The 144,179-nt window shown below is 37.7% G+C and overlaps 7 protein-coding genes across 11 annotated transcripts in view; 4 read left to right on the top strand and 3 right to left on the bottom strand.

The window, feature by feature from the left end:
• Positions 1–2,933: 2,933 nt before the first annotated feature.
• On the bottom strand, positions 2,934–14,144 carry cx47.1 (connexin 47.1). Of its 2 annotated transcripts, none has more exons than XM_031294025.2 (2): positions 13,771–14,144; positions 2,934–4,614 (listed from the first exon to the last, which is right to left on the bottom strand). In XM_031294025.2, exon 2 carries the CDS (start codon positions 4,583–4,585, stop codon positions 3,332–3,334), a length of 1,254 nt encoding a protein of 417 aa, XP_031149885.1. In that variant the 5' UTR covers positions 4,586–4,614; positions 13,771–14,144; the 3' UTR covers positions 2,934–3,331. The 2 variants fall into 2 exon arrangements, with proteins under 2 accessions (XP_031149885.1, XP_031149887.1); XM_031294027.2 differs by lacking the exon at positions 13,771–14,144 and adding an exon at positions 6,910–7,273.
• An 8,432-nt stretch (positions 14,145–22,576) lies between these two features.
• On the bottom strand, positions 22,577–24,917 carry LOC116045967 (5-beta-cholestane-3-alpha,7-alpha-diol 12-alpha-hydroxylase). The gene has a single exon (XM_031294024.1). It carries the CDS (start codon positions 24,891–24,893, stop codon positions 23,370–23,372), a length of 1,524 nt encoding a protein of 507 aa, XP_031149884.1. The 5' UTR covers positions 24,894–24,917; the 3' UTR covers positions 22,577–23,369.
• A 24,076-nt stretch (positions 24,918–48,993) lies between these two features.
• On the top strand, positions 48,994–51,573 carry higd1a (HIG1 hypoxia inducible domain family, member 1A). The gene is made up of 4 exons (XM_031294028.2): positions 48,994–49,208; positions 49,728–49,802; positions 50,017–50,151; positions 50,419–51,573. Exons 2-4 carry the CDS (start codon positions 49,733–49,735, stop codon positions 50,490–50,492), a joined length of 279 nt encoding a protein of 92 aa, XP_031149888.1. The 5' UTR covers positions 48,994–49,208; positions 49,728–49,732; the 3' UTR covers positions 50,493–51,573.
• A 1,642-nt stretch (positions 51,574–53,215) lies between these two features.
• Positions 53,216–57,465, top strand: ccdc13 (coiled-coil domain containing 13). 3 transcript variants are annotated; one of them, XM_031294023.2, is made up of 12 exons: positions 53,218–53,613; positions 54,069–54,253; positions 54,463–54,617; positions 54,698–54,840; positions 55,044–55,127; positions 55,232–55,345; positions 55,478–55,582; positions 55,732–55,902; positions 55,983–56,159; positions 56,572–56,781; positions 56,980–57,080; positions 57,301–57,465. In XM_031294023.2, the coding sequence occupies exons 1-12, from the start codon at positions 53,437–53,439 to the stop codon at positions 57,356–57,358; spliced, it is 1,680 nt and encodes a 559-aa protein (XP_031149883.1). In that variant the 5' UTR covers positions 53,218–53,436; the 3' UTR covers positions 57,359–57,465. The 3 variants fall into 3 exon arrangements, with proteins under 3 accessions (XP_031149881.1, XP_031149883.1, XP_031149882.1); XM_031294022.2 differs by having other exon boundaries at positions 53,222–53,613; positions 55,229–55,345; XM_031294021.2 differs by lacking the exon at positions 57,301–57,465 and having other exon boundaries at positions 53,216–53,613; positions 55,229–55,345; positions 56,980–57,293.
• Positions 57,466–66,748: 9,283 nt separating this feature from the next.
• On the top strand, positions 66,749–81,568 carry tmie (transmembrane inner ear). Its single transcript, XM_031294020.2, has 4 exons — positions 66,749–67,291; positions 73,709–73,826; positions 74,568–74,717; positions 80,643–81,568. The coding sequence occupies exons 1-4, from the start codon at positions 67,181–67,183 to the stop codon at positions 80,936–80,938; spliced, it is 675 nt and encodes a 224-aa protein (XP_031149880.1). The 5' UTR covers positions 66,749–67,180; the 3' UTR covers positions 80,939–81,568.
• On the bottom strand, positions 81,168–132,199 carry pth1r (parathyroid hormone 1 receptor). The gene is made up of 13 exons (XM_031294019.2): positions 131,023–132,199; positions 105,966–106,068; positions 98,989–99,099; positions 98,615–98,736; positions 94,380–94,474; positions 92,278–92,464; positions 88,702–88,855; positions 88,228–88,288; positions 87,058–87,124; positions 86,827–86,921; positions 85,796–85,937; positions 85,405–85,446; positions 81,168–85,314 (listed from the first exon to the last, which is right to left on the bottom strand). Exons 1-13 carry the CDS (start codon positions 131,089–131,091, stop codon positions 84,952–84,954), a joined length of 1,611 nt encoding a protein of 536 aa, XP_031149879.1. The 5' UTR covers positions 131,092–132,199; the 3' UTR covers positions 81,168–84,951.
• A 10,827-nt stretch (positions 132,200–143,026) lies between these two features.
• Positions 143,027–144,179, top strand: part of myl13 (myosin, light chain 13) — a 3,139-nt gene continuing 1,986 nt past the window's right edge. For both annotated transcript variants that reach the window (XM_031294018.2, XM_036005495.1), the window contains exon 1: positions 143,027–143,301. In XM_031294018.2, coding sequence (XP_031149878.1) covers positions 143,191–143,301 — 111 coding nt within the window. In that variant the 5' untranslated portion in view covers positions 143,027–143,190. The remainder of the gene's footprint in view (positions 143,302–144,179) is intronic.

Genomic DNA, 144,179 nt, shown 5'->3' with positions numbered 1-144,179 from the left:
TAAACATTCACTGCTCAGTAAAACGCCTTAACAGATGGGAAAATGCAAAAACAATGAACACACACACACACACACACACACAAATGGATCTGTAATTACAGAACAAAATGTGTAACTCATTATTACCAGGTAAAAGATTTAAAACATATAAGCTATTTCTAACAAAACTGATGGAAAATAGATCATAAACCTCTGATGAGAAAGTGCACCAAATGGTTTCTTCAAGGACACAGATGCTTGGAAAAAAAATATCATATAGGCTAAGCATAAGAAGCAGCTCTCCAATATTTTATTTTTTGAAAACAAGCTCATTGTAATTTGACATGAGATCTTTTGCTAAAGTTTGGACAAACACCGATTGTTCTCTCTGTTAAACGATTTGAAACCTACATTGGCACGGAGATTGAGGAAACTGTGTCAACTTTAGATATATTCAGTATATTCATAGGTCGCCTGTACCTCTTGAAATACAGTAATAATTTGAGAGTATGGAGATAATTTAGTCATTTTTTAAGATTGTGTTTTGTAGATTGGTGGTGGGGTTTGCTGATACAATGAGCTACTCCAATGTAGGTTCTGTTTGTTTGTTCTAAGTGGCAGTCCACATCTGGTGCTACTTATCCAAAAATTAATGGCTACATAATGGATATGTAAATGGGTTTGTCTCCAAAGGTAAATCTTTTAAGTCTTGTTTTAACCCTTGTGTGGTGTTCATATTTTTGTTACACAACCAATGTTCCCGGGTCTGGTGGACCCACCACATTATTAGGCTTTTAAATCAATACAGCCATAACAATTTATGTAAAATACTTAACAGATGTTTACTTTAGCTCAATTACCAATGATATATATATATATATATATATATATATATATATATATCATTTATGGTTCATATTTACCCCTGTGAGATCACATTTATGATCATATGATCATTTTCGTTTTTTGTGAGAAAACAAGGAAATTCAATTATAAAAAAAAAAAAATAGAAATAAGATTTTTAATCATTATTGGTGCTTATTTCTTAGAACTTAATCAGAACAGGTGAAAGTGCTTGAAATGTAACTTTGTGTGGGAATAGAAGGTGCAAAAAGACAACATAGTTTCATAGTACCTACATTTAAATACACTCGAGTCCAGTAGACCCGAACACCTCATATGCAATAGTTATGTGTAGGGGTGTACTGTGTGCAGTCATTGAAAAGAATTGTTTATGTTCTTCACAGAAAATGAGCCAAGGCCAATGAGTTTGAGTAAGAAATAATAAATAGCATAATTTTTCTTTCAGCAAACATTGAAAACGTGTCCCACAGACCCGAACACCATACAAGGGTTAATAATAAATGTAATGTTTTTTTTAAATATGTTTTTTATTTTCTTATTGCTGCAGCTGAATCTGGAAAAGAACCCTTTTTATGATATTGTCCCATATTTAAGAGAATAAAAATGCTGTGTGATTATGTAGGTTATAAAATGATATGCACCAATTATTTTCCATATAACTAAATGTGATTCTTCTCATTACAGTTTCCTGCCCCATACATTTAAAAATTCTTCTTGGAGTACATACACTCTCCGGCCACTTCATTAGGTACACCTGTTTAGCGGCTTGTTAATGGAAATATGTAATCAGCCAATCACGTGGCAGAAACTCAATGCATTTATGCATGTAGACATGCAGGCGATCTGCTGAAGTTCAAACCAAGCATCAGAATGGGGAAGTAAATGTTGGGCCCATTAGTAATGATTGAGCACAGCCTACCTGAGTATTGTTGCTGACCATGTCTATCTCTTTATGATTACAGTGTCTACCCCTCTTCTAATGGCTACTTCCACCAGGATAACGCAACATGTTACAAAGCTTAAATCATCTCAAACTAGTTCCTTGAACATGACAATGAGTTCACTGTACTGTGAAGGCAAAAGGGGGTCCAACCTGTACCTAATAAATGGCCCGTGAGTGTATTTTTAAGACACATTTGCTGTGATTAGTAACAGAAAAATCTCAACATCTCATCCCAGCATCAGTTTGTATAAATGAGTCATTTACAATTTGACTAATTGTTTATGTATTTTGTTTAGGCTTTGATCAGATCGGTTTCTTGTTACAACATATGAGACACATTTGTTGTAACAATAAAACTTTATTGCAAGCTTCCAACCTTGAAATACAAAAACACACCATTGCTATTAGTGTGACAAGGCAGAGAGGGAGATGCATTATAAAGCAAGAAATCAGACCTTTCAAATAATTTTATTTCTTCATGAATAAAATATGAGAACAGTCTTTAAAAGTTTGAGGCACTTTGAAGTATGACAACAGTGAAGGCAGGATTAAATATTACTCAGAAACCAATTTTAGAAACTTATGCTTCAATGACAGAAAAACTGAAACGGTCATTTTCAAGACCTAACATGCTTAAACATAAGATAAATGTAGCGCTAATTGAATAGCTAAGGATGGGATTTCTACTGTAGTCTATGTGTATACAGTATGTTCCCATTTGTAAAGCATGCATCATCTGCTTCAGATTGCAGCAAATCAGTATTTAGTTTAGAAAATAGATCAGATTTTCTATTCACCTACCTCTTTCTCTTCTAATGTGACACTGAAAGGCTTTGGAAAATATAAAATAGATAAAGGCTTTGCACGCAATGACTGAAGATCATCACACTGATCAGATGTTGACTGGGAGAGCCTGCAGTGACACAGCCCTGTTTCATTATCTTTATCAAAATATTTCACATTGAATCTGCTTTCAGCATCCGTTCTACATCCAAAAATACTTTCCCAAATATTAAACATGCATCTTTCCGACAATAATCATCATTCCTCAGAAATGAGTCATTGTGCATTTGTACAGTGTTTTTCACTGCGTTTTCTAATTTGGAATTGAGGGTACAATCACACACTTACAGAGTTAGATTTCGTCAGATTAATCCAGTTCAGCGGCAGTCAAGGGTAGATCAGATAAATAGCTCGAAACAGTATGTTTATACTTTGACATTTTAGCTGGAATTAGAGATGTTTAACTAAATAAGCACATGTTAATCATGTCCAGAAGCTATGGCAAGCACAAAATAATGCACTACAGTAACAAAGAAGATTCTTGATATACTGGATTTGATCATTTCCTCATGTGTCTTTTTTTTAAATTTCCGAAAACTTTGTACCGTACTTCTTCAGCTAGATTGATTGAAATTGTCAATTGTTATTGTCCAAAGTCGCATCTCTCACTCACACGCACACACACACTTCCTCCAGCTGTGTCACAATGGAGTCCTGGAGACCTCAGTTTTTTACTGTTAATTTACTAAATTAGATGTATCTCTAGATCCAGACAGAGGTCTTTCCATTTTTAACAATGGTTGCCGCCTTCTCTGTGGCTGATTTCGGCCTTGCTCCTTGTTTCTCCTGGACTGTATTGACGCGATTTTGCTCCGCCATTGTACCCCCAGATACAGGACTGCTGGTTCTGGAGGTTTGTTGGTTGTTTTTGGTTTGATATGTTTGAAAGGCCATATCGAGCTGTTCTTGGGCAACCCGTAGGTGCCGGTGTAGGCTTACCAAATCAGAAGGGATGTTCTCATCTGGGCTGGTGCACTGCTGCTCCTGGGCTACATTGGCCATGTTCTGCTCGTGGGTGATGAGGCTGTTGGGGATCCTGCTAGGTTTGTCTGTCTTCATCACCAGGTTGTACCCCGGAGGAGAGGCTGGGATGTTTCGAGAAAACGGGTAGCCGTAGGACGTCCGTCGGCCGTTCCTCTTCATGCGAAGGGTGTCCCGAAAAGTGCCAATTCCCAAGTGAAGCATCTCACACACATTTAGCACTAGACAAAGACAGCTTACCACATACATGATGAGGAGGAAGATTGTTTTCTCTGTGGGCCTGGAGATGAAACAGTCCACTCGGTGTGGACAGGGGACCCTGTTACATACATATGAAGGACTGACTTGAAAACCATAGAGGAGATACTGTCCTGCAAGGAAAGCGATTTCAAAAATAGCTCGCGACATGAGCTGAAGAACATAGATTCTCATCAGGCCTTCTTGCATAATTCTTCGGCGGCCATCATGTTTTGGTGGGTCTTTGCTAGTGCTGCTCACTGGTACGGGCTTGGCCTCCTGCACCTTCAGTATATCCTCATAGATCATGGGCTCAGCATCGTCATCTTCATCCTCCTCTAAGACATCCTCCAGATGGTGGCTTTCTTTCCATCTGGAGAGAGGAGAAGGCTTTTTGCGGAGCCTGAGTTGCTTCCTGCGATCCAACTCTGTACTTCGGGCTATCTTGTGGATGGCGTAACCCATGTACATAATAGAAGGAGTGGAGATCATGATGATCTGGAAGACCCAGAAGCGGACGTGCGAGAGCGGGGCAAAGGCATCATAGCATACGTTGTCACAACCTGGCTGCTTGGTATTGCAGGTGAACTTGGTCTGCTCGTCGGAGTAGATGGACTCGCCTCCAACCGCTGTGAGCACAATGCGGAAGATGATGAGCACAGTCAGCCACACTTTCCCCACAAAGGTGGAGTGGTTGTGGATCTCTTCCAGGAGACGAGTGAGAAAGCTCCAGCTCATGTTGTTCTAACAAGCTTTTCAACTAGAATCTGTGAAGAGAGAATAAAGCATTGATTATTAATCCAAATACTTATGGAAGAATTTGGTTGGAGCTTGAAAAAGCTATGAGTTGCAGATTAATTCATGTTCAATGTTAGTGAATTGTAAGTTTGTAATCACAGATAATATTACTTTGTAGTATAATGTTGTAGCTGTATATACGTCTTTATATATATGTTCCTTATACCAAATGCCTGAGCTGTTTGTGTGCAGTTGTCAACACAAAGCAAATCCAGACTAGGGCTGCAACTAACAATTACTTTCATTATCAGTTAGTTTCTTGGCTATAAAATGTCCCAGGTGACATCTTTAAATGTCTCATTTTATCTAACCACCACTCGAAAACCCCAAAAATATTCTATGTACTACCACAGAAGACTAATAAAAACAACAAAATCACATTTGAGAAGATGGAACTAGATAATTCATGGCAATTTTGCTCAAAAAAATTATTAAATAATTAATCGATTAACAAAATAGCTGCCAATTTATTTTCTGTCAATCAATTAATCATTGATCAAACTACAGCCATTTCAGTTATAATCCAGTGTGGACCTACAGTATAACTAGAAAATGTGGACTTTGCAAATGTCACAAACATCAACTCATCTGCACAGATGTAGAGATCATTTTCAATTGATTGCACGTCCAAACACAAGACAATGGCTTGTGTTGATTCATGTCAGTGATAGGGTGATGTCATCCAGTCACCCTATCTAAACACACATCACACAGTATTTCTAATATCCCCTTCTAACAGATTGAAATAGGTTATAAAAGGGTTGAAATGGCAACAAATAGCAAAAGAAAGATTAAAACAAAAGAGAAAAACACTTTATCAGCCACACACATAAACCCACCAGCAACAACTACCATTTTGATTATAGCTTTGACCAAAGAAAATGCTGAACACTACAAGAGGGTTGACAGGCTAAAAACACAAAATGAAACTGACAGAGCTGTGAATATAAGAAAAGACCATTCTGGTACAAGAGTGTACACCACTCAGAGCCACCTCAGAAACATACTGAACTCTGCATTTCAACACATCATGCCATGGGACACGCACAGAATAACAGATGACATGAAACCTCACAGTGTCATACTCTGACTCTGTGAGGTGAATCAAGCTGCGATAAGGAGATAGCGTAACGCTTCTGTCCCTTCATTCATGGGACAGAGCTGCAGAGTTCATGTTCATCTCATGACTGCGGCACTGTGTTCTCTGGCGTGGGATGTGCCATCTCCCCTGCCATCTGAGTGAACAGGAGAGGCTTGTTGCTCTGCCAAGAGGCCTCCCCTCCAGATCCAGCACTGCTGACGCTGGGGAGGGGTACAGCCACAAGGAGACAGATGGCACCTATGGTTGGCGACTCATGTGCCCCAGGATGGCATGACAGGAGGGCAGCTGCACCGAGGATGTACTGTATAAGATTGAACGAATCTGTTGTATATCATAGCATCAACATCATATTGTAACCTAACACTGAAGTGATCTTGAGATATCCACCTGGTGTTAATGTGTTTTGCAAAGTGTTCTACAGCGTGTTGATGTTGATTGTTTGCTGCCTTGTCTGTCTTTAGTTTTCAGTGCTGTTGCCATTTTAATGAAGTCTACCCTGAAAAGAGATTTCTAATCTAAGTGGGACTTGCCTGTTTAATAACAGATTTTTACTAAAAGGTCAAGCAGCAATGTAATGCAACAGAGATCATCATACAAAGTAACTTACTCCAAGTCAATGACATTTTTCATTTATAATATTTTTAAACAGGGGAAAAGCATACTTTTCAGGATTTAAATGTTTAAAAAAAAACAAGCTTATCTCATCTTACAATTCAATATCAAAATTGAATAAATACATTCACTTTTGATATTACAATTCCACAAAATAGAGCCACTTTTTAAATAAAGGTGTAATATGATTTAAGAAATTAGATAGTCAAAAACATACTGTATGTTTATGTTTGTAACTATTTAATTTATTTTTTAATAATGTATTTATTGCAGGAGCAGTGGTTCATCATACATGCAGATGCAGGCCCATTATATTTTACATTATTAAACATGAATCATATTGTATTATGTTGGGTGAATAGCTTTTTGTAACATTGGTTCAATTGTCTTCATAGCAGATATATTCATATTTGAAAGACTACTGCAAAGGCATGAAATAATGAGGGTGGATTCAGCAGGATCTTACAAAAAGTCCACAATTTCACTGATAATTGAACAGAAACTATCATTCAGTTTCTTAAGGGGAAAGTCAATAACTAAAACAACCCACCTGGAAAAGTTGTACATGCATTTCCCATCCTGAAGGTCTCCTGTGCCCTCTCTAGATATCCCCTGCACAGTCTGATCCATTGAATTCCACTTCCATCCTAATGTCCTGGCCTTTTCCGTCTTATTAATAACTTCCAGAATGGCAAAAATGAAAAAACAATAACGGAACTTATCAGACTAGACTTTCTATTTATTCCGTTTTCCCACTCTATGAAGCAGTGAGGTCTCGCCGCTGTGAATGCCTCACATTCTGGCTTGTGTCTGGTTTCTATTACACCAGCCTTCTGCCCAAGAAGGAAGTATAAAAAACAGAGAGGCAGAAAAAAATCCTCCTCTGGCAAGTGACCCTTATCCAAGGGTTCAGACTTGAGGATATCGTACTGCAGATTGAAATGAACACCCAGATGAGGGAGCGTGTTAATCGCAACACAGTCAACCTCCCCCCAATGCTCATGTGCAACATTTGTAACACAGATGATGAAGGTCTCTCCCTCTCTCTTTCTGTTTCTCTTACTTTGTCTCTCTTTCTCTCTCCCTCTCTTTACATCTATCTATGTATCTTGGCTTCTTGCAGGTTCCTGTCTACTGTACATGCCCTCCAGCCATTTATACAGCAACAGCAGTAGCTTACTCTGAGAAAAAAGGTGATGTATAGCGTTGTGGCACACTTCACACACGTGTAGAAATGCAAATAGTCATTTAAAACACACACACACACACACCTCCCTTTTTCTCTTTCTCTCCCTCTCTTGTCGCGCACACACACACACACACACTCACATCAACCACATTAACTGCAATCAGCAACCTCTATATTATCCGTCAATTACATACCAGTTTACAGTGGGTGACAGTTATGAAAAAACAACTTTGGGGAGACAAAGACAGGGAGTTTGAGGACAGACACGTCACTGAGACATAAGCCACCTTGCCTCAGTGCAGATCCGCTAGAATGTAACCAGCAGGTACGCTCAGTCATATCAAGTGTCATAACATTTAGATCCTCCGTCCAGGCAGATGGCCAGATAACAGAGCAGTGGACAGGTTGCACTCTGCACTCCTGCTACACGTCTTTTCCAAGTTAATGTTTATACTTTCAAGCTTTCACCTCGGCTTGTGGAGTGCAGTAGCACACGTTGTTACTTCAGGCATGAGATGGATTTTTTTTCACATGATGGCAAGAGCGGCTATATGTGGACAGCAGTCTCTCCCTGTCTCTCTCACTCACTCACACACACTTCCTTCCTTTTTTTATTTTTTAAGTCTGAAATAACAAAACAAAGTACAGATGAGGAGGTGATTCATGCAAGATTAAAATCGGAAAGGAATTTCTCCATCTCTTTATTGTATGTGCCAGACCTTGCTGTCAAGTTTGGGAAAGGATCTAAAGTCAACTTCTTTTAATAGAGGACAGATAAACGGGTTAGTGTCTGGCTTGCATTAATGAAATGTGTCTGGTCATTGTCACAGTGACCTTATTATTATAATGTTACTTTCACAAGGGCCTCAATAAGCCTTAATTATGACCTGTATACAGCTATAAAGCCAAGAATAACGTTCAACAACACCAGCAAGGCCACCATCAATCAAATCACACATCCATCTCAGTTCTTTATAATTTTAATAATAAAAAAAAGAAATCTTGATGTCCTGTGTCTTAATATATTTTAAGAATATCAGACTGTCTTTAGTAAGAAAGCAAAGACAACTGTGCGAGACATGTCAAGAATGGGATAGTACAAGCACGTTATAGACGTCTTTGCATTTAAATCTCATTCTGTTTGAATAGTTTGTGGTCGAAAGAAAGCTCTAAGAGCCAGCCATCTGGGCCTGCAGGACTCATCGTCCTGAGGCCTCACCTTCAGGGATCCCCTCTCCGTCTGACTGAGGAGATGTGGCGTAGCGGCACCCCTGGTGCAGTACTGAAGAAAAGAAGACGAGCGATGCTGCTGGAATGACTAGAGCATTTGGGATTTTGGACATGTGCTATCCCTAAGGGACGGATAAGCACGTGTTTTTAAGTTGCAGTGCATTCCTCTCTATGCAAAATCTTTCATCCAAAAGACACAGATGGTCCAGTGAAGACAGTTGTTAAGTGAACATTCAACTAAAAGTCAATTAGAGTTTATGTTCCTCAACAAATTGCTGGGATTAACACTCTTACTGAGGTGCCACTATGCTCTACTCTAATTGATATTAGGTCATATATGTATGAATCTTATGTTTGTATTCCCAGATCTGTATTTAATACAGTTATGTACTTTACTTTTTTAATTGTGGTTATCCCTCTTTATACCTTTTGTTCTAAAAAAATAACCCCTATTTTTTATTTATTTTTGGTTCTTCTCAGAACCTCACGGTACAAGGTTTTACTTTTTACTGTATGTACAAAAGAAACTGATTTAGGCCTATTACTACTTACTTTATTACTGTAACGGCCGGCAGGATGCCGTTGTGTTGACTGTTCTGCACGGCAGTGCAAAGGATCATGGGACTAGGTTATTAACAGTCCCTGTCCTAGTTTAAGTGTGTAAATAATGTTCTGTTAGTGTTTTTGTTATAAATTGACGTTACCTGGGTTTTAGTCTCGATAATGTGTTCATGTTTATTTACATTTGTTGGGTTACCATGACTGAAACACTGGGGTAGGTTGATGACGTCTGTGTATCGATGTATGCATAGGTTGAATAAACTTCTGTTGAGTGATATCTTGGGCTCTCTGACTTCTTTCATGTAGCTCGCAACATTACAATTATTAAACTAGTTTTTTTTTTCTCTAACAATTAATAAAGAAAAAGTCTTTGAAACTGCATCAATATATTGGAATTGCTCACAGTTAAGCAAAAACAAAAGTGCACAAATGCATACAGTCAAACCAATGACTGTCTAGTTTTGAATGTGCTGTCCCTGTGTCCTTGGACAATTCAGGCTAGTCTAGCTTTGGGTAACTTCAGTTCATGTTGATAAATATTGATTGGACTGCCCAGAGCCAGGAGAATACTCCCCTGTAAGATATGGTTTGACATTGCTCTTGTCACAAGGACTGGTATCATGTGGCAGCCAAATGAGAATGCTTAATATTCATTAGGTTACGGTTATATTTAGTATTACATGTAAAATAGAGCAGATGTGGTAGCATTTGTGAGATGCGAACTTTCAAAAATATCTAATATGACAGATGACAATTAAACAGAAAATCTAAATTACTTTAAAGACAAAATTGATGAAAAATAATCAGCATAATTGCTGTGGTGCAATGGCTGTATGAATCATATAATACATTTATTGCAATTGTTTTTAAATGTATACTCACACAGACATATTTTAACAGAATGATTTGGTTATTCCCTGACAGTTTCACCTTTAAGAGGTCACTGGGAGCTGTGAGGGTTTGCAGCGTAGCCGAGTGTTGAAGTGATGCAACATGGAGGAGTGAACATCTCGACAACTCTCCTTGGCCGCCACCAATGTCATTACAAGAGTTTTATCCAAATGTATTTACTGAACAAAGTTGATGCAAGCAGACTGGGGGCTGTAAGGGTCTGTGTTTATGTAACAGATCAAGCGCCACCATGTGACTTGGATGCCCCAGAGAAAAGAGTGACACAAGACACCAGAGTAAAATCATGCAACTTGGTGCTTGGACTCCTCCTCTCTCCCATCTCTCCTACTACTATCATTAAACTGCTCTTACCAGGCTGTGGGGGGCTATCCCATAGGCAGCTTGAGAGTGGTGGCAGTCCCATCTCATTTGTTCATTTTTCTCCCAGTTTCTCAGCCAAGCCTATCTAACCCCCGGGGTGAGTGCGTCCCATGCCAGTTTTACTAAGGCTGGACTCCACTGAAGCGACTGAGATGAAAAGCCTTGAGGTGGATGCCAACAACTATCCTCAGCCAGGGCTCTGCGTCTCCCACATGAGCAAAGCAACTTGTTTTGAAAAATTAGCTGCACCACTACTGTACAATTAAACAAACACAACTTATTTAGTTAATATTTTTGATGTGTAAATGAAATTAAAAAAAGAGTGTATTCCACCTAAAATGATTTAACATAACAGACGAAGCCCTCATCTTCATTCCATACTATACATCTGGACTCACTTAAAAATGCATGTCAAACTATTTAAAGCACTGGAGAAAATGAGGATATATAGCAACATTTTAATAGTCTTAAAATAGTTTATCTTCCATTGGAAAAAGGCCTGTTTCCTGTCTCAGAAGGATGTTCTGTTTATTTTACTGCCCTGGAATACTCCAATCATTCTGGTAGTAAAGATTTGCCAATAAATACTCTTACACACATTACTGTTCATGCTTTAAGTGAGGTATGAGGCTGGCATATAGACTTATTATCAAGAGCTCAAAAATCATGTCTCATTTATGTTTATGATTAGGAAGTAATAAAGTGTTGCCTCCCCAATTAGACATTTCCATCATAAATAACATTCTGATATGAGCTGCCAGTTTTCATCAGTGTGCCAGTTATATGTTTCACGGTAGTCTCGCATTGCCACACCTTCCTCCACAGCACTGCGGAGGAGGGTCTGATTAGTCCACACAGCATTCCGGGATGGAAGAAAAACGTGCTCTGGTTTATTGGAATTTGTTTAAACCAATCACAATTGTCTTGGCCATTGCTAGGCGCTGAGTGGAGACACGGTGCCACTGCAAAATAGCCTCGGGAAGGAATTTGTTTGGGTGGAACGTGTATGTCCCGGAAGTGGAACGTCGAGGATATAGACTAGTTTCACAGAAAACAACACTGGAAGTGTCCAAACCAGTAGCCACAGTACATGATTGACTGGGCTACATAACACAGTGGGCCCATATCATGTTTGGTTATCTTGCTGACAAGTTATGAGCAAATTGTAGCTCAGTTGAAAAAAGTGATTAAATGGAGCCAATGTCTAAATGAAAATACTCTAGTGATAATATTGTTTGAGAATAAAAAACAGTATGTTTACATGCCCTCTTAATAGATCATGAGCAGAGCACACTAATTTAGATTTGCTTGACAGCTCTCAGACTACAGGAGTCCCTAACATTAGAAAATGGAGGAAAAAAAGAGTGATGATAATGTGTTTTGTTAAAAATGTATATTTAAAATCAAGGTTGTATACTTAACTAGACACAATACATTATAATGAAATACTCAAGCGAACAAGTGAATCAATAAAATAGTATTCAGATCACAACATATATCTTAATTGTTTAATTCCTTGTAATCATTTCTACACTCACTTGCTGATGAAGTTTTCCATCAGGGCAGTAAAATCCAACACACAACTACCCATCCAAATGAACAAAATAACAGCGCTTCGCTCGCAGAGCTGGAGGGCCTTAATCTTTGACATTATCTTGTCTTAACTGGCCATGGCATGAGCTGATCTGGGGCAAGCCCAAAGGTGCAGCAGACCTAGTCAGGGTCATTTGGACTACCAGATATGTTTACTGCAACTCCTTCCTTCCAGATGCCTTATTGCCGTTGCCCTTCTCTAATTTAGTGAACTCCGTAGCAACGCTGCAGGATTACACTGATAACAGCAATATACCCTCTCTCTTTGGCGTAAACTTAACTAAGGAAAGCTCAGATCAAAACTGTATATGTGCACATACTGCATAGTGTACTGGTGAACACATTTAAAGCTCAGCTATTAAGCCAGTGAGAAGAAAAGGCAATCTGCTGACTTAAAGGCAATGGCTAACAGAAGTAACAAAGTAAAATCATGTGCTAATGTGTGCTGGGGATATTGTCTGCATTCACTAAATAGAAAAAGAACACTTCCTTATCTAATTTTTCTCTACTTTCATCAGTGGACATTTTTATCCACTAGATGGCAATCATTTATTCAATTTATACAGACTCTTGGACAATCACTATCTTGTGTTAACAAACATCTTGGAATTTGTTTGACTTTCTGTATCATGGTCTAAAGTCCTGTAGACTGTTTTTGCCCCCCAGACATGTGGTCAACAATACCCATAATGGGGGCTATGACCCAGTTGACACTGAGTAACATTAGGTGATAAACCAACCTGTCAGATCCTTTTGACTACACAAACATCACAGTTGAATCCTTTAAAGCCTTTAAGGTTAAGTTACAGTATTTTAAGGCATTTAAAGCATCTCATTAAGATAGCTGAGGAGCGTAAAATGCCAACAAATACAACAGTTCACATGGAGGCTACACTGAAATAGGAAGGGTTGTTCTATGTGCTGTTGTCCCATTGTTTCAGGCTTTGGCCACGGCTTTCCTGTAAAACTGATTGCACCTCTGTATCACTAATATAGGTTATCTTTCTTTTTTTTCATTTGCAAAACTCCTACCTAATATGTTTTAGCTTTATAGAAACAGTGCCAAAATAAAAAAAAAAAAATACATTTACAGTACATAAAGCAATAACTTATTTTAGTATTTAATGGTTTGCTAGAACTATATCAATTTGAGCCTCATTAGCTCATATCATTTCCTAATGTTTCCAATGTACAATTAGAGATTAGATAGATTTTCAAGGTTAAAGTACAAAACAAATGCCATGTGACACAACAACACAATGTGAGACAGTGGCATTAAAACTAAACCTCAGCATGGTGTTAAGCCCCACTTGGGGTCACTTTAACTACCCTCTATTAAAACTGAATAGAAAATGCCTAAAATATGTTTAGACAAAAATGTAACAAGCAAACCTTTGTTTTGCCACTTCAAGTTGCATGAACTAATTCTCCAGTTGAATTCAAATGCTGGTAAAAAAAGAAATTTAAGCTTTTGTTTATGCAAATAAAGCCAACAACTGCATACTATGAAACAGCATAATCCACAGAAAAAGCCACAAAAAGAAGAAGAATGAATGCTCTACCTACCTGTCCATGCGGATAAAGCAGGAGCTTATTCTATGCTTTATGGTAGGTCATCCTGGGCGGGCATCCAGAGGCATCGTTTCACTGCTCAGGCTCAGAAACAGGATGAGAGAGACAATGGGTCATTTTTCTTCAAAACCCCTCACCACCAAGTACAGGCAGGACACTTAGGAGACCAGCATCCTGCCAAAGGCCCCATTGTTTCCCAGCTCGTCCGCCTCCATTGCCATGACCACTGCTTGTATTTATTTAATTCAGGATGACTCCTACTACAACCCCATTCATTCACCCAGAAATTAACAGTGGCATAGCTCTGGACCTCCAAAACCTTGCTTTTCCTGATTTAGCTGTGTGTGAGTGTGCAGACGTGTGTGTACTACATGACATGCACATTCACATTATTTCCAACATATTTTATTAGGGGTTTATTCAACCTCCAGTGCATATATTATCCACTTAAACCTTTTTTTTCTGCTGCATGAGTTGAAGAACATTGTAATGGGTTTTCTTTGCCATTTTTCAAAGTTTTTTTTTTCAAGACCAAGAAAGCTTGTGGAAGGTTTTTCCTCAGCTGGTTGCAGAGGGCTGTTTGTTGTTTTTTGTCAAGTGATGGAAATACGGCATGACAACTCCTTTTCCTGATGTACCATGGCATGCCAAAACCATGAAGATTACAAAAGATTTGATGTTATTTTTTTGGCATTATGTTTGACCTCTTGTCCTCTTTTGCATCAGAAATGTAGTTGAACTTACATGTAGTTAAAGTAGAAGATTGCACTATGTGATAATTAACTTTAATTCAAGGAACAACAAAGACTAAAACAATAACAAGTGAGGAATAGCAAATGTTTGAATTTCACCAAGAAGAAGCGGTGGGCCCCAGATCACATATTTGTGCAGAGAGTGGTTCGATGGACTGAACATACATTAGGCGGTGCACGGATATTTACACCAGGCATGTCAAGAAAAAGGCTAGAATTGTTACAGGTTCAAACCACCCGGGTAACAGCTTTTTCTCCATGTTGACATTCATCAGGTTCATCAGGTTCATCAGGTTCATCAGAGGCTCAGGAATAGCTTCCACCCTAAGACAACTAGGATCCTAAATGAAGACACTGAATGAAGACACTCATTACTGATCAGAGTTTTCCTTCTTCTGAAAAATCTTAAATTGATCAGTGCAGTCTTTCTTCATAGTCATATATGATGTAGGTATAAGGACACTGTGGAGGACAATGATGTTAAACATTAATCTAGTAATGGAAGGTTGGCGAAATCGGAGGCACTCTAGAGGGTAATGACTTACCGTGTTGCAGGGTTCATTTTCCGACGAATTTGCGCAATATGCTTGTTGGCAATAAACATTTAAACTGTTATCCATTGTATTTGATGTTGTTGGGTATCACAAAACGGAATATAATATGAAAAAGTAGGTACTATTTTACAGCGGTTTGCAATGATTCTCCTTACCCCCACAATGCATTGAATTACGTCACCTTGCGGAGATGACAAGGGGACTGGCAAGTTAGCCCATAGGTAGCATGATTTCTTCTATTTCTAGATCTAGATAAGTTCGTTGCTGCGTTGTTAAATTATAGCAACTCACCAGGACACTTCACAACTCTCCACTCATTCTCCTTGGACCATGCATGTAGTTGGTTTTGCCAGCCATCAGTTCTCGGCAATTCCTTATTCGCTCTCTTACGTCTGACAAGTTCGAAAATATACGGCTGCGGTGTTATTATTAGTGGTTCTTGCCACCTCTTCCTCATCCCAGTCAGTCGCTATAGTTCTAGTACTAGGCTGAGGATAGTTTCCTCCACGTCTCCCCAAAGTTACGTCATCACCGAATTGCGTTAAAAAAAAACCCCGCTAATACCAAAAACAACAAACTGGCCTTTAACACCATTTGGAGACATTTTTAAAATGATATACATATCTTGAGTGCTTTATGTACCCATTATTCAACAGTGGTGGTTAACCTGCAACATGGCCTTTAAAGGGGCGCTATGCAGTTTTGGCAATTTCTTTGCTGTTTTCTCACTTTTTGCTCACAGGTTTCTCTATAGAGGTCCCCCTACAGCTTTGGAATAAATATTTGGCAACACTGTCGTAAAAACTCGTTGGCGACTCTCCCCCCTCCCATCTTCTCCCTCTGGTCATGTGCATTTGTTTTCAAAGAAGCCGGCGAACGCACGGAGCCATGTCCACTGAGGTATGATACACAGAAGGCTAGCATATAAATGTTGAGATAGTGTATATTTGTATTGTGTTATCAAACGTAATCCGTAACATTATGGTGAAAAACAAGAGACTAAGAAATGTTTCCGCTTATTTGTGTTTATTTTTTTTAGCTTAGCCTATCTCAACTATAGACTTTTATAGAGATTAGGCAGTATCAAAATTAAACTTTACGTTGCATTCTTTTATAATGTTGACGGGATTAGAGTGATTGTTTGTGTCACCCCCGTAGTTTGTTTGTTCATTTTTTTTCTTTGGCACGAATACGTGTAGTAGGGTAGGCCTATAAGTTATTCGTTCATAAGGGACTGTTCGATATTTATTTCAAGGGCCACCGGAGGAGTTTTGGGATCTTTAGTCAAAATAGACCTGACCCTCTGTTCACCAGCAATACATTTTGGATGACCCTCCAAAATGATTAAGAGAAAAGGGATGACCCTCCCCAACAATTTATTGAATCCTTCTGTACTGGTTTGCGCTTGGCAAAGAGGTACAGATGCCTATTGTTTTTTTTACAGCCATGACATGTGTGACTAAACCTCTGCATTCTCATCTTATGCATCACACTCCTCTGTTATGGTGTGGTGGCCATTTCAGTAGATTTACTCACTAACATTGTTGTGGAAACACAATCATAGACTGTATATATAATGGACCAACAGATCCCGTTGCTCTGGACGGAGACCAGTGAAGGATATTAGAAGCACTTTTCCGGTGAGCGCTGAGCATTACTGCGCAGCCTCCAACTGAGAGAGACGACGTAAATGTGACGTGAGCAACCTGTCTGAAAGTTGTAAGTCTTCTGGTAGCTGTGCCAAGAGAAATCTCAATCATTCCCAATCTTGCAGAGACGGAGAGCGTAGGTATATGTAAGGAGATAACATAGGCACAGGCTAATTATTGCTAACTAAAATGCTAGTTAACATTAGTAATTAAACTTAAACAGCTAATCTGCCCTACAAAGCAAAAAGGCAGTAACTACGCAGAGTGCAGAACTGAGAAAAATGACTTTAAAGTTATCCTGTCATCCAGCTAAGTAGTTGTAGGTAGATTATTGGACATGTGGCTGTTTTTGTTACTTTATATTAGCTTATTCCTTGTACATATCAATCCTCATATTTAATTTGATATTTTACCCCTATTTTGCAGTTACTGTATTCTTGCTTTGTATTACTTACCAAAAACGTGGCACCATACCAAGGAAAAAGACAGTAACTACAGATTCTTCAAAAACTATTTTGCCACAACTAAGGCTCTGGGTGTGTTAGATACACTGTATTTGAAATAATTGGAACCATTTGTTTTCCTGAACATGGATATACCAAAACCAACACTAATTTGACCATTTTAGGTCAATATTTTCCACCCGGAAGCTGTTCTGCTGCTGAAATGGCTGCTTAAAGTCTCACATTGCTAAGCTGTTATCAAGTTATCCTGTCATCCAGCTAAGTAGTTGTAGGTAGATTATTGTACATGTGGCTGTTTTTGTTTCTTTATATTAGCTTATTCTTTGTACATATCAATCCTCATATTTAATTTGATATTTTACCCCTATTTTGCAGTTACTGTATTCTTGCTTTGTTTCACTGGGGCTTTTTGCAGTTACTGTACAAACGACTACCATTTTTCTCCACAACGACACACATTTGAGATAAGATGTTTTGTCACAAAGGATGCCTTGAATGTCATGAAAATGATAATAACTAATTTTTGACCAAAAATGCAGTTACTGGCTTTTTGTTTTGTAGGGCAGTAATGTAAGTCGAAACTGCCTGCGAGCTTCTCCTGTACTATACGGTAATTCCTATACTATACGAAAGTAAGTCGCGCGGTTATGACACAATTGTTTTTTTACAAAAACGTCTGCTGCGGAGCCATAACATGAGATACAAGGTAATGGAGCCTTTTATACATTGTCATGTTTCTTTAGAAATAAACAATGGACAAGTCTTTAAAAGCTTCAGATGTAAAGTTATTCGCTGTCAAAGTGGTGCCAAAATGAATGGCAGTCAGTGGGATGCTAACGGGGGGTGAGTGCTTGTTAGCATCAAAATGGCGCCATAGGAGCTACGCGTTGTGAGGAGAAGCTTACCCCCTTGAACACAATAAGCATGGAAACTAAATGCACACTTCCTGCATTACTGCATTACTTCAAATACTAAGTTACTCCTCTAGTAAACTAGTATTCACATGAAATAAAACAATAAAACATTGAGACCATTCAGCAAAGCACACTGGGAAATAACAAATTCAACACTGGTTGCTATGGACTCGTCACTAGGCTTCCTCAGTCATTGCATATTTTAGCATAGGTAAAGCTGCCGAAGCTGAACATTATCCAAAACTCCATTTCTCAGACGAGTGTCAATTTGGGAGCTTGCATGCTACCGCTCCTTCCTTCTCAAATGCCTTGAAAAGGCTTTCGTTTGCACAATTTCAGAAATAATAGGCAGCCTGGAGACCTCCCATCTCATGGCCTCCCTGCGCGAGCTTCGACTTTTCAAAATAAAAGCTTGCGTCTGGTCTGCTATGTTTTCGTACGGTGTTTTGGATGTTTTTGAACTAAACAGTACGGCAATCATGCTAATGAATAACACACATTATTTTTTTCAGCAGATGTCTTAGTTACAACACGATGGAGCTAGCAAAACAGTTTTGTGTTTATATGTGCGAGCGGGATTTATTCAGTTTGGGAAATCCCACGGTCTCTAAAGCTACAGCTCAAATTGTATGGCTGACTAAACAAGAAGGGACCCATCTGCTAGCGATAGGGGCCGAGACATATAAATAAAATAAATATGCACCAAACAAGCCACTTTGAAATTTTGCTGTTCTCATGAATACAAAAGTTGGGTGACCCTCCCCCCTACACTAAAAAAAATTGGATGACCCTCCCATCAACAAAGAATAAAAAGACATGACCCTCCCCTATTTTCCTCCAGTGGTCCATTGCATAAAAACCGAACGGTCCCTAACGATAGCCTTGAAACGTCATATTGACAATGGTTCATTGTATGATATTGCAGGGGACCACATGTGCTCATACAAGTTCGGATGTGGGCGGTGGTTGTACAGGAGCAAGAAGACTCAGCCATCTTGGGTCATCAGACCCAAGTGAAATCTTGCAGGGAAGGCCGGTCCCACTTCTCAGCCTCCTGGACTGAATGGCCTTCTGAATGTCTGGGATGTAGGAGTATAGATTCTTTTCTTTCACTATGTACACACCCCAAGTCTTTGATTTTTTTGTTGTATGACCGTCGGTACCTGGAGATAAAGGAACAGCCATTAGTATTAGTCATTTTCAAAAAGCTTGTCAACAAAAGCAAGGTGTTCAATATACAAAAATATAACAGTAACAACTTACATCTTGTGTCCCTCCCAGTTGCGTGCTGACAATCGGTTGTGTTTGTCGATAGCTCCAAGCAAAGTCTGGGTCTTGTAGACAAAGGGAGTATATGGCATGCACTTTGCCGCAGACATTAATAAGTGGTTCTGGAAGCTTTCCAGGTCTGAGGTAGTCCTGTGTGGTTGGGATAGACAAATAGAACTCCTCACCACATGAATCTACTTCCATTCTACTCTCGTAAAATAAGACAAGACAGAAATGCTTGAGTGCTAAAATATGGCAAATGCGATTTGGACTGTAGATGCTTACCTGAAGTTTATGAACTTCTTCACCTGGGTCAACCACCTTTTGTCCAGCACGATGGCAGTCAGTGCCTGGTGAGCTGCTGAACCTGTAATCACACTACATCATTGTGAGTAAAATGAGTGCATCCTTACAGGGCACTCAATCATGCATTTGCATTGTTTGTTTGAAATTACCTTGGATGATCCAGGTCTTATCCTCACTGCCCTCTTCAAGGGGCTCATGCTCACAAAAGCCAGTTGACCACGAATGCTCGTTTCGTACATGGTATAGCACACCAACCCACATCATCTGTACAAAAGGAATACAAAACATGCATTAATATCTCATGGCTGTTTAATCATAAATAAAACATGCTATATGAATAATATAGTCCAAACTGAGAAGTTATCTGAATCCCAGTGTTTCCAAATCATTTGTAAAACATTTCAATCATGAGATACGTAGGTAAAAAAAAAAGGTCCTAAGGGTATGTCCACCTGACCCTGGCCTGAACTTGCTGTGATATATTGAACTGGTCTAAAACATGTTTTATTACCACATACACAGATGTAAAGTACACAAAAAATAATGTATATGAAAGGAATATGTGTATGTATACTTAAAGGTGCTTCCAAAAATGTTGTCCCACTATTAATGCGTAGCATATTGAGGTGAAAAGATATAAGGCATACATTTTAAAATAACGTAATCCAATACAAGTCCACAACAGTCCTCAAAAAAAAGACAATAGGGTTGAAAAAAGAAGTTGGGCAAGGGTAGTAAGTATAGGATATGAAAGGTACTGTAGGCTTATCACAAGGTTTTTGGTTTTCCTGGCCATTTATTGTGTTTTTAAAAACACCTCAGAATCTCAATGGTTGAGTCTAATATTGGACAGTGGATAAAGTGGATAGGGCTAAATAAAGCAACCCATTAGATTGTTTTTCTAAAGTTCCCTCCATGTTTTATCAGATGCTGGAGATGACATGGAAGTACAGCATATGGCATGCATTAGTACTAGATGTGTGCATGGGTTTGTTTCTGTGTGTGGCGTGCCAGCAATACGCAGCATGGAATGTTTCAACCCCCTCAAAGCAGTAATCTGGCACTAAGTATCTGGTAAGTATCTTCATTCTAAAAAATATCAGATTTTTAGGCATTTTTGAGTTAAGTGGGTTGTGAAAGCAATTTTAAAGAATGCATTTATTTTGACCAATAGAGGAACATGTAGTGCAATCTGTTCCTGATATAACAACAGCAATATGTTAGTAAGGTGAGTGCAATTGTGAGAATCAGCACATCTTTCTATCTTCTGTCTGTACAGAGAGGTCAAAAAGATACAGGAGGAAATCTTATATTGCACTTATTCATTATAATTGTGTGAAAATCAGCATGTACAGTCTATGAGTGTATGACCTCTGACACATATTGTCATACTATCATACCTCTTACAGTATTAAAAAAACACCTCTCTGACCCAGTCTCACATTACACATTCTAAGTTTGGATAAAGGTAGTAATTATTGCAGGATTATCAAAAGCACTATTCGCATGTGATTTAGAAATGAACTACCCCACTTCTGTGTTCCGTGTGGCACTTTCACACGTTATAAGCAAAGTCTGTATTTTACTCAAATTTACTGACATTTCCCCCTGCATGATGTCAAAACTTTCATTAATAATTGCCAACGCAGCCAATACAACCCCAAATCACAGAAACCTGACGAGACTTTGGACTTTATTGGGCCAAATGGGCATTCTGATATCAAGCACTGTTTTTACAAAATCACAGTTTATGTTTTGTCCAATTCTTAGACTGTTTCAGATTTTATAATTAGCGTGAAAGTGGGGAGCAGCTTTAAGATCTTCAGTAAATTTTCTCAAGGACTTGCTCTGTCCCCTACGATTTTCACTCTTCAAACATAATTTACCCAACTTTATGTCAGGTACTTCATGTCTCTTTGTTGACTACCTAAATACCCTCAAAGAACCGTGTAAGTTTGTGTTTTAAATATGTAATCTTCCATTTTGTGAAAACTCTGAACAATGGCTCTCTCATCCGTTTCAATTGGGAGGCTATCATAAATTGTTCATAGATTGTTTTTCTGCCTGGGGTTGAGATGTGACATTCTGAGTTTTTTTTTTATTTTTAATATGTTTAAAATCTGCATAATGCCCTTTTCTTATCTACTCTCATGTCATGGAAGTGAGTGGAGCGATTGTTAGAAAATGTTACTCTTGTGTGTGTCCTATTAAACCTTTAGAACATTGTAAACTGAACCCTTCATGTCACTTTGTTCTCCAAGCTAGTAACTGCTTTTAGAATCATAGAGGTCAAGCCATGACCTTTAGCATTCCAATAAACTATGGTACAGAGCTACTGACCTGTGAAGTAAATCTGTCCCAAAATCGAAGCAAACTCTTCACAGTCAGCCTAATAGAAGTCAATGTGGACTAAACTGTGGATCACTTTTCATTGATCTGACACAAGATGCATTCAATTACAACATCTCTTAAAATGTATGAACTGTTTTCTTACTCAAACTAAATCGCCAATGTGTTGTTTATTTACAGTTATTTCTGTATATGTTCACATACTATTGTAAAACTGTTAAATGTACGTTCAAAACATATCACAAAATTACTGTAAGTTAGGACAGCAATTGGCTAAATGCTGCTATATGTATGGTACATCTAAAAAAAGAACAACACTTATGCAAAACTGTATAGTCAGCAGTGGAATGATAGTGAGCTCAGCAACGACTAGTTATGTTGTTTAAATGTGGTGATAGCTAAAACGTATGCCAGTCATGTGTTATTGAGTAATTATATTTTAAAACAATAAAGTTCAGAGACCACAGTAAAATATAATCTTTTGTTATTTTGGTCAAATGAAGGCTTTATTACAGGTTGAAAAAAATCTAAAAACTCACAAGCATTTTAGCATAATCATGTTAATTATCAAGCCATAAGTATGGTTACAGGTGCGCACACCTCCCATACCTAATGCTGGCCCTCTAAAGGTTACACAAACAGAGAAGTATTTTTGTTGAACAAATTATTAACTAACATCATGATGACAAAGCAATGGCATCTCAGCTTTTTCTACTTCTTTTTAGTTTCTCACCCATATATAGACGTTTACATTATGTAACAAGTAATGTTAACTAGTCCCAACACACAAAATCTTAGCATCTGAAGCTCTTCATCTTTGACTGTCATCTCATTTTTTTTGTCTTGGAAGTAATTATTAGACAACACTTTATAGTACAACACCTGCTAGAAATTATATCATACTGGAAAAAAGCTGTGCAAAGAAGCAGCCATAATATTCACAATATTCTATTAAACCAACATAATTTGTTTATACAACGATTAATTAATTATTGTTGACTAGATTGAACTGCTCTCTGATTTGTGATTCACAAGAGAGAGAGAGTTATATTCATAATAAACTGTTCAAAATATAAAAAATAGTAGTGTATTTGTGCATAGTACAACTGGAGGGAATTGATTGTAGTTCTTATTTATAATATGGTTGACAATTTAGTTATAAACAAAAATATTAAAACACAAGTTTTAAAGCCACATTCACAATGTGCTGCTCACATCACTGGTATGGAAATAAAAACAATACTTCGTTGTGGAATCTCATGTTTCCGACATAATTGTCAAATGTGCAGAGATGATCAAAACCAGAAAACACTTTGTCAGAAAACGATTGATTAGTTTAATATTTGAGTCTGTATCGGAACTGAATGTCGCTGTCAGGTTGCATCGTTCCAAAGCCCCATCGACTGAAGTCCATCTCAGGTATCTTCTCATCAGGATTCTTCAGCTCAAACTCAAAATAAACCAACATGAGGAAAACAAACTGCTTCAGCTCATTGGTGGCAAAGAAACGCCCAGGGCACATGGAGACCCCAGCCCCCCAGGGCATGTTGTAATACTTCACCTTCTTCCCTGCTTTGTAAAAATGTGTTTTCTTGCTCCTGTCTGGATTGAGAAAGCGGTCATATTTGAATGAATGTGGGTCAGAGTGGATCTCTGGGTCAACTTGAATGGCAATGTAAGGAAAGACTGCCATTCTGTCACCCTTGCGGATTAAGTATTCCCGCCCATCAGCCATCTTGAAGGTCATATCCTGATTTACTGCTCTGGTGAGGAGGGGTGCAGCAGTGAGTCGGAGGGTCTCTTCCACAGCACTGTCCAGGATTGGTGTTTTCATCAGCATTTCACGGGTCAGGTTGATTAAAGGGCCACCACGGTGGACTTCTTGCCCAAATTCCTTCAAAACCGTATTTACCTCTTCCTTTACTGCTGCCATGGCTTCTGAGTTTTTCATGAGGAAGAGGAGCAGCCAGAATGAAGAAGGCCCTGTGTTGCCCTGAGAGGCCCAAAGAAGCACAAACATGTACCTGTCTATCATTGACTCCTTTATACCCATCTCCCCTTTGCCTTGCTGGATGTCCCACACCCAGCGACTAATGTTGTCCTTGGTCTTCATCTTCTGAATTGACAGAGTGTTCCAGAAGAGTCCCAGGAGCCTCTGTGCTTCCAACCTTTCCCTTGGTGGCAGGACCCCATAAGCAAACCTGGGGAAGAGTTGGTCATATTTACGAAACTCATGAAATAAGGCTTCTGATTCAGCTCTGTCTTTCTCCTCACTTCCTTCTGACTTGTGTGGCTCATTGCCATATAGAGATAAGTAGCCAGCCCTGAAAACAATATTGTAGCAGTACATAAACAGTCCATCCTCCGTCCAGGTTCTTTGGTCTGCAGGTGAGCCAATGTTGTGCAACATCAGGTTCTGCAAATTACTCATCATGGATTGTGTCATTGCCTCCAGGCCATCCCCCTGAAGATGCTTGTTGCTGTACATCTGGAGAATTCTGTGTTCGTTCTCTACAGGAGTGTAACCAAACACTCTACGCACCAGCTGCACAGAAAACTTCCTGAAGTCGAGTTTTTCTCGACTCTCCTTAACAAATGATCCAAACGATAGAGGGTCCTGAAGGAATGTAAAGTAATACCCTCCCAGCTGTATTGTGAACACATCACCGTGTTTTTGCTTCATCCTCTCTAGGAACTTAAATGTGTTCCTGCGAAACTCTAAGACATGACCCAGCCAAGGGATGAGCCCCTTATCCAAAGGGGGTTCTCCTGGTCGCCGCTGTCGAAACACCCCGAGAAGGTACAGCCCTCCAATCAGAGCGGCAAGAAAGCCAAGAAGAATCGGCAGCAGCAGTCCCATGACTGGTTTCTCTGTCAGCCACGCAGGGTTTTAGAGTTCAGATTCACATCATGCTTAATATACAGACTGTTGCTCCTCCCTTTGCCTTGGGGATCGGTTTCAACTTTCCACAAGCTGCTAAGTCAATATCATCCCTTTAAGCATGAAACTGTGAAATGGTTCCAGAGAGGAGAACAAACATGAGGCAATACTTTCACTCTGTAACATCAACCGACCAAGCATGCAGGTTTTCTAAATGAAACGTGATCAAATCATAGGTATTTTATAAAAAAGATATCCGCAAACAGGCCACATTATAACATAACTTTTACCTAATTTAGCTGTAGCAGAAGCTGTTGACACAGTAAAGATACAGTACACCAGACATTCTGAATAAGCAATACATTTTGTTTATGATTCACAAATCTTAAAATACAGTTCAGCTCAGTCAACAATAGAGAAAACATTGCTGAGTGGAATGGAATTTGAGTATAGAGGTAAACATAATGTGAAACTTTCTGACACACTCAATGTGACATGCCACATGTATTGAAATAACAAAAGGTCATTCCTTCTGCACTTTTTTGTGCTTAAAGCTGGGAAGTGCTGTTCTAAATTGTGTTCACTTTGAAAACAGCATATGGCATGCATTAGTACCAGATGTGTGCATGAGTTTGTTTCTGTGTGTGGCGTGCCAGCAATACACAGCATGGAATGTTTCAACCCCCTCAAAGCAGCTTTTTTACGAAACAGTGTGACTGTGAGGTAAGTATCTTCTTTCTCAAAAATATCAGATTTTTAGGCATTTTTGAGTTAAGTGGGTTATGAAAGCAATTACAAAGCATGCATTTATTTTGACCAATAGAGGAACATGTAGTGCAATCTGTTCCTGATATAACAACAGCAATATGTTAGTAAAGTGAGTGCAATTGTGAGAATCAGCACATCTTTCTATCTGTGATGTCTGTACAGAGAGTTAAAAAAGATACAGGAGGTAATCCTATATTGCACTTATTCATTATATTTGTGTGAAAATCAGCATGTACAGTCTGTGAGTGTATGACCTCTGACACATATTGTCATACTATCATACCTCTTACAGTATTAAAAAACACCTCTCTGACCCAGTCTCACATTACACATTCAAAGTTTGGATAAAGGTAGTAATTATTGCAGGATTATCAAAAGCACTATTCGCATGTGATTTAGAAATGAACTTACCTACTTCTGTGTTCCGTGCGGCACATTCACACGTCATAAGCAAAGTCTGTATTTTACTCGAATTTACTGACATTTCCCCCTGCATATGATGTCAAAACTTTCATTAATAATTGCCAACGCAGCCAATACAACCCCAAATCACAGAAACCTGACGAGACTTTGGACTTTATTGGGCCAAATGGGCATTCTGATATCAAGCACTGTTTTTACAAAATCACAGTTTATGTTTTGTCCAACTCTTAGACTGTTTCAGATTTTATAATTAGCGTGAAAGTCGGGAGCAGCTTTAAAATCCTCAGTAAATTTTCTCAAGGACTTGCTCTGTCCCCTACGATTTTCACTCTTCAAACATAATTTACCCAACTTTATGTCAGGTACTTCATGTCTCTTTGTTGACTACCTAAATACCCTCAAAGAACCGTGTAAGTTTGTGTTGTAAATATGTTATCTTCCATTGTGTGAAAACTCTGAACAATGGCTCTCTCATCCGTTTCAATTGGTAGGCTATCATAAGTTGTAGATTGTTTTTCTGCCTAGGGTTGAGATGTGACATTCTGAGTTGTTTTTTTTTTTTTTTTAATATGATTTAAAATTTTAAATCTGCAGAATTCTGCTTCTGCAGATTTCGTGTGGCCCTGCTAATGATTTATCTGTGTGAACTTACCTTGAACCGATCCTCCTTTATTCTGGTGCCCTTTTCTTATCTACTCTCATGTCATGGGAGTGAGTGGAGCGATTGTTAGAAAATGTTACTTTTGAGTTACTCTTGTGTGTGTCAGGCTTCTGATGTGTTCATTTATTTATACTTTGAAAACCCAATATTCTAATATTGCCAGTAAGAAATCAAACGAACACCTAGGTGTACAAATTTCTGTCTGTTCAAAAAAAATTTGTAAAATGTTTTTTTACAGACGTCAGAGAAATGTTGTAGGTACAATACTACAATACAATACTACAATCTGTGAGGGGACCAGTGGCAGCAGGAAGAAAACCTAATAAAGCATTTCAAATACTATATGGAAATATAAGATCTTCTGTTCTCATGTATTATTTTCTCACATTTGTTTAACATGGTGAAATAATGTCACAAATTATTGGAAAGTCATACAGCCACATTTAGGTTAATATATAAAGTTTAATTTCTCTAACACATATTTGAATTTAGTGATTTAAAATGGATCACATCACACCCAGATAATTTTGAGTATAACCCTGACCGACACTCGATTGATTATGAGTATAACCTTGACAATGACAACTGTCCATTGTGTTGCTTAGATGTGGTAATCTCTTATTTATTATAGCTCATGGATAAACCTTACATAAGAAAGTTCAAGACCTTGAACCTGTTATATTTGACATCACTCTTTGGCTGGACAGTTAGAACACATACCACCCACTCACAGGATTGGTTGTTGCTGCAGGGTCCTATGCAGGTTCCTTTATTTTTTCACATTATTGTAACTAAAACGGTTGATATTGTGCATTTTAAATTATTGCTTTAAGTTTTTATGTACTTGGTCTCTTGAAAATGAGATCTCAATCTCAATGGGGGTTACCAGATTAAATAAAGAATTGATGAAGACACTGTATGTCTGGTTACAGTCAAAGACAATATACTTGCTTTTAATCCTGTCTCATGGCTTCATAAAATGTGATAATTTGGTCACAAGTGAAGGCTTTATTAAGCGGAATCGTGTATTACAGACACATTTACACATTAACAAGCTACAGGGTATTATGGTTAAAATATATAGTAAATCTATGATATCCCTGATAAAACCTTTGACCTTTAAGTAAAACTTGATTGACAGATTACAAATGTATAAAGCTACCTATAAGATAACCCCTGTCCTGTCTGACACAAAGATTTGCATTTTCCACCATCATGAGGACCATGTTATAGAAATACATGTAAATCGTTAATAAGATTGCTGCATCTTTGCTATATTCTGCTTTCATCCACATTATTAACCTTTTTTGTGCTGTTTAGAATTAAATGTTATAGAAATACACGTAAATCATTAATGAGATTGCTGCATCTTTGCTATATTCTGCTTTCATCCACACTGTTAACCTTTCATGTGCTGTTTAGAATTCAATCAAACAAGGGATAAGAAATAAGGTGATTTTAGAGCAATATTTACAGTACTGAATTCACCCCTTTATTTTTTTTATATTGATTTTTTGAGAAGTAAAAAAAGAAGCAAAATATTATCTTCACAAAATGTATTAGAGCATAAATGTCAAGAATCAACTGATTTCCAAAATCTGCTCTATGTTGCTCTTCGAATACGCAAGTGGACATGTAGCACCACCTGCTGGAATGAATAGCCTATTGGTCTTCCTCATTGGAAAAAAAAACAACTAAAAAGCAGCAGCTGAAGGGGGTTCATGTGTGAAACCTACAACAGAGCGTTATTTATCAAGATAATACATTACTGTCTGTATTGAGTTAAACAGCTTTCTAATGTTAGGCTAAAGGTGTAGATTTAGATTGTGATTGATAAGCAGAAGAGACAATAAGTTATATTGAAAGTAAAAGTATCCATTTTTGAAGGCTGCACTGTATGAATGAAATTATTCTAAATCTGAAAAACATTTCTTGGACTATCAAATTTATAGAGGAACATATTACCTCCAAGACAAGAGAAGGCCCTGACAGCAAAGGGCAGAAGAAGTCAAAAACAGGACATTTGGTACCATCAGGTCCAACCAGGCTGAGATGGAACTTCCTGAGTGTGTGTTCAGAATTAACTTCAGTCCAGTTTTAACTTCTCAGGAAATAAGTAATGATAATTTTTTATTAAGTTGTTTCATTAAGGAAATTTTGAGTGTCAAACACGTCATTTCCTGCATTCTGATACCTTTTTATGCACCAATTTATGGTGAAAACATATTTATTTATGTGAAGGAAAACATTAATTCAGGAGGCAGTTAGCAATTCAAAATATAAAAATATAGTGGAATATAATGCAGTGACGGGGCTTTCACATCAGGGACCTGGGTCATGATGTGGGCTCAAAGTCCAGTTTATTTGAGGGGGGGGGGGGGCAAGGTGGAGGGTGGGGGTGTGGCCTTGACCAACTGCCATGCTTCGCTTGTTTTCAAGCCATGATGTCTCTCTCTTTCTCTGGGCGGGCAAAGCAGAGAAAGGGGAGGTAACCTTCCTCCTTATGATGTCATAAGGAGGAGATTCCAGATTGGCCCATCTGAGCTTTCGTTTTCTCAAAGGCAGAGCAGGATACCCAGAGCTTGATTTACATCTATCGCCATTTCTAGCCACTGGGGGACCATAGGCAGGCTAGGGGAACTCATATTAATGTTAAAAAAAACTCATAAAGTGACATTTTCATGCCATGGGACCTTTAAAATATATTCTATAGACTTTAAGCTTTATAACTTTTATTGGTGGTAGTTGTAGGTTGCTTATGATGACAGAAGACCTTTTTGTTCATCATAGCGTTGCTGCTTATTGGCCTCTAGCAGGGATAAACAGATGAATATGCTGTAGCATTAAGGCTGCCACCAAGGTCAAGGTCAACTTTATTATCCACATGTAGGAAATTCATGTGGTCACCATAACACGCTCCATTGTTATACAGCCTACTGCATAACATTAAAAACATAAATACAAAACTTTAAAAGAAAGAAAAACAAGGCATAAGAACATTGAAGATATATGTATGAATAAATAAAGTAGTTGAGTGTTGATATATACAGTATGCTCATAGTTTAAAATGCCTAAGTGTTTTTAAGTCTAGTGTTGTGCAGTCTAATTGCTGTAGGCACAAAAGACTTGCTGTACCTTGTAGTCCTAATTTTCCTTTGCAGGAGTCTGCCACTTCTTAAGAAATTCGGATCATCAAATCATTTAGAATTTGTTCTGTCTTATTTAAACTAAGGTCATTGTACAATTGAGCTACAGATACCTGATCAACACTAATGACCTTACTGACTGTTTTGACTATTCTTTGCAGTTTCTTCTAGTCCTTAATATACATGTTACCAAAGGCACAAATCAGGCCAAATGATAAGACACTCTGCAAGAGAGCTTTGTAAAACATCTGAAGAATACAGCTGTCTATTCCAAAATGATTTAGTTTCCTTAGAAAAACATCCTCTTCTGCAACTTTTTGGACTTATTTTGTGCACATTCATTAAATGTCAATTTATTGTCTATTTTAACACTCAAATGTGTATGTTGTGACCCGCTCTACCGCTACACCATTTATATTTGAGGGTGGAACTATAATTCCCTTTTTATTAAAATCTATGGTCATCTCCTTTGTTTTCTTCGCATTAACCACAAGGAAATTATCTGTACACCATTTAATAAAACCCTGCACCTCCCTCTCAAAACCCTCTAGACTTACAAAACCCACTAATGCTGTATCATCAGCGTATTTAACATACGTGTGGTCTGAGGAGGTTGCTTGGCAGTTAATGGTGTATAAGGTGTATAGAATAGGGGACAGAACGCACCCTTGTGGTGCCCCTGTGTTTATGGCTTTTAACGATGAGACACATGAGTTGAATTTGACTTGTTGACTACGGTTCGTCAAAAAGTCAAAAATCCACAAAACTAATCTTGGGTTAACCTCGAGGTGTAAAAATGTTTTAACCATCAGGTGGGGTTGGATTGTGTTGAAGGCACTGCTGAAGTCTATGAACACAATCTTGACAAGACTCTCATATATGTTGTTTGTCAGGGTCAGCAGTGCATCTTCAACCCCTCTCTCTGCACGATATGCAAATTGGTTTGGGTCTAAGGATGGTGTGACCTCACATAAAAGCTGTTTGAGGATTATTTTTTCAAAACATTTCATTGCTGTAGATGTTCGGACAACAGGACGCAGGCCATTAAGTTCCCTAGGTTTATTGTTTTTGGGTACGGGCACGATCAGAGATTTTTTCCATAGACAAGGAACTACACCAGTGTCTACTGACAGATGGAACAGCCATTGAAAGGGCTTTGCCAAACTGATCTGCACATACCCTTAATGTCCTGCTGCTAATACCATCAGGCCCACTAGCTTTAAGGGGATTCACATGTAACACAAGTAAAACATCTTCTATAGAAACGTCAATCAACCAAATACACCAGCTTCTAATAAAGTTCAGGCTTAAGGCCTTTACACACCAGGGACGTTTTTTTTGTGCAATTAATTTGCACATCAATATATTTTTATGAACTGTTGTTTTTGTCACAAGTCCTTTCACACAGAACGTGAATATTACGCAGCGATAAACCAACGTATTTTTTTTCCGAAACAAGGTAGATTTTTCTGAGCTTTCGCAAAGCGAATAAAGACATCACCAAATTATGTTGTGCAGAACTTGCGGGAATTAAAAGAAGAACTTTGGTGTGAATAGTTTTGATGCGAAATATTCGCATGCGATTATTTAGCATTATTCGCTTATTCGACGCACCCCTGGTGTGTAACAGCACACACACATACACACACACACACACACACACACACACACACACACACACACACACACATTCATATGCAGATATGAATCTCAACTTACTACTGATTAGCAAATTCATCAATGGGTATGTTTCTTTAATTAACAACATTCCTGCTTGCTGGGCTATTTCACTGAGGCAGTTTCCTTTAAAATAGTTTTTTGAATTTCAGTGCCAAGTATGCGCCAAGGAAACTCATAAAGAAGGAAGAGTCGTTAGTCAGTCATCATGCATCATTGGTGCCAAGCCTGTAAGATTCTACATGTATTTAACTGAATAAAGCATATTTGTTATCAATAACTAACCAACGAAACTGGTAATGATATTTAATAATATTCAGGAGGGCTATAACTTCAGCCAGCTCTATTGATAATGTTTCCTATTATTGTCAGGAGGTGGCGCTAATCACCAAATTGTATATGCCTCTGGACCTTTATCACTTACCGTTCAGGTACTTGTTACTTTGTTAGTCAATGAACTAAGATGGCATTTGCACTTGTTTAGCTAACGTTAGCCAGCAGTATCTCTGTTGAAACGTCCTACATAAACTTAGAGATAAGACCCTATTAGTAAGAAATAATCATGAAGGTGAAGGTGTAAAAGACACAGGGAGCAGTGGTGTTGGTAAATGATAGCAAATGTTATGTTAAAACCTCTTAATCATTTTCATGATTTATGTGTCGGGCCTGCCCTGTTGGGTGTATTATGATTTAGCGGCTATGTTGGACCAAACAGGGTATAACGTGTATATATTCAATTATGTTCTTAGAAGGTTGGGAGATAAATGATGGTTGTTTGCAGCACTCCTTCCTTATGTCTACTTTAATCTACAGTGCACATCAGGGCCTGGGGCATGATCAGTGGGACCAGATAGTCTATAATTGCATAAAGAAAATTCCACAGGCTCATTAGGGCTTCAAAGCTGTTTCTGATTTCCATTGTCAAGAAGGAACACACACTCTCACAAATATGTGGCAATTTGCTATTATTAAGATACCAAAGGTTTATTCTGCTAATTTAGCTTTACAAAATATTTAAACTAGTTTTAAGTTGGCCACATTGGTTTCAGTTGCCCCTGTCCTGCTTAGGTACAATTTATTGCAAGAATAAGTAGCTACAACTAATAACTTTGCATGTATTATTCCATTAATTAGCCTACAAATGTCTCTATGTCAACACAACCTTTTTAGTATATCACTTGGGTGGTTTATTAAACTATTTCAATGCAGAATTAGTTCTAGAACTTGTCAGATTTAAGAAAGACAAGTTTTTTTCATTAAAATTACATGCATGAGCAAGATGCTCCAAATGCTCAGGTTTTTGTCATATAGTGTTATTTAGTTTGTGAGCAATAATGTCCACTCAGAATACTACCACATTTTACTGTTAAGGGCTATGCCCTTGATTGTATAGGCTAATAATAATAATAATAATAATAATAATAATAAGAAGAAGAAGAAGAAGAATAATGAGTATATTACTATTATTATTATTATTATTATTATTATTGCAATACATTATTATTACAATAATGATAAAACCAGCAGTTACTAATATGATTAGAAAACAAATGTATTATTTAAAGTAATTTAAAAGTGGACCATAAACCTAAAAATGTGGACCATCAACTCGGACTATTATTAGAAGTATTGTACTAGTTTATTGTTACAATGTTCTGAAGTGGGGATGCAGCATGTCGGTACACGATCCGTTCTGCCTGCACGATCCGTTCTGCACATGCGCAAAATGTTCGCGCATGCGCGGTTGTACGAGGATTTACGACACTGCACGATCTGTTCCACGCTTCCGGTCGACAGCCAAGCTAACGTTAGTTTAGCTAACAGCTAATTCGGCTAACTGCTAGCTGAGACAGCATGTAATAACTTTAAAAGACCCTCAAAATAAAACTTGAAAATAAACGTTGACATATATAACAGCTGTTACGTCAGTTCTACTTTACTTGTGCTCATTTAAAATACAATCACTCAATACTTGTCTTTATTGTTATTACTGTGAAGTCTTAATTTAGCTGTAGCCTGCTTTTCCCATTACGTTTGAGTTAACGTTATTTTAGACTGAATCTAGCTGTCAGCTAGCGGTTAGCCGAATTAGCTGTTAGCTAAACTAACGTTAGCTTCCCGGTGGAGGCTAGCCATAGGCTAGCGTGGAACAGATCGTGCAGGTCGTATGGATACGTAAAACAGTATTATCTTGCGCATGTGCAGAACGGATCGTGCAGGCAGAACGGATCGTGTACCGGTACCGACGAGAGGGGTTTCAAGATGGCGGAGTGAGTGGCAGCACTTTTTGCAGGCTCCGGTAAAAATTTTCTTTTAGTCATGGAAATGTGATAAACTAGTGTAACAACCCCTCTACTAACCAGCTATTCAATGTAGGGTCAAAATCAAGTGACAAAAGTAAGCTACTACATCATTTTGTTTTTGTTTTTTTTCTTCTTTGTTTGGAATCATGTCTGACCACAACTACAACTTGGCTGCTCTCCACAAGGCATGTGATGATCTTGACATTGAGGAAGAAATGGAAGCGGAGCAACACTCATCCAAGGAAGACAAAATTAACAAAGAACACACGCCAATTAAACAGCCGAATCCAAAGAAACTGCGACACCAAAAGGAAAGTGAAGACGCGAATACTGGCGCCGCAATTCTACAAGCTGTACAAGTTTTGACCAAAAAAATGGACGAGCAGATGGAACTTTTGAAAAGTTTCGACAGACGTATTGAAGCTAACACAACCGCAGCAAAAGAAAACCGGGAAGAAATCTGCGTGCTTCAGAAAAAAATAGGAGGCCTTCAGAAAGAAAACAGTTTGTTGAAAGAAGCATGTGCAGAGCAAACCCGGTACAAAAGAAGGTGGAATCTGAGGATGATTGGCCTCACTGAAAAGGATGGCGAGGACACGAGAGAAGTTGTCATAGGAATACTGACAAGAATTGTTCCAGTGTCAGTGGAGCGGCTGCGTGACACCGTAGACACCGTTCACCGGCTGGGAAGGAAAGGCGACGCCGCTACCTCAAATAACACACCGAGAGCAATCATCATTCAGTTCGGGATGAGAACGGTGCGGGATGATGTTTGGAAGAAGTCGAAGGATGCGAGAGTGTGTAAAGACATGCACATACGCTTCAAAGAAGACTTCTCAAAAGAAGACCGGGAGGCGCGTGCGAAGCTGTGGCCACTGGTCCAAGAAGCCAGAAAGACAGGTAAACGGGCATTCTTGAAAGAAGGATACGCTGTGATCGATAACCGGAGAGTGGACCCAAACTGAACACTTGTTTTGTTACCATTTGAATGGCTGTCAGAAATTTAGCTTACAATCACTTTTTTCAGTGAAACTTTAATCTTTTCGTTTGTTTGACATAATCGCTCTGATATGTAAGTATTAACACTACCCGCACTCTGTTTGTTAATGCATCACTGAACATTCGAGGTTAACTAACCTGATGTTATGATTGGAGCATGGTTAATGTTACGTTGTTGACTCCAATTTTTTTTGCGCGCCAGTATATGGCAGATACTGAATGTTTACCTTGTTTACCTGTTCATATATGGCATTGCAACTGGTCACCTCTTAATATCTCTTGTTATGCCAAAATTAAGAACAGCATAACAAAGTAGGTGAAATTGATTTTATATTTAAGTAGAACTATGTTACAATAGCTGTTCGGTTTATAGGTTTCCCTTTCCCCCTTTATAGTTTTTAGAGGGCTAGCTACACATAACATATAGATTTAGGACTAATTACTCATTCCTGCGCATCGTTACACTCTTTTGTGCATTGTTTATAGATTATATACCTATTACCTAAATGTTGTCCTTTATTTCTTTAAATACTAGGGGGTTGAAAGATAATGTAAAACGTAAGGCTATCTTTCTTTTCTGTAAGGAGCAAAAGGCTAATTGTGTTTTTCTACAAGAAACTCACTCAGCTGAGACTGACACAAAATTTTGGAAATTGCAATGGGGAGACTCCATCTTTTTCAGTCATGGAACGTCACACTCCGCAGGAGTTATGATTTTATTAAATAGATTTCCTGGGAAAATTATTGACCATAAAAGTGACTCTACCGGTTATTGGTTAATGGTTGCGACAGAAATGAACGGTATAAACTACATCTTATTATGTGTGTATGGTTATAACAAGCGAGCACAGAACAAAAATCTCTTCTCATCCTTAAGTAAGTACTTAGAGGAATGGAAAATGCTTTTTTCAACAGATAGAGTAATAATTGGAGGAGATTTCAACCTACACTGTAAAAAAAAAAATCGTAAAAAAACGGTAAAAAGTCTGGCAGCAAAGTTGCCAAACACTTACCGTCAAATTACAGTAAAAAACCTTACATTATTTTACAGAAAAATTCTTTTTTTAAATACAGAAATTTCCTGTAAATATTTTCTGTATTTTTACAGTATAACTATTGTAGAATTAAAACAAATTCTTGTTATAAAACATTTCTAGAATGTTAAACAACTGTATAAATCTTTATCAAAACTAAGAAATATTGCAGAAATACCTTAAAATTACATAATTTAAACGAAAACTGCTGTTTTCATACGGTTTTCTTTGGTAAATTCACAAGATTATTCAATCCATCCACAAGAACTCCCTGTTAAAGTACAGATTCCTGGATGTAAAACACATAAAAATTATGTAAAATGACTTTCAAATACCCTCCTTTAGGCATTTATTTTATGATTATCCAATCTATTTACGGTAAATTCCTGTTTAATACTGTTTTTTTACTGTACAAAAAAGAGAAGATAATGGGATAATACCTTCCAGAAACATTGTAATAATAGTCATTACTTTATATAAACAATATTTGAGAGTATTTACAAGCAACTCTCCAATATATCTACATACTTTTACCATTAATGTATGTTGTTTACTTTAAATAAACATTCATTTATAGTTATAAAAGGCAACTCTCCAATATATTTACATACCTTTACCATTAATATACGAGGTTTACTTTATATATACAAGCAAATATCCAATATATACACATAGTTTTACCATTATTGTATGGGTGTTCACTTTATATAAACATTATTTGCCCGTAATAACAAGCAACTATCCAGTATATCTACAGACTGTACCTCATTATTGTATGGGGGCTTACTTTATATAAACTGTTCTTTATAGTAATTACAAACAACTATCCAATATATATATATACTTTTACCATTATTGTACGGGGTTTACTTTATATAAACATAGTTTTATAGTAATTTAGAAGCAACACTCCAATATATCTACATACCTTTACTATTAATATATGAGGTTACTTTATATAAACATTGTTTTATAGTAACTTAAAAGCAACTATCTGGTATATCTACAGACTTTTCCTCATTGAAGTAGGGGGTTTACTTTATATAAACATTATTTGACAGTAATAACAAGCAACTCTCCATTATATGTACATACATGTTTATTTTATATAAACTTCATTTGACAGTAATAACAAGCAACACCAATATATCTACAGACTTTTCTTAAAGTGCATGGGATTTACTTCATAAACATTATTTGACAGTAATTACTATTACTAACCAATATATGTTCACAACTTCCTCATTAGTAAATGGGGTTTTGAATGTACAAAAACCAAAAGGGCTATGTAAAAGTGCAATTGCATCAACTACTTTTACACGCAATAAATATATAATTTTTTCTGCTGACATTTTACAGCATTGTCCAATCCATTCACTGAAGATCCCTATTTGAGATGTATGAGATTTTAAGATGTATCATAACCAGAAAGTATTATAGAATGACCATTTACTGCATGCTTTACAAAGAAATGCACAATTAAAAATGCACAATTTAAACAGCGCTATCTTTAAAGTTCACATATGAATAAACTTATGGGAGCAAAAACTGTCTGGTACATTGAATTATAGCAAAAGGGGAACTATGGGCAATTTGGGAATTCATACATGTGTGTTAAAAATATCAGTGAACATGAACAACTCTCTCCAAAATCTAAAAACTCAAATTTGTGATGTCATCTGATATGTCTGGAGCTTTTCCAAAAACAATGAATTGAGAAATATTTGAAAGATGACACTGAGATCACCCAGGGGGACGTTCAGAGGTAACGGGTAGAGTTTCTGTTTCAGAAATGAAACGCTAACATTGAATAAACTTCATTTGGGTTTTTTTTATTCTACAAAATTAGTTTCACATTCATTGTCTATGAAGCAGCTTAGTAACCTGATGACATCATAGTTTGAGTCTTACATTTCTGGTTTGTGGCTTCGCCAGAGAGTAGCTCTTAATCAAAAATATCAGAGGTGAGATTAAAGACCATTGCACACCAGGGACGATTATTTCGCATGTCAATATATTTTTTCAAACTGTTGTTTTTGTGACAAGTAGTGTTTACTTATGAGGATCACCAAACAACAACACGGAGGCTGCTGTCCCAACTACAGACTGTACGTCAGCAAACTTTATTACTCCTTTCAACCTTTACAATGGCAGCGTATGCCAGAAACATTCTTTCCGTTTTTACCTTTCACAATAAGCCCGAGACATATGCTACGCTGTTTTGCAGAGGGAATTCAATTGAGTATTAACTGTATACTCAATTAGAGTTAGAGGAAACTCAATAAATAGCTTACAGTAGCTTAGTGTTACAGCTTTTCCTGGGACGTATCCGAAGCTAGCCCCCGTCCCTCCACTCAGCAGCCTGGAAACCAGACAGGACACCTTTTGGTGCTTTTGAGGAGCTGCTGCATTTATTTGTTGTCAAACTGCAGAAAAAAAAGTTTTGATGTGAAATATTCACAGGCGATTATTTTGCATATTGGCGTCGCTTATTCGTCACGCCCCCAGTGTGTAACGGTCTTAAGTCACACATGTGCAAGTCACAAATCTTAACCTTCACCGTCTTGAACAAGTCCCAAGTCACTGTGTTTAGACTCAAGTAAGGCTGTACCAACAAAAAAAGGTGTAACAATGTTACAAATCCACGTCCGGTTCGTTTTTATTTACAAGCACAGACCAGGTAAAGCAACCGTTAACAATGCAGGGGCCCATTTCAGGAAGGAGGTTTAACAAACTCTGAGTTTTCAGTTTCAGGCAGCATGAATGGAGCCATGATACTACGATTCACCATGGTAACAACCACAAACAAACTGGTGGGCAGAAATACTGCACATACAGCGAGTTTGAACATGTATTCAGTTAAAAAAAGCAACACAGCGGCTGCTTTAAAAGAGAGAATTTGCGTGGGAGAAAATTGCTGCTAGAGTAAATGCGTTAGTTCCAATATAGTGTATATCATATTTAATCATAAGTATAATATTACTGGTGAAATGGTATTGAACCTATAATCTATAAAAGTCCTAAGCCTACTAATCCCATTCTGAGGCTGCAGCACCATCATCAACAGAATTATAATTCATAATCTTATATTTCAAAGGGTTTACATCATTCACCTGCAATCCTGTGGAACTCCTTTTTAATGGCTCTTACTGGTTTGTGTCCAGGGAACACTACACAAACGTTTAAAAAACCTTTCAGAGTGAGTCGCACTCTTCTGACGGCGCTTTGCTACAGTAGCTTTACTAATACGCTCCGCATCACCAATGTTGTAAAGAAAACTGTTGTTTGCAAAAAAATGTAATGTGACACAAATAATGTGCTGGGATGTAGAGCATGTCCACGATGGGTGACGTTAGTGATATGAGGATGATAAGGTTTATGTAGGCTACATAACTGATAGACTGGGAAGAAAAAAACGGTACCGCTCAAATAGGTATTTATCTGGAAATTAAAATGCGTCGGGGCCTCAATATCATCTCCTGACGTATGTTTAACTCCCTGCAAAGTAATACAGCTTCTACATCACCGGGATCGTCGACAAAAGGACATTGCATGTTTTGAGGAAAAAAAAACGTTTTATAATCTGCCTAACATGGTTAATAAACCAACCCTGTTTTTTTATTCATGCCGATAACAAACTGCGCTAAAATGCGCCTGATACAGACTGCAATTATGAATGATGAAATGAAAGAGAGCTGTGTCAGAGGGAGGAGACTGAAAGAAGAAAACCTGTTCCCGACTAGGTTAGGTTCACAGAGTCCGAGGTTAGGTTACCTCTCTTTCTGAAACGGAAAACCCAGAATTACCCTCATCTCAGGGTTAACAAACTCAGAGTTTTCACTAAACCTGCTTTCTGAAATGGACCTGTCATTCGGTACCTCCATTAGCTGTATGTGTGTTTGTGAACTCCTTTGCTGCCTCCTTCTTAGCCTCTGCTGGGCTCCCTCTTGCTCTGGGCTATCCTTTTCTCAGCCATCTGATGCACGAGTCTTCAACTTCACCCAGGCTATTCAGACCGTAAAGCAGGTTCTCAGGCTGGCTGTGGGAGAGCTGTCTGGTCTGTTGATCCTTGTCAAACTGAACACAGAATGAAAGCCATAACATGGGTGAGAAAGATGTGGTAAGGTACAGATGATAACGTGTGATACTGTAGGGTGAACATCTATTTACTTTAGCTTTCTTTATCTTCTTATCCTGGTATTCTTTCTTCCATCTTGCCTAAACAAGGATTAAAGAATTAGGGTGAGATTTGAACATTACTGTAACAGTAGTATACATAGATTTATTTGTGGAGGCTTGCCAGCATTGACCACCAGGTATTTATTTATTTTGATTTACAGCAAAAATTAAACTTAAAATACATATTTAATTACAGACTGAGTGCAATTGTCTGGAGGAAGAAACACATATAAATAGAGCAGGTAGCCTATATCTTATTTCTGAGTTTGTTCAATTCCCTGTCCATTTATTTTTATGTGGAAAGCGGGAATGGAAATATTCTCTCTGGAAAGACAGAATGGTAATGTTAAGTTGGACACACTGAATCATGAGTGAAAATAACGATCACGTTCAAATTAAGATGTTGTGGTCCACAAAGCAGACGCTCCGTTTAATGTCATGTTGTAACTTGTTGTTACAACGTGTGGTTCACTGTTCATAAAGTAGAACCAACGTAAAGTTAGTCAGCTGAGATAGCTTATGTAAACTTGAGGCATAACCTAGCTAGGTGGTAACGTTAAACGGCGGGTTACCGGTTAGTTAACAGTAATGTTAACTACTAGCGTTAGGAGCAACGGAGCGTTATAACGTTTCTTTAATTACTAGTATTAGCTAGTACCCAGCAAATCAAGCTGACCTGCTAAACTGTCTAACTGTCTAGTTAACTGTTATATATTTAGCTAGCTAGCTAAAATTACGATTGGTGCATGGTTCACATTCAGGGCTAACATTACATAAGGACAGTCTTAATGTAACGTTAGCTAACGCCAGACACACTTTGATAAGGCACATAAACGGCAAATGCTAACGTTATCCCTGCTGACATTTTAAAATTGTGAAACGTATGCAAGTGTTATCTTAACTCGTGTCCAGTTGATATCTCGTGAGGAAACTGCATGTACATAAAAAGAAAAGTATTACTTTACCTTAAGTGAAAGCTGAATGTGAATCATCGTGGAGAAGTCCTGACTCCTGCGTTACATTATTATCCACACTGTCTCTGCGTCGAGATGAGTTTGACGTTAGCACAGCCCCCCATGAAGTCAAACAATATCATTGGTCAAGATCGTCTCTGCCCGGCATGATTCATCCAATGATTGTGCAACATTCAATTATTTGAATCTGCGCGCACTTTCCTGAAGCACATAGCCTAGACTAAAGAGACCATTTCTGTTTACATTTCTGTTTTTTCAACCATTTTAAGGTCTTACATCGCTTCACGCCCTGATTATCAATGTTCACGTTGATGCTAGAAGCCTTGGTTGAACTGTTGAGCCCTAGCATCCCTTCCCAGTCTTTCACACATTGCATGTATTGCTAAATTGAAAAAAAATATATTGCACACCAATGTAAAGCTTTATTCATACTGTGTCCTCCCTGTCTTTATTCACCGTATATTACCTCAGCCCATGAAAAACTCTTTGTTCCCTTTGACCTGTAGAAAGTGGGGAGAGGCAAAATGATTTGAGGGAGCAGTAGACTGCACAATGACCTTGCATTTTGTTGAACACTGTGACTCACTTTGGGTCTTAATATTAAGAAAAATTGTTTTAACAACAATTTTAACTTCATAAGGAAAAGAACGTGTATGCTACATATTCTATTTGAAGTACACCAAATACATTAAAAAGAGGTCCATCCCGCATGCAAATTAGTTTCTGACTGTGGGGAATTGGGAAAAACAGTAAAAACGTCCCCAAATTTCTGAATTGCTTATTTTCATAACATTCACTGAGCCTTGCCTAAAACAGTTTGGAGTTTGTATTGGAAGACTCCAACGTTTTTAAAGTGGATTAACAGCCTTTTATGAAAAGCCTACTCCTTCAGTTTTGAAATGAAATCACAGATAATTTCTCAAATAAGCATAATGTTGCAGATGTCCATACTGTTTGTCGGTAGGCATGACTTTCATAGGAGGGGACACACTTTCCTATCAACGCAGGGTTGAATTAAACTGTATGAGGGTTGGAACTAGCGGAACAAGTTAGGTTAGGCAAGCAGGTACATACTGTATTTGAGGTACTGGTGTGCATTAATATTGATTTTCCACCCCTTATAAAAGTGTAGCATAGCTGTGGCACAGGCAATCCATTTAACTTATTAATGTTACACCTTAATGAAACACACATTGCCCAATATGTGCATCAATGCCTGTGTAACCATTGCAAGTCAGTGGAAATTGTAGTGTAATTTCAGAGGCAGGGGTGGTCAGATCACCGAGGTCTTGGTGAGGCATTTAAGGTACCGGACATGCATGAATATTCATTCTACCCCACATAAGAGGGAAGCTCATGCTCTGAGCTGTTTGCATGACATAGACAGGAACAAACATCAAAAGCCAGAGTGGACACAGTATGAGACATCACCGCAGACATCAGCAAAGTAAGCAGTCAATGGAAAAAGATGTTGGGCCATGAATCTGAAATAGGCCCATGGCCTCCACAGAAGTGAAATGAGGCAAGAACATCAGATGCCCCCTAAAATATTAGGATGGTGAAGATGTAGGCTTACCCAGGCTGTAGGCTGCCTGGCTCTCTGTGTACTGTATCGTCATCCTGTAGGCCTATAGGGTTGTGGGCCTATGTGATGTGAACTGTGGCTGCACGATTCTTTTGTCAACTAATTTGCCAGACCAAAACATGATTATATAGTGATGAGCATATCACAGACTTGGACTAAAATAGACATCATGTACATCCAAGGCCTGTAGTTTAGGTTGACTCTTGTCTCTTATGCATTCCCATAACTGAAGCTATGGCTTTGTTTCCACAGATATTTAGGTGAAAGAATGTTTATTTTTACAAAGACAGATCTAAATACAGCATCTTTGTCACCAGTGGTGATTTGGTGCAGTAGTCCTATAGCTTTAAGCTTGTGTGCTGCCAAGTTGTTTTACTGTTTGTATTACCATAAATATGCTTGCAAAATACTACAGTAGTGTAGTTTCTAATATAATTACATTGATCCAACTATAATTGAGAACAATTGCTTGTGGATTTTTGCTGTGGAGTTGTTGAGGCCATGCAGTGAGGGTTCATGTCAGCCTCATTCAATGCATTAAACGGGTATGGCTGGTCCTACCTGTCTCAGTACCTCTGTTAACCCCTCTTCAAATAACTGCAAAGCTAAATACAGTCCTACTCTATTGCTAGAATTTAGTAGACTTGCATTAAGAGACACTGGCCAGGATGAAGTTTGACAGCGATTAAAACACTAACACACAGTATGAGACCACATTGAATAAGCTAAAATGGACCCCTATACATTATACCAATATTTACCCTCTGAAGAGTCTCTGATGCATATATTGGATAGTTAATTGTAAATATTGTCAAATATTTTTACAAAGTAAACACACAGTACATTAATGGGATAAGTCTGTAGATATATTGAATAGTTGCTTTTAATCACTATAAAGTATTGTTTGTATGAAGTAAACCTGATATATTAATGATTAAAGTACAGTATATTAGATAGTTTCTTTTTAACACTATACAATATTGTTTATATAAAGTAAACCCTTATACATTTATGATGAAAAGCCTGTAGACATAATGAAGAGTTGATTGTAACGTTTATATAAAGTAATGACTATAAAATAATGGTTCTGCAAGTTATTATCACATATTGTTTTTTTGTACAGTAGAAAACCAGTATTAAACAGGAATTTACTGTAAATTGATTGGATAATCATGTAAAATAAATGCCTAAAGCTTTTAAGATACTATTAATGGGCTGTCAAATAGGGTAATTTTACATTAATTTGACATGTAAATAACTATAAATGAATGTTTATTTAAAGTAAACAACATACATTAATGGTAAAAGTATGTAGATATATTGGAGAGTTGCTTGTAAATACTCTCAAATATTGTTTATATAAAGTAATGACTATTATTACAATGTTTCTGGAAGGTATTATCCCATTATCGTCTCTTTTTTGTACAGTAAAAACACAGTATTAAACAGGAATTTACCGTAAATAGATTGGATAATCATAAAATAAACGCCTAAAGGAGGGTATTTGAAAGTCATTTTACATGTGTTTTACATCCAGGAATCTGTACTTTAACAGGGAGTTCTTGTGGATGGATTGAATAATCTTGTGAATTTACCAAAGAAAACCGTATGAAAACAGCAGTTTTCATTTAACTTATGTAATTTTAAGGTATTTTGCAATATTTTTCAGTGTTTGTACAGATTTATACATTTGTTTAACATTCTAAATATGTTTTTTGATTACAATTCTTTTTAAATCTACAGTAGTTGGACTGTGAAAATACAGAAAATGTACAGTAGATATCTGTATTTTAAAAATAAATTCTTTGTAGAATAACATAAGGTTTTTTACTGTCATTTCACGGTAAGTGTTTGGCAACTTTTGCTGCCAGACTTTTTACCGTTTTTTCACGATTGTTTTTTAACGTTTCTTTACATTAAATTTAAGGTTTAACAGTAAAAAACCAGAAAGAGGCCTCAATTTTACACACCGTAAAATTATGTGTTTTTTTTGTCTTTTTACATAAAATTCAATGTAATTTAACTTTCAAGACCGTTAAGCAATGGAATTATCCTGTTAAACAACTATATTATCTCATTATATCAATTTACAGACTAAAACCTTAATTTAATGGGTTTTTTTTTAAATAAAAGTATTTTTCTGTATTTTTCTGGCATTAACACTTAATGTAGAAAAAACGGAAAAAATCCGTAAAATTATACAGTGAATTCCAGTGAAATAACTTTTTTTTTTACAGTGTAGCCCCTGATCTTTGGTTAGACCGCTTACCATCAAAGAGACATTGCCACACACTTGATGAAACAATACTTGAATTGATCACAAAGGCCAATCTAATAGATTATTGGAGAATGAAAAACCCAACCAGAAAACAATTTACCTGGTTCAACTCATCTAATAATGGCCAGTGCTCAAGATTGGATTATTGGTTGATATCAGACAATCTCATTAATGAGGTTATTATATGTGATATTTCAGCATCACCCCTGACTGATCATTGTGTAATATCCTTGACACTTTCTCCGGGTGGAAGAGAGAATAACACAGATTCCATATGGAAATTTAACAATAACCTTTTGGAGTTTTGTAATGTAGTTAAACAACTGGTTAAAGAAGTAGGTGAATTGGAAATGTCTTTTCTGAGTAAATGGGAATGGTTTAAATTCAAAGTTAAACAAATGGCTATTAGAACAAGTAAGCAATCATCAACCCTTAAAAAGATAAGACAAGGGGACATCATTAGTCGCATCAATACATTATGCAGTAAAAATGATTTGACTCGGCAAGAACAGACTGAATTAAACAATTTACAATCCCATCTTGATAATATATATTTGGAAAAGGCCAAGGGAGCATTTATTCGTTCAAGGGCTCGTTGGATTGAAGAAGGGGAGAAAAACTCCTCTTACTTTTTTAGTCTGGAAAAACAAAGACAGACGAAGAAAAAAATTCGGAAGTTAAAGGTCAATGGCATTATTGTTGAAAATCAAGAAGAAGTAAACGAAAACATCAAATCTTTTTATAGTAACTTGTATAAATCCCTTTTTTCTAAAGAAGATTGTTGTTTTTTCTTAGATAAGATCCAGGGGTTTAAAAAGACAATAAATGATAACTTTAAACAACTTATGGAAGATGAGTTAAGAATTGAGGAGCTAGACTTAGCAGTTCAACAGATGTCTAAGGGGAAGTCACCTGGAATAGATGGGTTAACCGTGGAGTTTTTGTCTTTCTTTTGGAGTGATGTCAGGGAAATGCTCTATAATGCCTATCTAGATTGTATCTCAAAAGGTAATCTTTCTCCCACTATGAAACATGGTCTCATCACCCTAATTCCCAAACCTAACAAAGATAATCTTTTATTGGATAATTGGAGACCAATTACCTTGTTATGTAACGATTATAAATTGCTGGCACTTGTCTATGCTAATCGTCTGAATAAGGGATTATCACATATTATTGACGAGTGTCAATCAGCTTTCATAAAGGGTAGAAATATACATAACCATACCAGGCTGCTACTAGACATGCTTGATTATCGAGACTTCATTAACACTGATGCTTTTATTTTATTTCTTGATTTTTATAAGGCATTTGACACTGTTGAACATACCTTTTTATTTGAAATCTTAGATTTTTTAGGTTTTGGGAGTAACTTTTGTAAAATAATTAAGATGTTTTATACTGACATATATAGTTCTGTGTCCCTGAATCCTAATATAACTCCTAGGTTTGAAGTGCTCCGCGGTATTAGGCAGGGATGCCCAATTTCTCCAAAACTGTTTATTCTAGCCACACAATCACTTATAATGCTCATTAATCACAACCCTGACTTGCATGGGATCACAATATTTGACAAGGAATTTAAAATTAGTCAATTTGCAGACGACACAGCAATCCTTTTAAGGAATAAATTCATGGTTGATGTTGCCCTTGATTCAGTCTCGATTTTCTCTAAAGCTTCAGGATTAACCCTCAATATTAAAAAATGTGAGCTACTTCCCATTCACTCATCAACGGATTCCATCATCTCTTCAATTGAGGTTAAAGCTGAAGTGAAATATCTAGGAATAGTTTTATCTAAAAATGCTATTAGAAGGGAAGACGTTAATTTTTCTAACCGTTTAATAGATATGAAGAAATCCTTAAGTCGCTGGCTTATCAGAGATCTCACCATCTTTGGTAGAGTCACTCTATCTAAATCAGAAGGTATTTCCAAAGTAATCTATCCATGTCACTCCCTGTATGTTTCTTCCGATAATGTTAAGAAAGCCAATTCAATTGTTTTCCAATTCCTGTGGAAAAACAAAACCCATTATATTAAGAAATCACAGCTGGTTAAAGACTATGATATGGGTGGTATCAAAGCATTGGACTTCGAATCAATGTTTGGGACCTTTAAGATCAACTGGTTGAAAACGTATCTATCACAACCAGATTCTATGTGGTTTCACATACCTAGACATTTATTTAAAAAAATAGGAGGGCTTGATTTTCTTCTGCAATGTGATTTTGAGGTGACCAAAATTCCTGTTAAGTTGTCAAACTTCCACAAACAAGTTCTCCAATATTGGAAAATGATATTTACCCATAACTTTTCTCCACATGGATCCACCTTATGGAACAATAGGGTCATTATAATCAATAGGAAATCATTGTTCAGGTATGATTGGTATGAAAAGGGCATTGTTTTTGTGAATGATATTATAGATGACAATGGTCACCTTTTGGAATATAAAGCCTTTTCAGAAAAATATAATTTAAACTGTACTTATAGAGAATACAATACGATCTGTAAAGCAATACCTGTACCATTATTACAGTTAATTCATAACACATTGTTATATGCAAGAACAAGACCCTTACCAACTTTACCAAATCTTGTTATCAATGATTGTACTTTAATTGACAATAAATGTAATAATAAATATATTAGTGATGCTTTGAAATCTAAATTATATCTTGGTTATGAAAGAGGATTGTGTGTACAGGTTCCGAACATGGATGCATTGTCCATAGGAAAAACACATTTTAAATTCATTAAATGGCCCATTTCCCCAAAAGTCAAAGAGACTCACTTTAAAATAATTTATAAGATATATCCAGTCGCTGACTTTCTTAGAAGAAGATTCAAATTTGATGTAGACCCTTTTTTGTGAGATAGCTGACAAGACACTGGGACACATGTTCTTTTTTTGCCCTGTGTCCAACAGCTTCTGGTCTGAGATACAAAATTGGCTGTCACTTAAGATGGATAATATCCCTACTCTCACCTTGCCACACATCCTCTTTTATATGGATAATATAGATTCATCAATATCAGATCTAGTCAATATGATTATTCTAATGGGTAAATATCATATTCATTGCAGTAAGTGGAGATGTTCTAAACCTTCCTTTGTTTGGTTTATAAATGACTTTAAATTATTTTTTTCCTCACTGAAAAAGATCAAATCTACTAAGATTGCAAGGAAAATGTGTAGTGACATATCTAGGAAACTACTGTTTTGATTAGTCTCTCCTTGTGTACCGCTCCAAATGTTAATTTTACTTTTTCTAGCCTTTTTGCTTTTGACTTGTATATTTTAAGCAGCTACCCCTTTTTGTTCTATTCTTTGTTTCTTTTGACCAGGTAATTCTTTCTTGTACATTGACAACATTTATATTGTATATACGCATGTATATCCTTTTCCCCAACAAGAGTTTTGTATGTTGGTACTTTTTGTCAATAAAATTTATAAAAAAAAATAAATAAATAAATAAAAAAAAAGTCTATGGTACCGACACAGCACGTTGCAGAAACGTGCAGCAACGAGGAAACCGTCATAGCCCACTCATCCCAGAGAGCAACACGTGAAGCAAGAGTGTTCACTTCCACCTATCTCCACCTTCGTTTAATAACTGGTAAGGCAGGGAATCGCGTAGGGAGAGGTCAAAAGCGTAAACCAACGTTGTAAGCTATTTGGTTCACTTAAGGACGAAGAAAGAGCGGTTTGTTTCTTATTGGCCATTAAAGATGAATGGCTTTTTTGTTTCATCGCGATTTGACATACCTATCGGGCCGAGTAGTATCTCACATTCGTTGAGCCTTTGCGAGTGGATAGTGCGACTATGTTGCGTCCAGAACACATCGGATTTACTATAACTTTCAATATGTTGCACTGTAACCTAAGGCCCTAATGATAACAGCTGCCAGAGGGAACACTATGATATGTGTTGTCATGTTCAGCCATCTTGAATAATGCATAGCCCATACACGGTATAATATTTAATCCAAATTTAAACTGCGATGGAAGTTTACAATTTAAAAGCATTTCCAAGGCGCAAGCCATTTTTACCATTTTCTCCTACGACCTGAACATAACACACTCGTGATAACCTGCTGACGTCAGACCTGCGTGCGGGATAGTAGTTTACATCACGTAGCCGACCGGCTAACTACTTCCTCCTTCATTTTTAGCTACGTGCGACCTGAGGCTCTAAAGGCTCCTAAACCTGTCCGAATAATTTCTTGATAGGCGATTCAAATAGCGACACACTCCCTAAACAAGTAAGACTTAGTTCAGCCAACTATGGCGTAATAGAGGGTTTATCTGATGTCAGAATTGTAACGTTAGTACTCGCTCTCGATTGTTGTATTTTATTATCTGGAATCTTTCTGTTATGTGACATTTGATCTTAATACCACGTCACAATGTTATAACTTAGCATTGCACTAGGGTGTAACGTTATGTGTCTTACAAAATGCGTAATTGGTAACGCTATTTAGGTTTATATAAGGATGTGTCTTGTCTGCCCTTCATGTGTAACCTCTGAGCAGTCCATGTGGTAATATCGTTAGATCTGAACAGAGTTAAAAAAAAAAAAACAGCTTGGATTACGAATTTAAACAGTATTATATTACGTAGGCTAAAACTTCAAGCTTATCCATAACTGTAATTTAGGTTGACAGCGAGAATTTAACATTGATCTAACAATGGATATACTGAATGAGCTAGCATGCTATGTTTTGGGAATAACCTTAAACTTACTTCAACTTAATACCTAATACCTTTTCTTTTCTATTTAGTCAAGATGTCTTCTTATGATGAGAATGAGTCAAAGTTCCTTCGTAAGGCAAAGGAGAATCCATTTGTCCCAGTGGGTGAGTATCTTGTTCTGCGTTACATAATTTAAAAAAGTTAAATTAAGTTAACTTGTATCAAATTAAAAAAAAAATTAAGTTGGCAGAAACAGAATTGTTTTGTCTAAAAGTATGCAGTTAGGTGTATGTATCCCAGTGTTAATACATTTTTGTTACACTCTGACTTTTTTTTAGTGAGTCATCTAATTTATGCTCCTATATATGCTCCTTGCAGGAATGGCTGGATTCTTTGCCATTGTGGGGTACAGACTGCTGAAAATGAAAAATCGGGGAGACACAAAAATGTCAGTTCACCTGATTCACATGCGTGTAGCTGCCCAAGGCTTTGTGGTTGGAGCCATGACTGTTGGTATGTAGTTTGGATCGTCATGTTTCTGATTAGATCTTAGTAACATTGTTTCAGTTTGTGCAAAACTGCTTTGTTTTTTTTTTTTTACTTAGTGACATGTTTTTAATTCTGGTTATCAGAAGTGGTTTGGGCTAAAACTATTATTAAAAAATATAGGCCTATAGATTTTGGCTGGTTACATCATGGCCATTTTTATTTACCAATAATAAACGTTTTTAAGGAGATGTAAAGATTGTTGTAACATAACCCCCTGTTTCTTTGTTTTAGGGGTCCTGTATTCAATGTACAAAGAGTACATTGTAAAACCCAGAGAAGAACAGAAAGCAGTGCAACACAAGTGAACATGGACTGACATATTATGTCCCTTAATATTACCTCATATTAAGGTGTGTAGAAGTTTATTTTTAGATGTGTCATAATTATTGTATGCACACATCCCTTCAGCAGCTCACATCTACTGTTAACTTATTGATTACACTTGCTATCCTCTAAGTAGCGTACCAGAGGGTCAAGTTATCTCTTCTGTACTGAGGAAGTGTATTGCTCCAGCTGTTTTAACACTGGTTGCACTCTGTGTTTGCGTCTGTGAACCCATCTGATTTGATATCTATGCCAACAGGTGACTTGACTGACAGAGTTTTGTTGCCTCTTATTTAAAAGGTGTGTGAGTGAAATATCAAAAACTAAAACATCTAGCAAATCACTTAAAAACAGTTAGACTAGGCTAAGCCTAGATTTAAAAAAAAATAACCACCAACCGCAGGTAGACTGATAATTTATTTCTTCTTTTCATTGTGTTTATTTTATTGTCTCACACCAGCTATATTTTTTGATGTACTAATGTAGGTATTTTTGCCAAATGGAAAATGTTTGCACCTTAGCCCACTTTTTTCTTCTTCATGGGCATCCCAGTGCATTAGGCATGTGTTTTGGAAGGCTTTGACAACATGTGGTTTAAAGACAAGGCCTGTACTCTCACATTATTTAAACAACAATGACACAAATGGTTTGTGACCCACCACAGTATCAGGTAATGACACAAAACAAATATATAAAATAATCGCATGGAAAAAACATGAAACATGAATCAAAAACATAGAGGTATGTTGTAGAAATACAGTGTGTGATTTCTTTCAATAGGCGTTATACAAATGTATTGTAAAGGCCAAGTCTCTTTTTCATTTGAGTCATTGTTACATAGTGTACACAGGGCTCCAATGTTTCATTACAGAAGCTTTACAAGTCTTCATGAGACTAAACTGATGTGCACCTACAGACTGTACAGTAACCCATAGCTTGTGATGTGCTTAAATAGATGCCTTTTTAAGTTTTTCACAAAGTTAAGTTTCAAACGGTGTGTACAAATACAGTTCCTTTTTCTAAAGTTTCTTTTTCTGGAAATAAAAATGACCAGTCTTGTAATTCTGAAATTCTGTTGTGTATGTTTTGAAACCTCTCCAAGTTGTACTGAAAATGTGTTTTGACTGTTGAAGCTTATTCATAACAAATTCCAACATATGTTCAGTTACCTGTTCATTATTTAGAAACACCTCTTGGTATATCACAATACAATTAATCAGCAGCACAAACGACAGCCTCAAAAATAACATTTACAGTCTCTAAAACAGTTGCAACAAAAGATGAACATTAAAACATTCATGAAGGTAGGATTTATTGAAGACTGCATTAGTTTTAGTTAGGTGTACCTATACTGTCCTAATAGTGTACCATTTATTACAAATTGTTTTCTTGTATGGTCACATATTTTTACTTAAAACTCCTGGTAATTGGAAAATGTTAAGTGCTCACTTCATTGTGCACCAGTTGGTGTCCAAAATCCCAACCAATAAAACCATTACACATTTTTTAACATTGCCCTGCCTTTCCCATCAAATAAAACTGCTCTGCTTTGTTGTTTTATGTTTTAGGCTCTGTATATTATCCCACCCTAAGATCAAATTTCAACAGGAAATGCATTACAAGTTGGCAAGATGCTCTAAAATGCTGTGTCATTGTGACTTTGGACCTCCTGATTTCCTGATTAGTAGCCTATTACTCACAATAAAGAACAATGATTCAACCTGAGATCCAATAAATACGTGCCAACTGCCATTTATCAGGTAACCACATAAAAATGCAAGTGGGGAGCACAGATGTCACGTACCTGTTTAGTTCGTCACAATAACATTTGAGGAGAGTGTGTGTACTGTGTAAGCATGACTAGGCTAATTCTGTAGCTCCCATAACTCCTCGTAGATTGTTCACACAATCATACCAAAACAGCATTCTTAAAGTTGTTACCTTACCTCCAAACCTGGGTCGAGGGATGACGTACTGAAGCATCTATGGGATTCACTATCAAATGAGAAATAGTTTTCACACAAACAATTTCACTTTTCTGTTTCTAGAGTGTATTATAATAATAACACACTTTATTTATATAGCATTTTTCATAACATAAAATGCAGCTCAAAGTGCTTTACAAAAGGAACAAATCAATAACACAGGTATAAAAAACAGGAGACGTGAAAACAATACAATAATAAAATCTCTAAAGAAAAAATATATACAGTATATAAACATATAAAAAGCCATAAAAGAAGTATGAGAAAAAGAGAAAAAATAAAAATAGCAATAACAGTAATGTTAAAAATTGGTGGGATTATTTTTAATTATAACTAGAATGTATATGAATGGGTGTTTTAAAACATGGATTGGATGTACATACCATGGTACATATAGCTAGTATCTTCCAACCTGACAAACAAAATGAATGTGCTATTGTGTATTTGGGATGACGTGATAAGGAGACTGAGAACCCTAGCGGCCTAGTCTATTTACCTTTGGCAGTTTGACAAAAGCTGTTTTGTAGAGTAACTCAACCCTCTGGTGGTCAATGTAGGACATTGCCACTATTCCCATAAGATAAATACTATTACTCACACTTTACTAATGGATATTAGCAAGTTTTCGAACACTTTTTTGCCTTGAGGTGACCTGCTTTGAACAAACATCTCCTTCACTGGACATAAAGCTTTTAATCAGTCAAGAGGTTTTGCATTTGTTAACGTCACTACTGTTAACTGTTTCTAACTTTCCACCTTATTTGATTCTCTCAATATTCACCAAATTAGAAAACAATTGACAGACAACAGACTACACATTTGCAGGTTTTATTCCTCAATGTAAGTGATTAACTCGTAAACAGAAAATTGTAAACATATTTAGCTAGTTAAGTCACAGACCTGTCAACTGTTTAGCAGCTATCAGCGCCCTCTTGTTCCCATGACTATTGCTCCCGCGAGATCTTGTCCTAAGTCTCTGGAGTGCTGTTGCTATGGATACAGACGCGTCGCAATCAGTGAGCAGTTTTTTGTTTTTTCGACTTTGGTACAAAATGAGGTAGCTAGTGCAAAAGAGCCTTTAATTTGTTTACTAACGCAGTACTTGGATAAATCACAGGTGAGCTATTTTCTCTTAATTCAACCTTAAGAAGACTAGAGTTCTAAACTAACTCTACTAAAGTAGTCCGACTCAGTCTGGCTTTAGTAATTACCCCATGCCAGTCACGGACTCGACTGCAAACCAAGAAGCCGTTAAAAGGTCTCTTGTTCTGCTGCTAACGTTACTTTCACAAGGATGAACGCAAATTCTGATCATTTATTTAAACAAGTTTTTAAACTTGGTCTGCTAAAAAGCATATTAGCTAGTGACAAAGGAGCTAAGATTGCCAATCTGGTAAAGGTAGTGGTTATTTTCATTTAGCTAAAACAAACAACAGCTTACTTCAGCCTTCAAAGCGAAATATAGCTAATCAAGTATCCATGATACTAACTACTATCACCAAATTCCCACGCAATTTTTTGTCACGAAATATTGTTGTTATGATTATTTTCTCCTTATGCTATAAATCATAGATCATGGAGCATGACGATGAATTGAATGACTTGCGGCTTCAGTTCCAAGCGCTACAAAAACAGCAGGAGAAAAGAAAACTGGACAGGAAAAAGCATAAAGAACCAGATAAGCTTAATGTCAGTGTTATCCAGGAGGATTTGGATCTATGTAAGCAAGGTATTCAGGCAGACGATCTCGATCACAGGTGAGTCTTTACAAAGGCTAAAATAAATGTTTTTCTCAGTGCCAGCTCAAATTGTGTTGATGCTTTATTAATTAAACACAACATATAAATAAGCACCCATTGCAATTCTTATTTGGAAATATTAATGAATCGATGTGAGGAATCATGTTTTTAACTTGCAATGAATCACTCTCACCTATTTAGTGTTCATTTTAATGACCTCCCAATAGACTGCTACAGAATGAGAGTCAAAATCAAAATTTACTGGACCAGCTGAGGGAGCTTGAGGATGAAAATGGTCGGCTCTTCAAACTTCTAAGTGAAAAGGATTTTGAAATTAAACACTTGAAGAAGAAAAGAGATGAAGAACGACTGGTGTTAGCAGGTATAATACCATTACATTGCAACACAGTCACTTAAAGATATATCACAGCTTCCTCGTGACTCATCCACTCATCCATTCAGGCACATCAGGCTTGGCAGGGGATATCGCAGCCACCAAGATTGTTGAGCTGTCCAAGAGAAATAGAGAGCTAACTGCTGAAATTGAGCGAGAAAAGATTAAATCCAAGCAAAACAGCAACAGAATCAAAGAGCTTGAGAAAGAGGTAACAAAGTTGTGTGTTAGCTGTTTCATTTAATTTGGATGGATGTTCATCATTTCATCGCACAACATTTGTATTAAACTAAATATTTGCTTAAATCAAGATATGTTTTTCATAATTCTATTTGTAGAATGATTTGAATATGTTAGAGAAGGAATACAGTAAATGAATAAATAAGTGTATGAATGTTGTGCTGCTTTCTATAGCTGCAGGCGGCTTTGGTGCACTCTCCACCTGGGCAAAAAATGTATACAAAGTCACAGGACAAGAGGTCATCTGAAGACTGTGAGGTAATTATTAATGTGAAAACTCACCAAAAGGATATTTTTATGTCTTCCTAACTTTAATGATAACAACCTAATTTGAATCATGTATCATCTGTTCACAAAAGCAGGACAATCCAGTGGTGAAATCTCTTCAGGACAAATTAGCTGCTGCCCAGCTGAAAGTGACTGAGTATCGTAACCAGGTTCAATCCGTCAAACAGGAGTTGAAAGTAGCTCAGAAGGTAGTATCTTTTTGTCCTGCATTGAGTCAAAAATGCTCATCAATAATATCACATTCATATGATTAATTATCAGTGACTTTTGTATTCCCTATTTAAGAATATCTTTTAGGATATTTGCTACTGTTGTTGTAGGTTTTGATCAGTGAGGTTGGAGAAGAGGTCAACTTCCAGCAATTACTAAACTGCCCTGGGAGCTTCAGAGGTCGCTCTCAGCAGATCCTGGCTCTTCAGACAAGGGTAAGCTAAAAGTCATAAGGTGCTTCTCAAATTTATCAAACTCTTTACAGAGTTAAGAAAATGCTTTGCAAAGTCACTAATATAAGATCGCAGACACATAAAACAAATACCTGAATTCAGTATTCACAAAACTGGGTATTGTGCAACAGGTGCGGGACCTTGAGCAGCAGCTGAACCAGTCAACTCAGCGAAGACAGCAAAGTGTCCTGAGCTTAGAGGAAGAGTTTTTGGGCATGGGGGTCCTACAGAAAACTCCTCCTCAAGACAGGAACCTCAGCTTCATCCGCACCATCGAGAAGGAGAAGAGGGAGGCATTTGAGGTGTGTGTGTACAATACTTGTAAATTAATTGAAACATGAATTTGTTAAAGAAGCCCTGCTCTCCTTCCACCACTATACAGAGGATCTCAGTGGACTATGAGGCCCTCCTGAAAGACCACGAGGATGTGAAGAAAAAGCTTGAAGCCTCTAAAGCTAGAAACAAATCTCTGTCTGCTGAAATGAAAACTCTGAAGGTTCAGATCTCCACCCTCCTGGAGAAGGGTAAACATGATGATGAGCTTGTGGATGCTCTGCTGGTAAGGCAAAAGATAAGAGAAAAAAGTCTATTTATATTTAAATAAGTGTTGTATCTTATATTACAGTATGTGTACACACACGTATTGTGTTTATCTCTTAGTATGTGTTGTGAGAGGTAAAGACATGTTTTTAGGTTGACCACAGTGCAATATGAGGTTGTTCCGAGTGAGTTGAATCCGCAACGTGATTAAAGCCCATCTGACAATTTGTGGCTTAGCAGCAAATGCTCCATTAAAGGCATGATATGTTCACAATTCATATTTTGTTACACAGACCAGGGATGACCAGGGATTTCACATCACATTTACAAGTTAAAGTGAGCCACAGGCTGCAGAAAGAAGGATCTTCTGCGATAAGCCCATGCTTTACTTCATTGTCCTCAACAATAATAACCTCTTCTACCTCTGGCAGAAGCAGCAGACTCAGATGCAGGAGGTGCTGAGACGGCTCGGCCAACAACAGACCGTACAGAGCAAGGAGACCCAGCATAGCCTGAGACAACAGCTGAGCACTGAGCCTTCAGAGCACAACACTCTCATCCAGAATCTTAAGCAGAAGGTTGCTGCCAGAGAGGCCAGGATCAAAGAACTGGAGGAGGAAATCCAACAGCTCTCTGTCAAGGTAAAAAAATTAAAAAAATAAGGCAAAATCATGGGAATGACATATAAACTCACCTCAGCAAAAACTAATGTTGCATTTGACTTTTTAGCAAAAGGCACTACATTTTAAATGAAAACTTATTTGTCCATTCAAACTTGCTTTCGTCATTCACATTCAATGCTTGGCCAAGCCATTAAACTGTGTGTACTGCTGTTGCAGGAAGAGGGCACGGAAAGACAGCCCAGCCTCAAGACAACAATTTGCAGTTCAGGATTTCCCCCTGAAGAGGGAGACATTACCAAGAGAATACCACCTTCAGGGTATGTGTATGCTAATTTACATGTCAAACTAATCTCCTCTGCTGACTGTTACAGTAAGACTGGTTTCTAAGAACTGTTGTCTGGCAAAAAAGGGTTAATAATTCACTATGGCTAATGTGGGACTTTCTGTAATCAGGTTATTGATTTTGTTTGATGCCTCACAGCTTTGCCACAGTGATTTATGTTAATATGACATATATGTCTGTCATCTTCTTTCCAGTTCAGTTTCTAAATTTGGTCATAAGCTGGTGCTGCCTGCTGTGGGAAGTACTATATAATTTAAGTAAGTGGACTTAAAGCTACTCTATTGTGACATGGTGTTTGTTGAAATGCACAATATCACTTCATAATTATCTTTAAAACAATAAATGGTCTTCAAAAGCAAGCACGGTTTCATTCTGGTACATTTCTTACTGAGTCTGAGATTTCTTAGCAAAACAGCTCTACAGCTAAATAAGCAAGAGCAATACCATGTTGTTGCTGACTATTGTCCTCATCAAAGATATTGATGTGTGAAAATTATCCAATGCAATCTTAAATACTAATGTTGTGCTTATATAATAACATGTCTGTAATGTTAGCTGCTCGTGGAAGTCTGGCATAACAAAAGCTTAACAGCATACAAATTGGCTCCACAGGTGGCAGTTTCCATGAATACATAAATGATTCACATGAGGAACCTTTGAGATGCAATTTTTCAATTTGCCAATTGTGATGGTTTTGACCACCACAGACAACAAAATGACCTTTTCTGATAAACTGTGAGGGAATGCTGCAACGCTGCACCACTAAAATATTCTATTCATTTGTAGTCCATTGTACGTGCCCATTTGAAGGCCGTGGACACTTGTTATTGCTTTCTAAATATCGCAGGGTTGTTTTAACTAGGTCTTGGATATCTTTTTTATTGATGTAATCAGTAAAAATGACTGATGGGTGCACTGAAACCAAGAGTTGTGCAGTTTCTTTGACAGGCTTAGTATTACAAAATATTTACTTTTTTGCTAAAATTTTATGTCTTATCTATATTCATGTAGCAAAGTAACTTAATTTCCTACCCTTTCCTTCACTAGAATCACATTACATTAAATCTGAAAATGCATTATGTCATGAATAAATAATTATAAAAGTTATTTAGTGTAGGCAATTACTTTTATTATTAACTAAATAAGTAAATCTATATCATTCATTTATCTACGTATGTATAGCCATTTGAAATTTCATTAGTCAGTCATCATCAAGAGGAATATAATGTTTAACTAGGAGAGACCTTGCTTGGATCTTCCAGAGAGAAAGCGATGAAACCAATGTTTTTGGAGGTAGAACAGAAGTACCAGGAGAAGTGCCGCAGCATAGTGATCCTGGAGCAGCAGCTAGAGAGCACAAAATTAGATCCGAAGTAGCAAGGGTAGAACAGGTATATGCCAAGGTCAGTGACATTGTGATGTGACAGTGTTAACCAGATTTCCATATTTTGTGACTCAATTTCTTCCATATCTGTCTTGCTTCTGGCTATCGTGACTCCTGAGTCCCTCAGCACCTGAGTGGCAGGAGCAACAGGATCTGAACAGACTGTCCAACAAATTGGTTGGCATTTCTAAACATTTTATTTCTAATTCTGACGACACTGTAGATGTCTTGGACTGGTTCTAAAAAAACATGCAAGGTTTTTGCTTTTCCAACTACAAGATTTACACCAGGCGACAGAAATAATGATGCGTGGCAATGGACACACTGCCTATGGACAGTGCTCATTCTAACCCTCATGTTTGGGCTCCAGAGAGATGTTCATGTTGCTCTTGTATGTTGTCTCCTGGGTGGTCATTTAGCTGGAGGAACTAGAGGCGCTGAGGGCACCGCTAAAGAGCACTCTCCACCATGACCTGCAGCTCTGCAGTGACGTGATGAGACAAGCCAAGCATGTTTTCCTGCAGGCTCTGTGACAGCCCAGACTAGACACTAACCAGGGGAACTGGCAGCTCCCTGCTCAACCTCACGTCCAGCTGAGCCCTACCTTCTCCTGTCACATGTGACAAACAGCAGCCTGCAGGAAACAGGCTCTCCTCTTCTGCCACACAAACATCATAAGGATCTTTTTCGCCATTTTAATCCTCATAGATGTTTTTTGTTGGTTCCTTTGTGCGTTCGGCGACCTCAGTTTAACCGCTTGAGTCCCTTGAGTAGCCGAGCTTTCAGCGTAACCCTGATGGCATCAGACAAGTGTTCCTTGTTATTACAGAAATGTTTGATGCTGATTTTGTCTGCTTGCTGTTTTATAAATGTCACTGTCACATTTTTCTGTGTCCTTTCATCCACTGGTAACCTTAAGTGCATTACAGGCACCTGTATAGAGAGCAACATGTCTGCTTTTAAAGTATTATTGTAAGCTAATGGAATATCCAATTTTATCAATGAAAGGAACCAAATCTTCACCAAATGTTTTATTGTTTACATTCATGGCCATGACCTTCGTCGAGTTTTGAGTTTTTTTTGGCTCCAGATGGTTGTACATAAATGTGTGACTGGCCAAGCCAAATAGTAAACACCTCAGTTAGGTTCCTAAAAACTTCAATATTCCTTATTAATATTACTGCTAATCATTTCTGACTTGAAACCAGCTGTGTGGGAATAGTGGTTGAAAATGAATGCAGGCTCAAGCTACACAAACTCCCACTGTAGTCCTCCACTCCCCAGAGCATGTAAAACATAGGTAGCTTACAGTGTGAGATCTTAGCTGCTTAATCCAAAGCTTGTCTGGATATGCGTAGCCTGGTGGGAGTGCCCTCTACATTCATACTAACATCCGAGTTATTTTCTTCACGTAGCCAAAATTATTTTTTAGCAGAAACCCTCCTGCTTCTCCTCTCCGTCCACATCACGCTTAATTTAAAACCATGGCTGAGTTAGTGTGTTGCTTCAAATACCGCACTATTTCTTCCAGGGCCTTGTGGGAGATTGGCAGGTCCCCATTGGACTGAGCGAGAAAGTGCCACAAGACAAAAATATCAGAGTTTGGATGTGATGAAGAAAGCCTTTATGCTCAGAGTAACAAAAAACAGCTTGTGTTGAATACCTACTGGATAGAAGGTGAGGTACCCTTTAGTATAGTAGAGTGAGATGTGTCATTGGAGGAAAAGATGAGATACCTTAAGCTTCATGACTACATACCCTGCAGGATTGCCCAAAAATATGTATCAAATGTAGCAATGTGCGTCAGAAAGGGTGTTGATGGAGAAAATACTTGTCATGGTCCCTAACTGCATCTGATTCCAGGCAAAATGTTGAACTTAATACATTTTTGTTTGGTTGTTTTTTAAATCTGCCATAACACAACCCCATATAAAAATGAAGTCAGTGTTCATGAGCATGTTGAATGTTTTCACAAACATGTAATCTAAAGCTTTTATTTTGTGGCAGTTGATAGGGAGAAGGCCAATTTTACAAAGTATTGGACTTTAAATTGAGCTGATTGCTGTTCAGTACTCATTTTACTGTGTAATTTCAGTTAAAAACCAATGTTGTCATAGATTAATATGACTACTCTTGTTGACTTCAGTCATTAAAGAGTGTCATCACTTTCAAATAAATTACACTTCACCAAACAATTTTAATATTGTTTTATGTAGCTGTATTACGCAGAAAGGTGTAGATTTATTCCAAAATGCCCAATAACCCACTAAACCAAACACAAACTTATGTAAACACAGCATACGTAAACAGCCTCACCTATTTGTCATTCCAGGTTTGAATGACTCCTTTCTCCATCCTTCTCCTCCGAGGTATTCCCTCGTTCTGGACCAATGCTTCCTGCAGACCATTGACTGCATCCAGAAACTAAAGTAAATAGTGGAGCTGTGAACGCAGAGGTTAAAGTTAGCCATCAGTATATGAGGGATCTGTGAACTTTTCTCAGGCCAGAAAACAGTTTGTGCCTCTATGAGTCCATTCATCTCCTGTTGCCTCTCATTTACATGTAATGGAAAGAAAATAAACAGTGGTGTCCTAATGTGCTCATTTACAGTAATTAGAACTAAAGTAATGAGCTGTTATCTCTGCTGACAGTGGTGAAGCAGTGATAAGCACTTTTTTCTTTCTTTTTTTACAAGTCAATCAAAGTCTACGGCATGAGTAAAATTGTTGCTGACATTGATGTCCAAAATAAAGTATGGAGGCATTCAATACAGTCCTCCACAATTCATAGTGATGTGTTGACGAGACAAGTTCTGTCAGCAGATCCTGATTTTGATCTGTGCCTCTTGCTCTCTTATGTCAAACTTTATGTTTGCTTTATTTTCAAACTTTGGCTTTGCTTGCAGATCGCTAATAGACATAGTCAGTGAGTGATCATGTCAAAACTATATGCTCCTTTGTAGTCATTTTGTTTATTTCAGCAAGATGGCATCACAAGATGGCAGTGTGGTTAGTCATGTACTGCATATCAACCACTTCTGATATGTCAGTGACCTGGTATTGTCCTGCAATAATGTGGTTTGAAGCCAAAATTCCAATTAAACATGCAGTATGCTTAATCTGTTGTACACAGCGATGCTGTGCTGTATCTATTCAATACAGTACATTTTAATTGCCATTATGATGACCTAGTTGTGATTAAATCAATAAACTGTTAAGAAAATTGTCCTGCTTCTGGGAGCGATGTTGTGAATGAATAAATAAATATGATAAATGCAATAATGATAGAGTAGCAATGTTCTTGTAGAGACAGTATTGTGTATTTGAATTAGACATAGAAAACAATACAGGAATATATTGTGGTAGTGACATTACTGTAGAATTGTCCAGCTGTATTTCACTCTTGACTGTAAAATTGAATTGCTTTCCGTGTTTTGTCAAACTTGGAAATATTAAATTTCTCCAGGAAACACTCACACACCTCACCTCACATGTGATGACAGTCATATCAAAAAAAGAAACAGCTGCATTGCTTTAATGCAATATGCTCAGCAACTGGCATTGTTGCGTTTTTATATAACTCAAAAACTACCTCTGTCAAAGAAGAAAAAAGCATGTTCATTTAGACATACTGTATTTATATAAAGTCAAACTGTACCATATGTCTGAGTCACTGGCTATATGTCATGTGTGTCCATCACATAGACAGTTAAATAAATGGACCAACAGATCCCATTGCTCTGGACGGAGACCAGTGAAGGATATTAGAAGCACTTTTCCGATGAGGGCTGAGCGTTATTGCGCAACTGCAAACTGAGCTTGAAGACGTAGATGTGACGTGAGCAACCTGTCTGAAAGTTGTAAGTCTTCTGGTAGCTGTGCCAAGAGAAATCTCAATCATTCCCAATCTTGCAGAGACAAAGAGTGTAGGTATATGTAAGGAGATAACATAGGCATGGGTTAATTATTGCTAACTAAAATGCTAGTTAACATTAGTAATTAAACTTAAACAGCTAATGTAAGTCGATACTGCCTGCGAGCTTCTCCTGTACTATACGGTAATTCCTCTACTATACGACAGTAAGTCGCGTGGTTATGACACAATCGTTAGCCTATTTTTACAAAAACGTCTGCTACGAAGCCATAACGTGAGATACAAGGTAATGGAGCCTTTTATACATTTTCGTGTTTCTTTAGAAATAAACAATGGACAAATAGAGTCTTTAAACGCTTCAGATGTAAGGTTATTCGCTGTCAAAGTGAGGTCAAAATGAATGGCAGTCAGTGTTGGGCAAGTTACTTCCAAAATGTAATACATTATAGATTACTAGTTACTGTCATTTGAGAGTAATTAGTTATATTACAATATTACTGTCTCTGAATTGTAATGCGTTACACTACTTTTGCATTACTTTTGAGTTACTTTTACCAAAATAACAGGGGAAGTTTGATTTGGCAGTTAGCTTGTGAATCCACTTTAATACATCATAGATTATTCATATTTTGTATAATTAATATAAATATGCAAAGTAACTAAAGCTATAAAAAAATAGATAAGTAAAACGTATAATAGGCAATTAGGAGAAAATGAAAATACTCAATTAAAAGTACGGCATTGTTGTAAAATGTTTGTTTATAGCACTTGAATAAGAAATTCATGTTGTTTAGTTTAAAACACTCTAAAGGAAATGTTCAATTATAGTGTGATTAAAACTCACTATTTACATTATTTACAGTACTTGATTTACAGCTGATTTGTGAAAAGGTAGCCTACACAACCTTATTTAACAGTAATTTAGTATTATTGCGAACCGTCACAGGAAGTGCTTTTTATTTTGAAGTAAGCTACACGAGTTGTCTGTTGTGTAGCCTACTCTTGCTAGCTTACTGAGAAGCGATATGTCCGTCAGGCTCAAGTTGTTCACTTTCTTGTTTGTAAAACTGCAACATATTGAACAGTAAATGGTCACAGTAAAAGACAAGCGCTTTTGGTCGTCATTCGAAGCCATTCCACTACAGACATAGTTACTCTCCACGGCTGATAAAATGCAATGATATTTACGTGTAGCAAGCCTCAACATTAATTCCCGACATGTTTATATCTGTCAGCCGCTGACGTACCGTCACCTGTTGGGACATACATGCTGTCCGTACCGTCTCTGGTTCTAGCTCTGACCACGGGAACAGAAACAGGACAGCTCACTTCAACGCAGCGTAATAACTCCTGAAAATAATATCCATCTCGCAAATGTATCTGTCTCTGCAGTCATCTCAACCATCGAATACAGCGACAGGAAAATAATACGGCTTTTTTTTTTCCTGTGAAGAAATGTGTTGGTGAATTCTTAAAAAAAACGCACCACTAAATGTTGCGTTAAAATGCGTTGTAACTCGCGTTACTGAGACTGTAACGAGTATAATATTACCGAAATTTAATTAGTAATGCGTTATATTACTGCGTTACAGCAAAAAGGAATACATTACTGTAATTGCGTTACTTTTGTAACGCGTTACTCCCAACACTGATGGCAGTCAATGGGATGCTAACGACAGGTGAGTGCTTGTTAGCATCAAAATGGCGCCATAGGAGGTACGCGTTGTGGAGAGAGGCTTACCCCCTTGGTCCATCACCACTAGTGTGGATATCCTGAATGTTAAACCCACCGTGATGGCAAGTGCCTTGACAAACACAGTTTCACAATCAATGCCAGTGGGAACTGCTGTCTTCCGGAGATGTGTGCATGAGCTGATCATAGAATGCTGATTTTTGTTGTTTTACCTTTCTCTGATAGTTCACAGTAAAGAGAGAACAAAATAATTGGGAGAGACAAATGAGGATGACATGCCAGCTGAACCATCTCGCCGCCCCAGGAGGTTGACAAAGAAATACTCTCTGTGTATGCTTTATGAATGGAATATAAATGTGTGAAGCTTTGTTTTGACACAACAATCACATCAGATGTTTAAAACTTAATAATACTTAATCATCATTATGTCTTCATGTATTGCGCTATGTAAAGGTGGTATGCAATATTATATTATCAGAACCAATAAAAAAAAAAACATGATGCTCAGATATTTTTAATGCTTTGAAGGTTTCCAGACAATCCTAAATGAGTTACATCATTAAAACAGAGTTCCACTCAGTTTAAAAATGTGCATGTGCTGTGCGGTTTATTTCTGTCAGCTGCTCCATCCTGAACAAGCTGTTAGATGTTTCTGCCTCCATTTCTTATGTAACTGATTCCTGATACTAAATATAGTCTGTAATTCTATAAAAAAGACAATTTGTTAAATACACCACACATTTCCAGGCCCTAAGCCCTACCACCTTAATTGTCCTCTACAGACTGATACCAGGCATTAATGGCTTCAAGCGTGTTTCTTCTATCACACTGAGTCTATCTCATCAGTCGGCCATATAGGACAAACATGGCAACCACTCACAGTTTGTCTAAATGGAGAATCTATTTTCCCTCCCTGTATTATAAACAAGTGATGATGATGATGCTTGAAGATGCAACATGTCTTTCTCAAACCCATTCTTGACCAACAACACATCAAAATACCAAGAGTAGTCATTCAGTAAGAGTTTATTCTTTTGCATCTGTGCATCTATCAAATAGAATTTTTAATGTATTAAATAGCATTGTGTTGGTGTGTCTGTTTTATATATATATATTTGCATTTTTTTTAATATTCAATTTTTATTAATAATCTGAAAACGTCTTAATCATTTCTTGTGTTTTATCTTGTGTTTTCTTAATTTGCAGTATGTTGTTGCTGTCCACCGTACATTTTCCTGCACACTAGGAATCATGAGTGCAGTGTTGGTGACGATGATAATATTGAATGAATTGGATGCTTACTGTCTTTAAACATCCTCTGATGATGTCATGTGAGAATTTTAAGACAAAACATTGTTATCGCCAGTTGTTGTTTCCTGACTCTCCTCTTTATTGCATTGTGAACTATAACAAAAAAAATAGAAAGTTAAGCTATAGATAGGAGCAGAAGAGATTTAATGACAAAAAGTTAAAACCCAAAGCTTTGTGCAAGCATATGAGTAAACGGCCTATTTTATTTTCCACCAGTCTGACTTAATCTAGCTGATGTAGCACTGGTATGGTTGGTGATTGCATCCAACACCTCTGACAAAAGCCAATCACTGGGAGCTATTTTCGACCGAGTATGACTGACAAGGGTTCCTTATCACCAAAACCCCTTAGGATGGGGTTCTTTATTAAACATTGTCAGGAAATTCAGATTCAAGTGTGCTACATACTGTACGGAAGTGTATCTGCCTTGATCAAATAATGCTTAGTGCCCCAGTTCCTATGGTGAAAAATAGGTAAGTCATAGTCTTCTGGAGAGAAAATATTTGAAGACAAGACAATTTGTCACTGAAAGATTTACCCAGGACCAAGACAAGACTGAGCAAATGGAACTATAATGACAACGAATCCACCCTGACTATAGCATTTTTTATTAATGTGCCTTTAAGACCGGCCCTGACACATGAGGATGGTGCTTGAATCAATGTGAAAAGCATCTCTCTGCAGGATGCTTTAGTCAGTTTGTTTTACTGTCCCTTAACTGAAACCCTTTATGTAATCTCAACCGAAGTCATTATAATGTCTGGCTGTTATAGGTGTGATAATTGGATGTTACATTCACAATAGCAAGAGATGAGATGAGTTTGGACCCTAAAGGACATATTTTTATCAGAACAGATATTGCCAATATCTGTTAAAATGAAAATATAATACAGTAAAAACAGATACTGGAAACATCTAGGGGTGAAAAGTAACAACGTATACCCAAGTATAATACTTAAAACTGCTCTAATCAATACCTTTTTTAATTAAAATAATAGTTTGATATTTTAAGAAATAGGCTTATTCGCTTTCTTGCTGAACTGAACTGCTCCTCAGATCTCTGCAGGGTAAATCGAGACAGCTATAGCTAGACTATCTGTCCAATCTGAGTTTTCTGTTGCACGACTAAAACATCTTTTGAACGTTCCACCAAAACAAGTTCCTTTCTGAGGCTATTTTGCAGAGGCACCGTGGCTCTGTCCGGCGCTTAGCGCTACCCATGTAGAATGGAATGGACTAACCAGACCCTCATCCGCAGCGCTGTGGAGGAAGGTCTGGCAATGTCAGACTACATTCTGCCACACTGAAGGGACGAGCCTGTGAACATTTTTGCACTCCAGATTCTGAAGCAATAAACATGATGACGCTGACAGCCATTTGCTTTACTGTCCTGCGCAGGCCAACCTCATAGTTAACTGTACTGCCCATCCCCCCACACTGTGTTAACTCCCTGTCCCCAGCAGGATGAGCTGGCTGTAAACCACACCAGGTCTATTAATTAATTAATGTACACTGACTGCAGTGTTCGCTCCCGGGCAGTGTGGTGGAGCAGTTTTGAGCTGCCTGCAGTGTGTTTTTTGGTGTTTTTGCAGCATTGTGGGAGAAAGGCAAGAGATAGAGGAGCAGAGCAGCAGACAACTGTGGATGGAAGGAAGCCGTCAGCACCATAGTCACCATTAATCACCCAGGGCCATTGTGGTCCTGTCCTCTATACGGCGCCAGTGCAGGCAGGCAGGCAGACAGAGAGAAAGAAGAAGAGAGGAAGAGGGAGAGAGGGGGCAGGGTGGCTGCAGGGAGAAAGAGGGGGAGAGAATGGTTGGGGATCAGCCTGTATGTCCACCTCAGCACCTACTGTGGGGCTGGGGAGCAGTGTTGCTGTCTCAGTGCTTGTCCTCCGTGTTCTCCCAGGTCCCGGATCCTGAGGTAAGAGCTTGATACACCACCATGTCCTCCACAGGTTCCTCTCAGGAATATCCTGAGGGTTTCTCTGTGACGGGTGCAGGTGTTCTGCCATTTAAAAGATAGCTTTATGTGATTCACACTCGATTGGGCATCATAGTTGTTGCTTGTGCTACATGATGAGGAATGAGGGAACATATGTAGAAACCTGATACATTATATGGTCTTACATAAATAGCTAAGCCACACATGTTTGTATTGGTGCAAACAGCAGGATGAATATGACAAGTCCTTGTATGACAAGTTGTTTTGTGCCTTTGCAGAGAATATGCAGCATGTGATGAGCCAATGATCTGACTACAAAAAACAGCTGAAATCCATTTTGTTTTGTAATAAAACTATTCTGCTTCTGAAAAAATGGCAATTTACCTACTTTCTAAACAGTACACTGTGTAGAAACATGACTGAAAGGACAAAATACCATATATTCATTTGGTAGCTGAAGATGCTTAATGAATAAATGTAATGTTTATCCTGTTTATACTGAAGGCTAGCTCAATAGCATCAACCTCTGCAGTTGTCAGACAGTGAAGGCTTGAGTGATATCAGTTTTACTTTCATGTGCATGTGGTGCAATTTTAAAACTTTGTTCAGGATATATAATCTAAATAGTATAGGCATGAGACACAATTGCGTATGTCCCCTGTACAGGATATCCTTTTTTTAAGTCAATCAATTGTAATTAGTCCTTTAATACATGAGGCATAATTAAACTTGTATCCCAGTGCTGATTTTCCTTTTATTAGATGTTTAAATCAGAATTCAGAATCAGAATATTTTATTACCAAGCAAGTTTACACTTGCAAGGAATTTGCCTTGGTGTATATGGTGCATACACTAAACCATAAACATATTAAAAAGTAAATACACATTAAAGCAAATAACTGCTACAGTCAAGAACATAAATACAGAATAGATATACATTATTACAATAAAAAGTACAAAATAAAAAAAAATAATATAATAATATATATTAAAAAAAATGCACTATAACAAATAGGTGCAATATAACTACTACAAAGGGAAAGAAAGAGTATGATTTGTGCATGGTGTGGAAAAATATTGATCAGGGGATGTGCAAAAATGTATAGTATTTATAATATGTGCAGTGGTTAGGGATAATAGTCAAGAATGTGTGTTAATCATGTAATTTGTAATGCTGGGGGTGGGGGTTTAGAGTCTGTCAGAGTCTGTCACCGGGGGTCCCAGGTCTAGATGGTGAGGCCCACTGCAGTTGGGAAGAAGCTTTTCTTGTGGCGTGAGTTTTTGGTCCTGATGGACCGCAGCCTCCTGCCAGAGGGGATTGATTAAAAAAGTTTGTTTCCGGGGTGGGAGGGTTGGCCACAATCTTTCCTACCCGCCTCAGGGTCCTGGAGGCATACAGGTCCCCCAGGTCCTGGAGGTGTACAGCTGATGTTTATCGCCCACTTGAGGTCCTGGGAGATGATTTAGCCCAGGAAATGGAACGACTCCATAGTGTTGATTGGGGAGTCACCCAGGGTGATGTAGGCACCTGGGTCTGTGTTCTTCAGAAAGACCACAACCATCTCCACTGTCAAATTTCTTTGACTGCACCAAGTCACCAGGTGGTCAATCTCCCACCTGTTGACCAACTCATCCCCACCAGCAATGAGTCCAATGAGGGTGGTGTCGTCCGCAAACTTCAGGAGTATGAGGGACTGATAAGAGGTTCAGTTGTTGGTGTACAGAAGAAGTACACCAACAACTTTACCTCCCTGAACCGCCGTTGATTGAGTGGGGTGCTTTAGGTTTGTAACTGGTTGATCTGTCTGAGGCCACATCAGACAGAGGCAGAGTCATTAGCCGAGAACTGTTATTGGAGTTTCTCAGAGTATAGTCTTTAAGCATATTTCACTGCCTTGCTAAACCTGTACTTTGCCTCTTTAAACCTGTCCCTGTCCCCACTCCTAAACGCCTCTGTTAATGTTAATCCTCCATTCCATTAAGCTAATCTTTCTTGAATAGTCCCTAAAGGATCTTCTTAGAAAAACAAAACAAGAAACTTACTCGAGGAAGAATATCCAAATATGCCATTGAATATCTGATGATCAAACTAACCAACCAACCATCCAATAAACAAAAATATGTCATATATTTGGGTATATAATGATTAACATGAGGTAACTTGAGGTCAGTAATCTTCTGAGTTTGTGTTGTTTGTTCCACCAGAAGAAAATGCCCCCAGAGGAAAGGACTAAAGCATTATATAAACACTCTTGAAGCAAAACTTGTTATTATTTAAGAGCCATGCTAAATATCCCCATCAAGGCTAATCCTTCTGTGGGAGTTGCACAAACACGAGTGTAAACTTATTGAGACTATTTCTTTCTTTTCAGCTTCGTTCAGGTTCACAGTACCTCTCATGTCCTCAAACAGTAGACCGTGATCCCTTGGGGGTCCTTGAAAAGTTTTTTTTTTTTTTGGCTTTATAGTTCAACTAATAATAATTACATTTTTAAATCTAAATTAGTTCACAGATTACATTCTAATCTAACAAACCTATATATATATATATATATATATATATATATATATATATTAGGGCTGTCAATCAATTAAAAAATGTAATCTAATTACATACTGTGTGATTAATTAATTGAAATTAATCGCATACATAATTAATGGTGCCTGAACCGATACTTTTTAAGAAAGTAAAAAAAGAAAAGAAAAAAAAGGGTACTAAACAACAGTTGGTGACATTAAAGAAGGCTTGTTTATTGCTAAGGCCATATGGTCAAAATGAAATGATTTAATAATAATGTATAACAATAACAATAACTTATTTCACTAGTAAATTGCTGTTGAACGACAAAAACAACCAGCAGAAAAGGACATTTACAATAACTTCAAATGCACCAGATTGTTACATCCCGGTGTTGAATCCTCTACAGTAAAACACAGTCAAACTTTACACCGTTTAGCGTTAGCTGTCAGCATTTTAACCGTGTTTAATCCAGCTACTAGCTAGCGGTAGGCTAACGTTAGCTGCTATTGAGTATAATGTTAACTAGCGTCACGTGCAGTGGCGTTTGTGTTGTCTGTATCGTCTGTTTCAGAGCATCAGAGAGAAGCGCAGACATATCAGTGGCCAGTGTTGGGAGTAACGCGTTACAAAAGTAACGCAATTACAGTAATGTATTCCTTTTTGCTGTAACGCAGTAATATAACGCATTACTAATTAAATTTCGGTAATATTATACTCGTTACAGTCTCAGTAACGCGAGTTACAACGCATTTTAACGCAACATTTAGTGGTGCGTTTTTTTTAAGAATTCACCAACACCGCGACACATTTCTTCACAGGAAAAAAAAAAAAAGCCATATTATTTTCCTGTCGCTGTATTCGATGGTTGAGATGACTGCAGAGACAGATACATTTGCGAGATGGACATTATTTTCAGGAGTTATTACACTGCGTTGAAGTGAGCTGTCCTGTTTCTGTTCCCGTGGTCAGAGCTAGAACCAGAGACGGTACGGACAGCATGTATGTCCCAACAGGTGACGGTACGTCAGCGGCTGACAGATATAAACATGTCGGGAATTAATGTTGAGGCTTGCTACACGTAAATATCATTGCATTTTATCAGCCGTAGAGAGTAACTATGTCTGTAGTGAAATGGCTTCGAATGACGACCAAAAGCGCTTGTCTTTTACTGTGACCATTTACTGTTCAATATGTTGCAGTTTTACAAACAAGAAAGTGAACAACTTGAGCCTGACGGACATGTTGCATCCATAGACTGTATATAAGGTTGCATCTCAGTAAGCTAGCAAGAGTAGGCTACACAACAGACAACTTCCGTGTAGCTTACTTCAAAATAAAAAGCACTTCCTGTGACGGTTCGCAGTAATACTAAATTACTGTTAAATAAGGTTGTGCAGGCTACCTTTTCACAAATCAGCTGTAAATCAAGTACTGTAAATAATGTTAATAGTGAGTTTTAATCACACTATAATTGAACATTTCCTTTAGAGTGTTTTAAACTAAACAACATGAATGTCTTATTCAAGTGCTATAAACAAGCATTTTACAACAATGCCATACTTTTAATTGAGTATTTTCATTTTCTCCTAATTGCCTATTATACGTTTTACTTATCTATTTTTTATAGCTTTAGTTACTTTGCATATTTATATTAATTATACAAAATATGAATAATCTATGATGTATTAAAGTGGATTCACAAGCTAGCTGCCAAATCAAACTTCCCCTGTTATTTTGGTAAAAGTAACTCAAAAGTAATGCAAAAGTAGTGTAACGCATTACAATTCAGAGACAGTAATATTGTAATATAACTAATTACTCTCAAATGACAGTAACTAGTAATCTATAATGTATTACATTTTGGAAGTAACTTGCCCAACACTGTCAGTGGCACCAGATTTCGGTAGCCAGGGTTGGCAGGAAGAAGATTTTTATAAGTAAATGTTCCAATTAACGATCCAGGCAGCACATTCTCGTCTCCCTCCTTCATTTTACCGTCGAAAGGTGGCTAGAACGGCTCCGGGTCAAACATCAATATGGAATGGATTAATCTGCGTTATTTTTTTGAACGCGTTATTTTTTCTCAGATTAATTAATCGAAATTAACGCGTTATTTTGACAGCCCTAATATATATACCTAGAATCTGCAAATATTTGATAATATTGTAAAACATTTTGGTTAATAATAACCTGACAGTTGTTCCTTGTCATATGTTTTAGTAGTATTTTATTTAATTTCTACCCAAGCAAAATGATTCCCTTACATTTTCTAGAGCCACCCTGGTTTATTCTTAGAACATTTTTCAATTTCACCACATAATGGTGTTATCAGTAAAGGCAGCAAATGTAATAACTGTCCAATTTCTGATCCATGGCTTGTTGGTTTATTGTCTTAAAGTATAGAGTTTCCAAAACAACCTTGTATCATCCTATCAAGTGATACAGTAGACAGGGAGAAATCCTCACACTGATTCTATCAGGGAACTGATGCTCTGCTGGCACCGGCAGTAAGTAGTGATCGAAGCCATCGATCTAACACAAACACACTCACGCAGGTTTTATACATATTGCTCCCCAATTCTCAGCTCTGGAGAAAGGCGTTTTGAAATGCAAGAAAACGTTGTTTTGGACATTATTGACTGAAAGCTATAGTGAGTACTGTAGTTTCTGTCGCCCCCATGAGGATTTCTAAATAATGACAACAACACTGTCGGTACATCCACATGACACACCTCCCGTACCCCTCCTCCACGCAGTTGCTGATAGCGTTTATCCCAAAACACAAAACAGGATGGACTCTTCAGAAGAAGTTAATATCTAGTAATTTGTATGTCCTCTTCGTCTCCAAAGCTGAACGCTGCTGTTGTCCTTTCTCAGCGGTGACGTAAAACGCATCACTCAAGCTTCTGCGTGCGAATGTCGCTGGACTACACCATTTTGTAAACATAGCCATACTGAGGAATGCAGAGAGAGTTTTGTGGAGCTGATAGGCTTAACTATCAACTCGTTTGGCAATGGCTTGAATGTAACGGACGTTAATTAACATAAAATAATCGCGCACTATAGCTTTAACTTTGTGCAGCAGAGCAGTAAGACGTGAGTCCATTGGAAAAGTTCGGAGAAAATGCAAGAAAAGTCTGCAATGAAAAGCTATCAGCCTACTCTGGCTGCCTGGTCTCATGCCGGTCATGTTTGTAGACCTCAGCACTTGTTTGTGTCAAATAAGAGGAGATTGAGGTGGAGACAGAGCCACAAAAACCCACAGGTTATGTGGGTGTTGTTTTTTTCTTGGCTGCAGAAATGCTAGACCTGTTCACCTTTAGTTTTGTAACCTTTTTTCCAATGCCTTGGGGAGAAAAAAAAAACACTTCTTAATAAAAATTCTGTTAGGAACTGTTCAGTTAAATGTCATACACAGACCTTCACAGAGTTCAGGATGAAAGGCGAGGTTACATGCTTGTGGATAGATTGCACTGAAAGAAGACTATTATTGGTCATGTGAAACTTAACTGGTGATAATGTCATTAAGGTCATTGGGAAAACGATGCTCTTTAGAGGAATTCAAACCCTTCTTGTATATCTACATTTGTTTAATGTATGACTCTGTGTATCTATGTCTGTAATTGGTTTCAATCAGAGTGGATTATTACTTCATTTCTATTTGAAGTCAGAAAGAAAGAAAAGTGACTGAAAAATCTCACACAGCTATACTTTACTGACACACTACATTGCCCAAAGATGATGAAAAGAGGATGTGAAGCTTGGGTTACTCTAAGAGCTTGTTTACTCCTTGAGGTTTGCTCTGAACTGTTTGTGAAGGTTTATTTTTGGTGTGCCAATACTCAAAAAATCAATGTCTTTTTTTCTTCCCACAGCTCTTGCCCACAGATCCCCCAAAGAAGCCGGACCCCATCACCTCAGAGTCAGTTGTTTTCTGGGGGCTGCGGTTATGGCAGGTCATCGCCATCTTTTCTGTGTTTATTTTAGCAATTGGTCAGTATAGCTAATGCAATCATTTTGTTAACACCTCCACAAACCATTCTTTAAATACTCTGCAATCTTGAGAAATAACTGCAGGCCAAAGATGTCAGTGCATGCAATTATGCGTCCACAGTGTGATTATCAAGCACAGTGTGATTAGTAATGATGACTCTGATATTGTGTCAGGAAAGGCGGGGATCACACTCTGTTCATCTGTACTTAGTCACCGTAGTGCTTTGAGATAAATGGCAACATGCTCAATGGCACTTGTGAACACAATGGGGCTTATTAGGTATAATATTGACCATGTTCACTATCTTAGATTTGTATGTAAGCATGCTAACATTTGCTTATCAGCAGTGAACACAAAGTACACTTGAGAATAATGGGAAGGGAATGCTGTTAGTTTGGCAGGAGAATAGGACAAGCTAATAATTTTATCTGATGATGGTGCTGGATGAAAAGTCAAATTATTAGTTATTGAAATTAAACTTGAGGGGGATATGAATGTCTGTATCAATTGTCATGGCAATCCACCCAACAGTTGTTAACACATTTCACTCAAAAACACAAATGTAAACTTCATGGTGGCGCTAGATGACAAACTGATCAAGGGATCACCAAAATCATTAAGATTTATCATCAAGGTAAAATGTCTGTATAAAACTTGACTGTATAAGTAAAAACTTTAAGTAATTATTATAACCCTGTGTCCCCCCCCCTGCCACCCCAATCCCACCCCCCCTCCCTCAGTTATCGCTCTATGTTGTATATTCAAATGTAGAATCCCGAGAACCAAGAAGGAAATAGAGGCACGGCACATGCAAAGACAGGCTGCCAAGAAATACGCCAACACATTAGAGACAGTGCCACCTCTGAATGAGCTGACTGAGGTCCCAGGCTGTAAGTACCTCTCTCTAATATCTTACCAATATTAATGTGACTCTATTAAATTGGTAATATTAACAAGCTCAAGTAAATGCGTTATTTATTCATTCTGTTTGATTCTGCAGAATCAAAAGCTGTCTCATATCTGTTTCATTAATAAACGGATATTATATTATAACCTAAAATCCATCTCTCAGTGTCTTATCTCACACCACCTCTCGTAAGTGAACAAGCCACAGCACTATCCTGGAGCCGTTTGCTTGTTTTCTTTTTCTTCTGCACACAGCAACTTCAAATGCTGGTGGCTGACAGAAAATGGGAGATAAATGTTTGAAAACTGTTTCATACATAAAAGTCCTGTGACATCAATAAACTGCACAGAGTGCATTGCACCCCATCAGAACAATCTGTGATTGCACAAAAGCACACCCTAGAGATCTGAAAAAGCAGGAGCTCTGTGGGTAGAGCTTCTCTATGGATTAGGGTACCTATATATGGGCAGAGAAGTGTATTTAATACCAGAATGAAATGTTTTCAAATCGACAGGGTCTTACAAGACTCTTTGCTGTTTATTATTAAGGTTACGAGCATAACATCTAACTGTTGGTGGGGACAATAAACATAAACTTTCTCAAGAGCAATTTTCGAAGGGGACACAAACAATACAGCCAAAGTTATACAGTTGTAGATGATATGTGTAGTTGTGGAACTCCAGTAAGAAGGTTGACATGGCTTTTTTGTTCACTTCAAACATCGAATGAAGTGATTCTTTTCTGTTATACAGATGATGCTGAACTGAGAACTGAACCCCCAAGCAATAAAAGCTAGCTAACTAGCCAGCCGGCTCATTTTCTGTAACCAGTGAAAGCATGTTGGGTGGAATTAGCAAGTTAGCTAACTAACTATCCAACAAGCTATTAAACAAGCTACCAAACAAGCTAGGTAATGTTATATTCGCTAAAATAGAGTATTCATGAAAAAATCATCGTTTTCTTTTGTAAAGACTACTTTAGAATTAATTAAAATGACACAGTATCATTTGTATTAGAGAAAAGAATTACTTCATCCGATGTTTAAAGTGAATGAAATAGCCATGTCTACTTACTGGAGTCCCACAACAACGTTACTGAGTGATTCAAATTTTGTTTTCTCCCACCCAGCGCTGTCTCTCTTAACAGCGCTGCTCCCACCGAACGGACTTGTGAGTGTAGCAGATAGTGGACCAAACCATTATGAGGCTACGTTTGTATTGTTTTACATATATTACCTAATTTACAATACACAGCATGTTTTTTAACAATTTTTTAGGGGGGACAACCCTCAGAGGGGTTGGGTCCTGACCCCCCCGACTGCAATTTACGCCTATGGCTACGAGGTCAGCTGTCTTTACATTAAATCTCTCCTAGGACAGTTTTACTTTCTTACATTTTTACTGTCTCTTCTTTTCACCTCACAAAACTTGCTTCACTTGTTTCAATTCATTTGCTCTGTTTTATGCTTTGTTATACAAAATTTCCTCTTCTCCTCTCTTTTTCTCTTCCTCACTGCTTTTCTTCCAGCTGCCCCAGATGCTTCTGCAGTGCAGACAGTCTCCGAGCATGTCCAAACTCAAAGTGCCAACAGCAGACAGCCTTCAGTAGTTAGGGTCAGCGAGGAGCAACCCAGCTCCCTCACCTTGCCAGAGACAGGCTGATTTTTACCCTTCCTTCTCTTCTGCTCTCAACGTCTTTCAGACTCTCCTCTTGCCTAAGTGACTTCAAAATACACAGTGCATATAGACTGGTAGCCACTCTAAAAGTCCTCTTCATTCAACACCCATCGAGCTGGTCTTCCTTAATGCTATTGATAAAAGAGAACTTCAAGAAAATACAAATGTATCTCTCATTTAACTGCTTACCACATCACCTTTGAAATGTAAAGCCAGAAAATAGATTACACTAATCCAATGTTGCTTTGTGGTAAAGTTATAGTGTAGCAGTAAATGTGCAGTAGAAAATAAGACTTTTACTGTGGCCACAAAATACAGATTGTAATGCTTTTGCAAATGTGATTACTTTAAGGCATCTAGACTTTTGTAGTTTATACATTTTGTATTTTTTTCAGGTTCTCTTCTTTCTTTAAATGTTTTTTAATAGATTTGATTTTGTTTCATGCATATTTGCACGAGAATGTCAAGCGCCTATGACTTTGATAACTTTGAGTAAATTATGAAACATAAAATTGCTATTACTGTAAGCAGTGCAAATGGTAATGCATGCAGCATGCTGTTTGTGCTCTGTTTGTCTGTTCCCCTGCCTGTTTGCTTTCCTAAGGTTAGCTCTGGATAATGCAAATCATCCGCACTATCTTCCAGTAGTGTTAATTAAATATGATCATTGATGTCAACAATACTGTAATTAAATGTTCTGGTCTTTACACCTCCCCTCTCTCAGGAATTTGGTGTGTTGCCTTATGTGTTTATTTAAGCCAGGGGTCTTCAATGTTTTTTAAGCCAAGGACCCCTTAGCTGAAAGAGAGACGGAGCAGGGACCCCCTATTACATATTGTATAAAATTAAGTTGCATATTAAACTACAATAACGTGTAGGGCGGCCTAAAGCCTTTATACATATGTTTTTTGCATAGAATACTATACTATACTATACTATACTACTATTAAAATAATAATTGTTGATTTTATAAGTAATGTTTTAATGTTAAACATTCATGTGGCACAGTGAATCCTTAGGTGAATCCTGGGGATAGTAAACCTGTCATCAGTGAGCTTTTTTCACAAATAGGTTGATTTATATTTGCTAATAATATGTTGAATTCATGTGAAGACATTTACATTTTTTGAATAAAAAAGAAATTAACAATAATTTGGCGGCCCCTCTGCAGTAACTCTGAGGACCCCCTGGGGGTCCCGGACCCCCTGTTGAAGACCTCTGATCTAAGCCATCTTAGCTGCTTAGCCGTGGCTTTCTCAGGTTAAGAAATGTGACAAATAGGGACTGACATCTGTCTTGTCCTGTTCCTCGCTATGATATATTATGCATTCATGTGCACAAATACATTCATTAGTTCTTGTGAAATTATCTATGGAAGAGAAAGCATTGAGCTGTCAATATGTTTTTCTTGAAAACTGTGTCTAATAAGATCTGCGTTAGAGGGGGGAAAGAAATCACATGATAAACCTACTGTCACTAGTGTAGTCTAGAGAGTTGATCTAATATGCAGATCCTCTATAACAACTATATAACTAATCAACCGTGTGGCTAGGAGAGGGGCTGAAGGGGAGGTACACTGACTGCAGCCATGAGATATAACATTTATAAGATGCCATCAACCATGAACTCCAAACTAACCATACTGTAATGTTTGCTTCTGAATTAACTAAATAGGAGGGCTTGCAAATTGCTGCTTTTCCCCAGTGGTTATGTCATGCTTAGGGTACACTGAAAAGAATTATGCAATAATATCTGACAAACCAAATGACCACACACAGAGAATATAGAGTGAATGTAAAGTAGTACACATTTTAATATAAAATGAAATTCATAATCAAAACTTTTGCAATCTTTCTATTTTTTAAATGAGGGCTTGATTATGCAAAGCAACAGTACACACCAAATATAGCTTAGATGAGGATCAAGAAATGCCCACTCTTATCTTTGGAATGTGTGCATGAATACATTTTTCACAGTAGCTTGTAAAAACTGTGAACATGTTTGCAAAAAATTCTCTGTCTTTGCACCATTAAGATGTCTGATATTATTTATTAAGAATTTATCTGCGCCTCCGTTTGCCGAGCTGTTAAAGGCATCTGGGACAAAGAAACAAAAGCTTTCCAGGTTCATAGCCAATATACCGTATGTTGCAACACACTGAGAAGAACGGGAAGGAAGGAACAAAGTCTCTATCTATCATCCCTCTCTCTCTCTCTCTCTCTCTCTCTCTCTCTCTCTCTCTCTCTCTCTCTCTCTCTCTCTCTCTCTCTCTCACTCCATCTTCCTCACAAACACTCACACCAACACAGTGACTGAACAGACAGAGCTGTGAATCAATCCCTTTTTTGCCACCTTCATTTGGCCATCAACTCTCACCAGACCAGTGCAAAGTGTCAACAAACAATTGCAGCTGTTGTTGTAAACAACTCACACATTTCTCACACATCTGTCCACTACAGCGCAGTGAGGAAAAGGTCATTTGAGCACGGCGACTGATGAGTGTCGTACTTGCAAAGAGGAATTTGGTCTGGTTACAAGTCCCGCTTTGTTCCTCGAGAGGAAAAACTCATTTTAATAAGCATTCAGTAAGATGTCAGTAAGACATCACATCTGAGCTTACATTTACAATTGTGTCAGTCTGACTGAATTGTGATTTCTTTGAAATGTCACCATGTCAAAAAGCCCTATGCCCTCAAGTTTTATTAAACATTCTACCAGCTGTATCTGAGCTAAATTTGACATTTAGTGGTGGTGTGAGGGTCAAGGCCTTTGATAGAGGGCAATGTTAACCTTTAATTATTCCACTACCATGCACAGTATGTAAATAACAGGACTCATGGCAACAGCACTCCAAGTTTGACCAAACTGGAAAAATGTGGAGCATTTTTGGGTTTGAAATACTGACATTTAATTACAGCATTTCATTTAGCCATCACTAACCCAGGCTTTAATCCCTAATCAAAGTTTTGTCTAAATCAGGTATATACAAAGAAGCAACATAAAGGAGCTGATGAGTGGAAGAGAAATGCATGAGGGTAAGAGGGGAAGACAGTTTTAAGTCAGCACACAAAGAAATCTATTCACAAACATTCTGATGGTTGGTTGGTTATTTTAAGTCAGCTGGATTCATCCAAAATAGTAAAACACAGGACCGAAATAATTTCAGGTTTACTCTGACCCCCTCCAGCAACTTGACATTTGCCATGTTTTTTTTTTGTTTGTTTTTCTCGGTTTCTTGGTTTTATTTGTGTATCCAGTGTCTCTGCAGCATTTGCAGAGCACCAGGAAAATGTTTGCTTAGCTCCTAGAAAAAAAACAATGAAGCTCCATCAACCTTGGCCCCAACTGGGGTCTGTCCTTTGAGCAATTTTTACAGTTTTTAAACAAAAGTTGCTGTTGTGTAAAATCTCACCAATGTTCCAAGAAATCAAATGAAAATGCTTTTTGAGTTTTGATTTTTAGGCAAATTGAAGGTAGCATTACCTTTCATTTTATTCTCAAAGATTACTTTTAGTTTTAATATTTAAAAACAACAACGTTTCACATGTTTCCGTTAGTTGTCTGCTGTCTAATCCCCTTAAAACATCAACTTTAATTTTTTACACTTCTGCTTTAATACAAATCAAACAATCAAGATACAACATATAATAACAAGTTAATAAGCTTTAGAGGTGTTGGTAGGCAGATTTTTGTTACATTTGGACAGAGTGGAGTTAGCTGTTTCCTCCTTTTCTAGTCTAGCTTCATATTTACTATACAGACATGGTAACTATCTTCTCATGATACTCTCAGCAAGAAAGCGAGTAAAGATATTTCTGAAAATGTATTGTAAGTATTATTTTAATTGCATTTGCTGCTTAAGTGAACCTTCCAACCTCAATCTTGTAATTTTAAGAAGATATTCATCCTCACTACCTCTGTTAGCTGTGCACGTCCTCAGGGTGTCACCTCCTGAATAATAAAGAGAAAAAACTTAAACCCACACAAAGCTCACTGTAAACTTTTGTTCTCCATGTCTCACCCAGAAAGCATATCAAACAATCTCATTAAAAAAATAAATAGACCATGCTTATTAAATAGAAACAGATGTGCCTTCATTACATGCAACCTACTTCGCCCAACATTCTGTTGGATTAAAAGTCTCCCTTCCAATTAGCATTACAGGCAGGACCCTGATGATACTTCATGCTGCCATGAAGCCTTTAACCTATTTTTTTCTTTTTGTCCTGCAGCTGCAAAAGCTGAAGTTAAAGAGGAGGTGACAACAGTCTCCGGGAAAGTGGATGCTGATAAAGGAGAGAAGAAGACCAAGGAGGGCAAGAAAGAGGGCAAGGATGCCAAAGAAGGAAAAGGAGATGAAAAGAATGCGTCAACAAAGAAGGGTGAAAAAGGTGAAAAGGGAGCATCCAAAAAAGATGCTGGTGACGGGAAAGGGAAGAAATCTGGAGAGAAGGGAGAGAAAGTGGAAAAAGGAGGCAAAGGAGGCAAAGGAGGGGCTAAAGGGGGAGCCAAGAAAGCTCAGAAGTGAACTCTGCCTTCCATGGACAAACACTGAAAAAGATCATTTCATATTTTTCACTGCAAGCAACTTTTTTTTCTAAAATGAATTTGTAAATTATATTTGAAATAAACAAAAAGCTTATATATATAAGAGCATGCATTTGTCTACTTCAGAATCATGAAAGTTGCCAGAAAATTAGAGTACAGTAAAATTACAGATTTATTGTCTTATTCACAATTCACTGATGAACACTAGAGACCAAAAACTATTTTATTCCAAGTTTACACTGATATCTACAACGTGCCTAAATCACTATAGAGTGATGAGAAGGCGAACACGGCTCACATACTGTATCTAAAGCATGAAGACCAATGCTGACTCCACTGAGTACATTTCGGCACGAGATAAATAAAAGACAACCACACACATTGTATACTTCCATGAGAGGTATTTCAAAACAAAGAATTACAACATTAGCTCTATGATTATTGGCCTTTTGTACACTTGATTCCAAACACAATCATTTTACATTACAATCAGAACAAAATACTGTATTATAGGGTAGTAAAGTGCTCAAATATAATTTTCCATGTATTTAAAAAAAAAGAAAAAAAAGATTTTCATGTTCTGTTACCAGCCGCCTTTTTAATAAAAAAATTAATAACACAATATTTACCTGCCCAGTGACAATTAGTGGAAAACCAGATTAAATTTGAACAACCACCTTGGTCAACTGCATTTTTTTTTTTTACTTTGTACAACTGTACTCGTGAATGGGGTACAACTTCAGACTAAAAAATTCAACAGCTCAAAGAAGCCAGCTAAATATGACATAAATCTTTAGAGACATTACGATTTTGTATTATCAAGTGACAAAGGTTTCCCTCCACCTCCGTCTTTTCTTTCCATCACTGTGGCCTGCAGCCACCTGTCATTAGTGTCATAGCAAAATACACTTAGCCTCATGTCACAATAATGACCGATCCCCATGGAAATGTTCAAGTTGGGTCCAATTTTAGTCACCGAAAAGACCGAAATGCATTTCTTAGAATTCCTCGGCTAATTAATCGACATTGTTCTATATTTTTCTTATTGCCAAGAAATGCCATGAAAATACCCAATCCATCAATGTGTTAGTCCATCTCTCTGTACTTTCCTATGGCATCTTTTTCTCTTATTCAAAAACTCATTTTTTTTCCAAATCTTAAAAAACAGGTTTGAATATGTTGTTAATTTTTTTAAAGCCTACATATTTTCAATAAACACCAGAGCACTGTAGCATTTAGCAAACGTCACTCAAACATGAATTGCGCATCTCTTGGGGACTATTTGCAGCTGCTGATTATTACACATTTGGTGTGTGTGTGAGTATTTACGCACCCAGGACTCAGGTGTTTGTGAGATTGACTCAAAATAAACTACAGTGCCCACTTCTTATTGTATTATATTTTATTTTAATAGTTTTTGGGCCACAATAGAGGCATATGGCACATAAGTTAGTTTGTTTTGGTATTTGGATCATGGGATTTGTTGACAATAAGAAAAATATAGGACATTACCAGACATATCCTTTAAACATCTGCTAAATGGAAAAGCAGTGGAGAGTTTGTGAAGTTGTCTACATCTATTTAAACATATAAACTAATGTTAGTGCTATCTACTCTTTTAGAAGCAGAATACATTTGCTGGACTTGTAGGCAGTACAAACTGGAACAGACCAGGCTTTAACCTTTCAAAACTGAGTCAAAGCATACACCTCAATGTATCTAGCATCAGGTGGAGAAAAACTGGTGATCAGGGTATTGGGAGCATAATTCAGTCAGTGTGAAGTCACCAGTGGAACACAACAGCAGATGGGATAAGAGAGCAAATTAATGGGTGGTAACACTGCCTACAACCGCAAATATTAGCTATGGTCACATATTGAAATTAATGTGAGGTAAAACTCCATTTAGCTGACTAGGGTCTAAATCACAATTCTATCAGACATATTAGTCCAAACCAAATAGCAACTCATTTAGCACTTCAGACCAAAAATCCAAGTAGAGCAACAAAATTGCCTTTGATATTAATGGTCTCAGTCCATTGTTACTAAGCTACTGAGTGTTGGGAATAGTTTTCTCATTTGCCTCACTGCTGTTTACATGAAACTGAGTTTTTCTAAAGAAACTTTGATCTGTGTGGGTGCACTATTGAACCATTTTTATCTTGACATTTTCCTACACTAACTACAAGCAAATATTTTTTTTGTTTGGTAAGATAGGGTGATTTTACTGCAACTTTAAGAATTTTTGGTCACTGTAAACAAGATGGTGGATGAAAATAGAAAACAATGCTGCAAAATAACCTTTTCTCTGGCAGGGTATTAAGCCTTTTCTCTTTGGTATAACAGATGGTATTTTAAACTCTGTAACTTTTAATTTACCACACTTAACCTGCAAAATGAAAAGTTACAGAGTTTAAAATATCTTGTGGAATGCTTCATTAAATGCTAGTTTGAATGCCCTCCGTCACCTGTACATATATTCACCAGTTTTGTTTTGGACTATATACATAACCAAATATTGCAAACATTCCGTAAACAATTACATGAAAAAAAACAAAACATTGAAACAGCATTATAACATATTCGTACACATGAACACTATTAGCTCACAATTAGAATGTATTTCTGATCTTTGTAAACATTGTGACTTGTATATACACATCAAAAAGCAGCATAACACTGGATCATCTGAAAGAATTACTGTGTGTTGTTCATGTCTGGCTTTTCCTTCATATCTACCACAAATGTCACTCTTGGAATTCCAATGGAATATGAGATTTTCTTGGAATCCTCATTTAATTAACATTCCACTGGAATACATGACCGTTTCCCGCACCCTGTGTTTTTAACTGGGTTCTCGTACTTTGAAAACTTGACTGTGGGAACATATGATACCGGTTTTGTCAGATTTCCATATATTTCTTCTTAAGCTCAACTAATGCTGAACCCAAAGAAAGAGACAGTCTCCAAAAGATATTCTTACTTTGGCATCATGTTGTGTGTGTGTGTGTGTGTGTGTGTGTGTGTGTGTGAGAGAGAGAGAGAGAGAGAGAGAGAGAGAGAGAGAGAGAGAGAGAGAGAGAGAGAGAGAGAGAGAGAGAGAGAGAATTTTTGGAGAAAATTTGAATATGAAACATTCATTTGAACTTGTTGAAATCTGTTGTAATTAGAGAGATGAATACTGTTTTTTTTCTAAAGCAGAAACTGTACAACATTTTGAAAAAAGAATATTTAACACAGACTTATATTACATACCAACACCCTCTGAGAAATGCTGACCATGCTAAAACACCACTTTAAAAGTATAAAAAAAACGGTGTGCAACAAATGAGGACTTCAATTACCTGAGTACCTTCCCTTTTACACTGAAGTGGATTTAAGTCAATGCAGAACAAATGAGATGTCATGCCAGAAAGCATGAACAGATGCCCCAAAATAGTAGCATTCATTTTTTTTTAAGATGAGCCTACAATTACTACTTCTACTCACGCTAACTTAATCCAAATACTTGCTGATTAAATTGCCCACACATGTGTCACTAAGTGCACTCAGAATGCACCTGGCTTTACATAGGTGATAATTAAGGCTGTTCCTGGCAACTACTACCTAACTAACCCCACGATTTATGCACAAAAGCGGCGCACAAAAAAAAGCAAACAGAAAACAACATAACAGTTACGGCAGTGGAAAAGAAATAAAAAACGGCAGTCTGTTTTTATCCTTTTACACATTCACTCTGGCAGGTGTTTGGTAAAAGAGAGTGTTTTGCCACAACAATGAGGGTCATCATCTCTCAAATAAAGGTGGCCCAGCTCACAAAAGTGATACACCCTTTTGCCGTGAGCCTCATCTGTCGGCAATGTTCTGGCTTGATTCACAGGAGAAAAAACTGGCAGTGTTAATGCATGCAGCCGTTCCCTTCAGACCGCCCTGAGACTGTTTCATGATTGGTTTTGTTTTTCAGTTTTCATCCCTATACACAGCGGCCTGGAGGTCACATGACTGTCTCCCTCTCCTCCTCCACCACGGGTGAGGGTTTCTCCTTCTCGCAGACCCGTGTATGAGCCGAATGGTCCTCATCAGGAATGTGAAGCTCCTGTCCCGAGGAGGGTATAGAGTTCTCAGAGACAGAGCCGTTCTTCACGTACCCGGGGAGGTTCCTGTGACCGTTCACAGGCACTGGTCCCAGCCTTGTGGTGAGGTGGAGGGCCAGCGGCCCTCTGGCAGTGACATTGGTAACACTGGTGTTTGATACCATAGGCCCATAGCTGTAAGTGTTGCTGCCGCTCCGAGCTTTTCTTTTGAAGTCCAGGGCCAGAGTCCTCCTGCTCCAGGACTTTTTGATCTCAGCTTGCACCTTGGAGGTGAAGAAGTCATTTAGCCATGTAAGAGCTTACATACCATGCAGGAGTTTGTGGTGTAAAATGAAAAAAAACTGAGTTCTTACCTCCCCATTGCAAAAGCAGTATATAATTGCAACTAAGAATCCCTGGAAAAGAGTAGAGAATGATTTCATGATTTTCCAGACCAGCTGTCTTATGTGTGCACCTAATATGAAGTTTTTGCTGCATAATTTGATATCTAGTATTTTAAATCATCAGCCAGCCCTCCCTTCCTCTTTATCTTAATTAAGATCTAACCACCACCAAATACACCGACATTAAGCAACTATTGGATGTTATGTAACTTATCGCTTTTAGTGATAATGACACATTCATCTTCAAGACTTCATTGATGAAGAAAGGTCATCAGATTTGTTCAACGTACAGACATTAATATTTATTGGGACCTTTAGAGCTTAATTAGCATTTCTGACATTTGTACCGCAACAGCTTTACCTGGAAGGAGTTGAAAAGCATCTCATAGTGCATCTGTATCAGCCACGGAACTCCAGACACCTCTGTATACGGCATGGCATGGAATATGATGTAGTGAACACCAAAGAGTGGCATCAGCACCAACGTGGACTTCAACAGTTTTCTGTAACAGCAACCAAACAGTAATATCAAAATACTAGTTTCCTAAACCGTCTGCACATTATAGAGCTAAAACAGTGACTGAAAACAATCATTTTTAGTCGGTCAAAAGAAGTAAAAACATTTAAAACATGGTCTGTTTCCAGATTATTAAATGTGTTTTTCAAATCATTCTAAACTAAATATATTAGAGTTCTAGTCTGTTAGTCGGATGGAACAAGCAATTTGAAAAAGTAATCTTGGAAATGGTGATGAGCATTTTTCACAATCTTTTCAAAATATTATAGACTAAACAATCCATTAAATCTATAGTGTTTAGTTTCTGTCATCCCCATGAGGAATTCTAAGTAATGACAACAAAACTGTTGGTGCGTCCACATGATGCAAGCCTTCTGTGATCCCGCACCACCCCTACCCCCCATCCACACAGTTGTTAGTAGCCAAGGAGGACACAGAGGACTAAACAATAATTCTAGAGGTAATTATCTTCACTTGATTTTCTGCGTTCAAAAGTCGCCGGACGACAGCACTTCCTGAATATAGCCATACTGAGAAATACAGAGAGAGTTTTGTGGAGCGGATAGTCTTAATTAGCTTTGTATCAACTCATTTGGCAATAGCTTAAATGTAACGGACGTTCATTAAACACACACTAAAGCTTTAAGTGAAAAATATTTGACCGATTATTCGGTAATGATGCTTGCTTTGGTTCATTTCTGAACCTGCTTCATGATGCAAATGCAATCAGAGTAAATACAGTACATTTATGGTTTTTATCACACTGGCAGTGAAAAATACCTCTGATGAATATTTAAAGAGGAGCAAATGGTCTTGTGAGGTTCAGAAATGAATTATATAAATAAGAATTTTGCAAAATGCTAGTAACTCAGTACCTGTACTGTTGTCTTGTGTCACACCTTCCAGCATTTGTTTCTCGTAGTTTAGTTGCCAAGACTCTGATGATGTTCAGAAATAACATAAAATTAACCTGAAGACAAAATAGAAACATGGAATCAGGAAGTGTAATTGCAAACATAATAAGCTGTTATTCAAAAACTGTAATGCCACAGGTGAAACACTCCTACCCAGCAGGGGAAAAGTGAAAGCAGTGAGCATGTACTCACCACTATAGCTGCCAGGATAGGCACTTGATATATCCATTTCAAATTGCCGGCACTTAAGTCCCAACACCTGCAAAAGATAAACAACAACATAACAGGGATCAGCAAGGGATAAGTAGGGATCAAGCTGCAGGTGTGATGATCCATGATCCCTCGGGTGTCTCTAATGATCCCTGCCACCATTTCACAAAATCAAAGGATTTAGATAGAGATTTAGACATTTTCCTCAATCATCACCCCTCTCTCATATTGATCTGATAGGTCTAGACACAAGTAACGAAACCATTGAGGTATGATTTCAAGTTATTTTCAACCTACTGAATTGATAAATTACTCCTTGGCTTTATACCTTCGCAGTTCAGAAAATACTTGTTTAGTTTGAGCCAAGGCATTGAAATATCAAAATCTGTGCCTTTTTTTTAGTTTGTATCAAAACAGTTCACTCAACCTAAACTGTCACGTTTCATTAACTAGGGCTGTAGCTACCAATTACGACACTGAGGTTATCTTCTCTGTTTTTTCTCTCTCCATATTTAAGTGGCCATTAGGGGCAAAATTCATAGATCTTTGGACAAAAAAGCATTGATAGTGGGTCAGTATTAACCAGTGTGGCATCTACTGTAGATACAGTATATGTTTGGCAGAATGCCTACCATTACTTCTTACTGCTCAATGTACATGCCCGAGCTGTAGTTACTATCATTCTTGGAGCTGCTCTCCTGCTGACCGAGAAGTGAAATACAGTATGTGGTTTAGTTTCACTGGACAGCTGCTGGATACCTTAGCTTAGAGTCCTCAATGTTTGACTCTGACTACAAATAGTGCCAGTAAGAGGGAGTTGAGGGCCCGCCAAGTTGGTTAGAGGCAGTTTTCTCTGAAGGTGAATCCACTTGAATTCTTCTTGACTTTCATATCTGTCCTCAAGCCTTTTACAACAGAAGTTCATGGCATATTTGGTACCAACATTTTTAGACTTGTTATCCTGAAAATTCAGTCTGTTTGAAATGCTGCTGTTGTTACAGCCTAGTGTGGATATGTATATTCGTTGAAGGAGACAACAAGAAAAAGATACAACATCTGATCAGAAAAATAAATATACTGACGCAAAATGTACTTTATCTCTATTCAAGTTCACCAAGACTAATGTGTATTTTATTTATGCAGATCACTTACTCTGTGTCTGCAAACGTGGCTCTCATAGTTGCCCAAACTGTCACAACCATAGCTGGTACTCCTGAAAAAATTGAATAAAACACATTCAAATTGTTGTGATAAAATAGGCATCACTATAAGAAAAAAGTCCATACATATGGGTTGAACCTGGGTAGCACAGCATCCACATTGTATGCGCTGTGCTTATGTAACTTATACGCACAGTGTGTACAATGCAGGAACTGTAAAGCCCATATTCATGCAGTGTTTTTACGCAGACACAATTCATTTACTATTGTCCTTACCTACCTATTAATACAATATCAGGATCTCTGGGATTTGACAGCAGCCCCCTTGGTTTTTGTTTTGAAAATGACTAATTAGACCATCAAAAAAATGAAATACTTTACATATTTAATTAAATTTGCATGTCAACCCACTAATCATATTGTAATCACGTTCGTGCAAGTAGAATGTAAATGAAGCAGAACTCACCCCATCCAATCAGAGTAAATCCCCATAAATACTTTCTGTCTGAGAAGAAGGTCATAAAGATGAGGCTGTGGAGGTACAGACCCTCCACAAGGATCCAGTAGTAGTTGGTCGCCAGAAAGTACAAGAACAAGGTCACAACCACCTTGCAGCCGATCTATACACGAACAACAGGCAATGAGAACAGATTTAATCACTACCCACACTGACAAAAAGTTACACTTTTCCAATACCTTTTTAAATACAATACAGTCTGCAGACAGCTACAGCTGAGAATGCTGCTGCTAGAGACATAACATGACCAAGAAAGACCAAGAAAGTGGATTACATCCCTCCAGTTTTCAGATCTTTGTACTGGCTTCCCCTAGGGTCCTTTGCACCATGACCTAGAGCCAAACACCCCCCCAGAAGCTTTTTTCCCTTGGTCGAACATTGGGCTAGTTAGCGCTATCAGCCGAATGGCTTAGTGGAGGCGCTAATGAAACCAAAGGTGTATCTTGTAAATTACCCCACTAATAATGCCTGGTGTTGCTGAAAAGGTTTTTTGGTATATCCAAATGTATTTATTCCAAAGTGTTTACAACTTAGTGTTAACTAATAATTGTTGCAAACTCCGGGCATTATTAGTGGGGTAATTTACGAGATACACTTTTGGTTCCATTAGCACCTGCACTAAGCCATTCGACTGATAGCGCTAACTAGCCCAATGTTCGACCAAGGGAAAAAAGCTTCTGGGGGGGTGTTTGGCTCAAGGTCATGGTGCAAAGGACACTAGGGTGAAATTACTCCAAACCATCCCTTTAAATAATTGATTTTTAAAATACTATTGAGAGGAAGAGGAAAAAAGAGCAAAACTTCAGATTGAAGGTGATGACCGAAGAGGATCTACAAACTTTGGAGTGCTGCTGCTTGTATTGATGTAGCAATTCATGTCTATCACTCCACTACTTCCCCACTGAAAACCTCAGTTCTGATACAACGTAATGTTTGCTAGAGACAGTCGGCACAAAGTTATGACTGAATGAGAAAAAACATCACTTTGATTGGAAATAACATTGTTAAAAATGAGGTACAGTTGTAACATTTCTATATTAGAGAAATTAAGTATTTCCATAATCAGAATTATAAAGAAGCATATTTTGCTGTGCATGAACAGAGCCTGTGTAAGGACTAGCTTTTATTGTACTGACTTGCATGTGCAGATTTGTATATAGAAAAATGTATTTCCAAAATGTAATTTAAAAAAATATATAATAAAATGTTCCTCCTTTTTATTAAGTCATATAAGCAAGTAAGTTAAATTCCATTTTTTTTTTATAATAAACAATTAAAACATTTGAGGGGGCTAATATAGCCTATTTATTTTAAAGAAAGAAAAAAAATTGTCATTATGTTAATCAAAGTGCTTTTATTGCAGATAGACCACAAATGAAGCCAGAACATATAGTGAATGGACATAATGCGTTTGCTTTGAGAATATACATTTATCTTGGCTCTCCTGACAGTCAGCCATCAGTCATCAGCATACTCACCCAAAGATTGACACATTTTAAACGGCATTGGCGCCTTTGTTATTCACAGCCTGTTATTTCTCTCTGACAGTGTCTTGATTGATAATCTACACTTGTGGAAGCCCAAGCTTTATTCTAAGCTTTTTGTTTGAAAGTATTATCAGTGAAAATCCACAATATGCAGTTTTGAAACCATGGGAGTTTTCTCGGTTTGACATATGGGCAAAATTATTTCCAGCTGTCAGTTAGTGTGTTTGAAAAAGAAAAGAAAAAGAAAAGAAAAATGATAATAATGATTGGATGCTTTGTTGCAGCTGACTGGCTGTGTTAATTTTTTTAATAAGTGATATGACATGAATGTGTCAACCTTCTACATAATAAATATGTAATAATGGTAAGACAATAGATATAACCACCACAATGTATAGGCCAAGTGAACTCAGTAATTAGGGCAGATGTTATTGGAAAACAGAGCCTCAGCTGCTCTTTGTGTAAAAGTTGTATATTTTTTGGACCATTTGAATTTCCCTTGAAACCTGCTGACTTGTTATGAAGAGCAATGACAATTGGGAGAAACATCACACATGTCATTGAAAAAACAACAACAAATAAACAAATAAATTAATCAATTAATTAATGCCCAGGTTCGATATCCTGGAACTATGCCTTTTATATATTACAAGTGACATTTTGACCTTATTAAATATTATTTCTGTTTGAACAGAGGTTAAGTCACGTCAATTTATAGTCCTATATCCACATTCCCTCTGCCCTTAGCACCTGGATTCGAATAAGGAAACCCCTCCACCAAAAGAAACAAATGTGTGTACGTCACAGGAGCACATACTGATCTAGTCAGCGATTGTTTCGGCTCCAGTTAAAGTCAACCTCCAGACTGTTGTCCAGTTTCAGTGGTTGCTATTGTATTGTCACGTCATGATTATTAGAAGCCAATTCCTCCGTACTGATTACCAGTCTTATAATTGTCATCTCTATCTTTTCTCATCAGCTGAATTCTAACAAGCTCTTCTGGGCCACAGCGGGGCTTTTGCCATGGGGAGACACAGGTCTGTGATTTGGATATTTCTGTTTGTTTTTTATTATTTATTTTTGCTAATTTATAAAGCTGCTGATTATTGAGATCTTGCCAGTAAAGCTTTGTTGCAAAGCCTGTGCTGTGGACCAGCTATAATAAGTCACAACCTAAAAGACAGATGCGTATAGGAATTGGACAGGATGATCAAATTATTATGAGTATGCAGTCAAAGTCAGCAAATTAAATGAAATGTGCAAATGAGAGGTAAATAATGAAAACCTAATTTTAGCACCAAACACTGCCTACATTATAATCTCTGAAAAAGCCAGATCTTACCTGGTAAATTTCATCTACATTTACAGAGACTTCGCATTTGTATTGAAATATCTACAGTACATTTAGGATGAAGCCCACAAAGTGTAATTTACATTTTCATTAGGGCGCTAGGTCTAATTTGCTAAATACACGGCAGTATACAGTATGCAAAAGCACACACATCTGTGTTCCGTCATTGTGTCATAAAGTATGCCACCTACTTTAATGAAGCAGTTTTAATCCAGTATAACTCAATTTGGAGAGCCACAGGATATGTGTCCATTAAATATATTGCGCAAATTGTTTGTTTACATATTAAAGCATGCATGAAAAGTACCCAGTCTTTACCCATTTTTTAAACTTGACTCTGAAAGGGAAAGCCAAGTACTGGTCTAGTAAAAGCTTGGCATGGTGACAAACAGTGCAGTTTATGTGCTCCAGCACTGGAAAAGCAGGTGAGACTTTGCAAAATACCACTTCCTCTTTGGAAGCAAAACACTTAACAGCCATCTACATACAAGACAAATTATCTGCTCATGAAAGGCAATCAAACGATGATTCCTGTTGTGACATTGTTTGGAAAAAAACATCTTTTATGGTTATATTGGGTATTATACCATATATCAGAATCCTACCATAAATGCTACTACTACTTGTTATAGCATGTAAATCCTCTTTAAGCAGCATTTGTGTGTTACAGTATGTCTGTGTACTTACAAACTGTGTTTTGTTGGCTGGCGGAGCCTCAGTGATGGACTTGAGGTCTTCAACTGTGACTCTTTCCATGTTCTCTAAGGCCGATCCAGAGTAGAGCACAACATCTTTCACAAAAATACTGATAGCTCTTAGCATGTAGGACACAAATAGGTGCATGTGGATGTAGTTCCTGGTGCAGTGCAATCGTCTATGGAGAAAACAAACAAGAGCGGCAAGGTCAAAAGATATATCTGTTGAAAATTGTGTCCGTTTATATGTGTGTTTGTGTGTGTATGTGTGTGTGTACGTGTCGTCTGGCACTCCTTCATTTAAGTGTGTGTAAGTATTTTCACACACACACACACACACACACACACACACACACACACACAAACAAAACTCATCCTAATTAGAGCCAGCTGAATTCCACGCTGACTATAACACATTCTTGAGATTTAGGGGCTTGAAACGCACAAATATTGAATTGCTCGGCTCAAAGTGAGCTGTAAAAACAAAATTGCAAGCATGTGTCGAGAAAAGCATGCAAATTTCCTTCCAGACAAGCACAAGTTTATCTGTCAAAAGTTTCATCCAAAACATCCTGTCTGAGCATTTACTGTGAAGTCGGCCTTTGAGGTGATGCTCCAGTATTGGAATAAGGTTGCTGGATTAATAGCCGAAACATTACAAAGTCAAATAATAATTGCCAATGATAATATAACTGAATGTTCATTAGTTTTTATTTTTATTTCCAAAAGCCAACTTGAACCACAATATTCTGAAGTCCAAAGTAAAAACAATCTCATTACTTGAAATGATCCTACTGCTATCCATTATTAATATTTTTTCTTCTAAAGCCTCATTAATGAACTGAATATTTGACAAGCTACCCAGAGAGATCTATTGATTTACAGTAAGTGGAAAACTAATCTAGCGTACATGTCCGTGGTGAAAAATTCTGAACACAACTGCTAATGTGAAATGTCCCTTTTTTCTCCCTGGAAAACATTTACAAGCTCTCCTGTCTAAAAGCTGACATGTTGAAGGGAAGACATGGCTGGAGTGCTCCAGAGTGCAGAGCCAGAATGTCAGATGGGCCCCTGGGATAACTTATTAAACTCATTTGGCCCATAGATTTCCTGGTGCCAGTTGGGAGCGTTCCTAAACCTGCCTGACTGCCTGCCTGTATAGTCACGCTGATGGGAACATTGGTAAACAGCACCTTCACATCGATTCCTGATACTATCCATGCCAAAAAAATAAGCAAATAATGACAAATGTGCCCTGCATTAATTGGCTATGGAAAAAAAAACTGATGCCGCACAAAAAAAGAATTCAACCTTGTTTTAGTGTTTTTCTTCAGTGCAGCATGGTTGCCACTAAGGCAAGAGAGGTAAGATAATGCTGATATTACTGTATGTAATACCGCATCTGTGGTTAATCATTTTATCTCTTACAGTCCTACAATGAGAAGCAAAGCTGTTCAAATACAATAACTTTCACAATTCTTCACATCTTTTATACATTTCTTTTATTATCTTTATATGTTTCAGTGGGGAAAGGGGAAAGAAGCACACACATTGTGGCTTAAGAACTGTAATCTTTGTAAGCTTTGTAGAATACCAAAATTAATCTCCAAGCTTTGGTTGTTTGTCATCTTCATATAAAGTACAGTCTATGATCGAAACCTGAAATCAGCATGAAAATAACAAAGAACCTAAATGTCAGACAATGGAGCATGCAATACTACAAGCCTGGAGGCACACTCCTCCTCAAAGGTAGACATATCATAGTCTGTTAAAAGTCAAAGTAAAAGCCAAAGGTAACGTTTGATTCAGTTTGCACGCTTCATGTTGTTGCCGTGACAACATCCTGCATTGCATGCTTGCATGATTTCATGATAAAGCCATTGAGCCATCATGAAATTAAAATGCTTTCTGCTACACTGTACAGTATGTTTGCGACTGATTACATAGTATGAAATTGATCTTTATTGTGGCATCATGCCAGTAAACACTCAGTTTTGATCTCTGCTAACTTCAATTTCTAACCCTCTGTCTAAATCCCTCTCTTGGGAGCGTCAGTAGTTGAGAAGATTGACAGGATGAACAGCATCGACTCACCGGAAATATCCCAAGATGACCACAGCCACCATGAGTGATCCCAGAGAGATGGAATATCCGACTGTGTAGATGAGATACAGACGGTGAAAGACGTCCTGTTGGAAGAGGGTCATTTGTTAGATAATCAACAGGGCATCAAAATGGATAAAGACTAAAATGGAAATGAAAATCCTTCATTTACTGGTTTGCTAGATGTACTGCCCGTTTTAGTTAGATTACTGCATTTTAGTGTAAAACAAACTAGAAAAATAATAACAACAATAGCATCAGTGAGCAGGACAGGTGGATATAGAATGTATCAGAATGGTTTTATATGCTTGTACATAAATAAATCACAAATCGTTGAGATTTATACTACAGTATAATATCCATCAGTAATAAATGGCAAATCGAGTTATTTTACTTTTAACAAACAATTAAATGACAATAAATCATGTTTACTAATCATTAGTAATGCTATCATTTTTGTTTATATATGTTTTACAGTTTATTGTTGCACACATCATACCATTTTATATATTATATTAAGTATTCATTATGTATTAACAAATGGTTTGTAAAATAATTAATGAAATAATTTGTGAACTGTCTATATACATTATTTGGATGGCTATTATAAAGTTGCAACTGATGATTATAATACCTTGTTAATGGTTAATAAATACTTTGTAAAGTATCTATAAACATTATTTAGATAGTTATTATCAGTGCAAAAATAATCAAATAATCATCTTTTATAGATCACCAAAAAAAGTTAATGGGAGCAAATTAATGTTACTTGATGTTTTATTAACCACATTAGTTATTAAGTAATTATTATACGCATTAGTTGCAACTGCATGTGTAGCCATCCAAATAATGCTTATACATGGTTTACAAAACAATGATTAACCATTGACACAATATTAACTACCTATGTATAAACTAACTATTGTATAATACACTAAACTAATAATGAAATAACATAATTTATAGCATTACTAATAATTAGTAAACATTATAAATCATCATTTAATTGTTTGTTAACAGTAAAACAATAACTATTGGTTATAGGTCATAGGTTCCCATATGTATGTGAATAAATGGCTAGTAATATATAATAGGATAGCTGTGAGCACCAAATAGTGGAAAAACACCCAATAACATCATTTTTTTGATAGATGTTACAAGATCTGGTTTACCACACTTACGCTTCAGGGTTTTTCTTAGTGCTTAGTAACATTAGAACAAGTTCAAATGTAAGTGACCACATTACTTAAGGCAAGTGATTTTATTACAAAGAGCATGTTTTCACAACATTCACACTATATTCCCATGTTCCCCCCAAAAAACTGAACTTCAAAATGTGTTAACTTCAGTGTGTTTAGAAATGCATTGCCACCTGGTGACGGAAATGTCTCAAGTACCCAGAAGTTACTGATGGAAACAACATTTGACATGGGTGGTGGAGCTGAGAAAGGCTGGGTGGGGCAGTTTGATCTTCCAGCAGTGAGCTGGCAGCCAGAGGACACTGTAAGGAGAGCCACTAGCCAGACCTACTGTGCGTCAACATGCTGAAGGGGCCAAGAGCCCCCAGTGATGTAAGCAAAAACTCTACTGCTGTTATCATTTAGCATCAGGATTGTGTGCCAAAAAAAATAAAAAAATAAAAATAAAAATGGGTGTCTAAATTGTGGTGGTGGTCTGGCAGTTGTGCTGTGTAGGGCTTTCGTTTGTGCATATGTATTTGTCATTAACTGCTGCTGCTCCCTCAGGAGCCCATCAGCATAAACATCTGAAGTCAGAAAGAAACTGAAGGGCGCCATGATGAGGTTATGCCCACATCCTCTACACCACATTCAAGCAGGGGGGAGGAAAATGTATGTGTGACATCTGATGTTTGTAGCGTAAACATCAAATCAATGTTTTTTTAATCAATGAGTGACTGATTACTCTATTTTTTCGCTGTCCAAAGGGCAAAGTACAAAACGTTTTGTAACCAACACTAAAAACTGCATAGCCTCTTAACATGAACCTCTAATATACTAAAACACCTCATTCATTTAAAGGCTATAAAGTGTTTTATAAGTGAGATTATTAAAATGCTTCCAGACCATAATTTTTTATATTTAAAAAAATATACCATAAAAATTCCTTAAAACACTACGTCAGCATCATTATGGCGCATAATGCCATTTTATTTATATAAGAAAACCTTGTCCAGATACACACAACAATGAGTGAGTAATAGCTATTCTTCCATTTATATCCATGTTCTAGCTGTTTTCCACCCTTCTTACAATACCCACTAGTCCTATTCACTGCCTGTGTTATGCTCTGACATCCAACCCTCATGCAGTGATAGAGAAAGAAACAGTAGGAGCAACTGCGATCAGGGTCACATCTTTGTCAGTCACATGGGGATGACGGCAGTAAAAGGTTGCCGTGCTTGGTTTACAAAACAATTTTCTCAACATGCGCTGTGATGTGATAGTGATGCCAGTGCTTATGGTGTTTATGATCCGAGGTTTGACTCTCACACGCTGGTTATGTTTAGATTTTATGTCATAGAAGCTTAATTATAATGTTTAGGTTGTATTAAAGATTTGTTGTTTAGGATTTTTTTATATTATGTTATATTAAAGTTAGAGATATTGAAACTGCAAGGGGTGTCAAGAACCTGGGAGAATGGTTAGACACTATTATTCTGTTGTGTTGAAGTTGTTTGTTTAGCAAACATCTGCTTGTGTGAAATGTACAACCACTGTATTACAAAATGTCACAAATACACAACAAGGGAACAATGGCTACTGGCGGGACAGGCATTAAACAAGGATCATCCCCGTATTAGCTCTGCTACTGTAATTATGCAATAACTGTTTTTTTCATCATTTTTGCATCATAACAACCACAAATGACAAAAATGAAATACATACATATATATACACAATATGGCCAAAAGTATGTGCTTGTGCTTATTCTGTAGTTTGGTTCTGGTGAATCAAAATGCTGCAGCATATAATGATATTACAATGACAGTGCACTTCCATTTTTATGGCCACAGTATGTTTCAATGTGACAATGTGGTCAAAGCAAGGTCCATAAAGAAATGGCTATCTGAGTTTGGTAGAAAAGATCTAGATTGGCCTGCACAGAGCGCTGACCTCACCCCCATCAAACAACTTGAGGACACCTGGAATGAGTTGGCCACCAACCGTGAGCCAGGCCTTATCACCAATCATCTGTCTCCTATTCTTCCTGCTCTCATTCAGCCAGGTTTTATTATCAGTCACATATGGTTGTTCTGTTCAGCTCCGTATTCATTGTCCGTATACTTTTTACATGTCATTTAGCTGACGCTTTTATCCAAAGCGACTTACAATTGCTATATATGTCAGAGGTCACACACCTCTGGAGCAACTAGGGGTTAAGTGTCTTGCTCAGGGACACATTATCACAGTCGGAATCGAACCCAGGTCTCCCACACCAAAGGCATGTGTCATATCCACTGCACCATCACCATCACCCACTTTTGGCAATGTAGGGCATATAAATTTAACACACAAGATTTAAGTGCATAAAAGAAAACAACAACAAGAATATCAACAAAATATGTATATTTAAAGGTGTGTGACAGAATACAACCTCAGATAGTAGGGAGACACTACTTCTTGTAGTTAAAGCAACATGACATCAGTACGTACATGGTATCCTTGGGTCTAAATGTATTTTTGTATCACTGTGCTGTAAAGGCGCCTAGGAGGTTAAGTCAATTCAATTCAATTCAACAAATCTTTATTGTCCGCAGAGGGCAATTCTGGTGCAGCATAAAACAAGATGACTGGTGAGTTCTTAGATTTCTCTGAATAGGATACTTTCTAGGAAGTTTGCAATTAGCAATAAAGGCTAATGTGACACTGCCTTTAATTTATATCTGACCAGACATTTAGCTAATGGCAGCCTCATTTTATCACAAAGCAACCACATTGCCATGCTGTCATTATCTCCCCAACATTATCTCGATATATATATGATTCTATTTCATTCGCACTGTACATTACTAAGAAGGCATGTCGACAGTGTCTTACACATTTCAAAGGGATTGCAATTCAAGGGTAAAACGGTCCAACCTTTGCCTAAATGGCAGCAATATCTATAGCCTGACAATGGACTCTATGCATTTGCAAAGCCTATGGTGGAGGAAGGCACTGTATCTGTGACAATGAACATGTAAATAGCGATGAGGCGAATCCCACCTTTTCATGGCTGTGGTTGTAATGGTAGAGGAATTTTGCACATTCATTATAATTGGCCCATGTCTTGTTGGCTGTGGCCAGTTCCCACGTTCCGTTGTTGTCACACCGACGGTATGCTAGTCCTAGACATCAAACAGAGAAGGCTACCTTTAATTACAGATTTTGCTAGTTGTTTTCCAACACAGTCAATTACTCATCCTAAGCTTGCTTCTTAATTGTACCTGCATAATTGCAGAAATTGCAAAAGAGGTTTCATAAGGAGCCCAAGTTATGATTTTACTGTATACAGCAGCACCCGAGGACTAGTGCTTTTTCATCAGCTAAAAATGAGCTTCAGGATTTCAACTGCTGACTGTATCCAGGGCCAGTCTTACCTTTATGGTTGAAGTCATGGATATACTCTGGACAGGAGGTGGATACAAGCTTTCCTGGGGGCCCTTCAGGCCAACAAACAATGCCGTCCCATTCTGGTGAGCAGTAACCATCTGTGGAGACAAAAGCAGTGCTGATTTTTAAAAATAGAGCCACAGAGTGCTGTTCTCCGTGGACTGCCGCATTACATGGCCATAGGCATTTACAAGAGCAGTAGTGCTGTATGTTTTCAAGGATTTTGTTGTCCTTTAAAAAATTAGGCCAAGTATGTGAACTTTACACTATATGTAAATCAGCACTGTAGAGCAGCCAGGAAAACATGGGTCACCCAGAGAACAATCCATTGTCATATAATTAAGACTTACAATCATGGAATGCTGATAACAAGTTCTCCATTGAATTGTGTTCATTAAGTTTTGCTTGTTAGCTGCAGCAGATTTCCATAACTGCTACATTGTTGATAGCATCATATTGGGTTATGTTGTATGGAATTGGTTTCAGTATGGATCTCATTTAAGCACAACACTGGCTACATTATTGTATTCTTAGTAGCCTATTATATCAAAACAAAAGTGCTATAGCTTAGTTCAACAGCTTATTTTCTTCTCTGTGTCGCACGTTTGCTTTTGACCTGCATTAATTAAGGATGTGTAAAACAATTATTAATTTGATTATTGATTTATCTTTTTTCCAATTAATCTGTAAAATGACAAAACATTATGGAAATTGCCCATCTCACACTCATAAAATGTTTATGTCCAAAAAATGTAAAACCCTAAGATATAACAATTGAAATAACATAAAACACAGAAAATCTCTGCAAACCTTCACATTTAAGAAGCTGGAGTTTCAATGTGAGTTGAGCACTTAAATTCATATTTTTTAGAAGCTGGAAACAAATAACATATTTGCCATTTAAGTTAAATTTTGATCAATTATCAAAATTGTTGCCAATTAATATTCTATTGAACAACTAATTGTTACATGAACTTATACCTGAATTATTGGGGAGCCGATAGAGAGGAAATTTTCACATGCATTTTTTGTCATATCTCTATACTGTCACTATCTAACAGACAAAAATACATAAAATGCCCCTAATATTAATAACAATAAAACATAATTATCATATGACTTGTAGAAAAATGAATGAATGAATAAAGTATGCATTAGAATATCTCATCTCTTTTCATCTTTGTATTTCTTGATGAATACACTTTATAAGATAACACAATAAGATTTATAAGATCCTGTAATTACACTTCACATTTACAGGATTCAGAATAAACGTTTTTCAATTCAAATTTCACATTTTTGAGATTGTGGTGAGGAACATTTAGCATGTAAAAAGTTTTCCAGGAATCATTATAACATGGACTGTTCAGTACTTTCCTACAAGATTGCTGACTGTGTGCTTTACCTGAAGATCACACAGACAAAACTTTGTCATCTATCTTCATAAAAAATACATTACATGAGACTTTATAATAATATATCTATACTTCAGAGAAAGCGCTGCAGGTTCAAAAGGTGGGGGAAAAAATGCCATTTCCAAGCATAGAGCCCCTTAATTGTCAGCTAAACCGTAGACCTCATCCCTCCGATAGTGGGAGCAAAGCAAAGTCCCTTTCCCCACAGATTCCTGGCAAAAGCCTTCCTTATGGCTTGGCATTTATGTTGTATTATTGAAAACATCTGCCCCACTTTGACCACTAATAAGTAGCTAAGGATAAAACTAAAACTATCCTCTCTTTGCAGTCGATCCATTATTTTCTCATTCCTGTAATCAAACTTACAAAGAAACATCTGAAGCAATGACGGCATGCTTTTTATTTGCCTGTCACTTGGAGCGCAAAATTAAAGAGCAGACTGAGTGGAGCTGACTGATTCCTACAGATCTCTGGCGGGAGAAAAACAGCGTTTAGTTTTGAAAATCACACTGACCACACATTCTAGGAGTAAAATTGCTTTTACCATAGCTTTTATTAGCATAGGACCACCTACTAACTTAGGCTTAAATTAAACAAAGAACACACACACACATATAATTTCCTGTAAATTTCTTGACCACGATTAAAATATAAATGTGTCTATGGGGGGACTTTGGTGTTAGTGATGTCACTGGGGTTTTTAATACTGTTTTCTTTCCCCCCCTATTCCATTTGATTCTGACCTGCAGATGTCAAAATACACATTGCATTTTCTCCTGATACATGCAACCTTTTATAATGATTGCTGATGTTATTCTACACCCAGACCACAAGCTTGAAGGCTGAGCTATTTTCACACTGCAAGGTCTGGGGCATTGAACCCACATCCCTCCACTGTCCTCTCCAGGCAAACCTCAGTGTTTCCCTCAATGAAAACCTTGTCTTAGCCACGTAATGGAGACTTTTGTGTATTTAAAGCACAAATGAGAAATAAAACCAAATAGATAAAATGTTGAAATTCAACCAAAACTGAGGTTTTAACCTCACAGAGGAGCGAATCCTTTCTCTATGAACCTGGAATTGAAAGATCAATTCATTACTCAGAGCAAATCTTACATTTCACACTATCGTTTTAAAAATAGTCATCACTCCACATCTCCTATAATAGTTTAGAAAACCATGAGTTTACAGTGCCAGAAAAAGAAAAAAAAACTCTGGGGGTGGTCAGGCAGGACACACACAAGACAAATACAGATGTAAAGCCACAAAGTCCTAAAATGCACGCTAGCTGCTATTCTCTGCGTTTACCTCAACCCACAGATTCAAGGTCACACCACAATACAAGAACAAGGAAAAAAAGAATGGTTTAAAAAGTTACAAGAGGGAATGCTGTCCAAGTCCTAATGACCACTTCAAGGAAAACACTTACATGGGTCACCAGAAAGCATATGTAATGCTTTCCTTGAACTTTATCTCAAACCTTGACAGCCTCTAAATTTTACAGCATCACAGACAAGCCACTACCCAGATTTGAAATGATTTCCACATTGCAAACAAACAACCAGATGAGACACTTAAGTTCGATAAGGGTCAAATAAAGTGAAGTCGAAGCAATTCACATGTACGGTGGCCGAAAGGGGCAAACGCACTGAAACTTAATGAAACACAAGCAAATTAAGAAAACATCTGCATTAATTTGACAACACATGCGCATCATTTAGCAAACGCGCTGCAAATACACACAACACAACAAATATAATAAATAAAAAAAATATAGAAAAGATGCAAAAAGAAAAGTTCACACAACGGAAGTTCTCCAGGCCTCTAGGGGGAGCGCTAAGCGGAACGGCTTGATTTTCGACCCCAGAGAGAGAGAGAGAGAGAGAGAGAGAGAGAGAGAGAGAGAGAGAGAGAGAGAGAGAGAGAGAGAGAGAGAAAGCCGGGGCACGTTCAATCTGAGAACAGTGTGCACTGTTGGGAAACGGTGCACAACTGCTATGAGATCATAGACTGTAAATATTAAGTCTATGTTTGAGATATGTTTTCTCTTGTTTGGTGGGTGTGTCTCTAGTTTATTGGCTCAGGTCACAGGTGATACCCAATCAGCAGAGTCTGTAAACTCGTGGTAATAAAAAGTCAGAGCGCTCTCTCCTTGTGCGGTCGAAAATCAAGCTGTTCCACTTAGCGCTCCCCCTAGAGGCCTGGAGAACTTCCATTGTGTAAACTGGATGCAGCATTTTTCTGGTGCATTTGTTTTCGGGGATTGTGTGCTTTTCTTTTTGCATCGTTTCTGTATTTGCAGCGCGTTTGTGTATTTGGTTGTGCTGTGTGTATTTGCAGCGCGTTTGCTAAACGCTGCGCATGTGTTGTCAAATTAATGAAGAGGTTTTCTTAATTTGCATGTGTTTTGTCTATTTGCATGTGTTTCATAAAGTTGCAGTTCGTTTGCCCCTGTCGGCCACCGTACATGTGCCATTAAGTAAGACAAAATCTGAAATCAAGCACGTTAACTGAGCACATATGTGCTTATCCAGGCATACAACGACCACATCAGGGACTCTTTTTTTTCTTTATTAAGGTAATATGTTTATCTTAATCACTTCAACCATTATTTGATTGAACACACATGTGCAACGTTCCAAAAGAGGTCAGAAAACAGACACCACATACAGGATGAGTCACATCCGGTTTGTGCCAGCAGCATCAGGTATGCAGATCAGCTCTGATGTGCTAATGTACCCCCAAGACAGAACCATGAGCATTTCACAGAATCAGATCCTGATGGGCTTGTTAGAGTCCAGATTCAATGTAAACAACCCCACTATCTACAGACCGAGAAACAGGCCCATAAATGAGTATAAAGTGCATATAGGGCTGCAGCTAACTATTATTTATATTATAGATGAATCCGTCAATATTATTTATTATTCAATTAATTATTTAAAAAGTAAAATAAAATACCAAAAAATGCCCATGTGTGAAATTTGTCTGGCCAACAGTTTTTAACCGATTTATTCAGAGTCATTACATTTTTTAATCATGTGAAACAGAGAAAAGGAGCACATACTCACTTTGAGAAGCTGGAAACATACTATTTATTAAAGCTGAAACAATTAATCAATCACTAAAATCAATCAACTAATTGATTAATTGTCCCGACACTACACTGCATGGAGAAATGGCATCAATTTCACCCATCTACAGTTAAGGTATAGTTCGTCATTTTGGAGAAAAAAAACAATCACTTTCTTGCCAACAGTTGCGTGAAAATTCTATAATTTGGTTCAAATTCAATGTACAAACATTATTTAAATAATGACATCTGCAAATGAGATAAATGTGCTTGGGGGTTGCTGGTGAAGTGCGACACCAGGCTTGCCAGTCACTTTGACATGTCAGGATGGATTAAGCATGACGGTGGTCAGATGTGCAGCACAGACTCATCGAAGAGAGGCCTAATGTTTGAATCTGCTCTGCATTAGCATCTCTGGCCATTCTGTTACATATGCTTTGAGAAAAGGCAGCGTTGTTATAAAAGCCCTTGACATCTTACACAAGCTGCTGTTCGGCGCCTGCAGTTTTCAATAGTAGCAATTCTGTCATAGTTTTTAAAATCCAATTTGGGCTTTGGACATTTATCAAAACCAAGAAAGTTGGGAAATACCACGCGGGGCAATGTACTGTAACTAGTGGGAACGGTCAACAAAAGCTTTTGTGTTCTCAGCCTAAAAGAAAACATTTTTAATTATGTGTTTCATTTACAAGGGGGTACCGTTTTGAGGGTTGAAGAATTCAATGCGACCACAATGCACTGGGGTTAAAGAGAAAATAATATGATTGGTTTGGCTGTGGAATCCAAAATCCTCCTCTGAACAATCAACTGGGAAAATGACAGTAACCACAATGAGATACAGTAGATGCTAGGGTCTGCTGGAAAATCCTGCTCTTAAGACACCCCTAAATACACAAATACTGTACACCCCACGTCTCTCATCATTTCCTTACAGTTCTCATGCATTAATTCCATGTTGCTGACTGTGTAGTTGCTGTGGCTGCTTCGACATACAGTATGTTGGTGTTTGAGATGGCTGTCTATTGTAGTGTAAAAGGTTTAAAAAATGTGTGTAAAATGTTAACTATTAAAAATATGATCCTGGTCATTCAAATGATTGCAAAAACATGCATGTCGTGTAGCATTTAGTGTCATTATATAAACTGACTTTCTCTCAGCACGCTGACTGACTTCCTGTGTCCCTGATCAAGGTGATTCTTGTAGAGCGCTGAAGTGTGCACATCTTCTGCTGATTAGTAGAAGCGCTTATCATCAACAATCACATTCAATCAACACGGCGGTCTTTACAGTCTCTCTCACTTTCACTCTTGTGATCATCATGGTTTTACTGCTGGTTACGCTGTTCACTCCCACAGTTCCTGGTAAACTTTACCTTTTATGTTGATTGATTTCTTCCTCCATCACTCCAGCTTTTTCCTAGTACTCCTCTTACAGCTTATTAGCTTTGACTGCCTTGTGTATGTGTTTGGGTTCTGCTCTGTTTAGCCCCTGGAGGATTTATTGCACTCCCCACTTAACCTCTCGCTCCAGCTGTAATTAATTGGGGAGTTCCTCAATAGCTAAGCCCATTCTGAAAAATAAAACCATTTTGCTGCAACTAATGGCTCGGGCTCACTTTAGCATTCTTTGACTCTGAGAAACTCTTTGCACGTATTGTAAAATCTAACTATTGGAGAACTAATCAAGGCTAATGAAGTGGGAACCTGCCATCACACATATATCATTTCCTACATAATTAGTTCCTTTAGGTGTTGCTAAGCAAGGCATTTTGGTCGATCCTGTATATGCAAACCATGATTGACAGGCTTATGGATTCTCTTATCTATCCAAAAATCAAACATCAACACTGTAAGCCTTTTGTCATTCTACTATGGCAAAAAAATCCCAATCTTGTTAAAGGAGCAAACGATGGACAAAAACCTACCAGCCTTTAGTGATTACAGATTAGCAACACCAGAAATTCTGATCAGTGGCAAAAAAGACATATTAAAGAGATATTTTCTCATATTATTGCTATTCTTTAAACATGCTAGCAGTGTGGCTGCAGCAGGCCCACTACTTTGTTCCAGATTGAAATATTTAAACAATTATACCATGGATTGCTATGACATGTACAGATGTCAATGGTCCCTTGAGGAGGTTAGTGATTTATTAACTGGATTGTTGGGAAATCTGGTACAGACATTTAAGCCCCTATCTAGATTAATTGTGATAACTTTGGTGATCCCCTGACCTTTAGCGACATCATCAGGTCACATTTTTAATTTGTCGAATACTTTGGTTTATAACCAAATACCTGCAAAACTAATGACATTCATATGTACTTGGTGTTCAGTGCTAATGAGCTAATTTTTGAATGCTAACATGCTTAACTTAAAAGATGATGAACATTGTAAACATTATACCTGCTAAATCAGCATGTTAGCATTGTCAACATGTTACCACTTTGACATTAGCATCTTGTTTCTCTACTCACCAGGAACCTTCTGCTTTGACTTGATGTTCCCCTCACACTTCCGTTTGGCTCTGACCAACAGGCCTATTTGTTCATCTTTCGTAAGCACATCATCTGCGAAAGCCTGCAAAGTTAGAAAGTGACATGGAGTTAATAAAGGGAAATGACAGTATGCAAAATGCATGTTGTAAACACCAAAATCCATCAATAAACAACATCATTTAACAACATAACCATTTTTGATCCGTCCAAAGAAGCTATTTTTTTTTACATGACAGGGTTTTTTTTTAACTGAACATTTGTACTCTGAAGCAACTATTCTGACCTTTCTCTCATAAAAAGAGCATGAAATGCATCAATTGGCTCCCAGATAGCACTCCCAGATGACTGAATCAACACTGATTCACCCATTATTTAAAAGGGTACCTGGGATTTAATTTTAGTTTATTTTGATACATTGAAAATATTGTTACAATACATAATAATTAACCACGAGAAACCAGACCTTTTCATGACATTTTCTTTATTCAAACTTTTGTACAACATGATATTGGTCTTTACTGTACATGTAAATAAAGTGGAAGAAAACTGTTGTATTCATTTAAAGAAAAAGTGAATTAGCTAACTGATTAACATTTCCAAAAAGTAAATGACAGCAGGATCAATCTAAATTTACATAACCTTTTCAACGAAACAATATATTTATTCAATATTTATAAAACTATAGTTACAGATCAAATATATCAAGTGAAATATAATACCACAGCATGTCTTGCAAATGAAACAGTGAATTAAATATTTACATTTTAAATACCTTTAAGGCCTAGTACCATTTATCAGTATTTAATACAAGACATCAGAAAAACTGTTATCATGGTCAACACAAAGCTCATCATTGAGGTTTACTGAATACAGTCGCTACTCAGGTGTTAAATCCATGTTATCTTTAACATGCAGTCTTTCATTACTGTCTCCTTGAAGAGCCTCTTGTCTGACTTACATTCACACCTGGAGTCTTTTCACTGGCGTCCTGACTCTCGAAGAATGTATTTCAAAATACTACAGTTGGTTTATAAAGCACTGAATGGTTTAGGGCCAAAATACATTTCTGATCTTCTGCTTCATTATGACCCACTCAGACCTCTCAGGTCGTCTGGGACAGACCGGTCTGGTTTCTCAGAATCAGAAAGTTTTATTGCCAAGTACGTTTTTTAACACATACAAGGAATTTGTTTTGGTGTCCCCCAGAGTCAGAACTAAACATGGAGAAGCTGCATTTAAGCACTACTAGATGTGGAACAAACTCCCAGAAAACTGCAGGGCCGCTGCAACTCTGTTCTTTTAAATCAAGGCTAAAGAATTTTCTGTTTGACGCTGCCTTTTATTAAATCAAGTAATTGTTAATTTCTTACACTGCACTGTGACTTATATTCTTGTATTTTATACCTGTCTTATTCCATTTTAAGCTTAATTTTATTTCATACTCTTCAATGAATGTTTTTAATTGTTTTTAAATTGCTCTTTAATGTTTTATGTAAAGCACTTTGAATTGCCTTGTTGCTGAAATGTGCTATACTGTATAAATAAAGTTGCCTTGCCTTGCCTTGCATATTGAAAACCTGACCCAAATCCAATGTTGATTCAACTACATTTTTTCCCAACATTTTAACTGTAACTTCTGTAAAAATGTTGATATCAAGTGAAATGAGATTTTTCAACCTTTAAGTCCATACATTAACTCAATGTTGGATTGATGACTTTTGCTATCTCCACACATGATTTCCTCTCTTCTCAGCTGCTTCAAAACCCTCTAATGACTGCTTTCTGCATCCCTGGTCATAGCGCCTGCAGCATGTTCTAAATCCATTTTCCTTCTGTGAAATATTCCCGAAAATGTGCACTCTTGTCAGTTTCTCAAATGGAAAGCAACAGGGTGGCCTGGGTGTTCGACAGCCTAGTCTGAATCTGGAAGGTCAGGTTCAATTGTACTTTGACCGCCCATCAAAGTGTTCATGAATAAAACTGTATATTCATTTCTGTCTTAATCCTCTGGGGTCTGAGAGTATTTTCAGTTTTTATAAAGCAAAAAAAGGTTGTAAAAGATTGGATGTTTAGCTTGAATAAACTTCAGTTTCACTTGTTGTTTATAGTCCCAGCTTGTATTCCTGTGGTTATATCCACTGTGTGGTCACTAATCAAATGTGACAAATGACATTTTATTCCGAACATTTTCTCACACCTTATATGTTCTCAGCTTTTTAACATTGTGTTTGAGAGTGGCGTGGTACTTCAGGTGTGGTTTTCCAGTCATGGAAACATTTTTCCATTCTAATAGGTCACACTGACTGGCTCGCTTTTTGCCCGTGGATCACTTTTGGGCAATGACAAATGTGACTGTATTGAAAATGACCACATTCATTTTTAACAGAGCGTGACAAGAGAAGTGGAAATGAAAACAGAGAAATTCAAGCCCAGTGCTAAAACTAAAGCATAGATCAGCGCACAAATCATCAGGATTTTCTACGCTGGCATTAAGGGCATTTCGTGGTGCTTTGAGCCAATACTGCAGCAAAATGCAATATGTATACGCACAATGAAACACAAACCAACATGTATGTCATACACTGTGCTTGGAGGTGCAGCTAAAAAAACTCCTCGTTTTGTTTTTTTGGTTCAGTGATGCAGAGCAAACAGTACAAATTAAAGACAGACGTTTGCTCAGAGCAGCTGACTCCCTGGCTGCAGTTGTATTTATCAGCTGCAGACAAAAATTAGCCTACATGTCTGGATGAAAAGAAATCATATTCTGCACTCAAGTTTATATAGTAATGGGAAAACAAATTGTGAAAAAAATAATTCCAACATGCAGAGAAAAAAGAAACAAAGAGACAGAGAGAGTGAAGAGGTTGAATGCATTTGGTGCCTTCAACCTTTGGTTGGTGCCACTGATTTGTCCATGTCTCCCTTGTAAGTGACATTTTAATCTGTCAAACACGATTTATTTGTAACATATGTGCATGTCAGATGTTCACTAGAGACAAACTAGTATTTCAGAGTGACAATAAACTAAGGAAACATTATAAAAGGTGGATGATTGCATACTAATATTTGTGTTTAGGCATATAACAAGCTATAATAAATGTGTTAAATCCAACAGTACATCATTGTTAGCACCTGAACTATATGTTGCTTTCTGTTTCTCACTAGGAAAATGCAGTGGTGCATGAAGTATTCTGATCTTACACTTATGTAAAAAATAGTCATGCAACAATGTAAAGACACCTTTTTTCACAAAAGAGTACAAAAAAAGAGTATCAGCTAATTTAAAAGTAAAAGTACACATCATGCAACAGAAATGGAGTGGGATTATTACATGTTATATTATTGCGTGAATATTACTGTAAGCAGCATTTTAATAGGCCTATTTCACAGCAGCCATTTTGACATGGCATTGCAGAGCAAATACAGGTGTAATTAATAACATTAATAATGGCCCTGGTCCATTCAGGTGGCTGGGATGAGCTAGCATGCAGGCCAGGGCCTGGAATTGCTGGGACACACACAGTAGAACAGGACCATAATTAATTTGATCAATTCCACCTGTGTTTGCCCTGCAGAGACATGTTAGAATGGCTTTTGTGAACAGGGCCTATTCTCAGCTTGTTGAGGTGGAGCTGTCAGATAACTTTGAAGTAGAAGTATAAAGTAGTAAAAAAAGGAAACCATCAAGAAAAATAAAATGTGCACTTAAAGTAAGTACAGAACCTGAGTAAAGGTACTTAGTTAACGTTCCACCACTGGAATGCTTATACAGTACAGTTACTGTAGTAGAAGTACTGCACACCAAGCAGTATAGCAAGCATGTATACTTCTGCAGGCAGCTGCTACCAGTGACATGAGAATCATCTATTGCAACAGTAGGCTGTTTAAGCCTTCTCTGGTGCATGTTTATAATCTAAAATAAGCAGCTATGAATCTTCTAAAAGTCATGTGGGAACAAAGACTTATATACATTGTCTCAAATGCACGTGCTTAATTTCACAACCTTAAAATGAAACTGTAAATACCAAGCTGTCGTGGAGTTGCTGCACACAAAACCATAATACCTCAATCCATCAATATTTTCACTACTTTCAGCCCTGAAATAAGGATGTCCAGTCTGAGAGCTGAATAAGGTTACAGAATGAAGACGTTTATGGCTTTTCACAGTAAACAACCACAGATGGAACAACATTTGACCGCAGGTGAACAAGGATAGATACTACCTGTTTACTGTACTAACTATGCCAATATAGAATATTCCACTGAATGTTCCTGGGCCGTTGACACTATTTTCATCTGAATAACTAGTGTTACTTTAGGTGAAAGCTGAACCAACAGGAAACCAGAAACATGGAATCTGAATGGTAACTGTTCTGAAAGGACAAGTGTCATTATCATCACAGCATCTCAAAGTATAGTATCAGTGGTTCTGCCGTTTTGTATTTGTGTATTTTCACAGTTTGAATGGAAATTAACAAGCTCTTATTATATGTTATGAATCTACTTTATATTATGTGTTGCATTTTTGCATTTTCACCTCAGCCAAATACTTCAAAGTGGAGTGAAATGTCAGCCAGTTTACTACACTTTTACACTAATACACAGTTAACTTTTATACCTTAGTGTTTTGGCTATTTTCTACAAACCTGGAAACTGGGGCTGCCGCTCCAACACATCAAGAGCATATATCTTAACCTTTACAGCGCAGTTTGAGCCCCTGTGAAACATTAAACTAAAATGAGGCATGAAGTTTTGGGGTTTTCTTTCTCAAAATCTAAGGAAATTTCTTCCTTCATCTGCAGATGCCAGCTTGCAGGGACATAGAAGAGTATCATTTACCATTTTAAGAAGAGAATTCTGGGTAATAAGTGTGCCCCCTGATTATTTCTGAAAACTATTCCTCCTCCACTGGCCAGAGTCCAAACCTCCAAAGTAAACACAACTCTCACAGGGAGAAACATGGACATTCTTATGTACTGCATTTCATTCAAAATACAGTAATCTTTTTGTTAAACACTTTTTTCTGGTGTGTGCCAAAATGAAAATTAGAAAAATACACACCGTATAAATATGTGTGTTTTCATCACTGGTCTCTAGAATACAAACTCCACTTGAATAAACCACAAGTTTATATATGTCTTTGCAAACTGTGGCTTGATGACTTAAACTTCAGCTCTCTGCAAGGATATAAGACCAATATTGAGAGAACTGTTTTTAGGCTGGTGTGTCAAGACAGTGTTGAACCACTACGCCTAAATACTGACACTATATAGTATGTGAGTGAAGGTACATTCACAGTTTTAGTTCTAATTCCAGCATTTGGATTCCATATTATTTTAGTAACTCAATGCTAAGTCATATTTAGTTATAAAGGTTTAACTTGTCTGGTACCACAGATGTCTTCAGTGTTCATTTGTTGATGTTTGAATATTTTGTAGCAGAAGGATACAAAAAGTAAAAAAAATTAAAATTAAAAAAAAAAAATGTAAAAATGGAGTCATATGGAAAGACACCATGCATACATTGAGTGGAGACACTGGGTTTCCGGTACATTACCAACAGTCTTGATTGTGGACAGCCTTGCGCTTTTTATTTTTTCAAGAAAAAAAGTTGTGGTTTACCAAAGTCATTTCCTGAAATGCCCTACAGTGAATAAGAGAGTGAAATGCTGGAGCTTGTGAGGTAGACTTTCCTTAGAAAGCACAAAGCAAAAAAGTTGAGTATTCAAAAAGTTTAAATGAACCGCAAAAGTGTCAATGAGTTCAAAGGCGTGTGATTATCTATAGTACGTCAACAATGGATTGGGAGCCAAAGTACATGAAAAAGTGGTCTAAATACATAAAGAATTACATGACAGAACAAAACTTAAAGTGCTCATATTATACTCATTTTCAGGTTCATAATTGTATTTAGAGGTTGTACCAGAATAGGTTTATGTGGTTTAATTTTCAGAAAACACCATATTTTTGTTGTACTGCACATTGCTGCAGCTCCTCTTTTCACCCTGTGTGTTGAGGTCTCAGTTTTAGCTACAGAGTGAGACATCTCACTTCGGTGCCATCTTTGTTGGGAGTCGCACAGGCGCAGTAAGTACTGCTAGCTTGTCAGTTGCAGAGCATGAGGGAGTGCCATGCTAGCAGCTAGGCGAGCATTATAACGTGTGTTACAAAGTGACGCACGTTCGTCACGGAAGTAAAGGCTGGACTACAATAGAGCTGTTTGGAGCAGTTGGTGAACAGTGTTTTCTCTGGAAGATGGTAAGTCCCTTTGGGGTGGACTTTGGGCTTTTTCACTTTGTAAACCTATAATGTGCACAACAAGATATATAACACAATAAAGGAAAGGGGGAAAGCCAAAAAGCATAATATTAGCACTTTAAAGTCCAAAAAACAAAACACATATTCAGCCACACGTTTGAAAAACCTGACAGCAGAGACTCATGTATTTCTGAGGGAAAGACCTTTGTGACCTTTGCACTGAGCTTGGTCAAAGTCAAGTTGAAAGAAAATGTCTCTATCAAAATTAAGACGTTATCGTGGTGGTGCAGATCTTTAAAATCACGTTTCTACAAAGACAAAAAGCATACTATTTAACAAATACTTGTTGTTACAGTAGATTACTTACAAATATATTTTCAATAGCCTACTTATTGAAAAGATAAAGATAAATAAATGTAAGGACTGGCAATATCAAGGACGGTTTTCTTTTTTTTTACCATTACATGATATCAATATCAAACACAACTGATTGATTCCTGACTATGCAATAAGTGAATTACTTTTTTTCAGTAGGCCATTTCTAAATATTACTCAAGGCTCCATGGAGCATGAATAACATAATTTAGTAAGCTATAAAGTATGCAACAAATATGCACAAACACTATGGTTATTCAAGGGAATATCCTTAAATCCCTCAAATAAAAACAGAAAAATCCGCAAGATTAGACCAATTAGCAAATGACAGAACCATAAGGTGATACATTGGTTTAAGCGGGGTTTTTTTGTTTTAGAGCAGTGTGGCCCTAATGGTCCACTATGAGAAATGTGGTAGGATTAAACACTTATTAAAAATGTTTCTTTATGCTGGGAACATGGGAACAGAAGATAATTTCATTTGAAAACTGAAAGGCAAGCTTAATGGGGGCACTAGAGGACCACTAAAAGTCAAAAAGCTGGCTCTGCTCAGTCGGTCACTGGCGGAGAGCCAAAACAACAGTTGGGATTTAGACTGCCTTTTTATCTTCATCTCCAACATGGACAAAATGTGTCGGAAATTCCCAGGTGTGAATGATGTCACCAAACAGTAATAAAGATAAAAATGACAATTAATTTGTCTCAATACCAAAGACAGATTTGGATGCTCCAGTACATTGACTGTCACCCTATACCAATCATGCATATCAAATCCCTATTGGGTACAAACCAAGTTTGCATAATGACAGTTTGTGCATTACTTACCTCCGCCGAGGAGGTTATGTTTTCAGTTTGGTTTGTTTGTTTGTTTGTTTGTTTGTTTGTCAGCCAGCAGGATTACGAAAAAATAATTACTGGCCCAATTTTCAAGAAATTTGGTGGAAGGGTGTAGCATGGACCATGGAAGAACCCATTACATTTTTAGAGCGGATCCGAATCACAGGGCGGATACACAAATTATTTTTCACTTTCACTAACATTGCGAGATACGGCATGTTCTTGACGTAGGTCTGCACTCTCTAGTTTTAATATAGTTTGATCATGTCACATATACAGTATTGTAGCTGAATGGATCATGGCAGATTTCTTTGCAAATGTGATCTTGATTATTTGACAAAATTCCGATATTTATTGATAGGTGTTATTTTAAAACCACATGTTGTGTGATTCACAGTATCTGGGAATGTGTCTGCAGATGTCATGATTTTAAAAACATGAACTCAACCAACTATGAAACTGTTCATACATGTGACCTCCGTGTTACTATTTTATCTGGAAACACAAACCATATTCATTTTCTCTCTCACTTCAGAGTAGTCCAATAATGCCTCTCTCTGTTAGCTGATCCGTCAGTGAGGATGAGATTTTTAGGTAAATGGTTGTATAAAGTGAGATTTTCCTCTCCAGATCACACTTCATCACAGGGATGATAAATAATATACAGATAATATTTACTCTGGTAACTGTAAAGCACCTCTATTATGGGAATACAGTTAAATGTTTGTTTTATGTACTTGTTTTGGTCATTTGCCATTCTTTACACCATAGGCTAACATTCACTTCCTTGTTGTTGGCATATATTCAAAATTTGATCCCATGGGCTTTTGGACTTTCCTGTATGTTTTTTCTCCACAAAATAGGAGGGTCTAGAAAATTATAACTGCGCTGAATCTTGTTTTTAATGGCCTGCATGTCCACTATCTGGAAAAATATGTTACTTTTGACATATTGCACCGCATGAATGTTTCAGCGGATGAGGTTCCTGGATATTATAAACTCTATGAGTCAGTGCCACTCCTCTTCAACTGTGCAATTTGCATTTGATGATAAAAACCACAAACCACAAGACTGGTTGTCCTTTGGAAATGCTTGCAGACCACATTCTGACTTAAAGCAGCATTTAGTTCCTAATTATACCCTGCACTGGTCGTAAGCCTGAAGAACAGCACTTTTGTCCTTGATGGAAACATTGTGTGTGCTCTGAGAGGCAGCATACATCTCATGGAGCCCAGATAGCTGTGATTGTGTTGTTCTCTCAAATCAAAAAGGACTGTTTTCGCGTTACATAAGTGATTTAATACACAAAGTATGAGCCTCCAATGCGAATGCAAATGATACATTTTAATTTTCATCAAAAGCTTAAAAAATACTAATGCTCATGCAATCAAACAGTCAAATGCACTGGACATTTCATAATATCTTAATGGATGTCACAAAAGTGTCAACTAATAATACTTTTGGCAGACTGCTAGCAGGACAATGGGTTCCAATAAATGTAAATCTAGTCATGTTTATATATGTATATGCATATATAGAGAGAGATTATTTGGATTAAAGGTTATTTTTTTTATTTTAAAGTGGATTTTTAATCCATAAGAGCTTTTTTTACCCTCTGATATAACAGATTGAGCAGTTTCACTACACACGCTGCATAGCATTAATGGCATATGATACCCTCTCAGTCACAGCTTGCCAGCTGAGGAGAAAACATTAGATGATGTAAGTGTTCATATTAGCATTCAAAAAGCATCATTCATTCACGTTGATTTTCATCATGAGAGGAACATTAACTCAAATGAAAAACTGTCCATTACATTTTGCCACCTTAGAAACAATACATTCACACACTATATGTGGAGAAATAGACATTCATTATGATTGATTATTTAGGTTTTCCATGTGTTAGCTGTGTGTCACATTTCTGGGTAAATCTAATTACATACGTGCAAATCGCCTTGACCTATAGTACTTGTGAAAACGAAATAGGTGAGGTAGCAGAAAGTAAGGCTCTACAATATTTATTAGGATTGACAGCAGGTACCTTCTAATGGACTCATCCATTTTTAAATAAGACTTTCACCAAAATACACACTGATTCAAGAAAAACATAGGATAAGGCTTAAAATGTCTGAAAGCTTTCCAAAGGTCATTTTTTTTTACACAACAGGTTTCATAAATGAATGATGACAGTAAATTGACTGTCAGAGCAGGTGGGCTTAGTGGTCCAGGTGCTGTATCCAGCCTGTGTGCAAAGGTTTGTTTCTGTAGTTCACAGCAGCGTCTTCGCGGCTGCCACACGTTTCTCTGCCTCTAATTAGTTCCAGTATTGGAGCACTTGATCTAACTGTTATCATTACAATTAGTTACCCGCAGGGAGTTTTTCCAATTCATTCAAGCTTGTTCAACATCACATGCCAAAGTGTCATCACAGAGAAACACTTTCACAAGTCTAAATGGATGTGAGTGTCAACCATCGAGCCACCATCAGTATTCTCGGCACGCAGATCACTCAGCTTGCTCAAGCTTGTTCCTGTATGCCCACGAGACTGAGCCAAGACACAATGTCCACAATGATGATATTTTAGCATCATTTTTATATACAGTATAGAGAAGCAAAATACCAATATTACAATAAAAGCTTCACAAATGTATTATTTATATGTATTTTAAGTCAGGTGCCTAAATACCACATACTGGTACAACTAAAGTCAATAAACCAGAAAACTATGTGGAAATGCCTGTCAAGAGTTAACACACCTACACACAAAATTGGTTACACAGTGTGTGCTCGCGTGCAAAGAATTTCCTGTTTGACAAGTACGATTGAGCAGACTTTGAAGCCAGAAACCAATGCGACAACAATGTCCTTCTGACCTTAGGAACCAGATGAAAATAATTTCTGCAGCAAGAATGTTATGTGCCATTACCGACAAGAGCAGGGCACAGCACAGCAATCAGTGCTGTGGACGTAGTTTGACATTTGAGTGAAGGAGCCGAGTATAAAAAGGTGACAAATGTAGAGGGCAACACTCCAAGCAATCAGCCCCCTAGCCACTGTTAACTAAAGGGAGACCAAGCAGTCTGCCGCCTGCTAAGAAATAGAACAAAAACACTGTTTGTACCAGACCCCTGATTGTGACTGCCTTCCCAATAAAGCCTCTAAATTGTAGACAAATTAGGCATCCTTTAATTACCCCATTGCCTGCTAATATTTCACCCTTTAGATTTGCTATGAAGAGGCTGCTGAGAGGGAACCTTGTGCAGTTGGTCACCTTGTTTAAGATGATTTTCAGAAGAGCCACTTTAGCAGAAAGACAATTTAAAATCAGGAAGCAAGGTCACAGTCATATTGAAGATGTCTAATTCAATAGCACAGCAAAGAATTGTAATAACAATGTGATTGTACTGACAACCATTATGATTATTAAGAGTCATTAATAATGATCAAATTAGTTAAATGTATTTATTTTTGGCACAGGGTTAATATTATTATGGAATCACAGATTTCCCTGATGCATAGAAATTAATAGAAAATGATAGTCACAACATTACTATGACCTTCAAAATGATATTTAAAATTTGCATATGCATCTTTCCCTAAAGCAATGCTGTAAGGGTTAACATAAATAACACGCATCATAATTATTTCCATTGTGACTTCCAGGAAAAAGCATTCGACACACAACATACAGTAAGTCCATTTGAAACACAAGCTATAGAAAGATTAAATAAAATGTTCATTGTAGACATTGTTGTGCACTGTACAACACTTTACATAGTGTGACAAGTGAACACTATTTTATATATATATATATACACACACACACATACATATATATATGAATGTAAACTATTATTTTTCTTCGTCTCTGACCAATATATTGTCATTTTTTTCATAATTCTTGTCAAATGCTGCTCACAGGCCTGCTGATTCTATAAAAAGCAGCTGTTCCACAAATCTGTTTTTTTAAAGTCACTAAATGATGTACTGAGCCATTAATGGATTAACTACAGAGATACAAATATACATCACATTATGAATGCATTTAAAAGATTTAATACATATCCGAGACACAAATGTTAATGCACCCATCTGAGGATGAAGATGCTCAGACCGTCTAGTGAGTGAAGAAAATGTAAACACACATGGACTACACTGTGCACGGTGTGCTCCAACTAAGAGGCCTGCAACTGGCCTGTCAGCATGAGCCTTCCACTATCCACTTACTACAGTGTCAATGGTGCTGAGGTCTTTGAACCATGTTTTTATTTCACTGAAAATGGCTTGAACTACATGTAGGTAAAAGGCAGAGTCTGTGGCAAAAGGCAAACAGTGTGCACAGATGAGAACAGTCTATGTTGATATCGCACATTTAGCTCACTGTAAACACAGCAGTAACACAGTTTAAGTAAATTCACTTTGCACATCAGCCATTACTGTAAAAAGGAGCACAAAAACACAAAACCATCTTTATGGACTACATTTTAAAAATGTGTTTGCTTGTTTATTTGTTTGTTTTTTTACCACAATGAACTGTAAGGCTGTCAACGAATATTCTACATTCGAATATATAATGAAATTGTAAAAAAAAGACATTCAAATATGAAATTGTGAGAAAAAGGGTTCAGGTTAGAGGCTTTCTGCCTCGCACATTCTCGCCAGGGCTGCTGCTCCCTAAATGCTCAGCTCCCTAGTACAAAGTCTGTGTAATGTCTGATTGAGCCCACCCGGTCGTCCAGAAAATTCCCAGCGAGAGTGAGCGTATTGATGGCGTTTCTATCGTGCGGCTGGCACGAAACCAGAAACAAAAGACATCAAACATCTTAGGGGAATGAAGAAGGGTGATTTACACAAAGATTACAACAAAAATGTCTAACTGGAGAGACGACAAGATTCAAGAACTTCTTTTGGTATAAGGGTACAACAAATTTAAGGAACAGCAAGAGACTATGTTGTTAATAACCAAATTACGAACCGGCTGTAATCCACATCATGCCCTGCATGCTGCATGCTCTAAAGAGAGAGAGAGACAGAGAGAGAGAGAGAGAGAGAGAGAGAGAGAGAGAGAGAGAGAGTGAGAGAGAGAGGTCTACGTTTTTTAAATTACGTTCTACGATTCATTAGTCTATTAGTTTATTTTGTAATGTGTAGGTATGAAGATCTTTTTAAAATACATGTTTATGTTTAAATAGATATACAAGACAGCCTTAGTAAACTGAAGTGGAACTGATCCTTGGCACATCAAAGGCTCATAAAGAACCAAGGTTTCTAAGATTTTCCTCATCTGCATAATTCTAATCCCTTTCAAATTTACCTCAGAGAACACAACATCCTGCCTTGTCACATAAACTGAAACCAAACTACCCTATTTTGTAGACCAAAATGAGCTTCATTACCCCATAATTTCAATTCTTTGAAAATCATTGTAGCAAAACCAGAGATATCCTATTTTGTATTCCCTATATTCTTCTTCCTTGTCAAAACCAACTCCACTGGTTTGACTCTTGGTTTGTTATGCAGCTAATGTAGCCTCAAACTGCTAGCCTGAAGCAGAGAGAAGCAGCGGGATACAGAGGTCTGGTAAGCTCACTTCACACAGATGCTTTTAATTTTCAAATTTATAGTCATCAGCACCAACCAACACTGACTCAAGTGAAGTCACTTGAGGCACAATTAAGTGACATCACTTGAGGCAATTTATCAGATTTCGCGCAGCTCCCTCTGGAGCCACAAAAAGCTTAATGCAACTTTTTTCACATATGCTCCCCAAGACTTATAAACAGACTTTGATGTGTAAAAGCGGTGAAGTTCCCCTTTAAGTTTTCACTTTGGACATGGAATTTGTGGGAATAAAAATGATGGAAATCTCCCAAACCAATGTTGTAGCCTCCAATATTTATTACAGTACATTCTGAATGTAGATTTGTGATTGCCTTTTACATCTCTTTACTGTAGTCCTTATGAATTATCTTTGAAAACATAACATAATAACACATGAAATAAACCTTTTTCCAAAAACTGCAATGCATCATTACATCAGCAATACAAATAATTGCAGAAATAAGCCACAAACTCTAAGGGATGTTCCAGCTTTAGAGTCACATGGTAATTTTGATAAATTATGAAATACTACAACACTGCTTGGTAACCACACAGTACATACAGCAGCAAGTCCACAGGCTACAGTTCAAACAACGCCTCTATTTAGTGCACATGTGAACACACATAAATGCAGACATAGTGCAAGTTTAAGTATAATTGGCTGACTAACACCATGCACTGTATGATTTGTGCAATGCACTTATTTACTAACATGCTTGTGTTGTTTGACTTTAAAACATAGATTTTAGTTGATAAAAACATGAACTCAACTCTCCAAAATAAACCTGCAAAAACATTTACACAGACAGCTCAAATATAATCAACTAGAACTTTGTGTTTTTTTAATTTGTTAGTTAACTAATTCACTCACCCACCCATTCATTAATTTCTTACTCGCCACTGAACATTTAGGGCCACAGGGTTGGTTGGAGTCTGTCCCAACACACACGTCACCAGCCTACCAGGGGAAAAACACAGAGAACTTCGACCAATGAGCAATATCTTCTAATGTTGGAGGAAGAACTCATGCAAAAACATTTGCAATAACACTCGGAATAGACCTTTGTCACGGCAGACATGTTGACATGTCATAGTAGGAAAAGCACAGGTGTATTCTAAACCATTAATGATAGCTGCATTTCACTTAGGAGAGGCCCTGGTATTGTGCATGCTGACTCACTGAAATAGCTTACTGGGACACTTGATGGAATTGAGCCATCGTTAAGGTTATCAATTTCAGCTGTGCTTTTAGTATGACAAGTCAAAATGTCTGCCGTGAAAAAGGTCTATTAATCATCTGTCTGGCCTTCGATGCACAATTAACATTACACTTGCAAATGTCAGTCCCACATATTAATTCAATTTCTCCAGGTCTATACAAATATATTCATACGCAGCGCTTCAGATCTGCGATGATTCAAACTCTAACTTTGCAACCGCATTCTGAGTTTGTGCTCTCATTGGCTCATGTGTTAAATGCCATGGAGCTAACGCAGAAAAGTTCAGCCAAACTTTGCAGTGTTATTTGAATTTAAATTGGCTGAGACTTCCCCTGTGCTGCCATGTGAGGATTTCTTACTTATTGCTGGAATATCTTGAGCTGTAAACTGGATACTTACAAACCCATAAGCCCCAGAGTTTTGCAATGAAACTAATAAAGGTCCTTTAAGAAATTTGGCCTCCTTTCAGCCATGAGCCATGTGCCAGGGGAGTATTCCTGTCCAAGATTTGAGCGGCTTCCAACTCACGTATACAACTGGATCAAATGTGTGAAATCCTACTCTTCCTGCTCTTGATAATTGGGGAATTGACTTGGAATTGTCTACAAACTCAATTTGTGTTGTATTTAGGAGAGTAGAATGAGTCTGGGAGCTTCTGTGTATTTGAAACTCAATCCCTTTACCAACAGTGGGGGCAGGGCTGAGTAGAACCGTGGTTCAACGGCAAAGGCCTCTACATAGCTGAGAATTTTCACATGTCAACTCAACTGAGGTACTTTGGGATTCCAAGCATATTGCCCGCAAGGAAGTCTGCACCACAATATTGATACAGCAGGTAACTGATGAAAAAGGACCACATACTGTAGGACACAAACTCATAGGTCTGGCAATCAATCAGTGTGACCCTGACTTTTAGACTTGTTTAGCTATAAGAAAATGCTATTCCAACAATTTCTTAGCGCAATGCTTAAGTGAAAACAATATTGACATGTTGGACATGCTCAACACTGAGGGAGTAAGAAAGAGAGAAGCCAGACCACCTTATCAAAGACACAGTAGGGATGCACCGATCTGATAACTTACTGATATCGGAAATCGGGCCATACTGACTCAAATAGCTAGATCAAGTACTAGTTACAATTTATCTGTTTAATTCCATTCTATGTTAATATTGTATTTAATTAATATTAATATTACATTTTTTCTCTCCATCCCAGCCTACTTGCCCGAATCGGAAGAAAAAGACAACAACACACAGAAGACACAGCGTAGCAGACAGGGTACCATTAGCTTACCGGTAGCCTGCACCTTTCCAGACACCACGGCCACTGCCGGAGTCGGAGATGACGGAGAAAACACCAGATCTGGAAAATCCTCCTTCCCTGAAGTCATCGGTGTACCATCATTTTGAGTTATGTAAACAAACAACAAAAGGTAGAGCATGTGGGCTCTGACCGGACTTCATGGTGCGTTCAGGTGCTGCTTGTAAACTCGGGGTGCATTCACGTGCACCATGTAATGATGTTGTCTTGCACAAAAAAAATATCCTCGTCACTACCACACAGTGAGGTATAGAGCTCACTAATTAAACACTGGTATCGGATTAGTACTCGGATGCCCAAAGCCCAGGTATCGGGACTGAAAAAGTTGGATCTGTGCATCCCTAGTTCACAGTGAGAAAAATAGTGAGAGGGGAGAAAATGTCAATGTAGTTTACTAAAGCATCTATTGCCTCATTAAATATTGCCTCCTTTGCCTTCACTGATCTTTGTCAAACTACTACTTAATAGCTTTTGAAGATGATAATTCACAGGATCACTGAGCACTAAGAAGCTGATTTAAATGCATCATTAAGTCAGGGTTAAAAAAAAGGCATAAAAAAAAGGAAAAAAGATTATGTTGCTAATAACTCAAACTCATTGAGTAAACAGCCAAATTGCAGATCTGCATGAATGCTGAGGTTCATAGGTCAGAGGCAGATCATTAAAATATCTGTTAGAAGTGTAACTTTTTCAGTGAGGTGTAAAAGTGGCATTGAGTTACACATACTCAACCATTTTTCAAGTGGAAAAGCTAAGAAAAAAAAGCAGAGGTCAAGGTAAGTCAAGAAAACAAGCCCTTTCCTGAGTCAAACACAGCCATGGTGTAACCTTACTATGCTGGGGAAACTGAAGACTCTCCTATTAACGCACACGTTATGAGTTTGACTCACAGGCCCTCTAAAAACAGAGCAATATGTCAGTCAATACAAAAAAGATAACCGTGGCACAAGATGTATGCGTTTCTAAGAGAAAGTTCAATAAATTAGATTATTCTGCAGTTATCTCAGGAATCCTCTCAGCTACTGTAAAGTTCTGCAGTGAAATACAGAGCATAATGATATGTGTGTGAAGAGTATTTTCCCACTACAAGTTGCCTCTGTGAGCTGAATCCCATGCTGATCCCAGGAAAATTCAGGCAAACATGTTAACTGACCTGTGACGACAGCGAGTGACTCACAATCTACAGCGACAAGCCATGCACAGCAGCTGATACAGAGTTTACACCTCTATGCTGCTTCAATCCACATTACGTGCTGTAAAACTAAATTGCAAAACTGGATGTCTCGAATCTGCCAATCACATAATCTCATTTGAATGGAGAAATGACATTTTAATCAATGTGGGTATAAATACCATCTGTGCACTTTACAGAATACTCCCTCTCAAATCCTTCAGCTTTATAAACTACTGCTGATATCCATTTCACCATAGTCCATTACACGAAATTACATGATACTCTCAAAACAGGTTATTTTGGTGTGTTTCAGGGACTCTGAAACTGCAAGCTCTGTAGCACTATCCTTAACTACCTCAAACACAACTTCAAAAGCTTTCCTGAACTGTTGTCACCCGTAACATTAACTGTTCATTTACATCCAGTTTTTAGGGGTGTTAAATGTACATTGTTTCAGGGTAATTTTCCACACCAAGTATGACAATTCAGTGAATAAAAGCTTTTATACAGTATATACCAAGAACACAAACCCAAGACCAGTAGGATAAATCATGTTATCATAAGTAGTGTTTTTTAAGAGTTAAAACACATGTGGCGGCCTACAAGAAGTATTGTAATTGCTGTCAGCATTTTTAAGAGGGTTGTGATTGTTGTGAAGTGTTTGGTTGATGTGATACTTTTAGCAACTTGTTATAAAATCCTACAATCAGTAGATTGCCACTACCTGATATAACAATGTGTTGTAGTCTTTTTCTACATGTTAGACAATAAGAACAGAGCATACAGATACAGGCAGCCTGCAGGACGGACACCAAACAATTCAACAACAATCCAACATTCCAACAGTCCAACAGGGCAATAACCCACTGTGAACCCACTGTTTTCACTAACACCAGTCCAAACTGGAATTAGCACAAGCCACTGGCATGCTGTCTGCTTTAGCAGGAGAGTGGGAATGAGAATTGCCATCAAATGGTACCGATGAGATGATCATCAGGGATTTATGATTACTAACTTAAATTCTAGCCTTTTCATAATGTAGGGAAAAAGTAAAAAAAAAAAAAATACATTATCAAAGTTTCTATGAGAATGCAACCAATGCTTATTAGGTCAGTGTACACACAGACATGCACAGTTCACAAACTGTCACAATATGGCAATGTGTAAAATCACATATTAAATAATCAAACTTGTGTTTAAAACAACTGTTCTATATTACCTGAGATCTAGTCTGGCTCAATGGATGTACATTGCTGGGATAAAGCCTGACACAGCGGATGTCCCTCCCCTTCCACTTTCTCTGCTATCTATTTTGCAAGGGCCTAGGACGGTTAAGATTGGTTTAAAGAAATTGGTTTAAAGAAATACAAACAAAAAAGCCAGAGAATTTTTGTAAGACTACCTGAGACCAAACTTCTCATATGTGTAAAGCAAAGCTCTAAAGCTGCACTAATCAATATCTTAACAATGGATCAAATGACGATGAGTAATGAGAAAAGAGTTGATCTTACTGACAAACTCACAAATAATTATTAGCTGACTTTGCAGTTCCCTTCAGATATAGAAGTGTTTTAGCATCTTTCAGCTCATTCTTTTGGTGACGCACACCTTCACAGTTTTTTTGGTTCAGTCTCACTGTTCTCAGAATTCGAAAACCCCTTATTAAGACAACAGAAATGTGTAGAATGATAATATGAAAAGATCATAACATGACAACATATAATTGGGCTAAAGGTCAATAAAGAATAATATGAAATTATTGCCCAGCCTTACTAGCTAACTATATTATATCGTATTGCTGTATGGCCACCGGCTAAAGTAGTAATTTCAGTTGTCTGTACTGTCAAATTCACATGTGTGGAACTGAAGTAAAAGTAGAGACGGAAGCATAGTAAACTGGTGGATTATAGCACTTCAGCCTCAGTTTTTTAGAATTCAGAGAAGTGAGGGCACACAGGGTGACTCATGTTTGGCGTTTGCTTAAGATAATTTTTTTGGGCTTTTCCACCTTTAATTTTGACAGGACAGCTAGGTGAGAAAGGGGCGAGAGAGGGGGAAGACATACAGGAAATCACCACAGGTCGGATTTGAACCCTGGACCTCTGCATCGAGGAATAAACCTCTCAGTACATGTGCGCCTGCTCTCCCAACTGATCCAACCTCGCCACACGTTTGGTGTTTTCATGGCCGGGGGCATGCAACACACTTTTTGCACAGTTGAAAACTTGGTAAAAGCTAATGATCGGTAGAAACAGCATCAGTGATGACTAAGCAAACTGCCTCTTTATCTTCCTTTGAAATAGTTTTTTTCTGCACAATAGCAGTCCTGTAATGTTGTGATGGAGAGAACAGTCTTAAGTGGATCCAACAAGATTCTGCTGTCATAGATGTAGAGCCACCGCAAATGAACAGGCTATACACGAAGAGACTGACATTTTCTGATATCTTCGAAGCGCACACATTAAACACTATTACATTTCTCCAAACAACCAGATATTCTCATCAGTATCAGGGCCCTGCACTTTGGAAAGACAGTGGGAGATCCCTGTTGGATGAAAAGCATTAACTCCTTGCATAATTAAAGCTATTATGAAAAATCTTTCATCCTTTTCCCGCCTGAAGGATTAGTATCAAAGTCAAATTAGCCAACATACAAATATGTCACAACTACCTTGGGGCTAGTTTCAAGCTCACTGCTGTTTTGTCTGTGAAGCTGACCAGTGTGACAGCTATCAAACCAAAGTAATGTTAGGCAATAGGCAAGAATTCAGTAGAAACAATGAGGCGAAGCTTACTACAATATACAGAATAGGAACTATACAAATCTCCAAGGAAGCTGAAAATCACTACAAATCCAGTTTACAATGAATGTTTTACTTGATCCCCTCTGGACATAGATAACCTTCCCAAAATATGGCATCTATAGTTTTAAATTGCGTTCATCCCAGAATGGCTCTTATAAACGATGCTGAGCCCACATGCTCTTCTTAGTATTTTGTCTGTTTATTTTCTGTTGTGAATTTTTGATGGATTCACACGGCCAGCTGGTCCATCCTTCCTTGGCCTGGTCTGTAGCTTCCCGCCATGCGAGAGATCAATTAGCAATCTGCTACATGGATCCTCAGCTACTAAAGTTAAATTAACTAGATGAAGTAAGAAAATAAACTGTTAATATTGGGGGCTTTCATGCAGTTGTTTCATTGTTTTTCGTGAGCAGTGGGGCAGTGCGCTCTGATTGGTAAATTGACAGTCATCTTACTGTGAAAATGACCAATGTCAGTACGATAAAATTCTTTGTGACGCTCACAAAGCCCAGTGGAGATTGAGCCAAGCATAAAAGCACACAACTAATGCAGCTAGGACTCACGCTCTGGAAGGAGTTACAAAAAGTAGGTTTCGCATATAGCGAGGTAAAAAATAAATAATTAAAACAGCGCCCACTAATGGCTGATTTTTGCCAAATTTCACACAGAGCCTCAGTGGAGCTAAGTTCCGTGTTAATTGGAATACTGGTGTCAAGATACGCAACGCTTTCTGTTTTGACTGCAACGTACAGGAAGTTGTACCTGGCTATGGCAGGCAGATAAAGATACAGCTCTAATCCGTCAGACACAAGCAAGTCATAATGGAGGAAAACACAGTCATGAGGGAGAAATTAAATGCTCACTAAGATTCCAGAAAACAGTGCTTCCCCTTAATAAATGCAATAACTGTGTAAGCGAGGCAGCCAGTCACAGTGAACAAAGACTCTGTGAGGTAGTGCTTGTCTGTACTTATAACTTGCGCAATTTTTGGATTATCAAAATTCTTTTAAATTGTTTTTATCATGAAGGTCCAAAGTTTGGGAAATATTTGTGCAGATTGGACTCACGGTCTAGGAGGAGTTTGCAAAAGTAGGTTTTGCATATATATACAATTTTGTTTACATATATCGCGATTTTGCGTAAAAAGTGTCTACGCAGAAATGAGCGTGGCCTATATCACAAGATTTAGGGCAAAACATACTCTGATTTTTTATCACCCCGAAAGTTTCCATTGCATACCTTGTACGGTGTAGGCTGCAGTCCAACTTTAACCGAAAGAAGAATAAAAAAAATAAATCTGAGCGGTTTCAATAGGGTTCCCATCTCTGCTGGTACTGGGAACCGCGTTGCCTTGCATATGTCGGTTCCCAGCCCCCTCAGGCTTGGACCCCTAACAATCATCATCATAAAATAACCCTTAGAATGCAGAAAACACCATATTGTATATCTGGTGGTCGGTTTTTCCATTCATAAAAGGAATGAGAAATGACCCAGTTGACAGAAATGTTTTGTTGTCCCTCTGGGTCTTAAAGGTGACTGGTAAGAGAGGGAATTAAGATCAAGGCCACGTCCAAACGGTTTGATCTCCCTTAGTAAATGAATGAAAACATCAAAGGTATATGGTCAAACAGCTAGTGTCAGACAGGGTTTCACAAAAGAAAAATTCAAAGACAAAACTGAAAAAAATTATTTTTAAAGGTCTCCGTAGAGTATACAGCAGGACTTTGTACCATGGAAAACGCCAATAAAGAATTACAAACCAATCAGGTAAAACAGACACACGAATCAAAGCCTTAAACTGACTGATAGATGGGGAGAGACCAATTTTAAGGTGCTTTGTGCATGCCGCATTCCAGGAATGTGGAGCGGCAAACGAGAAAGCAGTCTTGCCAAGCTCAGTCTGACTATGAGGGACCTCAAGTAAAAGCCATTCATTGGACCGAGTGGAAAATGGATTTACATATGGACTTAGCAGTGGACGGTAATAGAATATAGCAGCACTTTCTACCGTCAAAAATCGCAGATAAAGGCTTTTAAACCAAATACTACCCAAACGTATATGTTTCAGCAGTAATGTGACCCAAAATCGAGGAGAAATTAACAACATTGGTAGCTAAGATGACAGCTTCTCTGGCGTTGGCATGTAGCTACAGTACTTGTGGCAATAAACACTGCAGTAACGTTAGCCTAAAAAAACGCTTCAGTAGCCTGCCTGAAGGAGATGACCAATCATAGCAACCCAGCTCCAAGTTACGTGACACAGAACGAGAGTAGAAAAAAACTTTGAAAGCGGAACGTTTCCCCAGAACATGGGGAAATCTGAGGTTTTTGCTCACAGGGATTTCTCTGAAATACGTTTACCTCATTATTTGAAGCTTTGGCTATGTTTAACATGAAAATCTGACATTGTAACATTATAGATATATCAGAAAATACAGAAAAACCTAATAGGTTCCCTTTACAACCAAAGAGGCAATTATAGGAAGAGTTTTACTTTCATGCCAGCTGTAATTTCGTGAAGAGGCGTCAACTGTTTTTCAAATGGTAATGAATCAGTGTTTTACATTAAATTGTAAATCAACTCAACTATTGTTCGAATGTTTGAAAGATAATGAGACATTGCATTCAAGGGTGGGCAATGTGGAAAAAAATTGCATTACAATAATTGTGGCAGCATTATCACACCACTAATTTACTATTTACAAAACTACAATATGCAAAATAAATGCAAAAAAGAATAATTTACATTACATGTGTCCCATTGAGTCAAATTATTTTTTATAAAATCTTATAATTAAAAAAATCTCTTAAGTATTTGAGTGTATAAAATGTATTAAATTAATGTATGAATGTTGCAACAATATGTTTAGCTTGCATAGAGAGACAATAAAGGAAAATACTAAAAATGATAAATTATCACCTTACAGAGTAGGGTCAGCTGCATCATCTCTTATTCAGGAACATTTATGGTAAATAACTCTGCATGACGCTGCAGATTAAGCGTAATTAAAAGAGATTAGATTTAAAGAGATGCTTCCTTGCATGCTCCTTCAGATACACACTTAGAAACCCAAATAAAAGTGGAAAAAATGTCATAAGTCATTCTAGAGATCAGTTAAAGGGACATGCAAAAATGCATTTCAATATTAAGCCAGTTTCACAAATGTACCAGCAGTTCACATGAATTAGTGAGAAGTAATCTGCTGCCCCTAATTTCCACAGACAGATTGAGATGAGATTATCCCACACTCTAATCTGTGTTGTGAAGTTCCATTGAGGGTAATTTGAAATGGATGAAGCTACTCTGAAACGTTATTTCAAGGAGCAGTATGTGTGTTTTTTAGTACCATGAACTATAAAGGCTTTTAAATGGTAAACTCTGGGCAAAAGCGATTTTATGGCACATTTCTCTCCATTTACATGTATTTTGAAGAAACTGTGGACTACAGTGATCCTGTGATTTAAAGTATTCAGGTTGAACACAACATGGATTAAACTACTTAATCTAGAAATTTCAGCCACATTGAGGAACCAAGCCATTCTTTCTCTGCGAAAAAAGTTCTGAGCTTAAAGTCTTCAATAACAGATATTTTCCACATCTAGTCAAACTAGTCAAAACTGCCTTGTGCGCTACAAAACATGACAGGGTTCACAGTGCTGATATAATGCCTGGCTATGGCAGGCAGATACAGATACAGCTCTAGTCCTTCAGACACAAGTCACAATGGAGGAAAACAGTCATGAGGGAGAAATTAAATGCTCACTAGGTTCCAGAAAGCAGTGCTCTCCCTCAATAAATGCAATAACTGTGTAAGCGAGGCAGCCAGTCACAGTGAACAAAGACTGTGAGGTAGTGCTTGTCTGTGAGCTGTCACTGCAGGCATGCCTGCTGAGGTGTAAAACACAATGGAGAGATATCTTATCTGTTCTTGTATCAGTCAATTTCCTTCAGATAAAAATGTTGGATAAGACGTATGGCCCCAACCAGTTCATTGTGCTGTAGTGGTGAATATTTGTACTTATGATACTAGGATATCATAATTTATATGCTGAGTCTCTGGAAAGTGGCACAGACCTATAGTCTGAAAACTGTATGTCTCAATTTAAAATGTATTCTTTCTTTAAACAGAGACACAGACTTTCCACTCTCAGCTTTGGCTTTCAGTGAAATCTATGTACCGTTTGGTCACAGTTTGGAAAAAAAATACTTTTTTGTGGGGAGGAAGACTAAGCAAACACTAAACTTAAAAACGGGTAAACATCATGCACAGACAGAGCCTTTTAACGACTGAATGTTGAATCAGCTATAAATACATAGCAATGTTATAATTGTTTTCCTCTGCCATCTAAACCAATGAGCCTAGAGGTCCACTGCGGTACAGTGATGGACCACATCACTGGGAAAATGCACTGTACCTCAGAGCCTGGGCGAACTGCCTGTTGAATGCACAACAGCCTTAGCCAAAACACACAGAACCAACTTGGTGCGCTGCTCTGCCTGCACAGTATGTGTGTGTGTGTGTGTGTGTGTGTGTGTGTGTGTGTGTGTGTGTGTGTGTGTGTGTGTGTGTGTGTGTGTGTGTGTGTGTGTGCGTGTGCAGCAGGCCCTCTGGATACAGCTATGGCAATATTTGAGAGCGCAATTGTAAATTACATTGTAGGTGAAATTGTTCAGGTTCTACTGGAGTTGTGAATGAAAAATGTACTCTCATTGTGACTGCAAGAATTGTTTCAATTCAGTCAGGTGAGTCCTTGAAACAATCTGTAGTAAACACAATGCCCTGCCTATTACAGGAGCTAGGTTACCAGGCACTGCTTTACACAAACAAAGTGCTGTTGTAACTGTGGGAAGATGCATTTAATGGAACATGCGTGTAATCACTAACCACAGCAGCATGTTGTTAGGAGCCCTATCGAACCCTTCAGACCAATCCAGTATGTTAATATGTGTGTCAATACACAGGTGTTTCCAATAGTTTAAGCTCACATACAATTTAGCCTGTATTCCCTGGCAATAATTTCAGAAGAAGTGTGATGCACAGAGGAAATTAGAGGTGAGGAGGTGATGTGGGTACAAAGCTTTTGACTTCTGTCTGTTTTTCATTCTGGAGGTCAACATCTTTCCTTAAACTCAAGCATGTTACCTTAATCATGATTTGCAAGAGATGCAGTGAGCAGATTTTGTAGAAATGCAAAAGCTGTGAGTCAGTTTTGCAGATATGATCAACATGCATTCTGATTAAAATGTAATTTGGCATTGCATTTACCCCAACATCTCATAATGCTAAACACTTACATATGAACTGTTGCAATAACAGCTACTCTTCTACCTGCTCTTTAAAATGCTGTCAGTGTTGTGTGCACTGTGCGTCACATGTGTGATGGGACATTAAAATACAATTTTGGTTATTACATAGGATGGCTACATATAAAATGACTTACCAGGCATAAACCACTGAGTAGTGAGATGAGAAGAAAGTCCAGATTGTGGAGCAGCAGAGCGGATCCCATCCCTGACCTGAGGCAACTCTACCTCCAAAAGTCCTTGCGGGGCTCAAACAGGCACTGATGATGCTCAGATGAAATAATTTAATCTACTTAACTCTCTTCAAAGTGGAACGCGTTGTGTTTTTTCACTCCATCTGGCCTATCGATGCTTATGGCGGCTTGTGAAATCATAACTCTGTAATCGCCTCGCTCTGCCCTCGATTTAATTTCCTATAATCTATATGCTCAGGCTCAGCCCGCTCTCTTTATTTCTCTGCATCTGTCTTTTTTCCTCTTCTGAAATTACATCCACATGTCAGAACTATTTATGTCGCTCTCGCTCTGCGGTGGGAAGTTCAAATGATTCTTTGTAGGGAAGAAACCAACGCTGTATTTTTAGGTCTTTTAAATTTCCCCTCAGACTAACTTAAACACTTCAGTATGGAGCTGTGCGCCTTATGGCTTATTCCAGTTCTCTCTTCCAAAATGTTAGATCAGTGTTGGACACAAATAAGCCAGAAAGGTATCACTCCATCACAAGTCGCTGTTGAATTTCACAATTTGATTCCCTCTGACTCATGTCACCATCAACGCAGTCCAGTAGGCTAATATCGTGCAGGCGGCAGTGAAGCAGCAGATGTGGCCTCAGACAGGGTTTACTTTAAACATTTAACGATAAAAAATAAAATAATAATCTTGTGACAGAGCAAAGCGTGAAATTACAAACTCTTCATAGATTTGTTTGCGTGAATCAACTTAATCAACGCACTGCTGCGGTTCCATTTCCTTCTTTTTTACTCATGAAAGCACAACATGTGTATTTTTATGTTATTCCCAGAAACCGCGTTATAATTAGGCTATAACACAATCTAGCGTGGCAGTTCACACAGCAACTGAATGTATGAAACTCCCAAACGGGCTCTGTTTAGCAATGGTGATGTAAAAAAGCTCAGAGAAAGAGAGAAACGCCAACTTGGCTTCAAGAATCTATACTTACTATCACGAGAAAGCCAAATTATCCCTGACGGATTGACAGTTCGCAAACGCCTGAGTGTTTCTGCTCAGAGTAAACGCAAAAGTTGAAGTTTCTCGTGTTAGGAAGCGTCTCCAGATGTGGCAGGCGGCAGGTCGTGTTCAGTAGTGAGTAGCCTATGTGGATGGAAAAGGGGGGGCGGAAAGGAGGCAGGTAGGGTGGAGCGTAACAGACTCTCATTGGTGCGCACTCTCTTACGTTGGAATAAACCACGACTCCGAAATGACATATTTTCTCACCCCTCAAACAAACTCTACATTCAACAGATCGCAGGGCCTTAGCCAAACCACTTTTTCCCCCTGCAGTCTCTCAAAAGTTGCATCTAGTAGGATTGGATTACCGAGACATAATGCAGAAAAAAATCCGTTTTTATCTCAGGCACCATCGGCTGCTTTACTGTAATTTACATTAAGGCTTCAAGAGCATCTAACACATTTCTCAAGTTTGGAAGTTGAACAGCGGATGGTTTGGCATACATTGTTGAGTGTGTGAACATTCTCTGGGCAATAATAACAATCTGCTCATGCTTTTTTCATGTTTGACACTTCTGATGATGACCTGTTTTATTCAACTCCTGTTGTGTTGACATTGGCTTTACTTATTGTTTCAAGTCCCACAGACCCACTGCTGTATGGGTATACAGTAATAATAATTGCAAAAGCAACCAATTCTTTTTTTACCTCAAACCAAATTATCTTTTCTTCGGACTTTATAGCAGTATGTTGAAAAGTGTTGAGAAAGGTATAACAACTAGCTTTTTTATTACACTAAATAAGGAAATATAGCATGTTTAATGGGCTATTCATATATATATATCCATGTTCTTTGCCAATAAGTCATTCACTAACAAAGAAAAGTTGTCATCATACACAGGGATGTTACTTATGTTTGGGGTCAATTATACCCCAGCGAGATCTAACTCCCTGTTAGTCTTCACATGCACCTGTAGGGGGGCTCACACACATGTGCAAGTGTGTGTGTGTGTGTGTGTGTGTGTGTGTGTGCATGGGCGTGTGCGTGTGTGTGTGTGCTACTTTCGTGTATATGAGCTGTTAGCAGTTCCACCAAAAGTGATTTCCCCTCTCTACTTGGTTTAATTTAGATAAATGTCTGAGCCCAAAGAGGTGAAACTAAAATTAAATAAAAGTCTACAAATTTGTGTATCAGAGAGGATTTTTCCCCTCTCCTATTGATCATGTCATGCATGACCCATCAGAATTATCTTGGGACCCTTTGCAGGGGCCTGATCCCACTTTTAACTAAACTACCTTACAGTATGTACAGTTACAGAACAAAAACAAAACAAGCTACACTTTAACAAGCCAGTCAACAGTAAAATTCAGCATTAGTAACACTCTAATAATGTCAAATATATATATCAGTTACAGGGGAAAATTCACTGCAGAACCAGTACTTTTTGACATTTTGCTGATAATACTTCTGTACTTTTACTTAAGTAAGAATGCAAATGCATGACTTTTACTTGTAATGGTGTATTTTCACATTGTTGTATTAGTACTTTTTCTCCAAATTCCAAAAGTATCAAGTTGATAAAACAATGTTACATTTGTTCTATTGAGCTGACCTGTCCTTCTCCAGGTGGTAAATGGTTTGCCCTTTATATTCTGTAAAGCAGATAGTGTTAAGGTTCCCATTGAAAATGTGGCCTTTCTGATTCCGAAAGTTTTACTACCTGCTGCTCCGAGGCCAGTGGTCAGTGTGATGTCCTCTTCAGGCCAACTCAAGTGTGAAGATGTCCGACTGTTTGAATATAAAATGCCTTTTTCTCAAACGAGAACATAAAAACAGCTCTTAATGAATTCTGCAGATATTGACAATACAATGCTAAAATACCATTGTGTAAAACCAGTGGCTACACTAGCTCCATTATACTCTAACAGCTGAGTGTAAAATGCAGTTTTATGCATGTGTGATCTCAATAGTGAACTAGCACTTAACTGTGGCCAACTGAGTGAAATGTTCCATCAATTAAACTATGCAGGTCCACAGCTATAATAGCAGAATAACTGCACAATTCAGTTACCGCACAAGCTCTGCTGTTTGTAACACAGCACTCACCGAGCAGCAAACAAAGACACACTGAAAATAGCTTTGGTGTAAAAGCTTTCACCGTTGACACGTAGTGATGGACTGCTGTTGTGATCTGAGCAACAGGTCTGAGAGAACATAGAACATGTGCATTATCCAGTGGAGAGAGAGATGTTTCAGCAGTAAAGTCGTTCACTGCCATATGTCACTGCCACACACAGAGTGCACATTTGGCACAAAGCAACTGTAAAGTGTCATTTATCGTCATGTGGAATATCATGTTGTTGACAGTGTCACCAAATAAAATTTTAACTCGCCTGCGCTCATTGTGCAGCTGTGCAGCCTTATGTCCACCCATTGTGTACTTAAATATTAATAGCAAAGTATCCCTATTTAACATTCACCAGCAGTATGGCGTATATGAACATGGAATAAATGTTTTATAAGACACTATAATGTAGTTTGAAGCAGATGTGAGTGAATATCAATATATTTGGCAACAACTATAACTCCTCGCCCAAATAGAGGTCAGTGTATAAAGAGCTAATGAATGACAATCAAGTAAAACACAGCTGTTTTTCAACTTATAGTGTGTTATAAACCTCATATTATTATTAAATGCCCATATACTGCTTAAAAAACACTAAACAGGGACTTAAAATGAAGTGTTACCTTGACCTTGGAAACAATAGTTTGACAAAACAAAACAAACACAAAAAAACAAAAAGATGGTCTTCCTCAATGCATAGAGATTGTTGAGCAAACGCCATGTGCTGTGGAAGACCATGAGATGTAGTTTGAAGGCTTTGAAAAGAAATAGAATACATTGACCTTTTGACACAAGTTTTTTAAACCACAGCATCAATACCTAATCTTGAGGATCTATCTAATGGAGGGACCCAGAGTTAAAAAAAAAAATCAGTTTTTTAGGTTTATATTGTGCCTATGATTAATTTTACTAAATAAATATGTGCTTGAAACATAGATACACAGAGTGGGAGAAACCTGGAGTCCGTGGCTCCTTCATGTGTACTTAATGCCAATCTGTTGCTGTGTTGCTTTGCTTAGTAAATCAAAGATTGAAGCAAAAATGAAACCATAATTATTTTTTTTTAACTCATAACAAACATTCAGTACCTGTTTCACAAACTTGTGCATGAACATGTGTTTGTACAGTACTCAGAATATTTAAAGATTTGCCTTTTTCCACTTCCCCTTCTTCCTTCCTTTTTTAAATTCTGTGCATTCATCTTTCCGAGGTCATGTTATTACCGTAACAATATCATCAAGCTTAATCAGCCCAGGCTTCTTTCCCACCAGGAATACGATATTCATGGGGTGAAAGACAATGAATAACATGAAAGCTGTCATAAACAAACCTGTGTAATCATACATTTGCTCATCCACCATACAGAAAGATTGTACCCTACTGCTTCTCCATGGGGAACTCAAAATAAACTGCAGAAGATTAACAGCGGAGACTGTGTTCATGACATATGCATAATCTCCAGTCTATTTCTAATCTGGCAGGGTCTCTCCTCCATCTCTCCTCAACAAATACAGGACATTTATTTTTGAAATGTTCTCTCTGAAAGGTTAAATGTGCCTTTAAGCCCGTTACTTTGTCTCCATACCACTATCCCTGGTTATGGTACTTATGTCTGGTTATGGAAATGTTCACTTTTCACCCTGTGGCCCCTCCCTACAGCCGCCACCACCACCATTATGTATCCTCACTATCTTGCCATCCATCTGGAATGATCTGTAAGTATCCAAATTGCTTGGCAAATGTCATCAATTGCAGGCAACAAACAGATAAAAGGGTATTAACATGAGACAAATTCTAAACATATTTATGGGTGGAAGAGGCAGCTAAGTATATAAAATGATCTAATTTCTTTGGAAAAAGCTTGGCAAGCTGCCATTGTAACCTGAGTCCCACTCAATAGTAAGTCAATTTGTAGATGCATGTATGTCATATGTTAAATGAAAGGTGTTAGATGTCAATTTGTTTTCAGGGAAGTGAGAAATTTGCAATCATGCAGGAAGTTGGACACAGGTCTGAACCTTGAGACTGCAAATCTATCAAATATTACATTGACATAAAATTGTTTTGTTTTTTTATCACTTCATCTTATCGTTATACTGGTTAATTTTTTCCTACCACAGATTTCTTCCTGAAACAATAACTGGCTTTTCATTGGCAGTTTTTTTCCATCTTGGCCAATGAGCTTTCTCTAGTGTTTTTTTGAATACAAAATCAGATAAACAATTTGCTTGACATTTTCACTTCCGAAGAAGGAAGCAATATAATTTATTCTAAATATCTACAAGAATGTAGGAATGGGGACACTGAAATCCTATAGCTGTGTGACGCATTTCCCAAAAATTGTGTAAAAACCCACATATAAATTCAAAGCATATGTTTTGGATGGTTTTCATGTGTGAATTTTTTTTCACTATATGTAGTTTCATGTAGCACGTATGAAGAGTTCTATTTATACTTTCAGTTTGATCTTTTCCATATGGACATTTATTTAACTTTTCCACCCACATGTTCACCACCACTCAATTGTGAGAGCTTTAATGCAGAAATACAATTCATGGGTGAAAAATATTATCATGGGAAATTTCACGACCATCACTGTGCCCCAAATTTAATCATTTCCATTTACTTTAGTCGTGGTTTGAAGACAATATACTCATCACATATACAATGCAACCAATTCTCTTCCTTTGTCTCAAACGAATTGGTGAAATTCTCCAGAGAAAGCTATTTCTAGTTGGATCAGTGTCAGCTCATCTTCTCTGAAGCAACTCTTATTGTCTTGACAGCTCACCCACTCAGGTCTCCCAAAAGTATAGCACAGAAATAGAGAAATGGAACAAATCTGGTCAAAGAAACTCCGTCATCGACACCCTGAACATGGGTTACACATTCATGCTGCTGAGGTATTATCATTACAAAGCTCATTCTTCCACCTTCACGTCTATAGCTATTGATGCAACTTTGATCAATACGGCTTAGAACGAAAAGGGAGCATGAGGTAACTAATGACTTTGACTGACCGCTACACACAATTGAGAAATCTATGACACATTGTGACCTGGTATTGACACAAAATCAAACAGTGGTTGGTTTTTCAACAAGGGCTTTGAAAGCCAGACATTCTGAAAAATTTTAAGAACAAAATGTGTTGTAATGTTTGACTGTCAACAATGTCCAACACTGTCAACAAATTCCTAAGTAACCAACGTGTTTTGCAATAAGACAGTGGTGGTAAAAAATAATTGCTGACTTAACTAAACACAAAAACATAGCTGTGGGACAGAGTGTGTAACAAATGTTAAAGAGGGAGACGAGTTCCAACAGAATGTTTGACGATACAATCTCTACACAAGGTCCATTAGCTGTTTTTTAGCTTTCAATCATATCACACAATCTTCATCAGCTGATGGATTTTGCCCAATTTATCATGAGCTCTTAAAGGAATTATCTTCCATGTTGGCTTACTTTTTTTGCTTTGATCTGTGTTAGTGTATACAGCGATTAAAACGTGTTGGCGTGAGTCCAGCTGATCCAAGTTTTTTAGGTATTGGTCAAGTTATGATAAAGAAAAAAACACCATCATTACATTGCACTGCACAGTGCAACTAATGAAACAAAAGGGGAACATATGTCTATAGTAGAGGTTGGTAAATAAATATGATGTAGATAGAGCAGAGAAGATCATTTAACTTAGTGGTTCTGAATATTTTTTTATAAATAAAGAGCTTCATGTAAACCAGGAGGTCCTGGAACACAGAAAGGATGCTGTTCCAGCGGGACAGGGGAAGAAAAAAAGTCAAAAACACATCAAAAATCGACAGAGCTAGGAGCACATTAGACAAGGTGCTAGCAAAGCATTATTTGTTTACAAGTAATCAGAGCATTCACAATAATTATTCAAAATCAGCCGGGGGAGGTGCATCGAAACGGCTATTTAACACCGGTTTGCAGCTCTTTCTCTTGTCATCGAGGGGGGTGGGGGTACGTAAACGCCAACCTCATTATTCTGGGGGTGTGCGACTCGAAAAGGTTAAGAAACACAGATATAACTTTTCAAAAACAACCAGCAGCAGTGGGGTTGAAGCAGTGATAAGAGGCATGTTTGTAATTGTAATGCTGCTGTCTTTGCACTGTACACAGATGCCAACCCAGAATGCAATTTTAGATAAACAAGCGCTTGTCACAGTCACTTGGCGGTTAGCGCTGTCGCCTTGCAGCAAGGACGTTCTGGTGTGTGGTGGTCACTGTGTGCTGGAGAGAGGCTTCACCCTGCTCTGCTGAGTCAAATTGAATGTCCCAATGATGATCAATACATGTAACGCAACTCAGTAAATCTTCTCATTGACTCATGAACAAGAGAGCTGCACATTAGGGGACATGGCAGATACTGGCAGGTGATAACATAGAGGACAGGGAGTGTAGGGATTCAATCAAATGAACATAAAGAATGTGAGAATGCTTTTATACAAGGTTACCTTGGGAATGTCAGAATGATTGAGTGATGCTGCTCAGCAGGCCTCAGCATCCAAATGTCCAAAATGACCCCGTTATTTATGTGTGTAAACTCGTGTTAATTTAGGTAACAACATCCAGGATGAAAGAAACTGTGGAAAAGGTGAGATGAGAAAAACAAAAATCTATTAAACTGGGGATTCAAAAGAAGGTTTACTTTTTAGTGACGGGTAGTTACCCTGTGACCAAAAGAGGGCGCTGTGGCTTAACTGTTGACTGGGCTTTTTGTGTTTGACAGCACAGATGTTGACAACTTATAACTTAGGCCACTGCCCCTGAATAAAAAATACCTCTTCCTAATTACCTGTCAGAGTGTAATCTTTGATGCTTGTATTTTCCGCTTGCCAACACTGAGGATATACAGTATACTGATGTTAAAGGTGTTTTATTTTGAAAGAACCAAGAACAGTTCAAACTTCAGTAAATCGTATGTTGTCTCTTTGTGACACACACACACACACACACACACACACACACACACACACACACACACACACACACACACACACACACACACACACACAAACAAACACTGGAACAGCATAAATGTTGTTTATCAGGGCTAAAATGTTTGCAATAAAAAATGTTACGGAAATCCTGCTGTGAGTCCCCAAAAACGGTGTTTATATTATCTTTACTAAATAAGAATTTCTGCCAAACAACATGGCAACAGAGTCTATGTTGGAGTGAAGCCGCTACAGGCTGGCGCTGCACTCTAAACTGGATACCACATCGGGTCCTAGCTGGACAAGGGACAGTTTAATTACATGCTCTCGCACTTCACTGACCGCCTTGTGGAGTTGGTAATGAACACGTCACATCTACCAGGAATCCAGCTGGTGTATTAACCACCTTATTAGTTTTAGCATTGGCTTGGACAAACTGAATCCTGAGTGCTGGTAAATGATCACAGTGGAACAGTGTCGCCATAGCTCCACGGAGAGGTAATACAGAGCCATAGGGGAGTTTATGTCTGTCAATATAAACTGCAGAGCACTCCATGCACTTAATACTGCAGTTTAAAGCAAACAAAATGTAAATAAAAGGGTCAAATTGATTGACAGGTCTTTTAATATTATATGAACATTAGAAATGAAAAAAGTTCTAACATATAAATGTTTTCTGATACTGTTAATGCTTTTTTAGGTCAGAATTAGTTGCAAATACCAGGAAAAAAGCTTTTCACTATTCACCTCCTTCTTTTGAAAATAATGTTCTCTTTATCTTCCCTAATTGAATTTCACATTTGGGCACCATTACAGCACATACGAGAGATATATTGCCTCAGAATCAAACTACTTGGCAGTGACACTTTGGACATTTGAGTAATACTTTTACCTTGTGGTTTTTGTGTCTTTTTACACACATCTGAATTGCAATCCCATTTTACCGGGGTAATTATATAACAGGCCTGCTTTTATCCAAGCTGTTAAAACCACAAAGGCAACAGCTGCCCTGAAGGTCATCTGAAGGCTCCAAGTAACAATTGGCATTGTACACAGTATGGAGCCTTTCCAGGGTACATACCAGCCAGATTAAAGACTAACTCCCAAATAGCAAATTGGACAGGTCTTAGATGTTTTAAGAGTTTGACTCCATGCGGTTGATAATGTCATGAATTGTTGCCGCAGCCTGTCCATGGCAATCACCTGGTGCGATTTGAAGGGGGGTTGGCACTGAGCTACGTAGGGCTGGATCCTTTTATAATGGGACTGACATACACCGTTTCCGTCTGTGTCTTTATGTAGGTTAGCTCCAACCAGACACTGACCACTTCCGTCATGTGCTGTTTAGAAATAATGAGGAACAAACTGCAGCCATGACTTATTATTTCTCAAGCACACACTAATCTGGTGATTATTTTATGCTCTGATGTCCCATCTCTTCCACAGCAGACCAGGCCACAGTGAGTGCGAGCAAGAGAGGATGACTGATTATTTTTCTGTATGTGATTCTCTTAATTGTATTTAAAGGATCTTTAGATTTCAGATTTAGATGAGTGACTTCTCATGCATCAATGAACAATATCAGCCTGCAATGATATATCAAAAAGTCACAAAATAATCCATGCACAAATTGCTGATGACAGGTCATGCTAATGTGAATTACCATCTTGGTCCAAAGCCAATATTGTCCGTGACCTTCATCCCCAAGAATTTGAATGTATTCCTCCAGCCAGTTAGTTCATACAGATTTGTGTTTGGTTGACATGGGTAGGTTTTGTTTGAATCATTCATGACAACTCATCATCATCATCATCATCATCATCATCATCATCATCATCATCATCATCATCATCATCATCATCATCATCATCAACATCATCATCATCATCATCATCACCACCACAGTGAAATTTGTTACAGAGTTACAGAGCCAAAATCACATTGACTTGTCAATAAATGATGTGCTTTTCATTATGAAAAGGAAATTTCAAAACTCATTCATTTCTTTGGAACAATACGGACTGTTGACTAATGAAACTATTAAGGTGTCAATGCAAATGGACAGACATAAGAGAAATGTTTGTGATGCAGCATTGCAAGCTTAAAAAATAATGATGAAGGCCATGTGTTGAATGCACTTCTTGACTATGGATATGCCATAACTTACCGTATGCCACTATTGAATTGATTGGTTGCCACTTTTGTCACATGAGATGGATGGGAGCCCATGCATTACACACACGCCCAGAGCAGCTGTGGAGTACCATATTTGTGGTGCAAAGACAAAGGGATGTAGTGAAGTCTGTGCACTCATACTGTAGGTGATCAACCTGTAGAAGGGGAAAAATCATTTACTGAAACAAAGCATAAACAAGTGCAAGAATGAAATTGTATCACTGATAATCATCCTTGTTAATGGGTTTTGGAACTCAGGCACTGCTCAGCTTGATCAAGCCTTTGAAGCTTTTTAGCTTTCACACTCATTTATTAATGGATGAGTCATATTTCATTCTCCATATAAATAGATACACAATCAAACAGATTGCAACTCCTGCGTACAAACTAAAAGTAATTTTCATACCCATACTGTACCTACCCCACCCACCCTCTTTTTAGTGAACAACAGTAGAAAAATACTGAAAACCTGTGAGCCTTTAACTACACAATATTTCAATGAGTGAATCTAACGAAATAAACCTGCCCTCATAATTATGGTATTTTGGTTTTTATTCATGACTTCAGTTGTACCTGCTGTTGTGAAATCTAATGAGCTGTCCAACTGTTCCCCAAAGAAATGAAACATTCTTTAAGAGATTATCCTTGGTAGTACTTTGATTTACAGTAGTGACGTTTTGCTAGTTTTACATGGTAGTTATTAGTAAAACGTCTAACAAAACATGTTCTATTTTTTTTCTTATACCTTTCTAAGCACTTAACATGTGAGGTATTTCTTTGATTAATTGCAAAACCATTGAGTTTGAGATTGTTTGTGAAGCACAGCCTCAAATAGAAGCCATTCATGATAAACTTAAAAATGTGTTGACATACCTTTTAAAAAAGGTATAGGTGCAAACCCAGATTTAGGACAGCCGATCCATACTTAATGAGCAGTAGTGTAACAACTGTTATTGGAAAGAAAAAGTTATTTTAAAGGCCTTTTGTAAATCTTTAATTTGGAACCATTCAAACACCAAAAACACTTCCTGACTCTGTCTACAAAGCTTGTCTCCATTCAAGTGTGACTGGCAGCTTCACAAAGTGGCACTTAGTGTCATCCTAGATTACTTTTCTGACTTCTATGTTGTTGACACTTAGCTTTTAGACAGGCTTGTTCATATGTAACTACACTCAAAAGTCCCAGATCAGACAGAAACAATGTTCTGTGAATCCTGTTTGGGCCGGTGGATTTGAGTTTAATGCTCTGCAAATCCCACTGCTCAGACCAGATAAATGGTCATCATGAATGACCTGGCACAGCATTTGCACAGTGGATACTGCTATGTCATTGGTTGCAATTTTGAATAATAATCAAGGATGATTGCTGGGAATTGCAGTGTGTCCCATCAGACAGCATTGTGGCATTGTAATTTTAACAACTTCACCCCATCTTGTCCAGTAATCATTGTCTTCATCCCCTCCTCACTAATATCCACCAGAACTCCCTAAGCATGGTCAACAGTCCAAGATAAGGGAGGTAACATAATGTCTCACTCGTGTTGATGGGCACCTCCTGATTAACAGAAGCTTCCAGGCATGGGATTTCAGCCAATACAGTTTTCCATCATTCATATCCTTGTGATGTACACCCACAACCAACAACCTTTGTCTTAAATAGAATCACAAAGGCATATCCTTTTATAGTCCTCCCCCTATTGTTGGCAGTGTGGTTGGGCATTGCAGGGGGTGGAGGATATGACATCTGTGGCCAGTGGATAAAGGGGCCTAACCTCTACTTGGCCACATCCAACCGCAGTGTGCTGGATCACTCTGTGTCTGTGTCGGTCCTATACTTTGTCTCCTGAGAGCTTCTGGCGATGGCCCCAAAGAAGAAGGAAGAGCCGAAACCTGCAGCAGCAGCACCAGCACCTAAGCCGCCAGAGCCAGAGCGCCCTAAGACCCCGGAGTTTGACCCTGCAACAGTAACGGTAAAACAAGCAATAAAACTGTACATCTGCTTAGTTAGACAGATTAGAGTGTTTTAATATTTGAAATGACCAATGGTTACTCTTACTGGAAATTAAACTTAAAATATAAAGATTTTTGTTTTTATTCTTATCATAGTATAATTTCTATTTATTATTTACTATACTTACTATAGGATTATTACTACTAAGGAGATTTCATAAAAAATGGTTACCAGCCAAGCTGGTATTTAAGAGCTTCAGAGACCCCATGTGATCTGAACTTGGCAGTGCAAGCAAAACAGGACTGTACAGCCATTTGAATGGGTTATGGTGATGCTGGGGATTTGTATAATAATTATAGTTATTTCAGCTCTTTATTAACCTTCAAACATGCTAAATAAATTGTTATACAGTTAAAGAAGCTGTGACTACTCGTTAGTGGGAGGTTCAGAGGCAAACTAGCTGATACCAGACATCATGGAAAGATCTGCTGACTTGGCCCCTTCTCAATGGATAAATGTTTTCCTGGTTAAGTGAGCCGCCATGTTACAATGGAGCGCGGTTAGAGCCACAAAATATGATTTTCATTATGTCTCTGAATAGCCGACCACCCGCACCATTCCTCTAAGGGCAAAAGGGTGGAAAAACCGGGAGAAGGAAAAATATAGATAATTACATCCATCACGATCCATCTTTAAACATGCTTAGATAAGTGTTTGGATAATATTTTTACAAAGCTTAATGGAGGGGCTGGGGGTTGGTAGATATCCAGACATCAGATAGACACTAAAAGCACTATCTGATGGGAGGCCAAAATATACAGTATAAATGGTCATCGTTTTTCAGGGGTATTCAGAACAATAATATTTTTTTAAAGTATAACTGAATTGTCATACATA

Source organism: Sander lucioperca, chromosome 9 (assembly GCF_008315115.2).
Source record: "Sander lucioperca isolate FBNREF2018 chromosome 9, SLUC_FBN_1.2, whole genome shotgun sequence".
Lineage (NCBI taxonomy): Eukaryota > Metazoa > Chordata > Actinopteri > Perciformes > Percidae > Sander > Sander lucioperca.
This window is presented reverse-complemented; position numbering and strand designations above follow the sequence as displayed.

Coding starts and splice junctions, on each gene's coding strand:
- cx47.1 (XM_031294025.2), bottom strand. CDS start 4,585: ATGAGCTGGAGCTTTCTCACTCGTCTCCTGGAAGAGATCCACAACCAC.
- LOC116045967 (XM_031294024.1), bottom strand. CDS start 24,893: ATGGGACTGCTGCTGCCGATTCTTCTTGGCTTTCTTGCCGCTCTGATT.
- higd1a (XM_031294028.2), top strand. CDS start 49,733: ATGTCTTCTTATGATGAGAATGAGTCAAAGTTCCTTCGTAAGGCAAAG. Junction 49,803..50,016: donor GAATCCATTTGTCCCAGTGG/GTGAGTATCTTG, acceptor TGCTCCTTGCAG/GAATGGCTGGATTCTTTGCC. Junction 50,152..50,418: donor GGTTGGAGCCATGACTGTTG/GTATGTAGTTTG, acceptor TCTTTGTTTTAG/GGGTCCTGTATTCAATGTAC.
- ccdc13 (XM_031294021.2), top strand. CDS start 53,437: ATGACTATTGCTCCCGCGAGATCTTGTCCTAAGTCTCTGGAGTGCTGT. Junction 54,618..54,697: donor AGAACGACTGGTGTTAGCAG/GTATAATACCAT, acceptor TCATCCATTCAG/GCACATCAGGCTTGGCAGGG. Junction 55,903..55,982: donor AGAAGAGGGAGGCATTTGAG/GTGTGTGTGTAC, acceptor ACCACTATACAG/AGGATCTCAGTGGACTATGA.
- tmie (XM_031294020.2), top strand. CDS start 67,181: ATGGTTGGGGATCAGCCTGTATGTCCACCTCAGCACCTACTGTGGGGC. Junction 73,827..74,567: donor TGTGTTTATTTTAGCAATTG/GTCAGTATAGCT, acceptor CCCCTCCCTCAG/TTATCGCTCTATGTTGTATA. Junction 74,718..80,642: donor GCTGACTGAGGTCCCAGGCT/GTAAGTACCTCT, acceptor TTTGTCCTGCAG/CTGCAAAAGCTGAAGTTAAA.
- pth1r (XM_031294019.2), bottom strand. CDS start 131,091: ATGGGATCCGCTCTGCTGCTCCACAATCTGGACTTTCTTCTCATCTCA. Junction 106,069..131,022: donor TACTCAGTGGTTTATGCCTG/GTAAGTCATTTT, acceptor CTAACTTTGCAG/GCTTTCGCAGATGATGTGCT. Junction 88,856..92,277: donor CAGCCAACAAAACACAGTTT/GTAAGTACACAG, acceptor GTTCGTGTATAG/ATCGGCTGCAAGGTGGTTGT.